This window comes from Echeneis naucrates, chromosome 14, assembly GCF_900963305.1.
Source record: "Echeneis naucrates chromosome 14, fEcheNa1.1, whole genome shotgun sequence".
Taxonomy (NCBI): domain Eukaryota; kingdom Metazoa; phylum Chordata; class Actinopteri; order Carangiformes; family Echeneidae; genus Echeneis; species Echeneis naucrates.
Genome location: NC_042524.1, coordinates 14,775,997 through 14,920,175, shown reverse-complemented (window position 1 = coordinate 14,920,175; position 144,179 = coordinate 14,775,997). Strand labels below are relative to the sequence as shown.

Here is a 144,179-nt window from a genome sequence, read left to right as displayed (position 1 = left end):
GTCTTATGATCAGAAATTTATTTCTGGTGCTGCAGTTCAGGGTTTTACGACTGCTTTCAAGGACGTTGCAGTGGATTTCCGGGCCTGTAGCCATTTTTATGCCCGTTTTCCCATTAATTGGCTTTGGACTTATTTAATGCAATGGAAACATGGTGTTTCGGTCATAAATACTAAATGCTGTGTGAAAACATTGTGCCATTTGTGTTTTTTGTGAAATGTGAGATGTGTCTTTTAAGGATAGTGAGACCTTTGACGTAACCGAGCAGCTGAAACTCTGAAATGTAAATAGAAAAGTTTTGCTGCGGTCAGTGAGCTGTGGTTGTAAAATGAGGTTGAGTCCAACACCCCTCATGCAATTATTGAATGGAGCCATGGGAGCAGAGTGGGATCATGGCGGGATGAGTCAGCGCTGTATGTGCAGGGAGAGTAAGTAAATAGTTGCTTACATATTGATTAGAGATGCTGTGGATGTTTCTGGTGGAGAAGATATGAAATGTATATAGCAGCAGCACCTTGAAGGCCCTTAAGAACCTGTCAAGAACACAAACTGTTGGTTAATCAGTCAGATTTTCGCTTTTCAAATTTTAATTTGAATAAATGTTGCTCCTGCCTGAGAAGGAAATATTGATCCGCTGCTACCTAAATATTATTCTCTTTTAGTAGGCAAGTTAATAAACAAAAACTGCTATGAGGAGAGACTATTTCTTTTAAAGATATTTATTAGTTCAACTTCAACTTGCAAATGGTTTCACAGGAGATAAGGATGATGTCCCCTCACTTTAAAATCACAAACCAGTTCTATTAGGGTCCTTCAGATCTGTTTTAACTTAATTTGACATCAAATGCACAGATAGGATGGTGTTTTTCATATGTGATAGTTTATTGGTGATGGATTTCATTTAAGATTTTAAAGAAATCTGTCCATTCCCCTCCAGTTTCTATGTATGTATTACATAAGCTGTCCTGCCAATACTTTACCTGCACACTTGACAGCATAGGTCAGACTGCACTTATGGTCAGGTGGCTATCACTTAAATGTGACCGTAATCAATATTTCCATAATAATAATAGATCATATGTCAATGTGATGGCAAATGAGTTGCCAATGATGAACCCAGAGGGATTTCTTACCAGACTTGAGTTTCTCTCAGCTCGACAGAGCTTTCTAGGATTTATCATTGTCTTTCTTTCATTGTCATTGCTTTTCTCCTGGGCCACATGGCATAGTGGTTAGTGCTGTTGCCTGTAGGTCTGAGTGTGTTGGCCCTGTGATAGACTGGTGACCTGTCCAGCGTGTACCCGACCCTTGCCCAATGATTAGCTCAAGCAACCCCTGCGACCAGGAAATTGATAAACGGTAGAGAATGAATAAAAGACATTTTTTTTTTCAATGTTTTTTCCTTATGTTAAAATCCTACCCCACACAACAGAGCACAAACAGATAATGAACATATAATGAAGCTTTTAACACCAGGAGTTGGTGGAGAAATACAGCAACATCTTGTTTTCTGAATATGCAGAGTGAGGAAAATAACTCCAAATAAATGAGCATGATGTTGACAAAGCTGACGAAAAAAAAAAAGGTGTAATGTCACTTTTTTCATAGGATTGTGTTTTTTTGTTCTTCCTTTTGAAATATCTTTTGTGTGTTTGTTCCCATTAATATGGTTGTCCTGTATATTTTATCAATTAAATCTTATGAACTGCATACTTTGTGTTAAGTGCAGCAAATTATGTTAGCACTTACAACTAAAGGCAGTTTACTGCATGTGCAATTACAGTATAACGGAATAATGCCTTTCATTTTTCCTTTGACGTTCCTCAATAATCCTCAAGTACTTGATTTCATGCAGACAAAGCATTTGAGATACGTGAATTCTAAGGTAAACTTGGGTTTTTTGTCAGTCTTTAAAAGGGATCACATCAGTATGTGATTGCAGTGTAAACCGTTTTTCAGTTCATGCTGGTTTTGAGATGTTTATGTTGTATCGTTCAGATGCTAATGGGACAGCACAAAAAGGCACCTATTGTGCAGAGATGTTTGACAGCAGTGGACAGCAAATATTTCACTGCCAAATTACTTGATTTGTATTGACATTTCCCTTGAGTGTGCTCCCATATTTTGCTAAAGCTAATGTCATGGGGAGCCATGAATATTACCAAAGGGGTAAAGGCAGAAAAAAAATATCTGTTTGTGCCCAATGAAACTGTCACTTTACAAGGTCGTTGAGCTTGATCTGTTCTGGTACAAAATAGAGGCCTCCTGTGTCATGCAAATTAAAATGACAGGAAATTCATTTGCTAATGACACAGACAAAAGAACTAATCGCTTGTTATCTAAAATGTTGCCTATAGTGATTAAAAAATACACCGTCCATCTCTCGCTTTTGCTGCTTCTTTTCAGCTATAATGAAGTCTCTCATTCAGTTGAGTGATCTCACTTTCAAAACCGTCTTTTCTATTTTTTTCAAACACACCTAATTAGACTCCAAAAACCTCTCACTGTCGATCTTGTCTAATTAAAGGTCTCTCATTCTTCCTGTTACATCGTGTGTCTAGCACTTGTCAAGTAAAGGTCTCACTCTCCCTTTTCTTTCTGTTTCTAACTAAATAAACTCATTCCCCTTTCTTTTCCTTTGCATTCATCTCTATAGTGAATAAGTGAATCAGTAACTGAATAGCACTGTGTTCCTCCCCGGGCTTTTAGCACACTCTCTGCTCCTTCAACACACCTCAATTCCTAGCCAATAGAGCATCCACGCTTGTTTACTTCCTTCGTACTTCTGTGACGCTTTTTGGAATTTTGCCTATTCCTTCAGATGTTCAAGATCTCAACATCTCGTCTGTTTCCTGCCTCACAGCTCTGGTTTTCTCTCAGGAGGCTTCTCTTTTGTTGGCCTACACATATGGGACAAAAATCTGTTCAGTGAGGGAAGCTCAAACATCACACCTTAACTTTGCCATAGATTTTTTCCCCCTTCACAATAATGAAGTGAATGTATTTTTCATTTTTACATAACATCAAATTACCTGAATTTTCTAACTGTGAATGTGCCTCAGATTGATGTTATATATACACTGTTTTTCATAAATAGCGTGTCAGTAAAATCCGTACTGGATTTAGTTTTGGAAGAACCAGAGCCATAATTCTTTTTCTCGTGCTTCATTTTTTTATCTAGTTACAGACAATGCATTACTGAACTGCATTCATCTAATATCCAAATACATGGTGAGCACAAATAATTTTTTAACACATTTTTTGCCTTTATTACAAATTGGATGAACCGGGGCGCAGTGGTCCAGCTGGTGGAACAGGTTGGCTGCTGACTCCGAGACAGGGGGTTGGATCCTGGCTGCTCGAACCCAGGGTTGTGTCAGAAAGAGCATCCAGCTCAGAAACTTATTCCAAATCAATGATGCGAATGATGTTCCACTCAGCGGCTCCTACTGGGAGTAGTCGAAAGACAACCCCAACAAATTTTAAGTTTTGCTACTGCTATGCAGCTGTTCAATCGCAGTCAGAATCAGATTCAGAAATGTTTTATTAATCCCCAGGGCAAATTTGGTTTGTGGCAGGGACTTCGGAAGAGAAATAGAAATATGTACTTAAGAATTAGAATGTAGATAGAATATAAAATTACAATTTAAATATACAAATCAATCAATCAATCAAACAACCAATAATAACGTTTGAGGTAAATAGGCTTTGAGTGAGTAAAGATTAAGTGGAAATGTCAAAATATGATAAAGCAGCATATACAAATAAGTATTGATTTGTAAGATGCAGCAGTGATCCACAGTATTGTGCGAGTATCGTTATAATTGTAATCGTTGGTGTTGCTGCTGCTTTTATTGTGTTGTTATTTTAGTAACCAGTCGAGGAGGAAATGCTCTGAGTTCAACATCAAACTTCATTCATCCACTGACCAAGAGCCGCCTCCAGTGGTGCAAAGAAACACCAATGTGAACTAGTTCATGCACATTTTCTTCCACTGATGTAAGAATGCTAACCATTCTGCCTTTTCACACTCTGATAGCAACTGCCTGTAGCTGTATCTGCCCTCAAGATGTAAAGAGCGTGATTGGTTATACCCCTGTCTTCTTGTGAAACTCTTAAGTGACAAACTTGACTTCTTGCCATTAGCGAGTGCAAATGGCAAGAAATGATATTCAGTGGCACAAGAAACTTTGTTAGGTAAGAAAGTGTTGCTCATTTACAGCAATCTGGATTTAATGTAGATTACTTAGTTGTAGAGTTGCTGCTACTGAAACTGCAGCCCTATTGTTGAACAGTTGCTGTTTGAGTATGCTATACAAATAAGATTTAAGATTTAAAACAATTGATCACAAAGGATTTTAATATTAGGTTCATATGTTTTGAGATTTTACTTTTTTAAGCAGCGTGAATATACGAACCCCTCTGATTGAAACACAAATCCAATATATTCTGTCACCCATGCTTTTACTTTAAGCTGTTCATTTGAGAGATGCCATCAATCACTTGAGGTTTATGCTGTGTGTTATGCAGGTGTAGAGGGCATGATAGGGGGGTAAGGCAGCCAGGATGTAATGTTAGGCGGCAGCACCTGCTCACATCCTCAGCCCTCGCTGTTTATCTCCTACTGTGCAGCATGCGTCTCAGGGAAGTGATGTCTTCTATCTGGCTGCCGATTATAAAAACAAAAAAATACTTTACATTTCCACCCACAGCATTTGCTAAAAATTCAAGATGGCTTTATTTTGTGCTGTTTAACGTGTCTGATCTAAGTTCTTTTCACTATGTTTTTATTCCACCTGACCCACAAAGGAGAGTTTGCTGTCATGGCACTTTGGCAAAAAAAAAAAAAACAAAAAACAATAAAACAACAACAAAAAACCCTGAGGAGTCTTTATGGTATGTCTGAAGACAAATTCAAGAGGAAGTGGTTTTGAAATACATCTCTGAAAGATGAACAGTTGGGGATACTGCCTGCCAAACACTGAATGGCAGCAGCTAATCAGTTTTGTGAAAATCAGGGCTCGGTTGATTACAAATATCTCTGGAAATGCAGACCAGAATTGTGAATTTGTGTGTGTTTGGCGACAGTGCAGCCGATGATGGTAAGTCATTACACAGTATTTTTGGAAATCTCAAAACAGTGATGAAATGTGAGTTTAGTTAAAGAGATTTCAGCACAATACCTGGTGCTGTTTACTGGGATTAGAGCCTGTTGTTTGGATTCACTTGTCTCCTTATCCAGCCTGAAAGTTTGTGAAATGAGCAAAATGCCTTTAAACGCAAACACATGCTGTGTTCGCACAAAATCTTTTCTCATACAGCGTTTGGGAATGAGACAGTTTGTCAGCCTTGATCTAATTGCACTGGAAATGGTATTTTATCATTTAAAACATATATTATGCTATGGAGGGGATTTTATGCTGGAGTTGCATTTCGTATAATGTTTATGTTTGTTTCTCTTCACGAGACAATTTGTTGGCAGAAACTCCAGTATTTCTGCATTTATTTCAGAAAAATATGTCTTCATTAGACCTCTTCAGAATGAATACTTGTGTTTCACACGCCAACAGCTTATTTTAATTATTGCAAAAAAAAAAAAAAAAAAAAATCAGGACAACAATATCGGATTGTAATAATGATGTTGGGGTGTTTTTTGCAGTGCACCATCGGGGATCATTTGAAAAATCAAACATTTACCTTTGCTCTATTGTTAACTAGTGTTCCTTTTCAACTAAGGGAATATATTTTCCATTTCTGTATCAGATATTTTGCTATTGCTCCTTTGTATGTTCCAATGAAAAATTTTAATATTTTCATTCATTTTGAATGTAACCAATTGCAGGCATCTTATCCACAGAGATCATACTCATGTGTGATCTTATCTTAGATGGGTGCTTACGCCAATTCTACAATTGTCAGAGTATAAATCAGATACATGGAAAATGGCACACTGCCAGAGGAAGATTTCTTTATCAAATGGAAATATTGTAGCTACATGGATATGTGATAATGTATGTTTGTATTACCTTTACCTGACAGCAAAACATCACTCTTCATGTGACAGGAGATTATCAAGAGCAACAGCACTGACTGATAATGTCACAGTGATGACAATGACTGTCGCAATACCTTGATTAAATGATTGTTATATTGCATTGTGTGATAGAGAGTTAGAGAACAAGAGAATGAGAGTGCACAGATCTATGTACTCTCTCCCTAAGCAGTGAATGTGTTGTAGTTATTCTTTGAAGATGAAGCTATTTTGCCCTCTCGGGCCATCACAGCAACAGTTATGAAGATTTGATAAGCATGGTAGGTTTCTCCTTCTCAGCCCAGAAATAGAGGTCAAAAAAGCTGCAACTTCAGAGGCCAATTACTCAAGTTTTGCTTGTTTTCCTTCATTCCCTCTCATGAGAAAGGATTGAACGGAATCCTCCTACAGTCATCTTATCATATGGTATAGCAAGTTTCTGTGTGCCAAGTCATTTTCACATAAGTTATTCTCTTTATTGTGAAGCACATTTTAATCTCCCCTCTAAAAGAACGGGAACTTATGAGGTCCTTTTGCAGAATAGCAAGTTTCTGTGCTGCTCAAGTGTGCCAATAGGTAACATTTACTCAGTGAGTCTTTGCAGTGTTTAAATAAGATGCTGGTGGCAAATCAAATGCATGTCTGTGGGAGTGTGAGAGTACAGCAATACAGCCAATCATGCAAAGCTGTGCTGCTGCCCTGCCAAAATGAGATTCACATCGGGAGTGAATTTGTGCAAAAGCAGCACTGAATAGTACAAAAATATCCAGTGAAATGTAAAAGAACACATATCCATGCCAAATAACGGTGGTCAATGTAAAACTGAGAAAAGAAATGAGAAAGGAATGTTTCATTTATCTAGGAAAACAACACCTACTCCTGCAGACCCACTGCTTCATTTAACAGGGTTAAATGAAGAAATAAGTGCTGTACCAAGTACACATTTGTAGTAGTGAGGAACTTGCAGCATAGATAACACATTTTACTGATGTATTTTTGGTAGAGCAGATTCAACACACTGCACAGCAGAACAACATGTTAGAGGTTTTGTTTGCATTTATCTATTTAAAATCTTTACTTGTAGTTTTAAGTAGAAAAGTGTTTCTAGCCTCAAAAATGAAACCTTCTACAGAGAGATCTGTGGTTCTGTCAAAAGGCTAAAGTTAAAATGGCTCATTTCCCATTCTTGTGCGTTGACATGTTGAGTAGCCAGAGGGAATGCAGTGAAAGAATGGAGGAGGCAGAGCAGGTTGCATATCATCTGTCTGTGTCTTCCAGCATTGTAACAAACAGTCTCACATGGTACTGTGAACGTAGTTAAGGAAATGATAGTTGTGCCTCAAACAAATTACTTATATAAAAATGCTCCCAAGATAAAAGTATGTGCAGAAATAGTGTTCTGAGCAGCACAAAGTACACGATGATCATAGCCCCAGAAAATTGTTTTTTTTTTTTTTGGACACATTATGTTGATTTGTACTGGTTAAGTGGCAAACAAGGAAGTTGTAATTTCAAAAATATATTTTATAAAGCATGGGGTTTCATGAGCTCAGATAAATATATGATAGGATATGATTGTTTACTATGGTGGCAGGAAGTAGCAAGTGCACTACAACCGACCCAAAGCATTCCCATAAGGAGAAGCAAGCTGACAACAAAAACAAAAACAAAACAAAGAGGAAAACAAATAAGTTATTAGCGAGAATACTGAACAACAAACACACAGACACAGATATATTTAATGTCTTTTTTCATTCATTTTCTACTGCTTATCCATTTCCACTGTGCTAACGACTATGCCACCGTGTTGCCCATATACTTAATATATTAACATTAAATATATAGATAGAAAAACAGATATTCACAAATGGAGGTGGTAACGCATCTCAATGGGACCGACCTCATTGAACCAAAAGAATAAAAAGAGTGGTTGCAAAACAAAAAATCAATAGCACATACTCTCTACCTGTCACCCTAACTTCCTAACGCTAACACCAAGGGAAAAGGGGAAATAAACACAACATGTGTAAAGCACATGCCAATTGTGTTTGCAACACTTATATCACTTAATTTTTTTCCCTGCATGATTTCTATCTGTTGGTCTTCTGATTTTTCCTGCCTTCCATTTCTAGCATTTTCACATCATAACAGATGGGCTCTTTATGTGCAGAAACAATTCAGTTGACTTGCATCAGCTATAATAGCCAGCAGGAATTGGCTTTGTTCATGTGTCCATAACATTCACACTTGGGTTAGTTTTCGATGGCAATTTGCACTGAAGTGAATATTTTTACTTGGACCATCAATCCAATTATCATGTCTTTCCTCATATTCATATACATTATATTCCATAGATAGAATGTTATATATATATATATATATATATCTCACCAAATTGGACACACCTTTATCATAACCAAAACACATAAAAGGAAGCAAGGCCAGAATAATTTCATAAACTCGAGGGTAACTGCAAACGCACGTGCAAAGAGATGCAAATGATAGAAAACCCATAGGATGTGAAGCACAACAGAAATGAAAGTTAGCCACACATTTGTAGACTCAATTCAGCGATAGGGTGGTAAAAAAACAACACCCCTGTCAATGAGTCTTCAGGTCTTCAGACCATATGCAAACTATTATACAACAGGGCACAGGTGCAGGGCTTCATGAGATGCATGTGACATATTCAACGCCCGTGTATATACAGGCTTAGTCACAGTGTGTTTACACACCATTAATATTCACTCTTGTAGGGAAGAGAGAACCCAGACATACTTGTGCTAGGCAAAGATTCTGCTCAAAAGTATTGTCTTTTCAATTTATCTTTTGTGCACTAATACATTTTAGCCTACTTACATGAAAACAATTACAACACTTTTGTCATTGCCTCTACACAGTGCAAAGACAACAAGAAGCTAACTCTCCAGAAGTAGGTTTACAAAGTGGTACAGTAAAAGTTCCATAATCCAATACCATATAAGCAGCAGAGGCCATGAAGTCTTACGCCATGTGCATAGGTTTGGTGACCTGTTATCATTTCAGAATTCTTCTCTTTTCTTTCTCTCTCATGTATGAAAGTCCAGCTGAGGATAGATCAATATTTCTGTCAAATAGTAATATCGGTTCACTCAAAACTTTCCTTGAATTGATTGATAGCTGGCACTAATGAGGTCTTGGATCAGACTATCACCCAACCTTCTGATTCTCCTCAGTAGCCTGTCAAAGTGATGATGCCACATCAAATAATAGAGGTGATCACTGGAGTTCTTTCATTCATGCATTCATTTTCTACTGCTTATTCATTATCATTCATTCCCAGCGCAAAGTGGCCGGTGGAGTCAATCCCAGCTTGCATTGGGTACACCCTGCACAGGCTGCCAGTCCATTACAGGGCCAACACACAGACAGAGACCAACAACCACTCACACTCACACTCACACTCAGACCTACGGACAATTTAGAGTCACCACTTAACCCAAGCATGATGTTTTTGGACAGTGGGAGGAAACTCATGCAGCCACAAAGAACCCAGGCCTGGGAACCAAACTTGCAACCTTCTTGTTGTGGGATAATAGCACTAACCACCACGCTGCCCTGCTCCCCGTCACTGGAGTCTTCACTTTGATAAATACAGTTAAGCTTTGATTCCACTCTGAAGTTCTTTGCCTCTTGAGGTCAAGATTATGGATTTTCTAATATTGCCAAGAGGGATGACCAAAGCCGAGAACTGCTTTCTTCCGAACTTCATGCATATAATAAACCAGTTTGAATAAATAAGGCTTAGGCTGTTTTTGTATCAACTATATTATCTGAACGTTATTTACTACATTCTGTGTTTGTGCTCCTTTCTCTTCATGTTTATACATACGCTGGAGTATGTTTGTACAGATACTCTTTGTATTGTATACTGTTTTTTTTTTTTTTTTCTCTTTTCTCTTCCTGTGTTTGACATATCTTGATCCTTTTAATCATCTTTTGACGGGCTCTATGCTGTTTTTTAAGTCTCAGAGATACTTTTATTATTCTTTACATTTACAACATTACTGCCCCTCCAGACTACACAATACAAGTCAACTGATATATAATGAGTGTGTACATACTAAATGCAAAAAGATCTATTTAAAAAAATCTATATGAATTTCTCATTCCCCTCTGCAATCTGTCGAAACAGTCCAGTTATCTTACTATAGACTGACAATGAGTAACTATTCTGACAGAATCACTAACCTTTTGTTGAACATTTTGTTTGTAGACCCAAATCATGGTTTTGACCTTTTCCTCGTTGCACACATACTGACAGTCGGCACCTCGCACTGTCAATATTTAGTTAAATTTGCATGGCTTTATGTCTGTCTTTGGAAATTATCCCACCCAAAGCTGCACTGCGTTATAATATCTGTATTAATTCAATAAAACTGTCAGCTTTTTGTTGTTTGATTTTCCAGCTATTTTTGTTTTTGATACTACTCATTGTGCATCCATTGCCCTTGTTTTTCTGATTACATAGACCCGACTGTGATCAATCATTGGAAAACAAACACAGTAGAAATGTGAGATCTGTTACTGAAATAATACATTGTCGTCAGACAGCAGACACCTTTGAAAAATACAAAACAAAACAGAAACCTCTTCTTGTCTGTCAGGCAAACCTGTGAGATGATTGTTGAACCTCATCACGGAGAACATTTGTTTACACAAATAAATGCTTCCAAACATACTCAGCGCACAGAGAGCCTCAAGGCGGAGTTGTGGCATTATGTCTCAGATGAAAGGGGCAAACTCTTTTGCCACAAGAGATTCAAACTTGGCTCTCAGTGGGCTGTTCCACTGTAATTAATTCAGTTCTATGTGTCAGTATTTCAGAAAATTTTCCGCATCAACTGCAAATGGATTTGTAAACTTTCCAAACTTTATTTATGTGCTCACGGATGGTAAAAAACCTCCTTCCTAAATTTGTGCTTTTCCAGGTCTTCCGGTGAACACAGTTTTGTTTGAGTTGCCATTTAGAACACATGCATATTCATGAAAGCTTGGTTTATGTCCTTCCAGTCTCACATTCAGAGGTTTGAGGGCAACAGAGATACTCTTGCTACATCACACGGAAAAGACAAGACGGCTAGTCGCTTGGTTTTCCATCCTCAAGCTTCACAAAAACATTTCTTTTGCTTGCCATGAACCTGCTTATTTCCTCGCGCATCTCACAGAATCTGGGCTCTGCCTCTTAGAGTAAATAAGACTCCATGCTCTCATTTAAATACTTCTCATCCTCCTTTCCATTTATAAATCCTGAGCACTGATTACTTTCCTCTATGTTTTTTATATACTTTTTTACCTAAGGTATATAGCTTTATTTCTTACTTAATGGTCTCCTACCATTGCACATCAAGGCTTTGGAGTGCTGTGCAAACAGGTGGCACAGAGGCAAAACACTTGCCACTACTGCAAAAACCCAGGCTCAATCCCCACTCAGCACCTGCAATTTGGTTGTAAAAACAATCACAGTTGGCTGGTGTTCACCAGTGGGGCATAAATGAGGCAGCACATCTTTGTTGTTTTTGAAAGCCACACCTTCTCATTGGTCAGTGGGGAAGAGCTCAGGGGATTATATTTGCTTTAATGCATTTTACAGCTTCTTTCTGGAAGGTGGAAGGAGTGACACTGTGTGTATCAGAGTATATGTGGCTGTGTACACTCTCTTGAGGGCCGCAGCAAAGTGGAGTAGAGACAACTGCGGGAAAGTGGCCACACCACATTGTGTAGCAAAAGCAAAGAACACAGATAGCCGTAGTGGGGCTTGCAGTGGGTTGGTAGGGGTGAGGGGAATTGATAAAGTGTGTTGGACGGTATGACAGGTCTGTCTGCTTTGTTTGCACTGTTCAGTTTTGGGCTATGTGTGGCAAGTGGGACAAGCATAGGAGCGAGATGGGCAAGAATGAAGTGACAACAGAGATCCATGCCAAATCAAAATTTGAGATGGGCTGGATTCCACCTGTGCCTCCAACACAGCAATGGTCATTCAAGGATGTCAAGGACAGTGACAATAAGGATGCTACCTTGGGGGGAACCACAAAAAAACTACCCAAAAAACAAGAATACACTATCTTAGTTTGAATGTTGAGGCAAAACTAAATACACAATTGACAAAGGTTTAAAATTCCAAGTATGTGTTCTGATAAATTTTAATTTACTGGATAGGTCATTTAAAACAGGCTCCTCTTCACACGATGAGGCTGCCGCTATGTTAGTGCTCTGGTCGAATGTTAGGGAGGTGCTGGAGTAATGCAAATATCTATGCCTTGTTGGCAGGCATGTGGCCTCCTCTAATAGTCCTGCAGTGTTGATTTTGGCACAGCAGCGCCACAAACATGTTGCTGTGGAAGAGGCTACTTCCACCGTAATGTATTTACTGTCTAATTTGTGTCTCAGTGAGAGACCATATATCCTGTTTAGGGAGTGACACCTCTCCTCCTCCACTTTATGGAGTGGTGCAGGCATTTGATGGGGACTTGAACATGCTGCGCTGATGGATGAGCTTGTCAAGGCAGCCCCATGATGCCCTGCTCCCCACAGAATGCACAGGGCTGGAGAAACTCAATCATATAGAAGGGCGTCACTTGAAACGTAGTTAATAACACATTCATAACACCTGAAAATAATCTTCTTAGAAGTATATGCTTCACTTATGAGGATCTGTTTACAGTTTACGGAATGTTAGTTTCTCAGCTTTGACACAAAATTAAAAAAAAATAGCTGATATTTAAAAAAAGAAAAATAAAGAAAAAGATAATTTATTGCTTTGTGACAGCTCCCTTTTGCAGCTGAAAGACACGCCTAAGGTTGAGGCGATATATGTCAACAAGCCTTTTTTATTTTTTAAGTCATGCTTTTTGTTGCTCACAGTGTTCCTTGCCTTCACCAGTCTGCCTGAGCTGCCAGCGTACTATGTTCAACACTGTGCCTCTAATGTCAGCAATTCAGCTCAAGACCGAGAGTTTGATTCCCTTAGGCGGAAGTTCAGACTCGTTGACAGGTTTTTCAAAGTGCTCAATTTGTGGATGTTCTCAAACAATTCTTGAAACATTGCGCTTGAATACGTCCCTTTGAGTGACATTCAAAACTATTTTTATGCCTCTATTTTAGCTCTCTATATTTTATGCAAAAAACAAACAAACAAAAAAAAAAATCCAATTAACAGCTTTCCTGAGTGATGCCCAAAACTATTCTATGGGGCTGAATGACAAACAAGGCGCATTTCAAATAATGGTAATTATAGCTCCAACTTATTGCAATGTTTGTGTAAAAACACGCATTAGCATTGAATATATGTGAATACATGTTACTGTAGGGGATGTACGGCATCATGCTACGTTGCTAACTGTGTGCCGATGTAAATGCTACCTGCATGAGCAATCAACCTTAGGCAAGCTGACAACAGAGGCAATGCACACTGGCCTGCAAGTCCTCCCAGTTGACTGCAGTATATCTGAAGTGCTAAGCTGTTAAACTTACAAATACTTAGACTGATACAGTGCTGTTGAAAATAAACAATGCAGATGGATGACATGTCAACTCTGAAAATGAGTTAAATAAATGCATGGATCTTTGGGGGCTGCATAAAAAGTCGCCTGTCTATCACTTCCCATACTTTCTTATCTTTCTCATCTTTATTTCTACTGCATATAATACAGCCAGCTAACCAGCCTCAATGGAAAGATACATAATTTTGTCGAGTCAAGGCTGAACAACTGTGTGAATCTGTGTGTCTGTGTGTGTATGCACAAAATCAGGACATGTAAATTATAAAGTTGCTGTATCAACCCAGGTTATACATATCACTAACTGTAAAGTTATGCACCTACGCAAAAGCCTATTGCATATTCACACAAATTAAAATAGAAGTCAGCACGCAACGTAAGTGTGGAGGTCTGAGCATGGACCCTGGTCTGACACTTGGTACGTCCTGTAATGCTGCTATATCACAGCTTTGGTGTTGTTATTTGCAGCCATTACGCACTGTAATTTGAACCATGACAGTATATTGATCGGAAAATTTCAAATGCATTATTCCTACATTGAATGCCCACCAAGTGTACAGTTTGAGCGATTACATGGAAACCGATGGATGTGGCAGAATCCCAATGCAAAACAAAAGACATGTTTGTAAAAAGAGATATATATGTTCAGTATTCAGATGTTTTATTAGAAAACACGTTAGTGTCCTAAGAAGATTAAGACTGTAAGTAAAATGTCAGCCAGTGTCTGTGTGAAAAGTGACGCATGGATGTGCACAGGCAGCCCCTGATGTCGATTAAAGCTCTGACAGCTGACAGGTAAATTGTGAAATACTACGCGCATCTGTCAAACAGCTTATATCCACCTCCTCTCTCCACTGCTGTGGAACTCAAAAGTGTCGTTTTCTCAGTAAACACAAAAGGTCTTTAAGACAGACAGCAGAGGAAGGCCACGGCACACACCAGACTTGCTTTTCATATTAAGGAACATTAGAGATTGGTAAGGAATTGCACACAACAAAGAGTGACTGTCAGTGTTGTCTTAGAGAGACTAATCCCTGCACAGTAATGCTAATCACTGACTGCTTTTCAACCAGTTGATGAGGAAGCATTCCCATTAAAATCACAATAAAAAACTACATATTGATTTTTCAGCCTTGTATCTCGAGATGTGAATGCAACTCCCCTTGTCTGCTAGACAACAGTGTCTTAGGCAAAAACACCTTGTTTCCCCCCAGCAATCCTTCCTTCGATACATCACTCACTGCTATTCTAAAGGTTAAGATTACTTTCATGAGGAGTGTGGTTTATGGCAGTGGTAGATTTTTTGAAGAAAAAAAAATAGCTGTTTAGACCACATAACAAATACAAGTCTAAGATCCATCAAATCCATAGTGGCACTAATCACCCCCTTCCCCCTTCTTCCATGAGCTGGCTTTAAAATACATACACAGTATTCCTGTGGCTATGTGACCCTGGAAGCATGTCTGAGAGATTTTATGAGACTCACAAAAATATTTGCCAATTTTGCTGACTGCATGTCTTACAGTGCCAGTTGTGCATAACGGATTTCCCCATTCAAAACTGATAATATATTCTATCTCTACACACACTCCTCTCGCGCACTGTAAGGAAAACAAATTCAGGATACAAGTGTTTTGTAGCAGAGATGACACAGCAGGTAAAGCATGCTGGTGTTGAATCAGATTAGGCAGCATCCCAGAAAAACATACTCTTTGATTGATTTATGTCTCCTGACATGGCTGTGAGTGTGTCCTTTTTCATTGTTGTGTTATGCTGTTGCCATTCAGGGGACTAAATAATTCAGTGTTGTCAAGCAAGCGACAACTCTTTTGGAGCTGTGCCCTTTGCTGAAACTGTTGAGCATATTTTGCGAGTGCCAGTGCAGCTCATTCTTTGATGCATTTAACTTTAAATGCAAATGATAATTGGTCATTTCTTGTACAGATACTATTAATGGCCACAGCAATAATAATTTTGGGTGGTGAGATACTTTCTGTTTTGCTTAGTTATATGGCCACAGAGTAAGGCTTCCCCATTAGCCATGTTCTGCAGTAATAAAAGCAGAGAGCTGTTTGTAGTTGTTTCAGTCTTAGTCAAAACTAAACAACAAAAGACCCCCTGTTTTTAAGAAGTTACAACTACTCTGCAATCTATCATTGTGTAACAATGAGGCATACAAAACTTAAATCAAACCATAAATGCTTATCGAATTAAGCACAAATTTAACAGTTCAGTACAATCTCCATTAGCTCTGCTTTTATCATTTACGTTATGCTCTCTGCGTTTGTAAGACTAAGATTCATAGCTACTGTGCAGGCTTATTGCATCGACAGTTCAATTCACTTGTCAGAACCTGATGTTTTTAAAGTGGTGAGTGCAGTTGTGAACTGAAGTCACTCTCCGTCAAAGGAGTCTCTCATCTCCTCCAAAAACGAACTGTGCGTGAACTACATGAGCGAAGCACTCCAAAGAGGAGTAACAAGTATATTTAGCTGCAGTGTGTCCTCGGCCATAAACTGTGTTTGCTTCAGAGAGATTCTGCCAATCATTTCAATGTAACCAAAACCTGATTGAAGTTCAAATATGACTGATAAGACACCTACACAAGAACTATTCCTGAATATATACCAGTCCCCAGTGATTATACTACCAGATCAAACATATCTAGAGGCCAAATATGGGTGTTAGACTGAAAGAATCCTAGAGATATGTGAGCTAATTATTAATAAAGAACTTCAATCTGTTTTTGACTTGGGTGGCTTTTCTGACAGGGCAGCCAAGCAACACAGGAAGGCCCTCAAAATGTGAAAGAGCCTGAGTGACAGCACACATAAAATCGAGTGGAATCCAATGCACTGAAGACATCTGTTTCAAATCCAAACTGTACACAAGTCAATCTGTAGAGTGAAGAAATTGGGCACGTCTGGTTATTTTTGTGGATCACTGATTTGTTTTCAGACAGTATAAAACTCCAATCGATGGTCGATCACGTTTTTTATAATTAAAAAAAAAAAGAAATTGTGTTTTCAATCCAACAAAAAGATACACAGTAGCATTTATATGTTTACATGGAGATGTTCAGAGGACAAAATGTTGTTTCATGATTGATTCATCAAAGTACATCAGCCAGTCAAACCACAAAGGCTACCTGCCACACTTGAAGAATGAAGAATAACCTGCAGATTGTGAATCTCACACATAAACAGAGCTGCCATGATGTGAAAATGTTCTTTTAGATGAAGATTAGGATAGGGTAAAAGGGGTACCTTTGCAACTCCGATAAGGAATATGTGACCTTTACAGAAAGGTTGGGAGATGAAAAAAAGACTTCTTTATATATAAATATTCAGAAAACTCACTGAACTTGAGCAAGATATGCATAAGTAATAGGTAAACTGCTGCTGGCAATAGCAGGTGGGGATGATCAATAAAAGATAGGTTTTATCACATAAAGGCCATTTGGAGTTCTCCCGCATTAAAATATTAAATTCATTTAGGTTTTAATCATAGAGACTTAAGTGCCAGCTTGAATTGGAATACCTTTCATTCATTCATTCATCTTCTACCACTTATCTGTTTCCAGGTCGTGGGGGCTGCTGGAGCCAATCCCAGCTCACTCTGGGTGAGGGCGGGGTACACCCTGGACTGGTTACCAGTCCATCACAGGGCCAACACACAGAGACAGACAGAGACCAACAACCACTCACACTCACACTCAGACCTACGGACAATTTAGTCACCAGTTAGCCCAAACATGATGTCTTTGGACAGAGGGAGGAAACCCATGCTAGCAAGGTGTGAACTCTACACAGAAAGGCCCCAGGCTGGAAACCGAACCCACAACCTTCTTGTTGAGGGGAAATAGCGCAAACCACTATGCTGCAGTGCTGACCACTAATTGGATACCTTTCTGAGGAAAATGAAAGGAACCAAATAAAACATTTTATAAACATATTTAGGTAGACCGTTCAACAGTCTTTATTTAAACTGATGTCCAATTCTCCTCCCATTTATTTCTGTCATGAGTACAGAGCTGGAGCTTATCCCAGCATGTAATGGGCAAACAAGTGATGAAAACACAGTTGTTTTTTTAAAAAACTGAAAAAAACTATTCAATCATCAGAAAAGCAGCAGCTGTACAAAAACTGATGTTCATTTTCATAGCAATGTTCAACAAATATCAGAAGAAATAAGGAGAAGAATATATTTTATTTTTCCAGAATTACTGACTCTCCGTGTGTTTCACTTCTGTGTCTGCGTACAGGAGGTGCTGTATAGCCAAGTGAAGTAGAGATAAAGTGTCTTTTCTCTACTGTGTTTGGCAACATGTCAGTTTTTTCAATTTTTCAGACGCATCAAATGTGTGTACAACTTCCTTAATTTTTTGCAACTGCTATTTAAAATAAAACCCGTATTGATATTTTTAGTCATAAGGCGACTATGCGATCGTTTCTATACTTCATTGTTGACTTGCACATTTTAACACTATGGAGACTTAAGCATAGATAGGCTTACAGAAAAATATGCTCTCAAATATTTTCACTCCTGCACATACAGTAGTTTACAGTTCCAGTTCAACTGCTTGTGTTTGGATGATGGCAGACTGGCTGTTCTGAAGAAAAAGAAAACAAATATGTACATATTCAGAAATACAGATACTAGATATGTCAAGTGAGGAAAATAATAAACAAATAAAAAGTTTGCTTGTAAATCAATAGGATGTAACATTAACAAAAACAATAACGATCATTATTATTATTATAATCATTATTATTATCATTGTTGTTCTGAGTAGGTAAAAGTTAAAAGTCACTTGGTATAATGATGGTTTTAAAACTTGTCAAATTAAGTGATTACATGCTCAGAGGTAAACAGGTTAATATCAATGATGCAGTGTGGTCTTGATCTGGCAGCCTAAAATCGATTGCTTTTGTCTTCGCCCACATTTGACTTGCTGCAACAAACCTAACAAATGTTACAGGTTTTAATTGACCCCTTTCTCAGGTATGTTGTCGGTATTTTGTTTTACTTGGTTGTTGTTTTGAGTTCAAGCGTCAAATGACTGTGCATCTCATATTTTAAGTCTGTTAAAATATCTGCGTGTGTGTGTGTGGTGCCTCCACTCATTAGCTGAGTTCAATCCGTACTTGCGCAGCGTTGATGTAAATATGTTTTTATGTTTTATGCACTTTTTGTGATTTAGAGTCTGTATATTTTCGATATTTGCTATCTTGTAGCTCCATGTAACCACTAGCAACAGAAAAAATGTTTGTTTGTGTTTGTTTCCAAATTGTGTACACGTTATTATTAAAGTGAGTAAAGACACTCAAAGTAAATACCACCTCACCCCGCATGATTATTTTTCCCAGTTTTAGCAGTCTAAAAGATAAATCCCTAATGAATAGTTGTGCATTCAGTTGGAATTGTACGCTGTATGTTGAGCATTAAGAAATTTGCAAACCAGTCACACGTCAGTGTTGACCCTCTAACAATACTGATATGGCTTATAGTTTTGTTCCATGTCGTTAGCGAACAGAATATTTCTGTCATCATCATTCTTCATCCCGCAATTATGTGCTCAATCAAAGCATCATTTGGTGTGCTTCACTTCCCGTTGCATGCAACGTTTGTGCAAAATAAAAAATCATTTCTGTCCAATCCTTACACCACTGAGCACAGAATAACAGAATCAGGAAACAACCAGGCCCAACTTGTCAGTAATTCAATGTCTTCATTAAAGGATCATGATCTGTTATATGATTCATGATGGCCATGCAGGAGAGTCATGTAATTGGAGTATATGAAAAGTGATGGCTTTCTCAACAGGATTTCAGCTCTGTTATCTGAGTAGTTACCGTCCCAGTGTCACTTCTTCTTTCCCTTTCTACTTGCACATCGTATGCACATCAAAGTCATATTCCAGCAGCGCACTGCAATAATGAATGCCCTACATTTCTGCTGCTTAAATTTGATGATGTCCCACTGAAGTCTTTTTCTTTTTCCACAAGTTCTTCTTCCGTGTTCTAATTTCATCACGTCTCTAACATTATAAATGTTTTATATTATAATAATTTAAGCAATAATGCAATTAATTATGTTACTATAGTTTTTGCTAATGTGGGCTGCTTCTATCTTCAGATAAGATTTTGTGAATCAGATTCGGATTTTAAGGGTGACGATAATTAACTCGTAAAAATAAAATGAACAGAGAAAGCCCAGATATGAAAGCACCTCAGTTCTGTTTAAAACATATTCATTGACCTGTCAGTAACTCACAGTGTTTGCCTGAGTGATATTTCCCTACTTTATGAAAATGCCCACTGTACTGACTATGGAGTCAGTCCTACTTCAACCATGCCACACTTACAAAATGCATGTGTGTGTTAGTCCCCCCCCCCAAAAAAAGGCTACTTATTACAGTTCAAGCAACGCCGTCTAATCGATACAGTACAGCCAGCTCTGTGGGAAATTACTGAGTAAAGCAAGAAAAGACATTTTTATGGTCAGTTCGTTGATGCAGCCATCATTGACAATAAATGTCAACCCTATCAAGTAAAGTATTTTATTACTCATGTGCTTTTTGTCACATTTGGATATTTGACTTTCACTGTGCAGAATGATGTATGTAGGTAGTTGGATGTCTCCGTAGTCATCTCCTGGAGGGGGAAAGTTGCTCTGTGCTAGCCATAAATCTGAGTTTGACACATTTGCTTACATGATGACTTTGTTACATCACAATGAGTTTGGGAACCAATCATAGCTTGATATATTCCGTGATAGGGAAAGTTTATGTCTTCAAACATTTCTGGAGGACATATTGCAGTAAAATTATATCGATGATGATAATGATAATAATGATAATAAGAAAAGTAAAATAATATCTATAAAACAGAGCATAATCTAAAATGTTCTTGCTCTGATTATAACTACAAAATTAAAACAATAAAGTAACAATTTAAGGTCAATGCATTTTTACGAGATAATTTTTAACAACTAGTTCAAAGGAACTTAATAATGGGGGTCCATGGGGATGGAAACTCATCACTTGATGTCACAGTTTATGCTTGCTTTGAATGGAATTTCAGTTGCTGATGACAGCCATGCAACAACTTCAGTGATATTTTAAAAATACAAGTGGCCTATGAGTTGGAGCTGCATTCATTTAAAAACCTGTGAAGACAATAACACTTGCTATGTTCAACATACAATAATGTGGCCAAAATTGGTACAAAACACTGAAACTAAGCGAGATTACAAGGTTGACAAGGTTCGGCATGAATCAAGATATGAGAGCATTGGACTGAATAAAAGAAAATGCTACGGAAAAGAGAAAATAGTAATGTTGATATTGCATAACTGGTCACAACCAAATATTGAAAACAAATAGAATGAATGTAAACCAATACATGGTCTGCACCACAGATGTGACCTCAAGATAATTAAGTTGTCAATACTGTCATAATGCTTGGCCATTAATAAGGTACTATGGGTGCTGTGGTGAAAGAAAGAGATGTTTGATTTAAACAGAGGGCATGAGTCAAGTCTCTAAATTCGGCAAGGAACAAAAAGCTGCATAGAAGTCTGAAGTAAAAAAAAAAAATCATGATAACTGCAGATAGAGGCACAGATTCCTTGGACTCTGTGACCTTTTTAGCCTGAGAGTTAATTGAAAAAGATAAAAAGACACACAAGCTAGTGTAAATCTGATTGACTACAAAAGTCAGTCTGAAACCTGTGTCGCCCCAAAGCTTTCTCTACAATGCAGCTGCTAACATTGCTTAACTCACCTATGTTTGCAAAATATGTATTTTTCTTTGTTTCCTTTTTCTATGGGCAAAGCAAACCTTTGTTCACTTTTCTAATATGAGCCTGTCAAACTAAACCTCCGAGCATCTATTCTTCTGTTAAAGCATGTGCAACTGTTCTCTGGCTTCAAGCAATAAACAGATTATAGTCTCATTTTATGTCCCTGTCATTTCAATTCAGTCACAGTCTGTGTCCCTGGCAGCAGATTTATAATCGGTCAAAGAGTCATTTGTTGAGATCAAGGGTGAAATCAGCCAGTGATCAGGCTTTTGCTTTAACAATTACAACTCAACCAAGCAGTCTGATAGCCACCTAAATGCCGAAGGCTTTGGGGCTCCCTCTTGGTTGTGGTGCCAGTGTATGAAAATAAAATAAATAAGTAAAAAAAATAAAAATAAATAAAACATTTACAGACTTTTTCATTTCATATAACGCCACCAAATTTAGAAATGCATTATAAGCTGCTGATGCACATGAATTCATTCCATATTTTCTGGGTGAACTGGCATGTGGGTCTCTATGTGGAAAGCATTAGGGGAGTCAGTGTGCCACCCAATGCAAGCCATCATTACATTTAGCTGAATTTCATCTTCCTGCTTTGTTAAGATGCTGTCTTCTGCCATTGCTTGCATTGATAGAGTATGTGACTGCATTTTTTTTTTTTTTTTTCTTTACTATAGCGGCGGTCTCAAGGTGGTAAGATTGGGGTCTTTAAGCCAACGTTTCGGTGAGTTACCACTTTCCCCTAAGGATGGAATTAAATGAAAAGGTAACTTGAGAATTCACGTTTGAAGTTGCAAAATGTCAAATTTTATCCGTATGAACAAGATATCTATCCTTCAGCCTTCACTCCAAGAGCCATCATACAACAGCCTTATATTAGATCCCAATAATGTACAACATTTTTTTTTACAAAATGTTAATTATCCACAGAATAAGGAAATATTTTTATTGACTGAGTCTGAAGTCCCCTAAGTTCTTGAATAATGTATTTACAAATATGTTCGACAACGTGGAAAAAATTTAAATGACAAGAAGTACAAATAGAATGTGTTCACTCTATTTTCTATGCTGCAGTGTTTTTTAACCTCAAGATAAATGATTTTGTGACTTGACTGTCAACCCGTGACTGTTGTTATGCATTTTGTCCACCTACTATCTGCGACTTACTTCCTACACTGTGATTGCACCACACACATTTAGCACTTTACACTTTGTTAAAAGAAACAGACAGTATTAATTTCTTGGTGTACAAAATATTTTCTTGGAGATATGCTTGCATGCAGTATTAAAGTATTAAACTGAGGGAGTCTCATTGTAAAGGTGGAGCCATATAACCCTTTAAAGTGCTAAATCCATGTAATAAGCATACGTTTAAACAAAGATTTAAGCAGTTAAATAAACAACGTGGTTGAGAGCTCCATACAAACACCTCTAATGAGAAATTAATCCATTTTTAAATAGATTACAATATGTAGTGACCAGCGGATCAGAAACAGTTTGAAACCTGACTATTTCCATGTTTCAGTAGATGAAACTGAGTTGTGTTGTGCTGGTCAGATTATGCTACACAGTTTAAACTAAATCAGTTTTCATAATAAGTCAACAGTTGAATAATCTTCCCACGTGATAAGATCAAGAGGGCATTAAAGGATGATTCTGGTTATTGTGCATACAATTTTTCCTCTGAAATGAGATGTGGTTGGCACATGATGGTGGACTAATTTTTGGGTTTACCTCAAAACCAAGTATATCTGACAAAACTATTGGCTTGTTTACAACCGGTCCAACCATCTAAACAAATTAACTGCCTCAGCTAAGAGACACATCATGGCTCACTGCAGTGATTACACATTCTGGGTAGCTTGTCAAGCTTATTCAAATAATTTCCAAGTTATACTAATCTGGAATTTTTCTTTAAAGCTAAACAAAGTTAAAGAAGTTACAAAAATGTCATGTCCACTACCTTAATTTAATATGCCTTGATAGTATTTTTTAAATTGATAAGAATAACAAACATGTTATCTATCAGTTGTTGCAGACTCCTCTTGTTGAAATGTTGAAAAGCTCAGTTTCATGATTTCCCATAAACCAGATATGTACTAATATGTGTAAAATTGTTATCAACAAAGTCATTTGTATATAATCCCTGCTTTATCATTTAGATCTACAATAAGTAAGGCTCCAACTGTACAGAGAACAAGTTTCTTTCCTCACCTTCAAACCTTAAAATATCTCAACTAGATTAAAATGTAAAGATCTGATAAAAAATGCTTCACTGTGTGTTTTAGTCACTTAGACCTCATGAAATATTTCCCAGAGTGCAATGAAGCGACCAAATGAGGCAAGTGGATGACTTCTTAGAGGCCTGGCCACAGCTCTCACATTAGACAGCCCATCAACAGGCACATTTGCACGGGGGGATAACACTAATGGTGTGATTAGGCTGGAGGTGAATCTCAAGGCCTCAGACAGCAGTTTACATCTTGGCATCCAGTGACCACAGAAGATGTATTATAGATTTCAGTTTACTACTGCACTATAGTGCTTTGGTTTTCATGGCGAAAACACCAAGTCTTCATTTAATGAAAAACAAAATGTCTGAAATTGTCTTATCTTCAATACGAACATTAAAAGCTCAGGGGAATTTACAACATAAGACATGGAACTTAAGTTGAAAGAAGCCCACATGGCAAATCTTTTAATCCTTCACAATCTGGGCTGCAACGTAAACCAGGGACAAGAGGATAGATGAAGCTATTCCCATCTATTTGGGTTCAAAGATCCAGTGCAACTGTACACAGCAAATCTGCGACTTGTGCTTCATATTACGAAAACAAAATAGAGAATAATAATGATAATAATTTAAAAAATTACTTCCAGAAATGGGAACGTAGCTCAGCAAAATGATGTTGTATTGCAGTATTAATAGAGGCTCTTCAGCAGCACTCAGCTCTGTCAGCACCACTTCATGTCAGCTTTATGAGGAAACATGGGTGAATACAGTCTCATTATTACCTGTAATGACTTCAACCTGAAATGTTTCTCGGTGAACTCCTATGGCTTTTGTCAATTTCTGTCAAATGTTAAAGGATAGGAAATCCAAACCAACAATTACAGCATGGTGTTTGTTCAGCCTCTTACTGCTGAAAATATTGAATGGTAATAAATCAATGTTCATTTTAGATATTCACCTGTTGAAAAAAATCTATTTTTCCTTCTTTGTACGGACAGTTGGCTGCAGTTCTCTAATCTTAGTTTCTTTGACAACCCCGACCACCAAAAAAAAAAAAAAAAAAGTTAAGTTCCCATTGCTGTTGATTTTCGGGTTTTAAAGTGCACTTTGAGTGGCTGGATCGCAATTGGATAGTGCTTCACTACATGATAGTAAATTCCCCAGAGAAAGAGATTTAATGGGACTTATAATGGCCACACTGTAAATGTGCATGATTTGTCAATTCACATGTAGCAACTATGTCAAAAGGAAAGTAATGAACTGTCCAAGCAGTGAGGGGTTGGTAGTTAGAGGGCGGTAATGTGAAGCAGTCCTCGCTGACCACAGATGAGAAGAAAGCAACTGCATAAATCAGCATTCTCCTCAAGACCCAAGACAATGCATCTTCACAAAAGGCTGTTATCTTCTTTGGTTCCTTATTTTTTTTATTTTTTCTCCTTTTTTTTGTTGTTGTCTGTTCGACAAATGAGAGAGGCCTGTGCTGTGAGCTGGACAGAGCAATCAATTCTCAGTGGGAACACTGGAGACATAATATTACTAGATGTGAATGTAATCTGGTTCCAATAATATTAAAACAATATGAATACAAGGTGTGTTTGAATACCAGGCTTAAATGGAGTTAAGTGATGGGCATCACCCAGCATTACTTTTTGACATAAATTCATTAATTACATAAATAACATGACATCGCACAAGGTTTTAGCACTGCTGTGTGTGTCTAAGGTCAACATTTACTAACAACACAGAGCACAGTAACTTTCAATCATAGATTTCATTGCAATATGTTGGTGCTATAGCAAGCACTATCAAAATTGACCTCATCTCATGTGAAACATTTTGTGCAGAAGTGTTGGAAAGCATATTCAAACTTATAAAAGGCCTACAGTACTGTGTGGTAAATTGTGGCGCGATAAAAGTCAGTTTCAGATGTAGACTTGCCTTCCATTCTTTCTACTGGCCGATATGGATCATTTATTTTGCAGGCATCACCATTTCAGTCTGCGAAAGGCAGGTGTGTCTCCTATTGTTTGAGAATGCATAGTGCAGTGCAAAAGCTGTCGACAGCACTTTCATACAGTAATTGCTGAAAGGATGAGAAGCAATTGATATGAGGTGCCACACATGCCTTTGTCCATTGTAGTCACTTTTCACTCCCCCCCACAGGCCCTCAACAGTTTCTGCCATGTGGCACAGAGGATGCGGGCTGGAGAGGGAGCCTAACTGGAGGAAAATGCTTTGATGAGAATCCAAATATTCCTTGAGAGGAATTGCTTCTTGAGCATTGTTTTCCAAACATCTCTTTCCACATTGAAATATAATCAGAGATACAGCACACAGAGAAGCAACTGTGTAAAAACATGCAGTGTCAGTGTCTGTCAGTAGTAAAGAGAGCTGTCGCTCAGCTATGCACTGTGACTCTGTGCTTAAAAGAGCATGCTTTTGCTGAGAAATGGCACTTCTTCAACAGCTAAAAAATTTGGTCCACAGTCTGAGAGAGGAGTGACCCCACCTCTGCCATCGACCATAGCTGAAAAGCCCCTGAGCATGGCATTAAACAAGGCACAGAGAAACTGCTTTGCTCTGAGGCCAACAAGACAAGGTTATAGTGTTTGTATTCGGTAGCTTCAAGCGTCGAGTGTGAGTACACATGGCCTACAACTTACCCCCACAGCTACTGTATTGCTGTAAATAGGAATGTATTTTTAGCAAACATGGCTTGTTAAATCAAGAGCAAGAAATTTACTTTATTGAATGCTGCCTCTGCAGTGACAGTAGATTCAGTGAAGTCCGATAGTATCTTAAAAGTGGATGCCTCTCTGCAACCCAGGCAGTGTATATTTTTTGTGTATGTAAGGCATAAGCACACTTTCGTCAGCAGTCTTGTAAATTTGGCATAACAGAATGTCACCATCTCAACATCTTGTGCTCAGCAGGAAGTAACTTGGCTCCCTAGTGTTGGTCTTGTTTAGTTTCTATGCTGCTGTGCAATACAATGAATGATATGCTTGTAGTTTTTCCTTATGAGCTAGCATAAATAGCAAGCATATATTTGTACAGCAAGATACTTCTTCAGAGACTATGTGGGAGGAAGAGACATAGAGAGTAAGGGTAGAAGGGGTAATTGTTTGAGAGCTTGTTATAGCATCTTGGAGTAATAATTGCTGTAATTAGTGAGAATGTACATCCATCTCCTTCAGATCGGCTCATGGAAAAATGGATAAATTTGACAATAGGGCAAACAGATAGTTTTGTTGCAAAGCTTACTCAGAGTTTGAAATCATATTAGATGTGGGGAAAATCTCCTCTGTATTGAAGCAGTTAGTGATAAGAGTCTCTGGCGATCCATAATGTTTGTCTGCAGCAATTAACTCGAGGTGAAGATTACGGAAGATTTCTCCTCTAGCGTGTACACATGGTGCAGAATATTCACGTTCTGACCTAAGCCCAAAACAATGAGCCTCATTTATAGTTTCTGCTCCAGCTGATGGAGAACGGCTTTGACAGAGATCAAAACTACACAAGTAATCTACCCAGCTGGCATCTGTCATTGAAATGTATTTATGGCTACCGCATCACACATTTGAATAGACTTTTACTTTATAAGCAGCAGAGCAGTAGGAAGTATTTGTGATGTTACTTCAAGGACCAGTTCTATGTAGGAAGTATCAATATTTAGGTTACCATACAATGCAATAGTATCATAGCTACCATTATGACGGCTCAGCCGTTGAAATCTCTGCATCATATTTATATGATGAGTGACATACCAAACCAAACACTTTTAATATCACAAGGCAATTTGTGCCATTTATAAATTTTATACAATGACGTGTCATTTTAAAAGGATGTCACTGTGATGCTGTAACATCTAAACCGAGAGAGAGACAAGAACAATTCAGGGATACAGGGCTTATGTGTTTTTGCCGACCCACATGTTTGCATCACCTTGCTTCCCCTGAGGACGAGCTAATGGGACTGGTAGTATGATTTAGCACGCGTACCTCTCTTACAAACAAGCCTGTAAAGGCAGTCGGTAGATAAATCGGATTTCAGTGTGATGATGACAACCTCTGTAGTCTCATTTAGCCACTTCTTAACAACCTGCCTTTTTAAGAGATGTGGAAGCTTTAAGAAATCATCAACTGTAGAATTTTTTATTTATTTTTCCACTGACTTACACCATGGAATAACCTATTAAAATGTTTTCATGGGCTACTGTGCTGTGTTAACCACAGGCTTTATTTCATGCGTCTGACCCAAATCTCATTTGTTACACCCATAGGGACTTTGAGCGGTAAAATGCAAACTCACCTCTGGGGTTAAGGCATCATTTCTCCTGTTTTTTATTTCTTAGTTTAATTAAAAAGGTAAAACTGTCAAGGCCTTTTCAATCACACTGTGAAAGTACATAGAATGAGTTTGTACATATTGCATTTGATTGAAGATTAAAATCTAAGAATTAAATTGACTTGATCAGTTATATATATGTATATGTGTGTGTATGTATAAAGAATCTTCCTGTTAAGAAATTCCACCTTGGGGTATATTAAGTAAATCTAGCTATCAGTCTGTCTGTCTAGCTAACTATTGATCGATCCATCTTCCATTGCATCTCAGAGGTGTAGGCAGGGTGGGCAACTGTGGCTGATGATGAGGACCTATTAATGCAGAGTAAATATTGTAAGTAAAATTTCCCAAAACAAATTATCTTGTCAAAGTGCTTTTGATGTTAATGGTGCAAGGCTGTGAGCGATGCAGGGCGGCCATAGTGCTGCTGGCCTTGCATGAATAGAGCTTCGACTCAAATATGGACAGTCAAGTCCTTTTATGATTACACATTAGCAGATTCAAGAACAATTGTTAACTGTATGTGCCACTTTCCAGTTAATCCATTATAAATCCATCACCCATCTTACAGAAGCCACCTCTTGTGCTCTCTGAGCACGGCCCAAGCAGAAAGGGCTTTGACTGTGGAAGCTCCTGCTATTAACAGAATTAACTCCAGCCAGGAGCACAGCTCAGGGAGAACACACCAATTCCATTATCTCAGCTGGACGGAGGCCATTCTCTCTCTGCCACTCTGCATCCAAAGTGCTCCAAGCATGGAGCCCACCAAACCCATTGTACAGAGACACAACATGCACCAACTCTCAAATGCACTCTATCAAAGCTTTTCTGCTTGAAATATTCATCTAGTTGGAAAAGCACATTTCAATCTTTTGAAATAAATAAAAAGTACGAATATTTAATTCGTTTTTCCTTTTACTGAGTGGGTTAAGTGAACCGCAGTGAACACAAAAATATTTGGCACACTTATTTTACATAAAGATACTCTAAACACATGTTTTCCTCACCTGTCCCTGTCATTGATTAAATAGGAAGCCCAACATAAAAGCATTTTTTAAGGAAAAATATCATCAAAATTTATTTTGAAAAAAAAAACAAAAACCTAAGCTTCATTTTACACGGCTTTGTAATCATACAATAGTATAATGGTGGTAATTAATTATAACAACCAGATAATGATAATGATAAAATTAATAATGTGGCAAATAAAAACATTTGAGTTCTGATAGTAAATGCTAATAATGAACATCAGAAAAGAAAAAAGCATAAACAGACTAACAATGGTTGATAATAGAGTAATGGACTAATATAAATGTATTAAATATTAAAACATGCATAGGGTGAAATTAGGTTATTAGTAAACTTTAGGAATAACATTACACAAGCTGCACACAGTGGTGAAAAACCTATGGCGCTAGTTGTTTATTTCTCATAACTTATTTTAAGTCACAAAATAATAGAACAGACATAGAATATACTGTCATTCACATATATTCAGGAGTTGTGCCATTACATTGTTCACGAGCAATGATCAGTGAATGATGAACAAGAAAAGTTTCAAAATCTTTTTTCAGTTATATACAATGACTGTATATGAAAATTACTGCAGAGAAATACTGAACTCAAAGCTGTTATGACTTTCTCTTGAACTCAGAGAAGGGTGCAGGGTTTGTTTGTGCTTCACAGTCAGCTTGTCACTTACAAAGTCACAATGTAGTGGAAAGACAGAGATACTGAAAAGTGTATTTATTCTGATTACTGCTTTAGACTAATTGCATAGTTCGTAGCATAAGGCAAATTCTAATGAGGATGGTTATAATTGAGTATGTGCCATGTCTTCCAGGTAGGGTTTTTTTTTTCTCTCCAGTGACTGAGGACATGTTTTAATTCAGAGGAAAAGATAGCTGAAACTTTCAGTAATGTATTTTTTCTGACTGGGTTGAAGAAAACGCTGCTAACTCATACTGCCAGGGCATTCATGTCATTGGTGTGTGTGTGTGAGTGAAAATATCTGAAATTCCTGCTTGTGAAGGTGGTGGCTTTTGTTAAAAGAAATAAAAAAAATAATTCAAAAAAAGAGAGTTGAATTAATGCATTTTGCTGTAGCATTGCATGTGACACTCACAAAAATAGAACAATGTAAGGGAATAAAATGAAACACAACATTAGTTGTGCACAGTTGCTTCCACCTTGTTGAATTTACCATGCTATTTTTGTGATTGAGGACAAGGCATGAAACAGAAGTGTGTCATTATTCTAGGCATGAAAGTGTATGATACAAAACAAAAATACCATACCACAATACAATGGGATGCATGTGGTGGTCAAGTTTTTTTCTGATTGCCCTGATTGTATGGGAAAAATCCATTCTCTGTCAGGAAAGGTTTGATAAATGGCAAGATTCATTATTGTAAACTTTTTTTTTTTTGCTTTATAGTTGGATGCAAGTGTGCTGTGTTCACAAATCATAAGAAAGTAATCCTTGCCAGCTGATCGTAAAACATCCTAATGTTGTCTAAACATGAGAATGGTTGTTACTTAATGCAATTTGTGTCATCATTTAGTTATCCTCAGTGTACTTTCTCCTTTTACAGAAATAACACACAGAAACAAAGTAAAAAGTTTATGGACTTGATAGAAGTCTTTTACCCATGTATGGGGTTACTAATGGAGGCCACCACACGCCCACCCTTAAAGGCAAGACATTTGTCAGCCAAATAGCTTACTTATGCATGATATACAAACCCATTACGTCCTTGCAGCCATGTAACAAGCCATTATAACTAGTATCTCAAAACAAATAAAGATGCCTTGGTTTTTTTCACCTGGTTGTTGTTAAATGGGGTCAGATTGAGTTAGAAACAATGAGTGAGCCCACAGGCAAGGAGAAAGCAGAGAAGAACAGGTGCTAATTAATTCAAACTACCATAAAGTATTAGCACATAGAGCCTGTCCAGTATTTCAGGACTGTTTTATATAAATATGTTTCTTGGCTATTTAGGCTTCCCAAAGGACTGTTGTTGACATCTCCTCCAAGCATGGCCTCTTGTAACCATTACAGTTGTAAAGCTGGAGAAAAATTTGGAAAAGTCCAACGTTAATGGTTTTACTGTGACTTGTTTACAAAATTCAGGAATAAGACGCACATTTATTAGCATTTGTTTGACACACAGCAACTGTTGTTCCCTTCCAATGTTGGGTGGGTGGGTGGGGTGAGATTCTTTGAAAAAAATCATTCTTTCTATGCACAAAAACAGGGAAAAAAAAAATGTCTTAGTGTTTTTCATTGCAGAGGCATCAAAGAAAGAAACAGAGACAATGAGAGCCAGGCAACTAGAAGGGAAGAACAGCAAGACTGTACACTGCGAACTGCATTGTTATTTCACAGCCCACTCCTGTGACATTTTCTGCAACATACATGGGTAATTCATAGCAAGTGCAAGATCAAAACAGTAAAAGAAACTTGTGTGAAAATCAAATTGAGGCAGTCGATAGAGACATCCCAGGGGAGGTGAACGAGGATACAAAAAGAGGAAAGAAGATGAGCATTACAGAAAAAATAAATGACCAGGTTGCACATATTGTTAAATAGAGCAAGTCGCTGGTGTTCACGTATTCTTTCATTCTTTCTGCAATTTAACCCACTCCCCCCAGGAAGTTTATTCTGAGTAAGAGGAAAATATTTGTAGCCTGCAGACTGATGACAAAATTAAAATCTAAACTATATCAGTGTACATCTATTTATGCCCAAATAAGATGGAATTAAAAGTACATTTAATGAGGCATACATCGCCGTATTCTTCAGTGTCCATAGAAAGTACTTGTATTTTTCCCTTGAATGTCCTTCATAAAATTGCTTGCTACACTCCCCTACTTTAGTGATAATGGAAACATGCTTTTTTTAATGTGTGAGGAATTTGAAGAGTTTCAACAATGTGAAACAAGTCAATGATGGAAAACTTGCCACCCAGTATCATCATGAAGTGTGATAACGGGCACTGCCATGGATGCATACTACTGCATACAATGGAATTCTCTATTTTATGTAAGCATACTAATATTGATAACAAATGTTCTATGGCCCCGTTATGCCCCAGCTTTTTACACTTTTTTAAATAAATAGAATTTAATTAACCACATAAACCAATAAACTGTCCTGAATCCTTCAGAATATTCATGTATCACAAAATGTCCATATTTCAGTCAGTAGAAAAAACATGGCGGCTTATGGAACTTTTGCCTTGCGATTTAAAGATATTCCTTAAATCCTGACTGTCACATCAGTACAGACTGAGTCACTCAATGCTACAAACTGTTCTGCATCTAATACGGAGTTCAGGCTCTTAATTTCTTTCATCAAATGATCATTGTGGCAGCAGGGCCGCATAGTGGTTAGCGCTGTTGCCTCACAACAAGAAGGTTGCGGGTTCGGTTCCTGGGCCTTGGGCCTTTCTATGCTGTGTTTGCCCGTTCTTCCGTTGGTTTCCTCAGGGTGCTGAGTGTGAGTCTCTGTCTCTGTCTGTATGTTGGCCCTGCCCTTGCCCAGTGTGAGCTGGGATTGGCTCCAGCATCCCCCACGACCCAGAAACAGATAATTTAATTCCAAAAAAATGTATTACAATTACAAGTATTCAATATTTTTTATTGGTATTTCACATTCATAATAATATAAAAAGAAAAAGACAGGTTAATTTAATTCAGTGTAATTTTACAATGGAGGTCGAAATCCAGCACTAGTCTACTGAATAAAGGCTTTATTTTGTGAGCTGACTGGTGATGGTGATGAACGTTTTATTTTTCTTTTAAACTGCAGAAACTGGACAAAGAGCAGGAAGAAGATTTTTTTTCATTTGTGCAGGCTGTTCAGCTGCAGTGAACATACTCAGGGCCGGTTCATTTGATTCACCATTAATTCCTGTGAATATGGCTGATCAACCCCATTTTTGGAGAGCAGCCAGCCAGATGTGAAGTCATTCCTAAAGGTAGACAGAAAGTAATGGTGTTTGTCTTTACCACTCCTATTGTGTTAGCAAACATGCTGCCATACAAATCTATATAGACTTGGCTGTAGTACAATCACTGTACATTGATATACTTCCAGATTAAGCTCAGTTGAGCTGAACCATCCAATTTAATATTTTATTCAGTTGCTCAATGTTATTAATGCCTAGTTAGAATAGAAAGTAAGGCCATAGATAGAGTACTTCATGCTAACAATATAGTAATCTAAATCCCTGTATGTGGAATCTTTGAATATATATGGAAAAACTATTTATCAATGCAAAAATCTAAATGCATATGAATGTATTCTCACATCTTGAGACAAAGCAGTCTACATTGATTATTAATAGGTTTACTGTCTTTTGTTAAATAGACATCCATTTTCAACCGCTCATCCATCCATCTGGGCCCCTGGGGGTTCCAGGTGAGGACAGGGTCACTGTGGACAGGCCCCCAGTCTATCACAGGTCTGACACATAGAGACATACAACTATTCACACTCACATCTAGAGGGAATTTAGAGCCACCAATCAATCCAGATGTACATGTCTTTGGACTCCTAGCAGAAACTCTGGCAGGGATAGGGAGAGCATCTACACAATGCACACAGAAAGGCCCTGGGCCTGGGAATGGAACCCACAATCTTCTTGCTTTGAGGCGACTGCACACAACTACTGTGTCACCCCAATGTTAAACATCTTCCAAAAAAAAAAAAAGCGTCCCTTAATCCCTTATACGCTACCCCTATGATTTTAATTACAACACAGGGGAAGATGATTGTTGGCGCTTAGTTCTGTGCCACTTGGGGACATATCATTTCAAGGTTAAAATTTAAAACTTACCAAATAATATAACTTAAAATTAACCACTTTTCCTTTGATGAAACCAGTAGATTGAATGAAATATTCAGAAGTGGATTTTAGATTCTAATTTCAAAGTGATCTCTTCCCATTCTATTGTAAATCATCCATATACGTGTGCGTGTGTGTGTGGGTGGGGGTGTATATACATATATATTAATTTCATAGAGAATATTGATGTTAAGTTATCCACATATTATATTATCATATGACATATGAAACATATCCAACCGTGCAGTTTTCAGAATTGACTCTTCTTGTCCATTACCTTGTTCAAAGGTATAGGTGTCACTCTATTAGCAAGAAAGAAGTTGTTTCAAAATGAGTACATTAGATGTTGATTAACTCTATATATATATGTATTCCTGAATCCTATTGGAACTTTTAATTTAAAGCATCAATTGATAAAATAATTCAAATTATTCTTTCTTTCTTTCTTTTTTTTGACATTCAAGCTAAATCTTCAAAAAAAAAAAAATAACACTGTGGAAGTGTCATCATTACTTTGACTTAAATTAAAATGTCTTGAAGTTGCATCAGAAGACAGAGAAAGAAAAAAAAATCTTAACATACCACATCAAAACAAATAAAACAAATGAAAATGAGCAGTTGAATAAGCTGTGCTCCACAATCAAATCAAGCATTAACTATTAATGCGTTTTATTTAATAGTATAATCAAAAGAATCATAAATAAACTGTGCACAGTTCAGCATGAGCCCCATTAAGATGCAAAACAACATTAAGTAGCAGCCAAGACTCACCAATAATAAACACTGGAACAACATTTTTTGTTGGAGTGACATTCAGACAAACACTCACCAACACTTGAATAGCTTAGCCATAACTAGAAATAACAAAATTTTCTACCATTAATGTATGCAATGTCAGAATGAACATATTATTTGGTCTTACACATTCATATTGGTTAATCATTCAGCATAACACTTGTTTCATTTAGATTACTTTTTAAATTACTCTTTGTATTAAATATTAGATTGTGGGCAACCTGGTGGAAGAGCGGTTGCAACAAATACAATGCGCAATTTAATTTCCTGCTTGTTTGTTGTTGTTTTTTTTCCCTGTCATTTCCTGGTCTCTATACCATTAAACTGTCCAATAAAGGTGGAAAGCTAGAAGACTGACTAGTTCAGGATATAACATAAAATAAATTTTAAGGGTGATAAATGCAGACCTTTATATATTGCCTTTCATATCATAAATGAAAAATGTGTGCACTAAATTATTATGTATATTATATATGGCTATAGATTTGAGCATAGCATTTGACACTGCATCAAGGTTGTCGTGTTATCTCACACCACAGGGGGACTTTCATCAGATTCATTTACAACTGGTTATTAAATGTGCTTATATGCTATCTGAGAGCAAATCATATATGGTGGGTTATAATACACCTCAGCAAGTATCAGTTTAAATGATGCCAGTGCATTTTAATTTCCATATTTTTGAAAACACTGAAATCAAAGGAAGATTGCGTTTTCCTTGCATTAAGTATACAAGTCTTATCCCCCATTTAGTCCTCTCAAGCAGATATGGGTACATTCTTGTTCTCTTAAATTCTGCCTGAAATTGGAAGCTGCTGTGCAGATATTAGGGTGTATCTTTAGTGTATACCAACTTTATAAATGAGCCCTTAGAGAGCCATGTCTATGATCTGTCATGTCACACTGATGTACAGCCCGGAGCTGTTCTTCCACTTCAATGGATGGAAAACTGACTAGGTGGATTTTTTAACTATTATTTATCCAGTGAAACCTCTGCAAGCACACATACCCCTTTTCAACCTGATCGTACCAGATTCCCACAGCTGTTTAGTAACTACAGTAGCGTGTTACTATTGATCTTTCAGGCCCTGTACTTAAATGCTTCAGTGTTGTTGAAGGTAGTATTTCTCATTCAAGTGTCTGTAAAATGATTGACCCACCAAAATCTCAGAATTGATCAGATTGATTGACAGGTCTATACCAACTGAATATAATTATTCATGGCTGCAGATGATAGTAGAAGATTATTTGCGCCAGTATGTTAAAACCTGTCCATTATGTGATCAAAAATAACACATTTTTCTGTCTTGCAAACTGAGCACATTTGTCAGACAGTGGTATCAAAGACTCAGCAAGTATCAGTTTACAGTACTGATAAACCTAATTTAACTGTGAAAAGGAAATTTTCATCCATTTATTTTAGTGTTTCTGGTAGGTTTTGGAATCCCAATGAAAAATTTCACAGTCACCATTTTTCTCACTGCAGCCCATTTTTACGCTAATCTAACAAGTAATACCATCTTTTCAGTATTGTATGAGAAATCTGTACAAACCAGTAAACATTCCCTTAAACATCAAACGCTGTTCTGGTTATGTCACAGATTCTTTTTCAGTCTTTTTCCAAATCAATTATGCATCAGTGTGGTATCTCAGATTTGGGGCCTGAAACAAACTCTCTCTTTTTGGCTGCACAGGAGGAGACAGTGGTAAGTCTTCACTAACGCTGAACGAACTGTCCAAGGGCAAAAGGGACCGCATCCTAAAATTCACAGGTGTTCCCCTGGAACATCCAAATTTATTCAAATTCACTGGCATGGAGCTAGATTGAGGATGTTTAATAGGCTGCTGGAATCCAATAAGTCTCTGCTGATTTTACCTATAAAAGCTCAGAATTATCTGTCCGGAAAGAAAAGAGAAATATGCAAGTTTAATGTCACAGAGCGATTTCTGCTCCTATGTGGACCAAAAGGTTAAAGGCTTTTCATCCACGAGGAAAAATGCTTTCCCCATGCATTTATTTATACGCTGGCTGTTATGGCTTTTTCAAGTGTCCCTACAGGGCTGTCTGCACTTCCAGCACCTCTCCACTCTGACGCACTTCCCCTGGTGGGGCTTGACTTCACTGGTGAGCATGTAAAGCTCCTCTCAGAGCACTCTCCCTTCTGCCTGGGGAACAACACCCTCAGAAAACACCTACATGAAAATGCAATTAAAAGCTTCTTTCTGTGCATAGTAGAGCCTGTTTTAGAGGACAATGGCAGGAAATGTAGTGTGAGAGCAACATTTTGCATGGACAGAGAATAGCAGATGGAGGTGGGGCAGAGATTGCCATCTACATTCTCAATCTGAATCACTTACATCCATCATTTCAGCACTCCGTCTTAATTTAGCTTTTTTTTTTTTTTTCCTCATCCGATGAAGCACCCTCACAACCACACACACCCTATCTATTTATAGTAACACAGCCAATACTCCCATACAAGACAGCAGGACATTTTGATTACTCAGTGCTGAAGACGACTGGCCAGTGCTGTGCATGGCAGCTTAACAATACATTTCATAAGATATATTACAACTAAGTGTAGTAATTCTCAGAAATGAATCAGTGTATTGAGTAATCTAATAGGTGGAAGGATTATTTCCACGAGTAACTCCTACCTTTTAGAACCTGCAGTGAGTGCAGAGAGGAAAGGGGAAGCAGAGCAAGTGAGCCAAATATTTAATTGCACAATTGTTGCTGTAAAGGATTAGTCTGTCTCCTAAGAATTCCACATCCATCCCAACCCGTATTGTATTTAAGCACCACCTAACTCTTCCCCATGAGATCTCGGAAATCATGTAGCATGCACTTCCAGTATATTTTCATTAAACCTGAACCTGACCAATCAAAAGACCTCATAGCTAACACTTGGTTGCATCTCCAAGCATTATTAAGACCACTCATGCTTGCACACGGTTGGGCAGAACTCTGCAAGGAGAGCATCAATTGGCAAAAAGAAAGGGCTTATTTAGTGGCAGGGGACCAAGCAGTAGATTCTTTGCCTAGCATTTTATGACTTCTTGTAATCGTGTGTAGATGTGAAATATTTTTGTGGTATACGGAACATCCCCCCAGATAGTGTTTTGTTCCAACGTGCTTAAAATGGAGTAATCTCTTCTAGAAAGTTTTGGATGGTTCTGGTCCTTTATGTAAGCTACCAGCAGATCCAGGAGGAATTGTTTAATTGGCATAAAATAGGGCATGTAAAGGCAGCGCACCCTAGCCAACACAGGTGTCTCTGGGCAAGTGATGCCTCAGATATATAGATCAGAGCAAATGTCCTATAGACCTCGCTCTGCATGCAGCAGATGTTTAAAAAAAAAAAAAAAATATTTTCCTTTCTTGTCCTCCAACGTTTGATTTAAACTCAAGGAACCGTTGTAGAAATGAAATTTTTGGATTAGAAAGCTGTTGGTTTTAGATGGCAAATGTCTTCCAGCTCAAGAAATACCTAAGGTGCTTTACCAGGATTGTAATAAAGGGTTCTGAGGCTGGTTAAAGAAACACAGTGCTCTTGTGGTAACAGCTGGGCCATTTATCAAGTGTTATCTCCTCTGTTAAGGGAGGGAGCTAGCATTCACATGTCCTTATCTGTGTTTATGGAAATCTGTGTTTCTGTCATGTCTTTGCTTGTTGTATCAAAAAGAAAAACCTATTTAAGTTGCAACAACATTTCTTTGGTTTTCTTTTGACTATTTGTGCACTGCAGGAAGGCTTTCTGAAAAGTAATTATCCTCGAACAAAATTAAATTTAGTTGTTTTTAGATTGCTGGTTTTTGAAACCACAAAAAAAAAAAAGAAAAAAGTTATAATTATTTTGCGATTATCATTACTGAAATCTATCCCCCTCACGCATGTGTTGTTTCCATGAAGACACCATAAGCTGTGTGGGTGCTCGATTGTGAAACTCTCATCAAGCTCTTGGGCATTTGCATTCACCATGAGAGCACAATGCAGGCATTCTTTTTTCAGATATTGGTAACCAATATATAATATGACTAAAGCCCTCTTTGTTCTTAGTTCAATCTATTTGCTTTGCTAACCAGCCACACAGAGTTGATTTTCAGCAGTGTGCTTCTACACTCCAACATAACTGAGGGTTGCTATGACATGTGTAAGTGTGGGCTGCTTTTGCTACATCTTCTTTACTTTTCTGTCCCATCATTTTAACAGAACATTATGTGCAATACACAAAACTCACTATAGTCTTGTTTTTAGCGTGTGATATGAGTACTGGGTAACTGTAGCTACAGTTTAAACACGATTATGCCTGCAAAGCAATGCCAAAGACAATGACGAAGCTGTTAATATCCAAAAAGAGCAATAAAATCCAAAGTACGAAGCAAAACTAGTCCGTGGAGACAGAATTATTGTTCGACCACTGTGCATCTCCCTTATTTAGTTAGACCAGAAAACACAGATTTAAAAACTAGAAGACCTCTGGAACAAAATTATTTGACATTGGTTATCTTCTTGTGATTGCCTTGTTTTTAGTAACATGCTTGCTCTTTCGCTGCAAGCACTCCACTACACAGTGTGCTTTAACCCTAGGTTCAAATTGCCTGCACTGAAAAATACCATGGGCTTCTTCTCCTCTCTAATTACTTAAGATGCTAATTGGACTGTGGAAACATCCTCCTGTGTTTCATTTGGGATTTCTACAATCTGAGTTCAAAAATAAGAAGCAAAAAGGTTTTCCAGATGCCATGAGACATCTGGATGGCCTTGCCCTGAAAGCATATTCATAATTAATACACAAAGTCTGTGGGAAGGTGGCTTTTTGATTGAAGGGTCCGTCTGCATACCCTGGCCAAATAAAAAAAAAAAAAAAAAAGATGTGAATTTGGCATGCAAGAATATGACATCTGAATTAGAGCACGCAGCACTCATTAAATTTACAGCAGAGAGGCCATAAGTAATTTCTCTGTGCACAGCCATGCCACTAAATGTAAAGGACAAAAAGTCCTTTCTAGAGGATCGTAAAACCTCATTTTAAACATCAGGTTTTTCTGAATCTCTACAATTTTTATTCATGCCTTTTACGACACAAATTGGTGTCAACCTGAAAGCTGTTTAAAGTTGGTCAGCACTTGCAGAAATGTTTCTTACTTTAGTTAAAGGACAGCCTTTTAATGTTAAGGCTTAAATGTTGCCGTCCTAAACAAATCAACATGAAGTACTTTTTTCCCATGTATTTGAAGGCATTGTCCTTGAAGTTTTAAAGGGTGACGAGGGAAAGAAGGAATGGATCAGATGTTATGTTTTGCATTTGCAGCAAGTGGGTGTAACATTAGACATAAAGGTCATATAGTGTTGTGCTGCCATTGTTGTGTCGTGAAAAGTGTGGCAATCTGAAAGTGATGGCTGACTTGAATGACTATGTTACAGAAAGGCAGGGGAGCTAATGGAGACAAGCTCTTTCCATTAGAACACCATCTGTTCCACTGAGCAGTACTGCTGGCAGCTGCACACATGTTGGAGTGAGACCTAGAAACCAGACTGAAAGGTCCGAGTCCCTGTGCTCTGAAGACCTGACAGAGCCAGCTATTTTACGACAAAGGTCCGATTAGCCAAACTGATCGCTGGAAGTCCTTTGAATCCGCTGCTTGATGTAAAATGAGCAATATTTTTAGATGCGCTAATATTGAATTTAATTAACTGAGGTAAGGTATAAAAGGCAGCAAACAATTATATTGAGGCATCAATATTTGTTCCACCACTAGGACGTGCTTAACCAAACTAAACGGATGATTCTATCCAAGTATATTGTCAATGCAATAAAACCTAGACAGGCCCCAATTAATAACATTGTCAAATGTGTCTGTGTGTGGGGGTGTTCCATACTGGACTTTCCTGTCACCGCTATAGGCCCACTATAGAACAAATGAAAGTAATAAAATGTGGCTGTTGATTTGGTCAGAGGGATTCACCATCAAGCCATCCTGCTACATGAAACATTTATTTCTCCTAATTCTCCTTGCAGAACCTTTGAGTGGTAATAACATGTTTCTTTCCGCTTGGCCGTGCCAGACGAGCGACAGGAAGACTGTAGGCCATAATTATCCTATTTGTTCAGAGGCCCAGTGCTTTTTATTATTTAAATCTCCTAGGGCTGTGAAAGTGCTGAGAGGCAATTCTTTTTCCCATTTTTCACTATGCCGTGTTAGTCAGTGTTAATGCCACTCTAATTTTTTGATGTTCTGTTTGCTCAGTGTTCATCAAGAATGTGAAAAATGCCTTAACCAAGGTAAATAAGTGGCACCGCATTGTAAACAAATAACTTGAACAAATTGGGTTTTCTTTGAAACGTCAGGACTGATAGCAAAAGCCTTCAAACAGACATATTATCACGAGGAATCGGAATTATTACTGGATGTACGGCGAATCCGGCGATCCTTTTCTTTGTTGCAAACACAGCAGTACTTGCTGTGAAGATTTTTGTTATTGTAGTGGAGAACGGTCTATTGTATATTTTCTGTTTACATTTTACGACTATTCATTCATTCATCTTCTGCTGCTTATCCGTTTCCAGGTTGTAGGGACGAATATTCTGTGTCAACAAATTAGTTGTATGTGAATGCACAGACGGGGTGGTAATATGTCTTTGTGCAATATATATGAATTCTTATGGCTGTTTCAAATGCCAAATGGTTAATTTAAATAAATTCATTTCTATTCATTGAAATTAATTTGGTTTTAAAAGAAACTGAAAAGCATCATGGACACATTTCACTGTCTTATGGCAGTGATATTACTTTGTTTATACGTAGCTTTTGACCGCCACTCACATTTTAAACACATATTAATATTAATGTAATATTATCCATTTCCACCTCATTTTGAACTGAGATTTTACAGCTATGCTTTATCATTATATCAGATATCAGTTTCAATTGGACTGGTCAAAAGGCCATTCTGTGTTTTTATTTGGCACTAACAAGACATTTCTGTCCCATAAATACAGGCATTTACTGGCATCACATTAGTGGGTCATTAAAACAACACAAGATTTAGCCATTCTATGACAAATGAAAGCGTTTTTGTGATCTGAACCAACTATTATTATATCGCATTCCCTTATTTTCTGTTTTATTTCTGTTTTGTTTTGGGTTTTTTTTTCCCCTTTTTCACAACAAAAAAGATAACACATTCATGTTCCCGAAATGGGTTTTTATACTTTTCTTCACCCTTTATACAGTATTTCCTCGAATGGAACATGAGACCCGGTGGAAGATCGTATGTATGGAACAGCTAGACTTTTGTTGTATGTGTGCTATTATATAAGTAAACGATCTGTAAACGAGTAAACTTCTGCTCTTGATTATTATTTAGTATTTTAAGAATTATTTCATTTATTAATTATTGCTTGATAAAATATCAGTAGTAGTAAAAAGAGAAAAAGGACAAAAAATTAAATTACATCTTGAAATTGTTTTATGTTATGTTATCTAGAGTCAGCTTCGGTCCGTGGACTTAAATGCTTTCGGTTTAAGGGCTGCATCATTGAAGATGTATTGTTAAGGTTTTGCAAGTTCCATTTTAGCGCTGCACAGATGTTCTCAATCTTTTTTATTCTCGTTTTTCTTCTTTGCAAGTTGAAATGGTTCCACACCTTTGACACTCTATCTGTTCGCTAATCGCACTGGTAAATTTGGATACATTGTGCTTCAGCAACAAGCGTCCGTGTGAAACAGCCGCAAGTGAAATGAATTACACAAAGCTGTTATTCGAGAAAAATTGCTTCAATCATTTCTCGCAGTCAAATTATTTGAATTATTTGCGTAATCGCTTCAGCCCAAATCTAAGCCCTTCTGCGTATACTGTCATGACTACAAAATACATTGCTAGACTCACTGGAATTACACAAACAAAACCATCTGTGCATAACTTTTATCTCTTAAAAAAAGCTATGCATTTTCTGTGTCCATAAACCCATGCTGTCCTGACACTAAGAAATATGGAGTCATTTGTTTCTCCCCATGTTTTTTTATGACAATAGTTACCATAGATCATTAGAATACCTCCTTTCTAGGTGTCAAACCTCCTGCAGGCTTTCCAGGAAAATTAATTCAGAGCTGATAGTGGGCAGTTGCTCTCAGCACACAAGCTCATACAAGACGATCGTACGAAAGACAATTAGAAGAGACGGAAGCTGGATCCAAAGAGAGCAGAGATATTCGAGCGAGCCCGAGGAAGCCTTTGTGCAGCTTATGCTGCTTGGGATGAGACCCCAGCAGGGCACCACTGTATGCTCTGTATCAGCAGACCATAAAAGGGGTATTGGTTAAACTCTCCCTGTCATTTGTAGTCATGCTTGTCTTGAGTTTTTAACAAACTGATTTCAGCACTTTGACCGTGAAAGGAATTTCTCTTCATCAAGGACTCCTCTTCTTCTATAGCTGTGTTTATATCAGTGTCTACCCAGTACTGGGCTTTTATTAGACTTTTGGTGAGGATCATCATCATACAAAAAAAAAAAAGAAAGAAAAAAAGTTGTGATTTAATTCAAATTTATTCCATCAAATAATCTGTAGTGGTACCCTCCCCGTCTTCTCTGTTGCTGGAGAAACAGATTGGACTTTAAAAGCATGCATAAAATATCTTAACAGCTAATCATAATTTGAGGTTGTGTAACACCTGTGGTTTTGGGAGGTCTGTGCTTGGTCTGAAGATAGATAGGTAGTTATTTTGAGTATGGATTTACACTTTTACAGCTTCGTTTCCTCTGGAAAACGTGGAAACTCGCATATGCACTGCCAGATAATAACAACACTATCATACTGGGTGCGGTCATAACTCAGCAGTAAAGACCTTTTGCCCTCAGGATGATTACTTATTATATCTACATTCGCAGTCACTGATTTGGCTATCCAAAGCATATCTTGGGCGAAGGACAGCGCTAAACCTTCAGTTTCTGTTTACTAATAGAATATTTCATTTTAGTCCGGAGGCTATGTCCTCAATTACAAGAGCGACCAAGAATCTGTTGAGTACCCAGGAAATAATCTTGTCAACAAAGCATGCCTTTCTGTCTTCTTGACCCTGTTCTTCACCTGCTCTATGACACTGTCACCAAAAGGATAACAGCCTGATGTTTACAGCCCTTAAAAGCCATTAAACAGCCCCACTATAAATTAATGAGACATGTTTATCAGCAGTAACAAGCCATGTCGGGCATTTTAAAGACAGCATCTGCAGTAGATTTAGTGATTCTTTATCAGACACTGTACTTTGATATATCCTCTTCATATTTATGCCAATTAAACTATAGTTTAAACTGGACACTAAAGCTAACTGTTAGGATGATGCTTTTACCCTATTCGTCCTCATATTCATCCCTGCAAATATAATAATATGCAGTCAAGCAAACTGCGGAATCCAACTGTGAAACTATCAAGATACAAAAGATAAAGGATGATATCAGTTTGTCACAGAGATAACAGTGGGAGCATCCTTTTTTACTCCTAAGACACTGGCTTACAGTATGACATTTAAGTATAAGACCTAAGGGTGGAGCTGTCCTTTGGTAAATGCTGAGATGGCAAAATTGCTTCTCTTAGCCTCCAATGCTGGTTGTTTACAGTAGGCTGAGTAACGGAGTTTGGGATTTATAGGCAGTTGTGATATGAGCACCCACAAAGACATGAAAATGTCACAGTTTGTCAAATGGCTTGTGACCTGGAAAAAAAAAAAGCACTATTTAGAAAGCAGTGGGAGACAGTTCTGTACAATATAACATTCATGGACAAAGATAGTCTATCACACCAGATGTTCACAACAGATGTATACATGATGTTTATGTATATTGTCAATGGCTGCTGGTCACCCCAATTTACTCTGACCGGAGTCTATTGAATTAGTTTTAATAACATGAAGATGGTGTAACTTCACATAACTGTTTTGTTAACAGCACATTTAATGCTATTAACTGACAGAAACTGCTGCATTTAGCACTGCATATATTGAATAAATGAACGAAGTATTTCCTCTTCTGCCCAGTTCACTATTTACTGATACTGTCTTGAAGCAGAATATTTCTGGTGCTCAGATGCATTGAAAAGGTGTCATTTATGTATTAAGATGCGCATCCCATTTGTTTCCCTGAACATTGCCCACAAGAGAGAGAAAAAAAAATACAGATAATAATTACACACAATAACGTATCATGTATCTCAAAGTCTGGGGGAAAAAAAAAAAACTAAAAAAACATTATCAACAAAACTTCTATTAACTGATAGCTTCACATTGGCACATTTCTTAAATTGCTTGTTGTGATTCAATACGGTTAATGATTCTTGCCGAGTGGGCTGTGGGACTTAATGGGAGTCAGCTGTGCAAATCTTCAGTTTTAATAGCTGATTGTTCAAATGCTGCTTTGCTTACTTTGAAGAATATTATTATCATTGTTACTGTTGTATGATGTACAGTTTCAATTTAATACTTTTTCTATAATTCATAGTGATTAGATTTTTAAAAGGGGGATTTAATTGCTTCATGTGAGACCCAGTGGCTCCATGCCTTAGGAACTGAGGCTGTAGTTGTAAAGTAACAATCATCAAACACTGCAGCAAACCGAGTGATGCTACTGAATGACAATTTGCAACATGATATAACTATGAAAGAGATCAACCAAACAACGTGAGTCAACAGATATTTTTCCAAAAAGGCAATCATCTGTGGCCAGCAGCAGGAGGGGAAGTCCACCTGTAGTGCTTTTATCAAGTATTTATGTTATTTTGTTGAACTCCGTGTCAAATATTTTTAATAGGGTAGTATTTTTAGTCCTCATTTACTTCTCCTTGCATTTCATCTCCAACACAGGTATAAAGGATTCATACATCAAGAAAAATGTACCATGAAATATTGATAATAATGATGCCTTTCTGCATATCACGCAGCTAGGAAGTACTTCAGACAGCAACCAATTAACACAGAAATAATGGAGACACATGCTGTTAACATTACAACAAGCCATATCAATAAGAAATTACGAAACTCACTCACTCTCACTCATCGTCTACCGCTTATCCATTACCGGGTCACGGGGAGTGCTGGAGCCGATCCCAGCTCACGCTGCGTGAGGGCGGGGTACACCCTGGACAGGTAGCCAGTCCAGACCTACGGACAGTATAGAGTCACCAGTTAACCTGAACATGCATGTCTTTGGACGGTGGGATGGCAACAGCACTAATCACTATGCCGCAGCGCTGCCCATGACAAAAAAAAGCCACTGACTCAGTTTGCCATAGCTTCTCAGGCAGGGTGTTCATGAACCTTGGGGCTGTTATTTCAAAAGGGAATCCAGGATATATATTGAGAAGTCAATTGAGTAATGAAAAGAATATTGAAATCAATTATAACGTCTTCAGAAAGCCTGTGCAAAGAGGTTAAAACAGGAAGAGGACCTGCTTACTCACGCTGAATCTTTGCGGTAGGTCTCCAGGTTTGATGAGGGGGAAAAAAAAACACGTAAAATAGTTTGAATGTCATCAAAACAAGTCAAACAAGATGCTAAGATTTCTAGCTCCAGGCTTAATGTGTTCAGACAGGTACCCAGTAGATGGTGATTTGAATTTTTGTGATGTTGTTGTAGCATATAAAAAGAATTTCTATTTTCCATTTCCCCATCGTCCCTGAGATCAGCTACTATTACCTGTAGAAGTCCTATCATATTGAGGTCAGTTGGCTCAATGAACAGCTGTCAGTTGTCATCATAACAAGTGGATATGGAGGATATTGCCTAATGGGAGCATGTAAACGTGTGAAACTTGGTCCCTAGGTTAACCCTTGAGGTACTCCACACCTACTTGTAGTGAAGATAGATGTCCAGCCATGACTACATTTTGCCCAATCAAATGCTGCGGTATGATATTTCAAAAGCGGCAATCAGAAGAAGAAGAAGAAAAGAGCAACATAGATCATTAAAAGCTAATTTTATACTTCAAGAACAGACGCCTCTAAGCTTTGACGCTGATTGAAGCGAGCTTTGAAGATTTTAAAAAGGCCATTTTGTTCCACAGTAGTGAGGAGTTGCCTATCCATTAACACTGGCCTGAAATTTTCAATAACCTTTTGGTGCTTTTTTTTTTTTTTTTTTTTCAGGAGTCACTGAGCTGTAGCAGAGTCTTGGGCGCATCCCAAAAAGTAGCTTTTATAAGCTGAGAGTAACCAGGACAAAGCTGTTGCAACTGCATTAATTAAAAGTTTTGTTGGCTTTTATATTCAGCCAGAAGATGTCTTCATGTGAGGTACAACGCTGCTCGAAACAATTAAGGGAACACTTGAATCGCACATTGGATCTTGACAAATGAATTATTCGAGTTGAAAGTCTTCACTGGTGTACGCTGTGTAATTAGTCGAGGAAAAAAGTTGTGCAACAACAATCAGTGGAGAATCATTAACTCATCAAGGGCTGGTTTCACAATCGCACCTAAAATCCTCGTTAAAAATTCACAGACTGATCCAACTGGCATGAGTTTCATGACAGCATCTCATAATGTGACTCGCTGGTGTGCATGTATAGCCTCGCGACAACATCTGGATCCTCGTAGACTTGGATCAGGGGATTGTTACGCTCCTAAACAGTCTATGGAGATCCCTCGAGGCATCAGATGTATTGACACAACTGCTGGATTGGATTTACCGTATTTTTCGCACTATAAGGCACACTTAAAATCCTTACATTTCACAATTCCTGTTGTGCTTGCTGACCTCGAACCAATTTTATGTGGTAGCGCCAAATCATAACAACAACAAAGTTATATCAAGGCACTTAACATATAGAGCAGGTCTATACCAAACTCTTCATAAAATTACACTGCACTCAAAAATCTGTCAAAATGTTTTAGTGTGACTTTGGTAAGAAACGAAGCCGCTCCGCTTGATGGATTGTGGCTCTGTGTCATTCCCAGATGGCACAGAGCAGTTGTGTTAACGCTGGTCCTTGGTTGGATATGGGCTGCAACGTCAGACAACGTCAGATAACTAATTCTGTGGTGCTGGGAACCAACCGCCATCCAACATTTAGTCAATGTTACCTTACTATAATTTGACGTCAAGCCAACGTTAGGTTTTTAACGTAAACCCAATTTTCAGGAATTTGATGGATTTGTGGAAGACGAATGATTTAAAATGTGAGTGTATTTTTCTGCATTTGTCACAACTGAACAATATTCTGAGTTATTGTGAATGAGTTGAATAAATTCGACTCACCCGACTGTTTTGTTTTGCTTTATATACTTTTTATCATGTGCCTTATAACCCGGTGCGCCTTATGTATGAAAATAGAACCGCTCTTTGATATTGCGCCTTATAATGCGGTGTGCCTGATGGACAATACAGTAGGTTAAAGGAGTGTGAGGACCAGCCAGTGGCATCAACGGCCGTTTGCACAAGTCTTCCAATCAGTCTGAGGGTTTCACCCCAGTAGCTAACAGCAGTCAGTGTACGGCTGACTATAACACAGTGGTCTGTGTGACCCTTCAAGGACATGTCTCCACAGACCACCACTGACCCGCCAACCCGGTGATAGGGATGATGTTACCGACGGGATAACATCCACCATGGGGTCTCCAGACTCTTTCACACCTGTCACATGTGCTCAGCGTGAGCCAGCTCTCATCTGAGAGAAGAACAAGGCACCAGTAGCAGACGACAGGTCCCACTAGAGGACGTTGGGACCTCACGTCACCCTCGTGTTGTCTGTTTCTGACAGTTCGGTCAAAAACATGCACGCCAGTAACCCGCTGGAGGTCATTTTGGAGGGCTCTGCCAGTGTTCCCTTCTGTTCCTCTTCACACAAAGGAGCAGGACCCGGCCTCGCTGCTGGGTGATGCCCTTCTTTGGCCCTGAACAGCTCTCCTCGTGTAACAGCCCAGCTCCTGGTATCCACTGCATGCTCTTGAGACTTCTTGCAATCACATGTGGATGGGGCATCCTAGTGGAGCTGGAGCCTTAATGGATTGCAGGTACCACCTCATGCTACCTCAGACTGATAAGGACACGAGCAAAACACAAAACTAAAATGAAAGCATAAAGAAAAGAGAAGCAGCAGTCTGTGGCCACTACTGACAATGATGCTAGCTTTTTGGTGCTTGTCTTCCTTTTGTCTCTCGATTGCATCTCACTTAGAATTGCAACCAAAGCAGGTAAAATTGAGTCTGAATTTTCTCTGAGAATTTATTTTGAATGGAGTAAAGACATTTAACTCTTCAGAATCAGCAATAATGCAGGTTTTACAGGACATTATTTTATAGAATTTGATACATTCCACTTTGCCTCCAGAATTCAACACATTTTGAGTCATCATCTCATACAACAGAAATATTTGTGTTGTCAAGGTTTAAAATATAAATTGCACATCATGAACGTTGCACTCAAGCAAACTCCCTCTGCATTTTTTTAATTCCTTCCTGCTTGTCACTAACCTTCAAAAAACGTGTTTACAGCAAAGACAGGGGATTAGAGTCCAATATTTTACACTTTTTCCTGGGATTTATTTTTTCTATTTCAAGAAGAAGATGCATTTGTGTTATTATGTACCAAATGTCATCCCAATATAATTTTGCTTCTCACAAATCTCTCCCATGATAGACTGATTGGCGCATGGCTTTGCCAGTCATAATGGACTGTCCCTTACTCTTGTGGTTTGGAAACATTTATCAGGAGATGAAAATACTGAACCCTAAAATGAGCCAAACAGATGGATACTTGGACTAAAATACTTGTGTATTTTAGAAGAGAGGAAGCTCTCGCCATACTGAAAGAATGCTCTCTAATGTTACTATCTTCTGAAAGATGTGTATATTATTGCATATTGGCCTCCTGCCATCTAATCATCGTGCACCGTTCCCTTGTTTTCTCGCTTGTAGATTTCTAGCTCAGTGACAGAATGGCCACTTGGTATTAATGAAGTTAGAGCAAAAAGAGAAAAATGTTTGGGCAGCGGCTCTGTGTAGCTTGGCTGAGAACGGCAACTGAATCGTTTGACATCATGCAATTATGAAATTACGAAGTCCTGAAACCTCATTTTAAAACATAGTGTCTCATTAAGGGTAGTGGGCATTTGTCCACTGGCCATAATCACAATATCTATGCTACACTTGGACATGAGAATCTCCCTCCCTGCGTTTCCATTTCCAAACTTTAAACCTAATGGAAAACCTAACAAATGGTTAAGGCTGCATAACTGAGTCTAATTGAAAAAAAATAAAAATAAATCATGGTCCCTTCACAGTCGGCAGTCACTGCAGAACTTGGATGTCGCAAAATATTTTTTTTTATTTCTATTCCAGGGCTGCCTAAACATGAAAACGGTTGCAAATGTGCTCAGTGGTTTCCGTTTCCAAACTAATATTTATTGTTTATAGAATGCATTTACAGTTGCATTGTTCCAGTGTTGGTTTAAATAAGCAATAAATAATTCTTTTTTTTAATTTGGCTAACATATTAAAAACTTTTATGTTCCTTCTCAGATTTAACAGATTTTTGTGAGGTCAATAGCTGAATTTCAAATAGTTTCAAATATGTGGGCAGCAGAAGTATAAAAAAACAAACAAATGCACACACAGAAATATGTATGTATATAAAACGTGCAAAGCTCAGAAGTAAGCTACGGGTCAGCTGTTCTCGTGACTGTTCTTTACACTGCATTGCAGCCTTTTTGTTAGTGGCCCTGAAGCCATAAAATTTGAAATGCTGCCTGCTAGTCAGAATTAGATCATTAATAATCACACGTCATGGATATCAAATGCCAATGGTGATCATGTAGCAAATTACCCAGGTCCATAATATGACTTTTATCTCAGGTTAACACAAAGGAAATCAACTGCTGTTTCTATGGTAACTCCACCAACACACTTGAGTATTGGACTTTCCAAGGTAATTGGGACATCCATTCATGAAGAATTAATTTTTGTTGTTTTTGTGTGTTTTTTGATAGCAGAAATTGTTGTGTTAAATATGGAAAACCATGATATAAATAATGCACTGAGGCCCTGTTACCAGGAGATGGCAGCAAAACTTAGTTTCAGTGTCAAAGTAATTGTTTTGTTTTTTTTTTTTCTTTCCTTATCTGACTTGTGTGGGTGTGTGTCGGCAGACTGGTTCCCCATTATGTATCCTCATCGGCATGCTTTTAAAACCAATGCCATAACTCCAAGTTGGAGACGCTGCACAGTACATGTTAGGCTGAAGCTGACTCCTTCTAAACACACGTTTACAAGGAACAATTTCAATATTCACATCTTAACAACACAATTCCTTGTTTTTGACTGAATCTTTCACCCTCCTTGATTGGTTTCCAGTGCATAATAGGGCTCTCATTCACACAAATGAAATGGCATTCAAGCAAATCACCGTAATATGGTTTAATTTTGCTCCGAGCTGGTGGTGTTTTTCTGTTTGTTTCTCAGCCCTGGAAGCATGAATGCTAAAGATCAGAAGGTCTTCAGTTGTGTCTGCAGCAAAAACAGTATGATGCCAAGAACATGACATTCATCTTGAGAACAATGGTTTTGTGGCTCTGACCCCAAACACAGCTGATTTCTGTGCTTCACCACTTGATGGCAGTGTAACTGTGGACATCTGCATTCGCTTCAGCCATCAAAAAGAAATGGGCTTTGCAGTGAAAACTGACCCACAATGCGCTTTATATGAAAGCCCAAGTAAAAAGATATTGATTTGAAAAATACACAAAGGACACACATATGCTGTATACAATGTGAGATGAGATAATACCACAAACCTCTCATAGAGCAACTTGAAACAAAAGACACAATGGCAGAACCAGGAGCTCCTCTAGAGTCTTAAATGTGCTATTCAAGGAGAGATAAATACAAAAATTCTGAAGTGAGAAAGAATATGAGGGATTCAACATCCCTTCAAAAGCAGAATAACAACCCTGTACATAAACGTTCACCACCGCGTCTCTCATTGTGTTGATGAGTAGTCATAGCTTATTTCACGGCAAATCAAAGTGTCAAACGAAAACAAATTGCTTTAAAAATGTGAAATGCTAAATGATGTATATTTCTGCCTTTGAGCAGCCACTATTCTTGGCGTTTATTGAGTGCCTCTCTTATTCAGTGGAGCTGCAAGAAGCCAGACGGACAGCACTGTGTGAAATGGTAAACAGCATGTTGTGAGACAGTCACCATCGGTGTTATGAGGACCAACTTTTAAACAGAATCTTCTCTCCACTGTGCAACAGTGACTATTTATTTATGAATGTGGCCCCATGCACTGAGATGACCCCGGCACTGTATAGAATGATCAGCATCCTGCTATCTGTGCAGTACTGTGGCAGAGGTAATTAGACGAATCCATGCCCCAAAGATGTCAGGCTGTTCATGGGCCAAAGGGGTGTCAGGCCTGTTGCATCATGAGCATAAGATACTGTAATTATGCATCCAATGTACTTCCAAGTTAATATTTAAAGCAGTTGCCATCTAAAAGTGGGCAACCTGTAGGCACTAGCTGCCAACTTGTCTCCCCAAGCAAAAGTTTGCATTCTCATGTTGTATCCAATTTCCTGCCATTTCCCAGAGCAAAGAGTGAAAAGAAGTCAAAGCGTAACAAGCCACCATTCTAAATGAGCTATTTTTCTCAGTAGGAATTCCTTATGATTTATTTATTTTTTTTTTTTGCAGTGATATTAAGCATCTCTAATTTTGCTTATGTCAAAAATGATCTACCAATGAACTTTTTCGCAAGATCACTGTGTCGTCTCAAGTTGGGCTCGGTGGCTGTCATTCAGCGGGGAACGTGGTGAAGTTGTACAAGGTGTGTCAGCGAGATACAGCGGAGTCAAAAGCCCAGGGCACAGTGTGTATTAAGGTTAATTTGAACTGATTAGATTAAGCAGTGGGGCTGTTGCTGGGGGGAGCGAGAGCATTGTGGCGTGTCCTGCCATGAAGGGTGTGTTGAGTGCTTCACCTCTTGCTTCTGAGTGATCTTGGAGGGGTGCTACTTTGTGCTTAGGGAGAGCAGGTCACATGAGTTCAGCTTTTTGATAGCATATATGCGGCAATCTGTCACACTTGATGGGAGAGTCAAATTGCCAATGTCAGCGAAACGCTTGAAACACTTGGTTTATATTATTAGCACAATCCCGCTCAGTGTTTTCCTATATCTGTTGTTGGTCATGTTTACAATATTGAGTTGTACGCATTTTCTCTATTTTGGGGTTTGTCTCAGGGAAGCTTAAGTCAGTTACCCTGTTTTTCTGCCTTTGCCTTTTTTTATTTCAATGTCTCCATGCTGCATGAGACTACATCTGCATGAACATTACACCAACTGTTTGGTTTTCTCTCTCTTCATCGGAAGCTTAAAAAAAATCCATTTTATTATGCAGGGTCCTTTCAGTGTTCCCTTTTGTTTGTCCCTGGGCCTTTGGAAGCCCCATTTTCCCACTACACATTATATCCACTTTTAAGAACACTGCCTGCTAAAGCCCAAAACTGAGCTACCACAAAATCAAAGATTTGAAAACTGCTGCTGGCCTTAACGGATTACAAAGAGTTGACCAAAATCCTTGAAGTTTTTTTTTTTTTTTTTTTTTTAGATTGGAGACTGTCCAAGGTAAAATATGTTTGGAGTCTACTGCCATAGCTCTGTGAGACTGCACTTAGCAACAGCAGCACATTGAGCACACACAGTCACCTGCTAGCAAAGGTAATGTGCTGATGTGTAGCAGGTTCTATCATTTCTTTTTTGTAACCATGTTGAATATCTTCCTTTAAAGGGATACTAGGCCTGAACACAAAGTAGAGCTGAGGATTATGCCATTAGTTTTGCAGGGTCATAAATCAAGATATTGGACACATTGGTGTTAGGTGAAAAGTCAGAGGATTTCTAATGCATCCACTGGGAATATGAATATCTTCCCCAAATTTCATGGTATTCTGTTTAATGGTTGCAAAGATTTTACTCAGTGTCAGGACAAGTATTGAACAAACTGGCTGACTGCCACAGCCGTCCCCAGAGACATGCAACTAGAGTAAAACACCTAGGAGAGACTGAAAGTGAAATTCTACCTGGACTTCCCCTGGCACCTTAAAAACTGACACAAAAAATGCATTTTTCATAATATACCCCTGACTCAGTGACCCAGAAAGTGAGTTTTGTTTCCAGAGTATTAACCTAAAATAGTTTATTCCAGCCAAAAAAAAAAAAAGGAAAAGAAAAGCAAGAGGGAATGAAAAATAAAATCCTTATGGTTGTGACTTAACTCATTACTGGATAAAAACATCTGTCTTGAAACCCCCAAGTCCATTTTGCTACATATTCATGAGGACAACTGTTTTAGGATTGACTGAGTTTGCGCCTGAGAGAAACAAAGAAGGAAGGAGAGGGGTGGAAATACCTACCTGGTTTGGTGATGAGCAATTTAAGCTGACAGATCTTAAATCTGCCTGTGCTGTTGTTTGAATATGCAGATTGAGTGCTTTTCGGGAAGCGGAAAAACTTGCCTGATTAGAAGGATGTAAACAGCTGGTATTAGATAATTAAATGACAATTAGGACACATCCATATGTCTGAATCTGACTGTAAATATCAAATTTGAGGCAACATGAATTTTAGTTAACATAACAACAAATACTGCCACATTTACTTTGCTTGGGTTTTGGATAAAAAGATTAAGTGAATTTTTTTTTTTGTTTTTTTTTTTTGTTTGTTTTAATGGCTTCCTCCCGTTAATGGATTCAGTTGGATGTGCATGGCCCATTTTTTAATTGGGGGTCAGAATGCTATTAAATAGTGAAATTGACTAAACATGATGACTCCATGCAAGCAGCCTCTCTTTGTGAAAACCGCACAGTGAGCAGATGAAAGCTGTGCCACCGCGATATAAGTCCCACAAAAGATTTGTTATAGATTACACTTCAAAAGAAACTTAAAGAACAGATAATAACTTTATCGGAAACTTACGGAAAAATTGCTTCACACTCTCATTTTAACATAATTTCCTGTCACGATGATGGGATATTTCTGCAGGCATCTTGCTCATCCGCAGCTTTTGTACCAATCTGTGTGTTCCTTAGTGCCAACTTCCACCTGAATTCAAACATATACCACCTCCAGAAAATTAAATCTCACCAAGGCATGGCTGGATATGGATGGTACACTTGCATTAATGTTAACATTGTATAAAATTTCATCAGCCATGAACGAAAGTGTCTACATCTCCTTTCCAATTAAGATCCCTTTATTGCACATTAAGTGCTCAACCTAAGCTGCAGGCGGCTGAGGATGCATTTCAACCGAGCTGGATTTACTTTCATTCTGTCTGGCGTACAGTATATGTGAAGAAATTACTAAGCCTCAAAAGATTTTAGTTTTTTGGGGGGAAAAAATATTGCAGCCAAATTGAGACTCTCTTCATCTGTAAGCTGCTTTAAGTCTCACTAAGGGCTTAGCTATTCCTTATTAGTATTGGCTGCTAGATTCAGTAGACTACCCCCTCTTTCCCCTGCTTTGCCACCAAACTATTTACCTTTGATACAACCATGTGCGCTGATCACTTCAAGCAGACCTCTTAAGCTCCCTTCCCCCCATCACCAAGTTCCACATTTAAGAGCAGAGCATGGTGGCTGCATGCAAGAAGATCATACTGATTGTTTGCACAGCATGTGTGTTCTTTAAACTCCGCTTTCAATCAAATCTATTTGACAGACTGAAGTAAAAGGTGTTTTATTTTACGAATTCTGAGAGCTGTCCGCTCAAGGAGGCGTAATTGCAGTGTCTTTTCCATAGAATTTTCCAGCATTGGAGATGAGATTATAGTGCGTTCGTATTTCTCATTCCTGAACACCGCCATATTTTATGTATGTAAAAAAGCAGTTCTTACTCTGAATAATCTAAGAATAGGCTGTTTTTCCACCAAGATGTGCTGTGAGGAGCACCTCTCCTGGGAATGAATGCAAATGTGTTGGATGTATTCCTTTGTATTTTTTGCAGTCTTGAGAGTGCCATCTATTGTATATTATGTGTCGACTTTTCTCCTGCCTGTTTGACACTCAAAACAACAGCGATGAATGAACAAGTGTCTAGAGGCTGCTGGAGACACTGACAGCTTCTGACATTTTTACTTTTGTACATTGTTTGGAATAGAATAGATGGTTTTTATGGAAATGGTGAGACATGTTTGAAGTCTTGAATATGTAAAAACTGCAAACTAAGTCCTACAGAATATTTTGTACAACTTAGTGATCATGAAGTGAAATGTGCAGCTTAAGAGGAGCAGGTGTCTATCTCACCCACCAACAACGTCGACAAAAAAGAACTGCCATTATGCTTTTTGTTTACTGCGGCCCATAAGCAGGTGGCAGCAGTGCAGCAGAGAAAGATGTTCATTTTGCCACTGGAAAGATGATAATAAAAACAGTAGAGTAAGATGACACAGATGCCTGTGGTAGAGTTTGGATAACTATATCACTGGGAGTCTGTGTGCACTGAAAAATGTGAACAGTCTCATATTGTCCTGGAAACTAACTGACCACCACATCCAAAACTGGCTTGCGGAGGAAATACAATTGGTAATATTATTTGCTCTAAGTTCTGAAGAATGATAATTTAAGATTGAACAAAATGTTTAAATTAGCCATTTTAACAGCTGCTCAGGACACACAGCTGTGCCATGCCTGCATCATTCACGGAGTATCACCAGCATCTCTTCAGCTGTGCACGTCACAGAGTGGATGAGCACTAGTCACACAGCACAGCGCTTATGGCCAACACACAGCAGGTGGTACAAGGCAGTTCCAAGCACGTTCTAACTGTGCATGCTAAACTCAGCTTTATTACTGAGAGAGCACTGCATGATGACCATCTAATGACCAAGACTTATGAGCAAGATGACATTCAATTGATACACAAATAATTGGCTCAACTAAAAGCACAGTTATATCTGCTTCCATTGCTGACAGCATGTGCCAGGTTGAATGCATCTAGTTGGTGCCGCCAATATTTTCTACCTTAGTCACACATTTTCCCCCAATAACAACAAGCAGTTAAGACAGTTTCACAATGTAGCAAATATTTATTGCTTCAACTAAATGCTTAATCCGTTATTACCATTTTGATGAACTGATACTTTATTTTTGGATGTAAAAAAGAAAAACAGCAAACATCAGATTACTTATTTTGTCCCATCAACACAGAGAAATTCAAAGATGTTTTATTCACTAACTCAACTCATTTAGACAACTAATGAAAAGAAATGATGCAGTCAAACTAAAAGTGTTGAACATAGTTTTTTGAAAAATGACTGAAATTAGTAAAATATCAAAATAGCTGCTATTCATTTTCTTTTGTTTAGCCCATAGTGAAAGCTTTTCACAAAATCATTCCTCCTTTGACTGAATTAAACTAAAAGGACTGCAAAATAGGCAACCAGTTGAATAAACAAGTACAGATGCTACCAGAACAATAATCGGAGTCAAATAGCCGAACGTTGTAGTGGAATCACTGACATCTTCCTTGTTCCAGGGAAAGCATGCAAGCATCATGACCGATCAAGACAGTTCCAGCCAAAAACCTAAATGCAAGAGATCTCACACAAGTAATAATATCTATGTTCATACTAAATACATACTAAATACTAAATTATTGTAAATGTAAAGAATGGTTATCGTGCCATAGTCAGTTAGTTAGATGCGACCAAATCAAGGGATTATAATTCTTTAGCCAAACCCAGTCTGTATCCCTCCCTGCAGTCAACCCCCCCAGTTACAGTAAACACAAATACACCACTACAGCTTCCATAGCTGATCTTTGTCACCACCATGCGCCTGCTTGATCTACGACAGTGTCATAATTGCATTAGCAAAAACACTTCAGATTGATATAAGATATTTTTATGGTCCTCAAGCTTGGTTCGCTTTCTAATTAAAGTTGTTTGTTAATTTATCATGTTTGGCACGCAGCAAATAGATAAAAAAAATTTAATAATAATAATTTAAACTGAGGACACGATATGTGATCTACAGGCTGAGAGGATGCAGTCTGGAATACCACATAGTGTCAAGGTTACTTTTGTCATGATACAAAGATCTGTGACTTTTACTGAAGCCTGTACTGCTACCACACTGCAGAAAAACACCAGACAACAGAGAAACAACAAGAGGTGTGTATTTTGACTGGGACTAAAGACACACATTGATAAAATCCACCTCTTAGAGGCTGTTGGAGTTATGGAGGCAGTCGCAGTTTACTTTTTTCCAGATTTTGGATAAGAGTTTCACACTTGCTGTCTAACATCACAGAGGGGATGATGATTGATGTCAGTAAACCAGAAGTTGAACTCTAAAACTAAGTGGGAAGTAAGTAAAGTGAATAACAGCAGCACAATGGGATGCTCTGCTTTGGTTGATGAGGCATGGTCTCACACTTCCTGCCTTGTCCTATACATGCCCTTGATGGACAGCTTTTGGCAGCAGTACTGATAATGATAATGATGATGAGAGAAAAGGTCAGAGGTTAAATTAAAACAAGTGTCCTTAGGGAGTGACAAAAGGGGGTGCTTGGCCTGTTGAAATTGTCAAGATGTGGCCCTCTGCCAAAAATAGTCTCCTCTGGGAGGGACATGAGGAATACATGGCCTTAGCCCTCGCCTTCTACACACAGTGAGGTCCAAAAACTCCTGTTTTCTGTTAGGAAGGCTCACCTTTCTGAGCATTCATATGACTGTATGGATTTATCAGAGAAGGGTGATAAATCTAGACTGACACACGGGAGACAACATCCGCTTTGCTCCTTTTCATTCAGAGAACTAGGAAGTTGGAACTACCTTCATCCTTTCAGGGTAACGTTGACTCCTGTAGACATATCTGTTATAATTAGTAGTTATAATTCAGTCTCCACACATTAAACCACATTCACCAAAGAGTGTGGGATTCCCCCACTGACAACGTGGATCTATCATGATCCTGGGAAAACGTAGCCGTGATACAAGAATTATCTTCACAGTCTTCTTGATCTTATAGTGTGTGTAAGCAAGGCAGCTGCTTGTTTCTGCTGCAGAGAGCAGATAGTTCAACAAACATATATATTAAGTGTTCTGAGACTTCTGAGTCGGAACAAAGAATAAAATGAAAGAAACACCAACACAGCAACAGCACAAATGGTTAATGCAAGAGTTGACACCAAACTTGTGAAACAGTACAGCCTTTGTTCACCTTTGTTAAAATGATCTCACTGTCTGACAGTGTCACAGTGTATCAGGTTCTTTCAGTGACACTGAATGAAACTTTTCCCCAGAATAAGGACTAATATGATAGATTTTTTTAAACTCCATTTGATCTTTTATTTGAAGTATGATTTAAAAAAAAAAAAAAAAAAAAAAAGTGTTATCCAAACCAGGTCTAAACAATTTTCACCAAAAATTCACTCTTAAAATCAAACTGCAGGAAAAAATGAAATCGCGCTGCCTGTACCCCAGAGTCATCAGGTGGTGTTTTAGGGTCACCAGGGTCAGCACTGCAAACTCTCTCCATGGGGAAACTAAAACCTTTTCTACTCTTTCATCCATGAAGTCTGCCTCCGGAGATTGCTGACCTGTTCACTGCGAGCACCGCACCAATATGGACCTTAAGTGCGGCCCTGCGGTCTGCGCCTCCTGGGTAGACAATGATTAGCTACACCAATATGAACAAAAAGGTACACTGTCGAACGCGGTGACTGTGTTAAGTCAGAATACCATCTGGTGCAGAGGGGGGTGGATTCACACCATGTGGGGAACAATACAAACATATTGATGAAAACCTGAATTATAATAATGTTGTTATAGTTAGTTATAGTTAGTTCTGACAACAGGTGATGCGTCAAAGATAGGTATGTATAGGACATGCAAGCATTTTTAGGTCTTTAAACCAACAACAGAGAGGAAATATTTTCAGTTGGGTGTGTGATTTGGGGTTTTTTTTAGCTGTGGGGTTTTTTTTTTTTTTTTAGGCTTAAAAATTGGCCCACAGATTTGCGTGTGTAGCATTTGAATCTTAATCATTTGAGTACCAGCTGTCATCATAAATCTGAATAAGGCCTATTTCCAACACACACAAAATGGTGGAATTGGGCATAGCATGCCAGCAAGTGAACACTGGTATTGTTGCAGGGTGAACGTTTTCTCCTCAGCTACTCACTCAGGTGAAATGAGTAATCAGTGGAGCATCACAGAGGGCTGGGGTCATTGAGGGTGACCGGAAAGTTCTCCTTTCTCAGGATGAAACGGTCATTCTAGCACTTTCACAAGCTGATGAACCTCTATTTAAGCAGTTACTTTGATTGGTTGCTTCTTCGTCATATTTCCAACTACGGGTTTGTTCATTTTTCCAGATAGTTTTACCGAGTAGCAGTTCTCTTATATCACAGTTAAAAACCTGACACCAGGAATGTACCCAGTGCAACCATAGTGGGACCTGCCGCCAGCTGAGCAGATCCATTGTAATAATTGGGGTTACAAGCCTTGTTCGAGAGCCCTGCAGTAGTGAGGGTTAAATAAAAATGTTGTTTTGTTGCACACATGATTTTATTAAACAGTAGGAACATTCTCATTTGTTTGTTGTGCGCTGCACTGTCTGGAACATTTTATTGAGAGATTTACAGCAAATAGCTGGACAGGCTTGTCTGTCTTTGGCTAATTCAATATCATCACTGCTCATTGCCCACATTATCTCTGGCCTAACAGATTTTAAAGGGGTAGCCTCTTCAGTGGAATCACAGCAACAAATTTTCAAGCGGTTGAATTTCTCGGATATCAAATATCAAGCATATTTAACATACTAAAGGTTAAGCAATCCAACAAAAATGAATTGTCGCAGCCGGACTTCTAAGGCTTGATCCATAATGTCAAAATTCTGGAGTCTAACTTAAACAACAAAGTTTCCTCATGATTCAAGGGTCTCCCACAGGTTTTTTTTTTTTTAAAGGCCAGTGTCATGTATACCAAGTTTGCTCTCTTTATAAGGTAGATTTAAAATAGCAAAACAACATGATTCCTAATGACAGCAAGAGAAATAATCCATCTGTCTGCACATATCATCGTCATCTCTCACAAACATACCCTGCATCACTCATCACTCATCATGCGACTCAACAGTCTTAAAATTGCATGGAAGCTTTCATTTATTAGAAAGACTCACTCAGGCAGTATTTAATCAGTATTAGGGATGGCATGTAACATTAACAATACTTGACAGTGTACTTTATCACTGAGGCCAGCCGAAGCTGCCTCTCCCAGTCACTGCTGGGGCAGCACTGTACATGCAGCTACGTCTACTCGTGTAGTAGGCAAATTAAGTTATAACATTAACCGAGTTAGGAGCAAAGATTCAATCACCCATACCAACAGAGGCACGGTAAGCCTCTTGCTGCCCTGTGAATTGGCTCACATTCATGTTATGTCTTTCGCTGACAGTCTACCAACTTCCCTTTCCTCTAAATTCAATCACTCATCAATCCAACTTTATTACCCGGTTTAGAAACAAATAATGGGCTTCTCCTTGATCATTGATCTCTTTAACAGAGATCTAGCAAGTCCTGTTTAATCATTCCTGACTGTCCACCAGCCTCAAGCTGCTTCACAGCCCACCTCTATCAAGCTCGAGTCCACATTTCCTCACACAGGAACAAATCCATGGTTGGTAGGGAGGCAGAACACACAAGAACAATATACATAAGAGTCTTATTCTGAAGCAGGCTTGACACAAACTAACTGGAAAAATTGAGGAAAGAGAAAACTATGACACCAAATCATCAATAAGGAGTGCTTTCTGCATTTCACAGTGTCCCTAGTAAATGACAATAAATAAGTCTGATGACGAAACTGACTAAAAACATGGGATGTGATAGAACATGTTGTTTCTTTACTTTTAGTCTAAAAAGTGTCTACCCTTCTAACCATGATGTATTTTTCAAGAAGCAGCCAACAAAAGTCCAGCAGACAGGTTAAATTTGAAATACAAGAGATAGATCTTAAAATAAAAAGTGATCTTTTAAATAAAACATAGTGTTTGAAGGTTTTCAGTATGTTTTACATTTTAGGGCGTGTGGTGGAAGTCAAGGTTTGTCAAGGTCTAGTTTAATGACTAGCTCACAATCACACTGCTGTAAAGGTTAATACGTCCTATTTTAGTGCTTGTAATTGTCGGGGTTAGAGTTATTTTAAAGAGGTTGTAAATTAATTCACATTGAGTATTCTGCCTCATTTGCATTTGAATTATTCTATGAACACAATTTAAAATGATTCTGTAAAAATGTACATTAATTCCAACAAATCATTCAAAAGCTATTCTTAATTGTGGTGTTTATCCTCTTTAAAACAGCTACAGCATTAGAATACTGTATCTGACTAAGGAGAATAAAGACAGACCTTAATCCTACTTTCTCCTCTCCTTCCAAATCAAAATAGCACATTTAAAATACTGCAGCAAAAATCTGAACACTTGTAAGTGACACTGCCAGTCACCTTCTAGATGATGTGACGGTTCTCAGTCGTCCAGGCCATCTTAGTCTTGGAGTGTTCCCACACGCCTTTTGGATGAGAATGTTTGTTTTAAATTGGACAACAATGTGCTGCAATTGTGTATTCTCTGTAGCAATGGCTCGTATCTACCTCTCCAAAACGATTTAAACTTCAGTATGCAGCAGCTGCTTTTGTACTGGCGGGATACTTTCACGGGATACACATCATAATGCTGTACCTGAAGCAACAGCACGGCCACATTAAGATGGTGAGTCATATATCTCCCCCAGTCTTGTTGGAACACTTCTTTCAGGTTTTGGGGAGATTGATTGTGACCTCAGAAATGGTTGGGTTCAATGTTTTGGTGATGAAAGTGTCTGAGTAATTTTATGTTAGTGCAGATGTGTAGAGCAGCTTTTGTGTAGGTTGCCATTGGTGCCACTGTACAATTCCTTGCTGGAAGGTAAACATCTTTTTCTCCAAAACTGACAGTGAAGTATTGAATTCGTCACAGCAAGTGTTTGTCACCTTCAACATAAACCCATTCTCATTCCTGTTTTTGTGTCATCACGAAGGACCAACGAAGACCAACTGTAATATAATTGCTCGTCTATTCTTACATCAGGGCTTAGAAGAGCTTTTGCCCCAAACACTAGTATAAACCTGTAAGTATGTGTAGTTAATTTTGACGCAAACTGTTTGACATCCAGTTCATACGAGCTGCTGGTTATTGCTGCACTTTGGTTAAGTGACTCTATGCAGTAGTACATTGCTATTGGTTTTAAAACGATTATTATCTATTTTTGCATCATGTTCATCAACAGTTCGTTGTTCAATGCTCCATAACAATTGCTCCATGTAAAATGATACACTGTGCAGTGTGTAATCTGTTAATGTAAGTCAAGCAGGGCTTCCTATACACCAAAATATGACACAAAACCCCCAGGTGAAATGTAAATATTATATCTGTAACCCATTAGAAATAAGAGCAGTTGAATATATTGACATACATAAATGTTGATACTCCATACAGTAGGGTTTAAAAGTATTTGTAGAATGAAAGAAAGATGTTTACGTTTTAGAAGAAAACACTAAACAGAAACTAGTTTCAATAAACTGGAAAAGCACATAACTAACATATATCTTTGCTAGACATTATTACAATAATTCATCATACAGATATTGTTTGTATATACACAAATACAAATTTTGGTGTGGTCATTTCGAATCCGTGTATTCAAGGGATGAATGCATGGGACAATGAAAAATTGCCTTGTAGCATCACTCATGACACTTGTATCTCTTGTGTCATATTTCAATGCACTGATCAAATTGGATGTCATCAACAAATTAAAAAAAAAAAAAAAATGTGGTGTTTGCGTTTGATGTTTCTGAAAAGGCCAACTGTTAACAGCAGCTTGTTTGTGCTGAACTAGGCTAGACAGCTTCCGGCGCTGGCATTATATTTGCACAGCAGATGTGAGAGCACTATTGGTTTTCTCATCTAATGCTTGTTCAAAAAAACCCAAGAAGAAGTGCAAGAAGTGCAAGTTAATAAATGTTTTCCCCGCAATCTTGTTTAAATAAGAACAAAAGACTCAAACAAAGGCATACCTTTCTATTGAAGCAGAAGACATTTTCACTACATTTCCTGTTGGATTTGATGAAGCCCCTGGGGGCCAGCCAGAGCTACCTTAGCTTTTTCTGAAGGAGCCGCAATGATACAAAGGTCCTCGTGGATCACTGAGTTCCTCACACTGTCACACAGAGACAGGCTATAAACCCCCCTGTCACCTGTATCCACTTGTATCCACAATCTCATTCTTTCGGTCACTGCCCAAAAGCCTTGTGACCGCAGGTCAGTGCCAAGCGGGAGACTGACCGGACCGGCCAAGAGCTTCATCTGATGCACAAAATCTACAGTCGGCCTTGCTGTCCCTCCTCCTCGCATTCCCTGACACACCTGAACTCTTCTCTTTTGATCACATGACCTCATTAATGGAGCAGTCCACCATTTATCCGCGGATGAATCCAGTCATCATACATTCAGATGCTGCCTCTGTCTGATGGTTGTCTGAAATGATTGCATTTGTTCCTCACAGAAATGCGAATATATGCAGCAAAAACCCTCCAAAATGTAATCAGGAGTGAAAAAGGGGCTGTCTGGGGGAAACCTGTGGTGTAAGTATTAGGTTTCTGGCATGTATTGTTCTTGTGTTATTATGTTCTCAAACCTGTGCCCACACAGACAGATGCCACAGTGATGCATGTATTCCCACACCTACTGCAATTAGACAATACACAACGTGTGGCTGCCCTTTTTCTCTTTAACACTACAACTATCATCAAATTTTACTATGCTTCTCTTAGGAAATGAAATCATTAGGCTTTTTATTATTAAAATGTACTTATCATCATGGTATTCATCATAAATGATCACAGCAGCACTCTAAGATTAGATGAAAACCCAAACTTGGAATATTTTATAATAATAAGAAAAAAATACTAATCTACAAATCATATCTGTTCAGTTTTCATCAGAAAAATAAATGGATTTTCTCTAAAAGTGACAAATGGATTATGGTTAATCTTCCTCTTTGAAATCCAGTAGAGTTATGTTTATCATGTTTTCTTCATATCAGCATAAAACAATTACTTGAAAATTTGATGTGTGTGATGTAAATATAATACTGTCCATGATAATGAGTTTGAAATCAGATATATTTTAGTGTTCCTCAGCACATCAGACAAATCCCCAAACTGAGGCACATTTTTCCATGTGCCTCAGTAAGTGCTATTTCATTTCCAAAATGACCAAACACTTCTTTAAATTAAATATTAACACACAGTTCGCAAAAAAAAAAAAAAAAAAAAAAAAGTATGCAGTTCACCTTTTTTAGCAAAATTTTGCAAAGTATAATATATTATAGACTAATAATTAAAACGTGGCGCAGGAAGGAAGTGATTTTTAATTAAATAACATTAAAGCAGAGATGTTAAGAATAGACATGGGAACCACGTTTTTAAAACAAGCTGTGCACTTTTCGCACTTTTTAAATATTGGACTCTCACTGTAGTTATGAATTAATGTTAAAATTCTTGTATCCTTTTTACAAGAATCAGTCAATTTCTAAAATGGCTAAAAAACAAAAAAAAAAAAACAAAACGTGATCAGGCCTGCAGCATGTTATCACATTACTCACACACAGGAGAGACACTGTAAAATAAAGCACCTGATTGATTGAAAGTACCTTAATGTTCAAGTGGAATCCAATTTCCAACACTGCCACATATATCTCTTCTAAGGCTAAGTCTATGTCCTTTTAGGACCAGAGGAGCGGTGCCATTTTAGAAAACATCTAACAAGATTAAGAGGTGAGTGCCACATAATTCTCTCACCCATGACTATCTGTTTGAGATCCAGAAAGAGGCCATTTCTATGGAAATGCAATGTTTACACGCATGGGAGAAGTCTATTATCTGCCATTTTGAAAACGTTAAGAGTACAGTTCTTCCCGGGGTTTCTCCCTTATATTGCTCTCAGCATTTCCTTCCTTGCTTTTCCTTTTTTTTTTTTTTTTTTTTTTTCCTCTTTTTTTCCCTGTGCTCATCCAGAGGAAAAAACAAATGGTCTAAATGTCCTTGCGCCTGATTAAACAGAAACCCTTTCTTTTTCCTCCACATCTATATCACAAGAGCAATATCTCACCAGTCCCACCTCCTTGTTCCCTAAAGTACCTCCTCCAGGAGCTGAACGGGGCCTTTTTCACCTTGAAAGCATTTAAATGGAGTTGGTGGGATTGGACCCTTCTCTCTCCACTCTACCAAGGTGTATCAGGAGTTCAATAGTGTTTTGTGGAGCATGAAGGTATACAGAAGAAGCACTGTGTCCACTGCAAGAGAACAAAGTGATAGTAATGCATCGACAACACCACTCATCTCCACAAGAGAAAAGTCCATCTCTTGTGATGTCTAGATTTGATTTTAAGACACCCTTGTACATCACTTCAAAAGTGTCCCAAGAGGTGTGATGCAGTTTGAGATTTGACTATTATGATCCAAGAAAACCACGTTAACAGTGAGAGCTTGAAATAACCCTTATCTCAGAGGCAATTCTTCACATAGCTATGTTTTTTTTTAAATCGTCTTTGAAATTTACTTTGTAGTTGCACAATGTATGGCATGGTTGATGTTTTGGATTGCACAGGTATTCAGTCGTCTGCCAGGTGTAGGTTGCAGAGGATACTTCCTGCCTCAAAAGGACAAAGGGCAACATTTTAGGGTGATGGGCGATCCCCTCTGCCCTGAAACAGGTGGTGACGCATTTAGTGATCCTGCTTCACACGTGGTAGTTGACATGACTTTTTTTTTTTTTTAAGTGTAGGTACTTGTAAAAAAAAAAAAAAAAATTAATAAAAAAATAATAATGATGTACTACTGCCTACTATCTCTGCACTGAACTGAAAATTCACCTTGAGATGCTTTGATGAATTCAGTAAATAATAAAAAAGGCTAAGCTGAGGGGGACTAATGCATCTATATTTTGTGTGTATTATTTAAAGGCAAGGTTAGTTAGTGGATTTATTCTTGTTGCCGGTTATCTCGTATCTCAGCTCTCTATAAACAAGTTGAACATTCCCTTCCAGTGGGAGAGAACCTTTGACTCTTCATGTCCATCACCTACACCCTCGATATGGAATAGTAAACACACCATGAAGTCTGGAATACGGTGATCAGACTGTCTGACCCTAAGACTTTACAGTATCACAGTCCGCATACAACAGCCAACCATTTGACCATCATTTTTCCCGACTTGGTTCAAAAATTTGCAGCCTGGTGCCGTGTCGCAGCTGTTCAGGCAGAAAATTCCCCAAAGGGATTTAATCCTTGAATAGTCAGCTGGACCTCCCCAACTTCCGCAGTCACCTTGCAGCTACCGTCTACCTTATGCTGCAATCGTAAGGAAGCACAGATTCCATGTTTCCCTGACAGACATGAAATCACACCCACACATTATACTAATTACTCGTGGAGCTCAGCCAATCTGAACAAAAGGAGCGATGAGCGAGGCAGAAACTAAGCACCGTCACCAAAGGCCCCGCTCAGTGCTGCTGGTAAATCATAAAATACAATATAATATCATATTATAATTGATATCAATTTAGAGTTCTGCCCCATACTACTTAACGTATCATGTGGGGCAATTTCAGTGCCAGGATGACTCAGTGATCTATGAGCCAAAATGATGAGCTTCAACTGGCAGCCTCGGGCGTTGCTTCTCGGCAGGACCAGTAACTATCTCTGTCCTTAAATAATTTCAGTGTTGTTTTGGAAAATTTTGTTAAGAGCAGCTTGATGCCATAATTGAGAAAAATGCGAAGTGTTTCCTCTGTTCTGGATAGCGTTCCTTGAGAAAAGAAAAAGAAAAGAGAGGGGAGGCATTTAATAGAGGGTAAAAATGGAAAAGAAAAATGCAATTATCTCCTTGGACGTGTTATGCTGCATGTCATTACAATTGGTTAGTAAGGCAAAAGCAACGCCTTCCACTATCCTGTTGCTTTAATTACTCTTTATGTTAACTAAACACAATGCCACCAGCTAGCCAACACAAGAACCGCCTCAACAAATTCTACAAAAAGCTCCTCGTTGCTGCTGCTTGTTTTACACATTTCATTATTAGTGGCAAAATGTTTTGACAGTGTTGTTTAAAGTGTTCTGTGATTCATGGATCTTTTTGTCTTCTCCTTTTTCTGTTTTTTTTGTAAACCACCTTGTTTGCACATACTATGGTAATTCTCAGACTGCTGGGTCACATTTCAACGCGTCGTCTCACTGGACCGAGCACCTAAAGCTTCGAGACAGTAGTTTGTCACTTGTATGCAGGTTTGGGCTTTGTGGTCAGGACACATGTCTACTCTGTCTACTCTCACCAAAGGCTGAGCATGCCTTGTGTTGAACACACTGTCACACACACCATCTGTTACCTCCAACACTCCTGGCTTGGGCAAACATGGTTATGAGTAGGTAATGGTGCGGACAAAACTTGTGACCTTGACACTGTCTCCTATGTGTGATCAACAGAGAGAGAGAGACAGAGAAAGAGAGGTAGATTGATGAGAGTCAGTGGCCCTTTTGATTTTGGTTTGTGTGAGAAAGGCAGTGGATTCCCACGTTGCCTGGAAACATGTCCGTCTCTGTGAGTGATGAGCGATGGAGTCTTTCTCTGCCTCCCTTATCTTATTCAACTTCAAAGATTAACATCAAATCACCTCACTCAGCAAACGCACTGTACAGTCTCTGTTTTGACCTCCTGTTAGACTTCAAATGCCATAATTTCACTGCTTATTCCACGTGCCATTTTCTCCTGTGTCTCTCCATTGTAATGCCATTTTCAATCTCACTCCCAAATATACCAGAGTACACTTGCCAGATGCATTAGATCTATTTTCAGAAGTCTAAATCATCTGCTCTGGCTTTTGTCTGAAGGTGAGCTGTCACCAAGACTCAGACTGTCCAAAACGATTGGCATTTCTAGAATGCTTAATCAGTCCATCGTTATAACTTGCAAATATAATGACTCTATTTGATACATTTGACAATTTCGGTATGGGAAGAAAAGATTTCACCTGATAACATTTTACTAAGTAATATTTACATTTTCTCAGCTGACCTTTGAAGGCATCATGTAGAGTGTTTCCTCTGCAGGACAACATCAAAATAAAATCAATGATGGCACAACATGGTGCCAAACAGTGGAGATGACTGCAGTGCCAGCACCGCACTCCTGATCAGATTTTAGACTAAACGTGTGGTCAGTGTTTAATGCAGCGTTAATGCCTGTTGATGCTTAATGAGATAATATTGTCATGTCACATCATCAGGTTGTGTCAGTGCGCAATAAATACTTTGGCCCGAATGACAAAAATCTCATCGTGCTGCTGTGATGCTTATATGTTGCTTCACTATACACATATACATGTGACGTTAATGTTTTTTCTCAGACTTGATGCCCACTTGATGATGCTCTGTAATCATCACATGCATCATTGTCATGACTCAAATGACCCTTATTTACATTTAAATATTGACATCCATCATGGCTTTTCTCTATTTCTATTACTCTGAATTTTTGTGGGAAGAGACATTAAATTGCTCACATGCGTTTTACTGTAGGTTCTAAAGATGAATAGCAGCCCAACTGTGTATCAGGTCATTTGATCCAATTAGCACTTGAATTTTGCTTCTCACATCATTTAATTTCAACTTGATCAATGGATTAAGATGGCTGCATTGATGAAAAGCCTGTTTCTCATCTCCTCGTTGCACTTCTGAAAGAAAGGATTTGCAGCTGGTTAAGGTCAGGATGCCAAAAAATGTGAAAAACAGTGTTTAGTGACGAGTTACTTCCACCCTTCTCTGAGCGGTGCTCCTGAGATGGAAATGCAGTGTGTTTTCTTTTCTGTCTTCCCCCCTTTTTTCACTCAATATTCCACTTAACTGTTCCTGCACTCCAGTTTTGTTAAAAGCTTGTACTATTGAGGCATAACCAACGAGTTATTGAGAGGAAAGTGCCCTCGATATTGTTATAAACTGAGTTGCTTCCATAAGGACGACCTGACAGGAAAATTCTCCTGAAAACATCATTATCTGATGGATGAGACCTATCCAATTGATGTAATTGTGTTCACTTTACACCCCCTTCATATGGACTCGATTTACCCCTCGTCCACAATTATTATTTGATCTACTGCTGTGAACACAGTGCCAAAAATGGTTTAATTTCACCCTCTGGATCAATAGCACCTGATACAGCCCATCTCATTCTCATCTCACGCAGAGGCACTGCATTTATAATACTATTGACAATATGGAGCAGTATTGACGAAAGGCAGGGCAAGTACCTCGGGCAGTGGGCAGGAATGATGTGCCATTTCTTTGCAGCTGTTCACCTTTGTAATAGCTTTTTCAAACCATGAATATGAATTAAATAAATAAAATCCCAACAAGTGAAATTGAGGGGCTTTGTTTAAATTATATTACTCAATGTCCATTGTGGTTTCTGGGAGAGTGGTGTGGCCTGATCATTGGAGCATAAAGGGTTAGGGTTTAAAAACTCAGAAATATAAAAATGATCCATCACCTCTGTGAGAGCAGAACGTTTGTCTGCTGGGCAAAAAAAAAAGCCAATAAAGTCAGCATGGTACAGAACAGATGAGAGGAAATAAAACACGGAAGCACGTCTTTACAATGAAAGGACATTTAATGGGGTTTTTGTTTATGATCAGGCATACACTTTACTGAAATACACCCACACTAGATGTTAAATGAAACCACTAATCCACAGTGATCATAAAAAAAATAACAGAAATGAAACAAATATGAAGCGAATAAAATGAAATAAAGACTGGAAAAAGCCGGCACTTTTAATTTGCAAAACATCCTGCTCATGCTGCAGACTGTGTCTGGTCAACGTAACTGCAGTTTGCTTTATTAAAAAAAAAGAAGCAAAGGAACAGAATTGAGCTTTAGTGGGACCAGAGGTCTACTGAGTTTTACCATTCAGATCTATCTTTTAGTTTCTCCCAGGCCAGCGGAGCGGAGAGGAGGGGCCGGGCTGAGCTGAGCCACACCGTTGGAGCCTCTCACCTCTGACTGAACCCCCCCACCCCCGCCTCCTCCTCCTCCTCCTCCTCCCCCCGTCCCTCAACCTTTTCTTTTATTTATTTATTTATTTTTTTTATCCCAACTTGTCCCGAGTGAGGATGGACACGTTTGCCCGCCGTCGGAGCAGGTAAAGTGTGAGCAGAAGAGATGCGGTCGGACCGGAGAACCGCCAGCAGCCGGAGCGCTTTTGGGCGTCGGTGATGTTTTCAGTCGCTGACTGCAGAAATTCTCCTCCAACGTGTCGACGGACCGCCGCCGTTCACTGGTGCGCTCTTGGAGAGGAGGAACGGACATGTGAATGAAAATGATTTCCGTCCTTCCTTCCTTCCTTCCAGCGGCTCATAATATCACTGCTGGGCTCGGTTTAGTTCACTAACTTGAAACAGGAAATTGCCGCTAAGTGGCAGACGAGAAAACAGAACTGATTGATTAATTGATTTTTTTTTTTTTTCTTTTCGTCTTCTTTTTTTTATTTATTTTTTTTTTTCTAGCTTGAAGAAGAATTCATGCGCCGATAGCTTTCGGGGCCAATATGCCAGAATGGGTCCTCTACAGTATTTCTTTCTCTATGGATTTCTGTACGCCCAAACTGACGGTAAGTTTACGGATGCATCTCTTAACTGATTGTTACGGTTGAAAGTGTGTCTTGCCCCACATTAAAGCATTAGAGAAGCGGACTCGGGCTGTGACCTGAAGCGTGGTCGACCCATGCTCCCATCATCTGAAGCGCACCAAGAGGAAGGAGACACCCGGGTTACGGTATCCCGCATGATTTTACAGGGAATTTGCCTTTTTTCTATTCGATTCCTCCCAGTAATCATAAAAATGCGCCCGCAGCGATGCGCCATATCATAGTTGGTTCGTTTTTAGTCTAGACATTGAGCCAGGCCAAATGTGTAATGGCATAGGTAGACGGAAGTTGTTCTTTTATTCATAAGGGCTGCCTTAATTGAGCACATTTGTTACTTGAACACAATTGCTGGCAGCTTTTGAAATAGCCATTCTGAAAAGAAATGTGTTTGAGATGTGAGTTTGAGAAATTAGTCCAGATGACCAAACTCAACTTTTTTTTTTCAGTGTATTCACGAAAAGAAAAAAAAAAAAAAGATAATATTTAGTACTCATTATGTCGCATATTCTGTTTATCTTGTACTTCCTTTATTATTCATACTTGGAGCCATATTCTTTGTGGCCTGATGCTCAGGTTGCTTAAGCAGATGATGGAGTTACTGTAGGTATTGCATCAATGATGTGTAATGTGCCATAGAGAATATGCTTACTCATACAGTCTGGGAATTCACTCAGACAGTTTGTGTCTAGAGGTTAATCTGTATATGTGTGAAAGCAACTACACCTCTTAAGATTCTTGACAAGAAGTTCTGTCCTTCTCATGAGGAGTTTTCGACTACTTTATCCCCTCCCACCCCCAGACCACAAATCTGTGTCAGTGGAGTGAACGTAGACTACAGCGGGCGTGGATGTTGCTGCTTCCAGGACATTTCAGGGCTCTGTGTTACTAGTTTATCTTGGTACACCATATCCATGCAGTCAGAAATGAGGCACGGAAATGGCTCAGTTTACGTTGACATGACGTGAGGGAGGCAGTAGATTGAGATGGACAGGTGTTAATGCAGTTCTGTCTGCTCCATTTTCCATATATGTGGGCTGAATTAATTGCATGGCTGTTGAACTGGGTTGTGTCAGGCTGCAGATACACAGTGAGATCCACTTTGACTCAAATGAGGAATTGGTCTTTACAGTGATACCTCTGGGAGAAATAGACTATTGATTAACCATGGAGGAATACTGTGTACAGTATCATTGATGATACAATTGCAGTGTGGCCATCTTAACAATTTCTGTCTTTGTGTTGAATCCTCCAGATCTCAAATTCAAAGGCCTCAGTGTGAAATTGTGGTTGTGGCATCTCACACTTAACAGAAAGAACCTGAAAGACTTATGCTCTTTGCTCAAGAGTCAATTGAATCTTAAGGTTATTAAGCCTTGTAAAGTTCCTCTGAACTCCACTGGCAGAGCGATGTAACTCCAAGTGACCCTCCAGCCCTGACAAGTTCCACATGAGTTTGTTGTTTTTCTTTTTTTTCTCTGCAGGGCTTTGAGTTACAGCTTCAGCACCACGGATAGAGCCTCATAAATAAAAAGGATTTGATTCTTAGCAGGAGCAGCCTGAAGCATTCAACATGTATCGTTACCAAGAGTCTTTAATTTTAGACTCCAGCCAAATTATCCTTGAATTTATAACCTGAGCAGTTATCAGCACAGGATTGTTCAGCTGATAAAGTGTCAAAACCGAAGTCCTTAAAATCAATCATTTCCTAGCTAACTTATTGGTATTCAAGGTCATGGGTTGCTGGAGCATGCTCTGAGCAGAAAGCAGGCACACCCCCGGCGCGGGTTGCCAGTCCATCACAGGGCTAACAGACTGACAGGACCCCGCAGGACCTTCTTGTTATGACAGTGCCAGCAACAGAGCCAACGTGCCACCCGCAACCTAAACCATCTAATTTAAATTCTGTTGTTGGACAGCATAAAACTGTACATTAACACAGTGGGGACTGGTCAGTGGGACAACCAATTATACAAAGCCAGTATTCTCCAAACCCAATGATTGTTTGTCCGTTAATGTGGATCCACAAAGGTGTTATTTACAGTAAAACATATGTATAGGGTTTTTAAAAGCATGTTAAACGCGTAATGCATCACCGTGGTTTGATGTGTTGGAGGCAGCTAATGGAATTATTTTTGTCAAGAAACCTCTTAACATTATAGACTGTCACATCAATTTTACTCGCATTTACAGCTTTAACCCTGTCGCTGTGTAGCAGCCACTCACGAGGGTTGCAATTGCAATTTGTCAGCATGAAAGCTGAAAAAATAAAAATAAATAACTAAATACAACGGACTGTGTAATGCCATTTCTTATGGCTCTCTGTCTTATTTAATTCTTAGACTTATGACAATCCATACAGTCCAGTGTAGGTGGGGTTTTTGGGTTTTTTCTTTGTCATGCATACAACAGAGCACAACCTTTTAAAACATGTTATAGTGTGTTCATACCCAATGCAATAGATGACAGTTGCATTGCCCTCATGTTTGGACACAAACACTGCAACACTACATTACAGTCAGCCCTCTGTGACATTTCGAGGTGAAATTTATGAAAAAGCGGTGATTGAAGTGAAGGTGTTCACTTGGCCAAAGAAATGGAGAAAATGAGCAGAGGAAGCATTGCGAACCGGGTTACGGTCCTACAAATTATGACATTATTTTTATCAGGCTAGTCGGGATTAGACACTGGCATGACATTTTGCTGAGAAGTGTCTATCAAATGCTGGAGTAAACAACTAAATGTTCTGCTTGTTAATATCGTAAGAGAGCCATTAAGGAGGAAAAAGATTTGTTCACTTTGCATATCCAGACAATTACAGTAAGAAGTGTTTAAAAAAAAAAATAAATAAAAAATACCAGTCGCTGTTAATACACCCACCGAGACAACATGTTTGATGATGTCAGTGTTTGATGGAATCTGTTAATGAAAAAGCTAATGAGATGTAATGAATCCTCAGCTCTTGTCTGTGAGAGTAAACATGGACATCAGGGTGTAACCATGGCGTGTAGTGCTTTCAGTAAGAACCTGACACTAATTTATCCTTATTTTATTTGTTTTAATCAAAAAAATCACATTTCCAAACCTGTGGAGGTCTTTTTTTTTTTTTTTACATACAATTTTGAGAAGTGAACAACAGATATGGTTCAACACTATCTTCTGTAATCTAAATGTAATCAGCAGTGCTATGGCCATTAGCAGCTCCCTTTCATTAGTATTTTTTATTTTGCCGATTGCAAAGTGGGAATTGCTTGGCTGCTGTTTTTGCTGATGGTCCATAGATGCTACTAGTTGCTTCTGATTCCATCTTAACAGTTAATTCCCATAAATACTGCAGCTGCTGCTGCAGAAAAACAAGTTTAGCGTTACATTATTTATGTGTGTGTAAACATTATGGCTTTTACTTTAACGGGGATTCTTTACTTTCTGCTTTCCCTCTAGGGTCTCGTCTCCGCCAGGAAGACTTCCCTCCCCGCATCGTGGAACACCCCTCTGACCTCATTGTGTCCAAAGGGGAACCAGCCACTCTCAACTGTAAAGCAGAGGGCCGTCCAACCCCCACGGTGGAATGGTACAAAGATGGGGAGCGCGTTGAGACGGACCGTGACAACCCCCGCTCCCACCGTATGCTGCTGCCCAGCGGGTCCCTCTTCTTCCTGCGCATCGTCCACGGACGACGGAGCAAGCCCGATGATGGCAGCTATGTGTGTGTGGCCCGAAACTATCTGGGGGAGGCCGTAAGCAGGAATGCATCTCTAGAAGTAGCACGTAAGTGTGACTTTTCCGCATCCCCCCCGAGGTACAAAGGTACAACGTAGTCTCAACTTCTGCATGACAGAAAAATGGGAAAGTTATAATGCTGCAAGTACTGAGCTTGGTAACCTTCTGTGTGGTGTATGGGAATGTGTTAGTGCTAATGTGTCAAATGAAACATAATATTTTGGGGCTTAGGCAGCACAGCAGCATAGTGGTTTCCTCCCAACAACCAAAGACATGCATTCATTCATTCATCTTCTACTGCTTCTCCTTTTCTGGGTCACAGGGGGTGCTGGAGCCAGTCCCAGCTCACATTGGGTGAAGGTGGGGTGCATCCTGGACAGGTCACCAGTCCATCACAGGGCCAACACACAGAGACAGACAGAGACCAACAACCACTCACACTCACACTCAGACCTACGGACAATTTAGAGTCACCAGTTAACCCAAACATGATGTCTTTGGATGGTGGGAGGAAACCGGAGTAACCGGTACCCACATAAGCACAGGGAGAACATGCAAACGGCACACAGAAAGGCCCCAGGCCCCGGAATCTTGTGAACTTCTTGTTATTGTGGGGCAGCTGTGCTCACCACTATGCCGCTGTACTCCCCTCCATTTTGGGGCTTTTTGTGTTAAGGCATCCATATATAAGATGTCATCTGTCACAATATGAGCATTGTCACCTATCCGCTGAACCTACAAGTGAGTGTGTGTGTGTGTGTGTGTGTGTCGGTGTGTCTGTGCATGTCATATGTGCACATGAGTGTGAATATGTTTTCAGACTGTTAGTGAGACCTGTTTGGATGACCTGTTTGATTAATGTATGGGCAGAGCTCTGAATCGCTCCAGGGGGGTGGGTGGGGGGGGGGCAGGATTTTAACCTAGCTAACTCCATTTCACTGTTTGTATTTGGAAAGATGCAGCCTGCTCCCAGCCAGTTCTCTCCCTGTGTGGGAGATAGACGCTCTGGGCTATTCACATTTCCATTATGTGCTAAACTGAGCGGATTTCTTGCCATGAACAAGATGCGCACACACTCAGACGCACACACAGATTTGCATGCATGCGCACACAAACACCCACACTGTCTCCCTTTGCTCTCTGTTTCTCACTCTCACAACTGTAGTATACAAGGAGGAATTAGGGAATTCCAGGAAAAGAATACAATTACGGGATATTTAGTAAATATTGGACCTAATGACTTGACTACGATGAGCTCCATGTTGTAATTCATTGAAATAACGACAGAAAGGTACTCTCCCCCATACAAATATGGTCTCTGCGGTGCTGTTGTAACTTGTGCTGCTCTACTCTGGGAAATCAGGGAATAGAAAGAAGAAGAAGAAGAAAAACCAGATAGGAGCTCTGAAGCTAATAGTTGCTCAGTTGAGACATTATCTGAGATCTTTGTTTCTTTTTGTGCACCACATCCTCTCTTTGTCTTACTGCCTTTTCCATATTAGACACTTGTATTTCTATTGTCTCCTTTTTACTGGTGCTGGTTCTTCTCCGTTCTCTCAAATCAATAGTGGGTGAATTGTCCTGGAAATACTAATGCATGAGAGGATGTTGGGCATTTGAGAAGGCATGCAAATCTGCCTTCAAACAGGAACGTGTGTGTGTGTGTTTCCGTGTGTGTACATTGTGTTAGAGGATGTACTGGGATTGGCTTTTATCTATAAAATGAGACATTGTGGTGTTTGATATTCAGTTGATTACTATCCAGTGCTGAAAGCTACTATAACATTATCTCCGTCTCACTCCGAACTGAATTCATTCTGTGCTATATATCTGACATTTACTGTACATTGCACTTCTTGAGCAGTGCAGTTGTATTTGAAGATGGAGAATAATTCTCTCACAACAAAACCGCAGACCCAAAACTGTCGTTATAGCGTCAAAAGACAAATGTTATAGCTGCTCCAATGAATCCCTTGACTGAATAGAGGCTGACTTTATGAACACAATGACTGTGTCAGAGTGATTTTGTGGGGATTTTGTGGTTCTCCTTAAAATACAATAAAGCTCATTCGTATTTTGCAGCTGAAACAGCCATTCTGAATTCATTTTCTGAGTTAATTGTCACATTCATTGTTAATGTAGGGGCTGCAATTACTATAAGAAATCATTTCCCTCCACTCTATTGTTCGAAAAGAGGTAGGCTGCTTTTGTATCAACAACACATACATTAGGTGGGTTGAAATAACTGAATATATTGTTGTGAATAACCAAACATGCAGGAGTTAACTCTAAATATCAGGAAGTAAATAGAGAAAATGCTTACATTTCCGCACCAGTGCAGCTTTAATGTTCCTTGAAATGCCTTCATATCTCAGTCTTGAAGAATGTATTGCAGAGTACTTGATCATTCTCGAGACCATACTTAAGTTTCCTTTGCTGGGTGGATGGGAAATGTACCATCGTAGTGTATGGGAACACCCTGAGGGATAATGGTTTGCACAGTGGAGTGCACCTCGTACTTCAATATGTCTCTGTATTCCTTGGCTGCCATATGACCATGCAGACCAACTGCGGCACCTAAATGCCCCCTATTTCCAGTCTACATTAAATTTCATTTCAAAGGTACTATCTATGTGACCACTGGAGAAATCATCATGACATCATGACTGTCATATGTTTTTTAAAACTGGTCGCAGACATCATGACTGCCCAGGCTGTTCACTTTTCTTGCTTCAAATTTGTCATACCTTTTTCTAACCCAGTGCATTTTAGATGTTCAGTTCAGTTCAAGTATTATTGAAGCATACCTATAGTATGGCCACATCTCTTGCTAAATAGCAGAAACAAACCTTTTATCATCTGATGGTGTCTCTTCTTTACAATGTCAATAGGTTGTTTTGTCTGACATTATGACCAAGGCAGCCCCCAGTCATTTTTGTGTAATTCAGAATATCATGGCTACAGGGATGAATAATCGCATGACTCCTTTGGGGTGGGGGTGGTTGGGGGGGGGGGGGGTATAGCCGCCGCCAAAGTTGTCATGTGGTGCTGCGGGTGGGAGTAAGCGGGTAGATGAAAGAGCTGTAGGGATGCTCTGACAATGAGCCCAGCTCAAAATGGTTTGTTTCCTTAGGAGTCCGCACACATCCTCAAATTTTCTAATGGGCTGTAGTATTGTATCTCAACCAGTGGTTCAGAAAATGCAGCTAACTAGAGGGGTGCTGCTCCCTCGGGTACATTTGTGCTGTACAAGCTCAATTTTGGTGGTTCGTCGTGCATTTTATGAGCTTCAGTCTGACTGAAATTTGAAGGGGCATTATTCATTCCATGTGATGCAAACACTTCAGCTGCTTCAGATGGCAGTAAGGCTTTAAATATGTAGATTATGCAGATATGCCAGATAAATCTACAGCTGGCAGCTTGGCAAAAATAAATAAATGTACATCATAACATTTGTTTGTATTGTAAAAGAAACGTACGAAAGAATCACACATATTTCATTGCAGTTGTTTTTCTACTCATGTTCTATAATACAAAGAATCAATATGGAGTAATATGGCAAAATCCTACTGTATGTCTAAAAAGCAGTATACACGAGAATCAAACAGAATTGATCCAGAAAGCCAATTTCCATAAATCTCAGGAAGTGTTTATATTCACTCAAACATGTATTGATTTCTTCCCTAACTTTATTATCTGCTAACACAGTGTGTCTTCCTTACATTTGGACAGCATTAGCACATTTTTGTCTTCATCAGCCCAGTTATTTTCCTTTCAATTCATCTTGTAGCATAGTCTAGGTGATCATCGCCATTCAACACATGACCTCCTGTAGTTGAAAATGTCTGAGCAAACCCAGCACACCGGGAATAGTAAAAGTTATAGAAAGACACAGAAAAGAAGCAAGTGTGTTCCATCAGGGGAACGTACCATTTCAGCTGTTAGGCCGTCACTGGGCACAAATCTGGGATATTTGCAACCTTGTTGAAATTCTATTTCCTGAACAGTCTTGTTGGGCGCATATTTGACACAAATGATAACATCAGCCATTTCACCAAGAAATGAGGCCATGTCTGTTTATTATTAGAAGGTCTTGTATTTTTCCTTGATAAACAAGACACATTGTGTTCCTGGTAACGTTGCATCTTGTCACTTGTTTCTCACATCCAAGTATGCCGTTTTAATATTCAAGAATTACCTGCTGTCAGTGTGCACAATCACATTCGGCGAGCCACTGAGCCAGCTTTATACATCTTGGTTTGTTTAGTCAGATTGTGCAGCTGAGCACTACTTCAGAGCGAAGTCACCAAACAACTGTGCGACCTCCAGGCCACCAGTGGACTGGCACTAATCGTGAGAGTGAGTGGCTGCTGATGGAATTAGAAAAGCTCCTTCAGACGATTAAGAAAACACGGAACGACATAAACTCTGATGTGTTGAAGGGAGGTGTGGATGGAGGGGTGGCAGTTGCAGGGGCATTCATTAGTACAAAACTCCAGTCTCCTCTGTTTGACTGTGCTAAACGAATTAGCTGTATTGTCGCTCACTCAGAGAATCATCAATTCAATACTCCATGCCACACACAGCCTACAACATAAGGGGCCACAATGAAAGGCATTTGGCAAGCTCGACAATTACTTTCCATTGTTGTGTTAGTGTAATTTGGTAGAATTCCACTCTGCTACTACAACTGTGGATTCTATGAGGGCATGTAATGACTGATAATTAATAATCAAAGTAAGTCACAACTTGGTTTCAATGCATGGTCATAATGGCCATGCTAAAATTCCATGTGTTGTTTCACATCTTAGTTTAGTATGTTTGCATACCAGCATTTGCTCTGTACCAAAAAACACAGGGTACAACTGTAACTGTTGACAACCCCACGTGTTATGGTTTATAACCAAAGAACAGGACAAATTAACATTTCGTCCTGGTTATGTCATTAGATGAATTTGAATATTGTTCCAATCCATCCATTAAATGTCGAAGTATTTCGCAGGATCAGTGTTGTCACCTTTGGTCTTTGGCAGAATGACATGAAAACTCAGGAAATCACCAGTCTCCTCTTGATTTACTGTCTATGGTTCAGATTCATGAGAATCTGTTACTATAAACTTTTATATCATATATATAATGACTCCCCGACAGACCGATATTGCATTTAATGGAATTCTGGGTACTGAAAATGATTTGTTGCAATCAGTTAGCCTATATCATCTCACTAGATTGATTATGCTCAGCCGATCTTACTTTACTACAAACACACAATCCTCAATCATGAAATGAGCGATACCTGATGGTTAGAGAGTGGCTGCGTCCTTTTCTATGCACTTACAACATAATAACTTTCTGCTAAAAGTTTAATTTTGACATTTGGGCAAGTTACTAACAGAACATCTCATTTCACTGTAAAATTACTTGCTTCAATTGAAACGAGTCAACTCTGGCTAGACACAAGAGTCTGCTACCTGAATATTTTGTATGTTTTTTGTTTGCAAACACAAAAGAGCAATGTGATAATATTTTTTGTAATGAATGTGGTAATTATTTACTTTGATTAATTACTATCAGCAGGCAGGAGGAAATTGCCCTTTGGACCACAGATCTGTTTCCTCTTTGTCTCATTTTGCTCATTTTGGCACATGTCACTAATCAAAATAAAAAGTGTAATTATGACCCATGCATGACCATGCAAGAGTTCTGTAGCACTCATAAATTTGTCAATAATTTGCGAGACAGTAATTTTAAAGGCATGACTCCGCCATTTGGAACTGCTTTTGTGAAAAATACTCTCAGGATCTAAAATGGAACCAGTTATTGCAATCCAACCTTAGGCAGATGGCAGGAATACCAATTCACCATTCAAGTCACAGTTAGTTACAATCTGTAACCCCCAAAATTGATGGGAATGTCATTTTTCCATCTCTGCTGTACTTAGTTAGTCCCTGATTCCTTAGGGAAGTTCTGCCACTAAACTGGATCATCATATAAGCAGCAAAACATACATGTTACCATGACTCATTTTCAGACTGGAAAGGTTGTCAAATAATAATGTATGTTGGACTTTTGTGTTGATGTTTGTGTTGAGTCTCTTCCCTGCCCTCCGTGTCACAGTGCTGTCTTCAGTGAAGAGAATTCCTTTGAACCATCCAGCACAGTAGAGTCTCCAGTCTACAGTATTAGCCTAATTGGTGTAATTTGAAAGCCAATGGCATGCATTCGCCAGCCATGAAATACTCCTCACTCGCAAAGCAAATCACATGGAAGGAGCCATTTATCCCCACTTCCATATTTGTACTTCATGACTGACATACACTACATGGCTACTGGAACGTATTTGTTTGTTTAACCGTCCAGTAGATCCAGGCATGGGCTCTGGATGAGATTTTTGTCGTCAGATATGAGGTTGTGTTCAGTCATTAATAATATTTAGAACCTAGTTTGTGCTGATGAAGGGGTTTGGTAAATGTAGTTCAACACTTAAGGTTCAGTAGGGGCTCCAATGGGAGTCTTTGGCTTCTGTTTTGCAAAGTGGCAAGACGCCATTTATTGTGCATTTCATTTTCAGCCATTGATGACATCCAAAGTTAGCGTGTGTTTCCAGGCAGATTGTCAATGTTTTCTGTGAGTAGATAGGTTGGCCACATTGCACCATCTGTTGCCAGTCCAACAGCTCTCATGTGTTTATCCCCTGTTTGCCTTCCTCTGCCTTCCTTGTGTTAAGCTGGTACATGATACTGAGTTGATCAAACCTCAGCTGTTGAAGTGTTGAAAATAAGTTCTTTCTGTGGCGTTATTATTTTAATATACCTCTATCTTCATATTAATTCATACTGATTGAATTAAGTTCATAATTTGGCCATTGTGATTCAACAAGACTACAGCAACCTGTTTTCAGCAGTGGTCATCTGCTCTGAGCAGTATGTCCTCATCTACAAATTAAACTGCAGAGATGGAGTACATAATTTTTCTGCGTCATGCGGTGAAACATAGAAGAGCAAATACTGAAATCACCTGGAGCCAAATAGACAACAGACTCACTGACAGTCATATATGATGCTTTGCATAAGACAAATGTAGATGAATCAAAGAAAAACCATATGTGAACATTGAGAAGAGTGTCAGACTATCATTATTATCTTTGCCTTTACGCTTTAGGAGATGGGTGTGTGATTATTTGTGGGGGGAAAAAAGCTGTCTTTCAAGCACATGTGCAACTAAGATGTATAAAACGGTCAATATACTGTATCTTTGCTGCAAAGTGTAATTCTTTAAAAGCCTTAGGCAGCGTTCACACCAGAAAGAGCTGCACCCTCCCTCAGCCCCCCACGAGAACCACCACCTCCCATTCATATCTGTTATCCCAGCCACGCTGAGGCAGTTTTTCCAGTGGGGGCATCTTGCTGTTGCTAGGCAGCACGTAATCAGCTACCAATTACTCGGGTGCAAGTGAGCTACACAACAATTTACAGAAGCTACATGATGGCAATCAAAACACTCCAGTAATGGAAACACAAATAAAAAATGTATCCAAAACTGTTCAATAATGTGACAATTTTTGTTAATTCAGGTACCGACGCTCCAGTTATCAGTAACAAGCACTGAGACTCTTTTCTTCGGTCTGGGGAAGGTTAACTCCTGAGATGTAAGGACAGGGTCCCGGGACAATTGGTGCACAATAACAGTCTGAATTGCTTTAAACCTTTAACTTCTTCACAGAATTAAGCCTACGTGATTGAGTTGTTTAATTGAAAGTCTGTGATTTCAAAAAGAATTTACCTATAGTGGCTACCATGTTGTATTCACAATATCTTAAATCCTCATTTAATCCATAGTTGATTGTGTTTTAAATCTTAGTTAGGTTGAATCCCAACTATTACTTGATGCACTGCTGTCTGTAATGGCCATGCAGTGCAATAATTTATTATAAGGGTGTATTTCACTGTGGTGACAGATGAAATGGCCATACAACCTTTTGAAAAGTTCAGCATGCTTTATTTTGTTTTATTTATTTATTTATTTATTTTTTGTAATTTGGTCATTGATGCCATATTAAATATTTATTTTCCTATGTGTTTAATGTGGCCTCATGCTTATAACATTGCAAAATACAAAGGTGGCCAGGGCAGCCAAGTGAAACTAATTTATTCCTTTCTTTTTTTTGGCTGAAGACAGTGAAATAAGGGGCTAGCATCTGGTGCTAACTGGACCATGTTCACTCCTTGGAGGTCTGTGCATTAAGTTAGCTAAGGGCTAGCATCTGTTGTTAATTGGACCATGCAAACACCTTTTAGAGCTCTGGTGCACTTTCTTACAGTTGGTTGGAAGAAACATATGCCTGGTGTGAAGAAGCATGCAAACTGTGATTTACTGTGTTACAGCTTGTTGAAGTTTCTAATTCTTTTAAGGAGAAGCTGTATGAAAGCAGTGAATGTAAGGTATCATTCCGCCTGTAACACGTTAGAACCGATTGGTGCCATTTTGATAGATGGCTTTCGACAGTTTCTCAAATGAAAGCTTGATTTATAAATTGTACGCTGATAAACGCTTTGACCTAAGATCTGACATCCAGTAAAATGGGTAGCTCTGCTTTGACAATGGGCAATTTCCAATTTAATTTGGACATTTGTCAAAAACAGTCCATTGTAGCAGAAACTAATACAGCCTATAGTAATTGAATCATTTAGTCATTTGGCTTAATGTCACACTCAGTTGATTTTATTCTCTTATTCATTATCATTCATATAAATGATTTAATTTTCCTGGATAGTGTCGTTTTATAAAAGTGTCATCATTGGGTATTTAGGTAATGTTAAATATTTTCAAAAGTAAAGATATCACTAAACTGCCTACTTCAAGTTGTGCAACCGAAATGTATGACTTTATCTTCTTATAAATGACAATCGTAATGAGACAAAAAAAATTGATAAAATGGATAGCTATTGCAGGAAGATATATCTGCTTTCTGGGTTTATTGATGCAACACAGAGAAAAGTCGAATGACAGCGGCACTCGGTGCCATGTATCAATATTTGCATTTGCATTTTGGAAGTTGCTGGCAAAACTCTGGTAAAGGTCACAGTGGGTCAAGCTGCTCCCCATCATAGCCTGTGACTGAGGATATAGGTTATGAATAAACCAAACATTCTTGTATGCCAGAGCTTCCTGCTCACAGATTGAAAATCCTTCAGCAAAATAGTGTGGAAAAGTGCGGCTTCCGTCTACTTTACGTTTCTCATACTGAGATTAGATTTTTTGTTTTTTTTTTCCCCAATCTCTCTCTACATTGCACTAGTCCAAGAGAAGGCTGTTTGGTAAAACTGAATGGAGATATATATTTTATATACAGCAAACATGATATATACTAGCCCCTTTGTCATATTCATCTTTGCTATTCATACATTTCACCATTTGATCATTTTATTTCGTGCGTACATGTTTGGACTGGGATTTAGCAGAGGCCACACAGCACAATCCATTTTCAATGTGACGGATCGCAAAATGATTCATTACACAGCGCTGTCTGCCTTTCAAGGTTATATATCACAATGCCATACACAGTACATTATTGGCTATAATTTAATGCAGTCATGTTTCTACATTTGAATTTGAAATATGGCCATACATCTCCTTTTAGATGAGTTGGCACTAGCTTAAGCTACTGCATTAGGAGACCTTGAATGGGGCCTTCACACTCTCACTGAAACAGCTGTAACATACCGCTGTTGTCATCTGCGGAAGCTGCCACGGTGTGTGGCCGCCTGATTTTTAGAGAACCATATAAAGCCGTGTTTAGAACCATTATATAAGGTCAGGTGTCAGCAGCGGGACGTACAGAAGGGATTATGATGAAAAAAGGGAAAATCATATTAGAGTAATTTAAACAGACTCGTGAGTGTGTGTGTGTGTGTGGCTGTAAGTGGCTTTCCTCATGTGTGACAAAACTAAGTCTTGTGCCTCTTAGCAAAATGATAATGCTTTACATAAAAACACCCAAGCAGAAACAGTGGTATTAAAATGTATTATCTTCACTCTTTTATGGTATATTAAGCAAGTCTAGAAGCAAGTCATTGTGTTGAAATATCTGTCTCTTCCTGGTGTAATACCACTAATTTGAATAATTCTTCATTGGTCTCCAGTCTGGCTGGGGTGATGAGAGTGAGGAACATCACTAGTCAGCCAGAGGGCCTCGGTAGTTGGTTTATTATTCATGTTGCCTCCCCGACACTCCACCCAATCAGGGCCAGAGTGCTGTTATAACTGCTAAATGTTACATTCCAGGCATCCTTTTTGCCCATTCATTCACCTCCATCACATCAGTTTGCCCGGGAATCATCCACAGCTCCATCCACTGTATCTTCTGATCCACAGGAAGTGGATAGTGGATGGTGCCAGGGCAACAATAAAATGACTTCAGACTTCCCCAGTAGGCATCTTAGAGCGTTAAAAGGAAAGGGAATATCCGGAAGTTTGATTAATTCATGAAAACCGCTGAATGTGTCTTTCTCTTATCCAACCCCCAAGCACACACACTCAGTTTCCTCATGCTTTTTACCGGGGTTAGGTCACTTCATAAATAAATGCTCCATATAAGACAGGGTAAGTACTGTCACTGCTTTTTATACCAGCACCCCAATGTGTATCAATTCATTCTCCACTGCTGTTCAGAGTGTAATTGCAACAAGGCAACAAATAAGGCTCTGTCATTTGACATGTGTCTGTTTGTGTAAAGCAAGCAATGGTTACTAATAATGTGAAGGAATAAAGGTGGACTGGATGGCAGAGCCAGAGACAGTGCATCAGGGGGGTTATCTGACAATCAGGCAGCTGCTAACCATCCGGCACCGCAGGCCTTCGTAATCAGAATCTCAATGTGCTTTACTTTCTGCCCTTCACAACAAATAGTTGACTGTGAGCTTGAATTAAATTGCACAGTGGCGTGTCTGATTTCGCGTACTTTTCATGGAGTATCTTAAATAGTCTCAGAGCTTTCAAAACATCATTGCATTTGATATCCCCAATTAGTTTTTCAACCCATACATCTGATAAGTGATCCTGTAGCTTGAATATGTGTTCGCATTTTGAAGATTATACAGATCCATTCATTCTCTAAGTTGTTACTATGGACCCCAGCTCATCTAATTTCTGCACGCTGGCACTGTGATCCATTTACTGTATGGTGTGAGGACTCCTGTATGAATCAAAAGTGATAGGAAACGCATGGCATAAGCCACCGGGTGTGTGATGGCTTAACTTCATCCTTAAAGACACTTTACACGAGTTCACGACGAGGATGGCAAGCCATGTAATGGCATTTGTTCCAGAAGTGATTTTTTCTTCTTCTTTTTCTTTTTTTATTTCCCAAATACTCTTTTTGAGAAAGGCTCTTTCACTCACGAGCAGTGTTTTTTTTTTTTTTTTTGTCACAGAGACTGTCCTGGGTGCTGTACGTTCTAAGAAACGAATTCTCGTAGGCTGACTTGACTGAAATTCCGAGACAGACACCACCAGCCAGAGTGGATGTTGCACAATAGTGGCATTTTTGGTTGATCAAAAGAACCAAAACACCTTGCTATTTTATCTCGGTACCTTTTGCAAGCCTTTATACCCCAGGCTGAGTGCCTGGGAGGGGAAAATGGCACATGATAGCACCAATACTGACACAAGATTCATATGACTCGTGCCATTTGCCGATTAGACATGGGGGAATTCATAGCAAGTAACATTGCACTGGAGATGGTGAGTCACTGCATGCTGCCGAAGCAGGCCATTCTGAAAATTTGACTGGATTCAAATGTTTATCATCACCCCTATAATAGAGACAAAATGGGCATTCTGTTTGAAAGTGTACAAATACAACATATACATTTGATGCTTCACAAAGCGACACCGTGGAAAGGTGAGTAAAGCTGTGTAAAGGATGATGCTCTCATGGTTAGTGGGTTAGCTTGGTCTCATGCTCCAGTAGTTAATGTGCACTAGTCCATTGCTGCAGATGTTGTCTGCATGGGGACTGGAACTGAAGAGTGACCAACAGAGCTCAGCACGGGGAGGGATGGACACTGCGTTCCAGAACAGCTGTTTCCAGCCTTTGTGCATTTGTCATTTGGGCTTTAATCTGGTCAGTGAAGGGCATTAGAGTATATAGAAGGAAAAAGGGGAGGGATCCTGCATGCATTGGGTCCCCAGCTGTCACCTCAGAAGACATCCCCACCCCCCACCAACCCCATGCTCCACCATCTCACCTCCAACTTCCGACAAATACCAAATTCACTCCCACATCTAAGTCCTTCCTAGGCAAATCCATACACATGATTTGCAGACCCTCCAAAAAGCACGCACTTTGTAATTAGTTCAGAATCAGGGCACATGGTGTATTGTTGAACCTGTGGAGATTATGCACTATGCTTGAATCTGTGGAGATTAAGCAGCACTGGGTTATTATTCCTCCATTTTCTCTGATTGCCTCTGTTTTATTTCCCTGCCTGTGCCAAAGTGAACATCCCACTCATTTCATTTCCTCCTCTCCAATATTCTACCATATTCTCTTTTTATGTTTCTCTCAAGCCCCCTCTGTTGTTCTGCACATTCCTCTGTTTCATTCTCTCCTCTTCACCCCCCCACCTCTACCCACCCTCATCTCCACTTCTCCTCCTTAGGGCCTCTGGCTGTCTCCCCACAAGTGATGTTCTCCTGACCAGATGATGCATGCATATCTCTTGTGTCTTCTTGATGCTAACTCACGTCGACATTTGCACGGCATTGTGGGATTCTGCTCTCGGTCATATTTCATGTAATGATGAAAATGATGATGGTGATGAGGATTCGGGGGGGTTGCTTCTATTTTCTGCCCTTGTCTTTTCTTCAATATCAATCAGTGCAACGAAACAAGATGGAAGATAATGGGTGTTCAAAAAAGTGCAAAAGGAATAAACAACTTAGTTTAATTTCCAGTTTGGATGGGTTCATTTCAACTGGAGCTGCCCTCACTGTCCAACACAAAAAAACCACCAGCTCCACTTTTGCATCTGCTAGTTCCTGGGTTCGTCTTTTTTTCTTTTTCTTTTTCTTTTTTTTTTTATAGCCGAGTTTCTTTTTCTTGTTGGGCTCCTTCTGGGAAATCGTGTTTACATGAACATCGTGTTCCGATGAGGAGGCAGGAAGTGAAAATCATCCCTAATAGCTTAGCATTTTCCTTGCAACAACGCTAACAAGGGGAAATGTATTTCTAAGCAAAAGCACGGTGAGAGGGAGGTGGGGTGGATAAACACATTCAGGGAAAGAAGGAGGGGGTGTGATTATTGGACTAACCCTGGAGAGAGAGGATGAGTGAGGGCCACGGCAGACTTTTTGCCCTCCAGCAATGTCTCTTCTGTGTGTGTGTGCGTGCGTGCGTGCGTGCGTGCGGTATATTTGTGCGTGTCTGTGACAGAGTTAGAGCAAGATGCGGGTGGTAGTTGTGCACCGTTCAGGCATGCATACTGGTATGCAAAACTGTGTCAGTGGATATAGCATCTTTGGAAGAGAGATTTCTTCACAGTCTCTGCTACACCCTAATTAATCTCCTTAAACCTGCTTGGTCTGTCTTCAACACTCTTACACATCAGAAAAGCCAGGCAGAGCCGAATCCAACCAGGATTTTCTCCATGGATGCCGGTGGAAAATCAGTCCAGCCCCACAGCTGACAGCTTTCTGTCAGAGTGTGCAAAGTGTGCATATAAATTCGAGACAAACATACGTATCATGATTTCCCGTGATGGATGTTGGGTGGGAAGGCCGTTGTGAAGCCCCTTACACAATCCAGTTGTTGGTTTGCGTCGCATTCCTGCATCTCTTGGCTAAAGCACATTTCAGCAGACAACAGATGAGGCAGTTTATGGTTAACAAGGCTCTCTTAGCCTTGCTCAAGGCCACGGCTGTGATCTGGATCTTATGCAAATACCAATGACAAAAGGGACACAGGCCTTTTTTGCCTCTTTCACTTACACTACTGTTACTGCCGGGGTTGTTGCAACTAACCCTCCTGGAATTTCTATTGGTTTGTATTCAACTGTTCAATTGGCATTTCAGAAAACTGTCCAAACTTAACTTAAATTCAAATGACTCGCCTAAGTTCATTCAAGCCTGCTTAGCAATGTGCTCCTTAAGCAGAGTTTTTGCATAGCACCATTTCCACAGCACAAATTCACAATAGGCTGCACATTCCCCTCACTGAGTATCAAATCAGAGCTGGAGATAAGGTTTCACGATGTTGGTTGCACTTAAGCAGATTACAGCATGAAGACTGGCGAATAAAGGACTCATCGCTGAAGCAAAAATTAAATGTCCAATAGCAGCCTGGCAGCACAATATAGTATCTGCAATACATGAACCAGTGTGGTGGAGTTTGTGTGCTCCTGAGACTTAGTAATTTAAGTTGTAAACTGTACAGACTAAACAAAAAAAAACAAAAAAAAAACGTACCTGTGTAGTAATCATTCCTTTATGTTCCCTTGTGTTGTGATCAAGTGAGGATGAGGTAAAAACCCTTTTAAGTAATTCTGAATAAGGGCTTGCTCAAGAACAATTACATCAGAAAAAAAATGGAAGTGGTTTGGAAATCGAACCAGCTCTCATCCAACTGCAAGACAATTACAGTATTAACACTTGACCTGTGTGTTATGTTGATTTGAAATTAAACACTTCTTCTCTACATCCAGCATTGAACCATGAGTAATGACATTTATTAAACTTTGAGACCATCCGCCCCAAACTTGATTAACTGACTTCAGAGTCAGATGTTTAAGTACTGAGGCTTTTTAGTGCTGTTTGAAATGAAGAATCTAATTCAGAAACAATTTTTTGAGTGTTTCTATTATATGAAAGGAGCACAGATAGAGTTTTTGGGGCTTTTAACATCATTAATTTGTATTTTGAGATGTGCCGCTTGGTGAGTGGAAAATGGATAGCAAAATGACTCCATTCATATAATTTGCTAAGCCAAAAAAGCTTTGTCTGCGCAGATTCAAGTGATGTGTTTCATAACCTGCCGATATCACAACAGATATGGCATAGAAAAATAAAAAGGGCTCAGGATGAAGATGGGAGCAAGCAAAATAGGACATGACAAGTAAAAATAAATAAATGAAATAAAATAAATAAATAAATAAAATAACTGGCCCAACTCTTAAGGGCAGTACTAATTTACCACACGTCTGTGTGAGCACATGGTTAAAAAGGCCATTCCATTTCCCTGCCAGCTTAATGACAACCTCATGCTTCTGTCATGACTCAGTTACAAACCAAGTCCTATTCTTGTGTAGTCAACCACAGAGAGTCTTCTTCAGCATTAAATATGAACATTTTTCTTGTCTGTTTTGCATATTTTATTGAATTAATTCATGTTATCATTAAGTATTTACATTATTTGATATTTTATGACTTTGCTTAGTCAAGTGCCTGGCGCCACACTGCCCCAAAAATATAAAAGTTTGCAAATATTTAGTTTTGTTGTTAAAATGGGTTCATTCATCATCTTGCTCAAGCTCAAAAGAACAAGGGAAGAGACTTTTTTTTTTTTTACACTTGATAGGTTTAGTTTGACTTGTGGTGGATGTGTTTGGAGCCATTATCATCTGTGCAGAAGAGTGAGCTATTAAGATCATTTATGTCATGTGGTGTGACCTGATTTCACTATAATTTTTTAAGACTTGGTTATTTCAGCAGCTATTGCGCTCCTCAGATATGAACAGCTAATCAAAGCAGTGCCAACTCATCATGCACAACTCTCTTGTTCATTAGGAAGGATGTGATTTAAAAACCCTCCAGTTGCCAAAAGACACCTAAAAGCGTTGCTTTGTCTGAGGGAGAATGTGAAGTGTGCAGTGTGAAAACAAGAAAAACTACTGCAAACAACACTGCGAGTTTGACCTTGTTGGAATTCTTGACCTTACAAACAGCAGTTGCCAGAACAATCTCAACTCAAGGCCCACTTTCCTGTGTGTGCTGCTCTATGATGTTACACACTTCGGATCTGTAAACTGAGTTTTCTCAGGCGCTCAAATGATTGACGAAGTTCTAATGACGTGCGCTGATTCGCGCGGTGCAGCTACACATGCAAACGTACTCGTTCACACGTGGAGACAAATGCACAAATAGTGAAAAGTCAAGCAATCAATGAAATGATGTTTTAATTTGAATTAGGACGAATGCTAACGCAGGACAATTCCCCTACCGTCCCTCTCCTTCTGTGTTAGCTCAATTAATCCCTGATTGGAGCTAATTGCTTGTGCAAAGTCTTTCTGAAACAACAGTGGGTATGAAGTAGACTGAGTGTGCCTGGCTGTGCCTCCTCCATGTTTCTGTCTCTGCCAGACAGACCAAACATTTGATGATGGGAGTGTCTAATTGCCTCCTTTCTGTCTCACTTACTTTCCCTGCCTTTGATTAACAAGTATGGACAGGTTGACGCAATGCTGATGTATGTGAGGTTTAGATTTAAATTCACACACCGCGGTTTATACATTAACGCTGCAGCAGACATTTCTCAATTACTAATTCACCGTCCAGCAGCCCGGTCTTCATACTCACTGTTCTCCGGCCATTAGAACACTCCAGTCTGCCTTCACTCAGGGTAATAGCAGCTGTTAAGCAGGCTGAAAAAACTCTGCTAATGATTAGAATGCATCTGCAAAATCTGAACTCTATAGCACCACATTTAGCAACACTTAATTAATCTTAATGGATTCCGAAATAAGCCAGCCAAACAAATATCTTATCCATAAATTACTTTTCTCTGTTCCCCACCGCACATTGCCACAAAGCACTCCCCAGGGATGTTTTAACTCTCACACATGAATGTATATGTGTGTGGTATATTCGTGCAGGCAGAAACACTTGCAGTGAACACAGACTATAACCCCCTTGTCCCCCCTTCCCTCCCCACACAGAAAATAAGTATTCACCACATCTTCGCTTAGATTTTTTTCTTTTCTCACACTGTAATTCTCTGTTTGCCTTTTTGTGATGCAGGGAAAAAGAAAGAGTTAGGAGCTGCACCAGTGCAAGCTCAGTTATTTGAAGGGATGCCATTTAAATTTAGTGTGGAACTTCAATGAACAGTTTCAATAAGTGGTATTTGCTGGAGTGTGTTTATTTGTTTGCATGTATGTTTGTGTGTGTGCGTGCTCATGTGTAGTGCTGCCACAGCGTTCTTATCACCTCCTCACACACCTGCTTCCCTCGAAGACTGAGCCTTTCCTCTTCTCATGCCTCCTCATCAAAGCCAGATTCTGCCACAGTTGTCGCTTCCCTTTCCCTGCATGCGCTCCCCTCCCCCTGTCTAGCTGGTCTGGCTCTCGTTCAACAGCCACCACTCCCCTTGCACTGTATCACTGTGTTGTCCAGGCAGTCAGACCTTGCTGGTATCATACCAGCTATGGGAGGAAAATTCATGCGGCTTGGCGGATGTACATACAGGTGCTTTAACTCTTGGAAGGACTATTAAGGATTAGGAAGGATGACAAACAGCTAAAGGCTTAAAGTTAGTGGCGCTGGAGGAAAGCACATATTCCTGCTATGGGTCCAAAGCAGATGTCTAGGCTAACAAAGTAAAATGTAGACTGATGTGCAGAATGTCCAATAAATAAATAAATAAAAAAAATATGCATTTGTAAAATGTGGCCTGAAATTAAGCATAGAAGAATATCATATTTCCCTGACAACTCACAAGTGAGTTTGTGAGTCCGTTCTTGGATTTTATTTATTTATTTATTAAATAAAATTTATTTATTTTTCCGAAATGCATGCTTTTGTTCTAGCTAATTAAAAGCCATCTGTGTAGGTGGCATCAATTTAATTTGGTTTACAATCTTTCGTCTCTGCCCTTTGTTGTAAACAGAACCACTCACAAACAACAGTACAAGTTAGAAGCAATGAACTGCTTAATTAAAGCCCCAAATCTAAAGCAAAACTACAAAGAGAAAGCGTATCATCCGAAATTGTAAACGCAAAAACAAAAACTATTTACATTAAGAAGTATTAGAACTAATTGAGTCTATGTGTGTGCTTTTAAATCTCCTCGAACAGCCAATGAATGAGTATCTGAATTTATTTTACAAGGTGACTTTGCTATTACATGTGGCATTAGACAGAGCTGCAATTATTTTATTATTATTTCAGTTGAAGAATTTTCAATCGAAAGATGCATTGCTTGTTGCATATAATGTCCACAAATAGCGGGGAAAAAATGTCCAAAATTATAAAGCCCAAAAAAAATATTTATGTTAACTACCACACAAGAATATATAGGTGTAATCAGGAACTTTTGCCCGGAAATTATATGAATGAGGAACTAATTATTAAACTATCAATATTTTTGCAGATTCCTTTTTTTTTTTTTTTTTTAACTAATGAACTTGAGTGAAACCGTAAAATAGACATTAAATGGAGGTCTGAAGGCAACTGACAGATTTATTCAGCTAGATAGGCTGCCAGTATTTTCTATGAGAATTTTTACTATTTTGTAGGATCAGCTTTTAGCTTATAGGCTTGGCAAGAATGCAAATTCATCGCAGTTTGGTACCAATGGCATAATGCATGAATAAATCTCTTGCTTTTTTAAAAAATACCTCCCGTTCTTTTTCAGAACTTTCAGACCTTCAATCTGCCGACCATGTAACTTCATCTAAACGCCTTCCTGTCTGCAATTAATGCACGTGCAACGTGAACTGTCCGTTCTTTTCCCTTCCTTTTCCTTCTCATTCTGTCTTCTCCTACTGTCATGTTTCTTTCTACATTCCTCTTCATACTAGTGGTTACGGGTGCACATTTTAATTAACTTTGCCAAAAGAAGGAATGTCTTTGGATTTCTAATTAACAGACTCTGAGGTTTATTGGAAAAGTAAAATGAGAATCTCTATTTCTTTGTCTCCCTTGAGGCTAGGATTTTAGGAGCAATTTTGTTATGTCTCATCAAGCATCTAGTGCAGGGTTATCATATTTGAGTGCTCACCGCTTTCGTGATTGGTTTGATAATAATGTGTCTGTTAAAGGATTACCTTTTGCTTGGTGCTTTTTGTATCCCTTTTTTGTGAATTCGTCCAATCCTTCACCCAACAGGAGTAGCAATTTTCACGCATTGACCATCGATGCATGTAATGTAAAGAGTCCCTCCCTATAGTCTGGGATTTTATGCCAACATCCACATGTGTGGTACATATCCTTCCCTCGCTGCCTGCTCTGTCCTCCCTGGAGAGCTGCAGCATTAATAACTGTAAGTGGATAATGCCCTAGCTTGAATTCCGATCAAGGTTTAATAAGAGCATGATTCAGTCGGCCACTGGTAGCAGGAGGCAGCTGCTTGTGTGCGCGCGCGTGTGTGTTTGCAGGCATGTGTAAATGCACATGAGCTTTAACTTATAGTATGAGCGCATTACTGTGAGTGGGCCCAAGCATTTCTGATTTCTGTGGTCATTCTCTGACCTCTGGCCTCCTACTAAGCTAAATGAGGAGCCTAATTGTGCATCACACGTGTTCATCAGTGTTGGACTCAAACAGTGGCCAGTGCAAATTAAAAAGAAAGCATCTTGATTCATTTATTATGCAATCAGTAGTGGAGAGGGTTTGTTTTTTTTTTGTCGTCGTTTTTGCACCTGTCTTCGAGCTGGTTATTGTGGGGCCCTATTCTTGTGTTATTGACTAAAATGATTTTGTTGTGGCTTTTTCTTGGATCCACACATTGGCTTTGTGTTTGCCGCTTTAGACTGATCTTATCTGCGACACTGTCGAACGCCGTGTAAAATCATCCGCTGTGCAGCTCTGCATATATAGTTTGCAGTGATACAGCCCAACAGAGTTAATTGGAGCGTTGCATGGCTTCTATATGGGCATGCCTTCAACAGCCAGTGTTCTAATGCAAACAGACTGGTAGGCACTGCAACACTGGATAACATAAAACATTACAGCAAGAAGAGCAGGGACGTTAAATCATAATGCAATGTCACATGGAAAGATGTTAAAATTATTAATGTTACACAATATTAACTTCACAGTGGAAGCCAGAGGACAACGAAGAGGAGCATGATTCATGTTGAGAAGATGCGTGTTTTTCTGTTAGAGTTGGAGCCATTAAACATGCTATCTGTTCATAGCCATTAGCTCCAAATGCTCAAAGAGCCAACCTGACATTGACATCTAATCCTCTTATTCAGAAGAGGACTAATGCACGCAGAGGATACTGTTCATTCCACAAACAGATCCACTTTTTTTTATGTGCTTGAGTTGAATGTTTCGTTATCAATGAGAGCCTTATTTTTGTGGACTCCCCAATCTCTTTTGACTCCCCATCTCTATTCCTACCCCCCACCCGCCCCCGCCCCCGCCCCCGCCCCCGCCCCCCATCCAGCCAGATGGCCTCCCTCTAACAGAGCATTGATACCAGATGTGCAGTTCCAGTGTCGACTAAGAGACCAGCTGGGTTGAGTGTGCCAGTAGTTCTGTTAATGAAAATGGCTTCACTGTGTGTGTGTACGGCCGTGCACACGTGTGTGTGTTGTTTACTGTGGTTCATTGGCATGTGACAGTTGGGGAACTCTCTGTGGGTGATGGTTTCAAGAGTGAGCCAAAGCAAGTTGCACTGCAGCTCAACTCAGCCATGCAGTGCTCAACAGCACACACATCAAGGTTGGAACTATGCAGCTACTCATCCAGAATAAGCGCTCCTCTCTCTACATCGTATCTCCCTTAACATCTTGCTGTCTGGCATTGTCATTTTTTTTTTTTATTTTTTTTTTGTAATATTCTGTAGAGCTGTCTCTCACATCCCCCATCATCTTCCCTCATGCATAATTATATATTCTTTCCTCTAACCTATTTAGTAGCAAGGGGATCACTGTGCTTATTATTAATTCATACATGCACCTCAAATGAAAAAGTAAGAGCACACGCTGTCTAAAAGAATATATATCCAGCTGTAATTACTTACAGTGAATTGTATTAAGTTTTATAAAATATTGCATTTGATTGGTCCACAGATAGAAGTGCGAATGCAACCTAACACTATAATGAACATTTATCCTGATAAAACCTCGAGCCTTAGCTAATGAAGTTGTTACTCCATGCCGCTCTCTGTAATTTATGAATTTTCTCAGAAACAACTCATTATTATAGATTGTTCTGCTGATCAATTAAATGATAAGGAAACAAAGAAATCCTGTTTGCTTGGCAATAATTGTGACAGCCTCCATAGGCTGAAGACAAATGAGCTAAGTGAAAATTTCCGATGAGAGAAGGGTGCCTTTTTTAAATGTAACTTAAAAAAAAAAAAAAAAAAAAAAAAAACCGATATATATGGAAGCCCACACCTCTGTGACAGAATGGTTATCTGAGCTGATTATGTTTTGCCCATATCTCCAATGCACAGAGATCATAAGTGGAGAGGGTGGGGGTGGTGGGGGTCGGTTTAATACATACACCAAATGGCTGATGGGGTGGATGAGATTCCTCAAGCTCTTGTTCAATTGCGTGTTCTGAAAGAGGATTCTTGCACTGACAGGATAAATCATAGCCTTTTGAAAGGGAATGTGGAGTCCACTCACCTTTAGACTTCAATATTTTCAAAATTTGTTGTGCCATAAGTGGTGCAGCAGAGTGACACGGCAGTGACGCCTCCCATAGGATTCAGTCCATTAAGCCAGTGGGGGCAGAGATGTGATTCTAGATATTGGAGACCTTCAAGCTTCACAGTAATCTATTTGGCTGCACCATGCAGAGCATATCCATGAACTGTTCTCACCTGACGTTTGCTGATAAAATGTCTTCAATTTCCACAGGCACTGTTCTTTTTAAAGGAATAACGCCCAACTGAAGTATGGGATGTTTATGCGTCGGCTGTCAGCATTTTTATCACCAATAACACTAGCAATTGTGAAACATTGAAAATGAGTGCAAGCTTCCAGCACATTCACTTTCAACCCTTAGACAGCGAACTAAAGCTATCCCTGCAGACAACTGATAAAAACGAAGACTAGCTGGTTTTTATAACCCAACTAGGCTCTAAACCCGTCCCTTGGAGAAGGCTCGTCAGTCTCTGATCTCAGCTGTTTACCGATACATTTATTTAAGCCATGACTTGCTGGTGGTAAACTTTCACTGAGTTGAGCGTAGACATTTTCTTTCAGCTGATCAGTGAAAACCACTTTTTGTCTTCTAGCTGGTTATTGTGGGGCCCTATTCTTGTGTTATTGACTAAAATGATTTTGTTGTGGCTTTTTCTTGGATCCACACATTGGCTTTGTGTTTGCCGCTTTAGACTGATCTTATCTGCGACACTGTCGAACGCCGTGTAAAATCATCCGCTGTGCAGCTCTGCATATATAGTTTGCAGTGATACAGCCCAACCGAGTTAATTGGAGCGTTGCATGGCTTCTATATGGGCATGCCTTCAACAGCCAGTGTTCTAATGCAAACAGACTGGTAGGCACTGCAACACTGGATAACATAAAACATTACAGCAAGAAGAGCAGGGACGTTAAATCATAATGTCACATCCAGCACATTCATTTTCAACTCTTAGACACTCTTAGGCAAACTGAACCAATCCCTGCAGACAACTGATAAAAATGAAGACTAGCTGGTTTTTATAGCCCAACTAGGCTCTAAACCCACCCCTCCATGTCATGTAATTGTCATAATTGTAAAAAAAAAAAGAAAAAGGTGGTGGGGGCCGTTAAACAACAAGAGGCTATAACCATTTCCATGAAGCGTCCAGCTAATAGGCAGTGTCTGAATGGTAACATGCTAACAATGACAATGTTATCATGCTGATGTTCAGCAGGTGTTGCTATGTATATTCACCATCTGGGTTTGCTTACATTTCCTACTTAACATTTATATTATTTATTATATTTATACTTTCCAATGATTTCAACCATATAAGTAGCAAGTGTACCTCACCCCCTTACATCATAGCGTAGTGCTGTTTAAGCCTCATCAGATTCATATTTCATAAAGTTCGTGGACTTTCATAATCATGGTTACAATCATTTACATGCAGTGAAGGTGGTGGAAAAGTCAGATTCACCAAGCTCAGTGGTTCTTCCTCTAAGGACCATGAATATTTCAATATCCCTGGTGGATGTTAAAAGACTGACTGAGTGACAGTGCCATCCCTGAAGCCATGCACAGGCCTAGTCATACTATCACTGCTTTTAGAATATCTCAAAATTTCTTATTCACCCCAGAGTAAGAGGCTTTAGTCTATCAAAGCAGACACCTGTTGGGAGGCAGGGTTCACTCTGAAGAGGTTAGAGGTCTTTCTCTGGGATGGCGCACATATGGACTGACAAACACTTTCACACCTACTGTAGAGGTTATTTTGAGCTTCCAATTCACCTAACTTGCTCTTCTTTCAGCTGCAGGACAAAAACCAGAGAACCCAGAGGAGACCAACACAGATATAGAAAGAACAAACAGACTCCATTAAAGCCCAGGGCCTTCTTAGTGACCTGTTTTGTTTGGCCACTTAGTGTTTTTGTGAACCAAGCAGCCTCTTTTTAAAAACTTTTTTTAACAAAGTAAACTTTTCACACATCTTTCACCCTGTGGATTATATTGTGACATAAACTTCAATATACTCAGATGACAAAAATGGCATGCAGCCTTTGAGAGAATCTGAAAAAGAGCAGCGATAATGTGTGGGGGTTTGGGGCTGAGACTCAGCCTGAAGGATGATTATTCCTTTGCTGTTATTTGGAATTGGCTTCTGAACATGCTTTAAATGCAGCTGTGTTTACTGACATCGCCGATGCCAAGAAAAGTGACATTCTGAGAAGCACATATATACTCCAAAAATGATAATTAGAACTCTCACATTCACAACTTCATCAATCACATAAAAAAATGTTTAGAATCATGAGTTTTTTTGGCATTTACCCAATTGATTTATTCAACAGAGAACACTGTGACAATATGTTGTATTCAGGAATATTTCGTAGGGCAACATCAAGGTAATAATAATTAGCCATGGGACTAGATCCTCCAGTGGGTGTGTTGTTTCACAGTGTTTCATCAATTACATTCCCTGAGAGGAAACACCCGGCTGTTTTCTGTTTCTTCGGATGCCGTGCTTAATGATGCTTTTCGAGAATGCCTCTGCCAGCCAGTAATTGGAGCAACTTAGCAATCATAAGTGTAGTCTTTATAGTGGCGAGAACGTAATGCAGCTTTATTTATTTATTAAATCCCCCCCCCCCCCCCCCCGCCAATTATTACAACTTTTACTCTCTCGTTTTTATGTTCTTTTTGAGAAAAACTGCAGCCAACTTTGACACTGTAACAATAAGAAAAATAATAATTAATGGCCGTCTGGTCCCTTTGAGTATGTTTTTAGGTGTTGATATTTTGAAAAGATTTCATAATTAGCTCTAAAGGGAAAAGTCATTATAAAATAAATGTTTGGAATTGTAAGACTTTTGTCACTTGGTACATACCAAGTACGTTGCCTGAGCTATTCAGTGCCACCCTATTTCAGAAAGGCTTAAATACATTAACATTTCAGTGTAACTAGCGCTTCGCAGTTTTGATGCCATTTTTTAGTTCAATAGTTAGTGTGATGAATAATCTATGAATTTCAATAGTGATATGAAGGGAGCCAGGCTGTGATAGTAAACTGAGTATATTTTGTTTGCACTGTTTGTTTGTATGCTGGGGGGGATGTTGGTTGATTTTCCTTATCCAGAAGATTAAGACAGGATTGTCAGTTTCCTTACGCCTTGTACCTAGAGAATACGGTTTGGCATCCATGCCCGTGCTTGCATCTGTCAGTCATTTATTGCATGCCTTACACTTCTGACCTTTCTTCTTACTTCTTCCTGATACGTGACACAGATGTTTTCTTGTCTCTTCCTTGCGCTTGTTCATCTGACCTGAGACAGTTTGGCACATGGTGTTGTATGCAGATCAGACAGTAAAATCAGTGCAGTATGTCAGGAGCAGGGAAGTGTGGCGCTTCATACTGCAGAGTCAGCCTCTAACAGCAGTCATTTTTACCATGATTTAAAGGCTTATTACACTGCCTACAGGGAAAAGAACCATCTGTGTTGTGGACTACATTCATCATGGGGAGCTCTCTGTGATCAGTGATAGATAGCATATAAGTTCCAGCTCTGACTGACAGGTTTACAAAAGCATCAACAAATACAATTTGATTTTGATGAAACTAGATGAGACATGGGACTAGAAATGGTCTGATCCCTCTGTGTGTGGAGATCATCTGAGCTAACTGTACTGATACATGTCACATGTAGCTGTCATTCTTAAATTGATTTTTTTTTTATGAAGAGAGAAACATGAGCAGCTAAAAATAATTAAATGTTAGCTCATACAATAGGAAAAGGTCAGTGCTTTTTTGCAGGTGTACTGACTCTTGGATGTTCACAAATTTACCAATTTTCAACAAATGGGCATTTTCGAACATTATTTGAAAGGTAACCCATGTGTGTTTGTTGATTAACTATGGAAATAGAGTTTGCAGTAGCGTGGAGGTGGAAATTTCGTGTTGCAATGTTTGAAAAGAAAATACCAATATCTATCTGTGTTCACAAGAGAGTATGTCATTTTTCTGAGACACAGCTGTGTTTTTGACAAAAGAAAAGAATTTAGAACAGAGATTTGTTGTGCAGTGAGATTGTGGCAGTATCAGTCAAAGGGATGTACGATGCAACACAAAGACTGTGCTGTTTGGGGCTGCTCTCCAGGACACACAGATTCACAGCTTATCATGTCTGAAAGGGAGCGTCAGGCCAGTCTGATGCCTTTAGCCCACTTGGCAGCCTGGTGGCTGTTGCTCATCTGTCCCCAAGCCAGTGTGAGCACATCACCGATCTGGACCAGGATTAAAGGACCTAATACTAACAGCTGTGCTGAGATTAGCCATGTCAGTATTTACAGTTATTTTGTCAACCAGTGCACCACACACACGCTGCTCAAACAATGAACAGCTATGTTTGTCTGTTTCTTCCCTTTCTATCGGACCTTGGCTGTAAGTTATTTCTAAAAAAAAAAACGTGCCGGATGCACACCGCATGGTGAAGTTAGACGGGATAGATTACCATGGAGGACAATGATAGATGGGACTTGTAAGGAAAGGAGTTTGTAGAAGCCTCCTTTGTTTCCCAAAATGGAAAAAATAGAGAAAGGATTGACAGGGGAATAGAGAAGAGAGATGAGTAACTTGAGACATGAATCTGTGCAGTTTAAACATGTTGATGGATTGAGTAGTTTTATCTTATCTATGTGTGTGTGGGAGAAGGAGATGTTCTAGGCGATTGTGTTTGCACACATCCAGCGCCTCCCTCAGTGTGTGTCAGTGTGTACCTCCTCCAGCAGCTGCATGAATATGCATGTCTGTGTTCACACAGGGAACTACGTGCTCTCTCAGTAGAGACTGATCACCCCAAGATAGACGATCACTGGAAGATTAGACTGACTTTCCATACCAATCTCTCTTTGGAAATGTCGTATATAAAAAATGTATGCCATTTTCTGAAGAGGCAAAAGATAGACGGTGCGTCTGCTTAGGCACTCCACGTGATGGAAAAGGGAGAGGCAGAACCTGGGAAGGTGTCTAAGAGCAACAGGTCAGCAACCGCCACCAACGGCTGCTCACTTCCAGTCCCAACATACAGTTTATACTGAATCTGTGCCCGGCGGCCTCAGGCTTACCAGAGGTTGTGCTGTGTATGTGATTAACAGAGATTTGGGGTGAATAATCGTCTAAGCTGCTCAGTGGAGCATCAGTGTTGGGGGTTGGTATGGAGGTGGGAGGGGCTCAGGGTTTTTGGAGATATATACCTGCAACTCCAATCTGGTGGAAGGCCTTATTGATACATCAGCATGGTGGATATCTAAGCTTGTTGACCACTCAGCAACAAAAACTTGTCTCCATCTTTGTATTATTTCTTGCATGCTAATAAACAATGTAAGTGTTTGCGTGTGTGTGTGTGTATGTGTAAACATATCCAGTAGGGGGGTTGCTCCGGATACGTGCATGTGCTATTCACTATGGCTGGGATTATATGTTTTTTCCTGATTTGATTCTATCATGATTTTCTGGTCATTTATAATGCAATTCTCAGGTACTGCAAGTATTGCGATTCCATAGTATTCCATAATAATGATGCCACCAATTAATTTGCATAGTACGCAATTCACATTTAGTTCTAATGGATGCTATAGGAGTGAGGGTTAATGTCATGGAAGAGATAAAAAGTGAATAAAATACACCCTAAATATGTTTAGACCTGCAAATTAACTCTCTTCTGTTGATATCCATGTTCTTTGTTAATGTCACAATCCAATCAAAACTGTTGATAATAAGAAATAGACCTAGAGAGAGAATGCAGATTTAAACTTTGGAGCTGTAAGTGGGACTGACCACCTGAGGGCTCTGACCCTCGTGATGGGTTCACAGCAGCCCACACTGCTGGGTGAAGACATGAAGTACGGAATATAGGCAGCTTAATTCTTTCACGTCACCACTTGACAAGTAAGCGACCCTGTTCCTGTTTGGCAAGGGCTGGCTATTTCCTAAAAACAGTGATGTCATGTTGTTACTGTCCCATCCACATTAAATGAGCCAATATAATAATTTCAAATTTATTGATCTTGGGGAGAATTTTTTTTTTTTTTTTTTTTTTGCCACCCCTCCTATTCATGTGTAGAATAAATAAGCAACATGTATAACATCCAATATTGGTAAACCTATAATGTTTGGAAATACTGTGATAGCAGACAAATACCATGAACTAAATGCAAAACAGAAAAGAAAATAAATCTTAAATACAGAGGAACAACTTACTTTGTGGTGTTTATTGAAAAGAAGTGTTCAGACACTGCAGATGTCCATCCGGTCTGTCGTCATAATGGGCAGCTGTCACTGAGCATTTGTAGGCATGAATGCACCTGGAAATGAATCCCATTTTTACCATTCTTTGCCTGAGGTGTGGGCATAAAAATAAGCAAGACAGAAAACCATAAATAAGTGTATTAATGTTACATATTTTCTTTTCTTTTTTTTTCAGGATAATGCATTTAAAAAGCACTGGAAACGCATTTTCACCACATTGGTTCATGCCAAGGTGGGGCGATGTGTGTGGTGATGTATGCCGCCACCCCCAGGTTACATGAACCTTGTCTACTACACTCACTTTTGATCATTTCAGTTCATTCACTCATTTAGAGATCAAAGGTCAAATCAGTGTAATCAAAGCAACAAAGCGTGCCATATATTATCAGTTAATGTGATAGCATGACATTACCATATTAATTAGTTTTCTTTTGTGTCGAATGCCAGCAGTGGTGGTGGCGAGCAGTGCTCTGCTTCATAGCTCCGAGCGTTTATTCAAATGCATTTATACATATCTATATACTATCCAAACATGCAAAGAAGGATATAACGAGGGTGTTGTGGTAAACCCAGTTCAGCACCACTATCTTTTGTGTCAGCCATGAGATTTGTTTGATCATGCTGGATGGTGCAGATGCGCAGACTATCTCAGGCAATTCTCCACCATTAGATTCCACAAGAATCCAGAAGTAAGGATGGAATATAATACAGCCGGCTCTCGTGTGTATACCACTAAGATTCCCATACGTTGTCACTGAAGCAAAAGCGGTGGATAGAATTATTGGAAAAGAGTCAAAGTTGCAAATGACATTACCGATTGTGAGCGAACACATTTAGCTTCATTTTTATCCAATTTAACATTGCGATGATGGTGATGATGATGATGGTGGCGGTGACGGTGACTGGGGAACACAGCAGCGTGCATAATTTCAGTTTCGAGAAGACGTGTGCATGTTAGAAACCTCTCCCTCCCTGGCTGACTGCTGCTTTAGTGAAACAAGGCGGATAAAAGCTAGATTCTGATCCGTGACTCATTTTCCAGCTGATGTTGTACATCTTGACAAAATTGCTCTGAGGTTCTATGATATCCATGAACTTTTGAAAAAAAAAAAAAAAAAAAAACCCACAACATCTTCTATATACTGGTTTTTTCCATTTTTCGCTGTACTCCTCTTATTCATCTGGTAAGAGCCAAAGTGCAATCATGAACTAAAGCCAGGAATAAATGTTTGCATAATGACGCTCAAAAATATATGTTTTACAGGTAGAAGCAGATGAGATGGACTGATGTGTGAGCCGAAGAATGTTCACCTAGACTAGTCTAGAGGAATGCGTTCTTGTGAAGGAATGCATGGAGACAGTAGTAATTAATTATACATGTGGAAATGGTCCGAGGCAATGCTGTTACAGTAACTAGAGGCATAGCAAGTGAGAAATGAGAGAGCAGAGATGTGGGGAGGAGGGGGAGGGGAGAAACCTTCCTTCTATACCATCCACAGCTTCAATTTACATTACATGACAACGGAATGGAGGTTAATTAAACGTGACAATGGTGGGGCGTTTTTATTGCTAACCCTTCATGGTGGGCGACTGTCTACTAACTCAAAAGGCCAAAGAATGCATAACAAATATTAGTCTACCCCAAAGTGTGAATTCATATTGGAATATGTTATTGAAAGAGAGGTTATGGGTAGAATTGGCCTTTTGGTCTATGCGTTTACGAATTTGCACAAAAATATGTGCGCCCCACATCCATGATAGAATAATTCTAAATTAAACAGCAGAAAAGATTGCATCAGTTTATAGAATCTAAGTTGCATTGAAATCTCAAAATTTGATGTTGCCCAGGGCGTGCTCAGATTTTGCTGAGCGTCTATTCCCAACCTTCAAATTGATGCTAATTGGATCGGACACTAATGATGCTAAAAAAGCAAAGCAAAGCGGTGCTAGGTTTTATAGCCGCCTGCGTACAAATTTGGAAACAGCTGACGTCGGTCAATATGGCCCCTTCAAATCTCACGCTGCCTTTGGGATTAAATTTTATGTCGAGCTTCAAAAATGGCAATGAACATAGGTCAGATTTAACCCTTATGTTGTACCAATTGCTGATAAACGCACTTTGGTCAGTCACACAAGCAACCAATGAGTGACAGTGAGACAATAGGGATTCAGTCCCTTCCCCTGTTCAAAACCAATGCCGGTGTTCATATTGATTCTCTTTTCCATAAGTATATTGCCTGGAGATGATACCCTAAATAAATTCCAACACTTGAAATGTTTTCTGTCTGTCAGGCACCATAAGTGGGCCTTAAATGAACTCATGTTGTGTCCTAATATTGGGAAGGCCGAATTATAAGTAATAAAAGTCTGTGCTGGGCTTGTGGCCTCAGGGGACATTGTGTAAACGCTCCTCATCTCCCCGCAGACTGTAGTCCTGACTGATTGCTGATGACTTTTTTAGGGCAGAGACATGTTAAGTTGTTTATTTATTGAAAAAAAAGAAAAAATCCCCAATGCAAATCGCCCTCCCCACTCTAGATTTCTCCTCCCTCTGATTCTGTGTCGGCATTTCCCTCTTGTTTCTGTTTCTGTCTGTTGGACAGAGATGATGGTGTTGTGGTCAGTTTGTGATACAAGAGCAGGACAGCTGTTTTTCTTTTTTTTTTGGCGGGAGGGGTAGGGGTTGGTCGGTTTTGTTTATTTATGCATATGTGTGCATCTGTGTTTGTGTCCAAGCATCATTGTGTGTTTTATGCATGTGACAGATATGGGACATCTCTGACTGCTGTAGAGAAAGTGACACACCCCTGCAGGCTAGTCTGCTCAAAAAGGATCTTCAGCAAAACTCCAAACCACAATTTAGCAGACCACTGTCAAAAGAAATCACTTACAGTAGCTGTTGTAATGCATTTTTTGACACCGGATGAAGCAGCATCACAGTTTCTGACATTAGATTCAGACTCTGTGTGCAAAAAGTATAAAATGCGAATCCATTACTTATATTGAAGAAGACTACCTGAGTGCCAAGTACGCTTGATGTTTGGCAGCTTTGTTCGCATGCAGCACATCGACTCATCAATGCATCTGTCCCTTTCCCAAATGGAGGTACAGCCATCTGTTACATGCAACAACTGGCAATATGTTAGTGTCTTCATCTCTCTGCGCTACTCATAAACAATTCTTTTTCTTTTCGCTTCTGCAGCACTATCCCTACTTTGGGGTGGGGTTGTAAGGTGTGTGTTTATACAGTATATTTCCCTGTTGGACTGGGGCCAGCAGCCAGCTTGCACTGTTGTGCACACATTCACAGGCAGCAGACATGCACAAACAAACAGATTGCTACAAAATAAACAAAATTCTGCATGAGTTAATTGGGTTGTAATTTTCTTGCCCATCACCAGCTGCCTGTCACACCTAATTTATTTATAATTTTATATTATGAAGTGAATGAGTGTCTTTTTAAATTGATGAATGCCTTAAACTAACTCCATTAGTGCTCAGTTAATAGGTTAACAATGATTAGATAATGCAACTCATTATCTCTACAATTTTTAGCATCTTCACATCTCAAATGCATGTTCATACATGGGCACAATGGAAAAAGTACATCTAATTTAATCTAAACCCAACACTAAAACACTGCACTTCTCAGTCTTTTAGTGGCACTTAGAGAAAAAGTTGGCGCTCATCAAAGTCATTCCAAAAGCATAGACTGCATATCAAAATGACCGGTCCAGTCAATGCTGCAGAGCTTTAAACCCTTCAGTCTATCTAATGACCATGCAATTGACAGACTGTGCCATGCATGGCAGCCTGCAAAGAGCAAGTCAGTTCCACCTTCCCATCCAAAAAGTGTTTTTTCTGGTTTAATAAAAATGCTAGCAGAGAAAATCATCTTCAAAGCAACAAGGACTGCTCAATGCTCTGAAGGCAAACGTGAAATTCTACAGCGCATTTTGTTCTAGTCCATCACACATGTCGAGGTACATAAGTTAAACAGAATAAGTGAAAACCAGGACCTTCTGGAAGCATTTGAGGGGGTCACCAAAGTTATTATCATTACGTCTCTGGATACTGCAAGGAAATTTGTTTCACATTCACATCCAAATAGCTGGCAAGACCAAAAGAGAGGGGGGAAAAATTACCAGACCAAAATGATCATCCTTCTGTTTTGAGCAAGCTCATACTAGTAAGTCAGACTTGACCACATATAGACGTTTACTAGCCCAGGCTGCACTTAGTCAGCTCCAGGTAAGTTATTTTTCTCAGGAGCGCTTTAAGCAAAGATTGCAATACCATAATCTTGGCACTTTGGTTTGCTCACATTAAGTTGGTACATTTAGCATGTTAGCATACTGTACTGGTACTTCATTGGTGTGTCATTAGTTTTAGAGGTAGAGGTCCAATCAGGAGCATCAATGTTTGTGTCAAAGCCACAGAACGACCAACCAACAAACAGGCCCGGCCACTTCTTAGACATGCTGTGATGACTAGAACACAAACATAAACATAAACGGTTGTTACTTTATGCTACTGTGTTTTGACACTCAACAACAGTGGCCTGTGTGCTCGAAGGCAGACGCTGCAGTAAATATCTGCAAACTTAATGGGCACAAGAAATCTACTTTTTCTAAAGAATGTTCTAAATGCATTAACCTTAAGTACGATTTTCAATGATGTGATGTTGCGATGAATTTCAAATATGCATTGCTAAGATGGAATATAACCCTTTCCCCCATCCTGTTAATCTTATAATGAGTCCCTGAATAGTTTTTTGTATTCAGATACTTTCACCTTGTCACATTTTTTCACCATCCATTGTGTCATGAAATGAAGCCCATTTACCAATCATTCTCCGTCTGATTTGATAAATGAAACTGGTGAACGAGTGAGTCTCCTGAATGGCTTGTTTGAATAATTGAGCAGTACTCAATAAGACAATATTAGGCAGTGGTGGCGGCACCGCCATCTGAAATAATTACCACATGACAGCAGACTACACATGGGTGCTGCCTCCACAGGGGCTCCCCATTTGAGAGCAGTAGATTAGAACAGCCCTCCCCCACATCGCCACGCTTCACGTTCCCCTATAAACACCACCTAAAGAAACCAGCAAAGGCCACACAATCAAAATAAGAGAGGAAGGGGCAACCATATTAGAGCAATAGCTGTCAGATGTCAGAAAATCAAAGTACCAATATTATGTGGGTGTACAAACATCTTACCCCCTTAGCCTTTCAAATTTCCAGTAGCCTATTACCCAGGGATTGTATATACCGAGATGAGTGATTTACTTTCAATTCAACAAGACACAGTTTATTGTGTGAACCATAAATCACTAAAAAATCCCCCGTATATTTAATTTTGGGGTAAGAAAATGGGAAATACCAACGGAAATTGTAATTAAGTCAGCAGCATGTATGACAGCAGTGAGCTAATATGATGTAAGTGGTAGCAAATGGATGAAATCCTGGTTATTCTAATTAGTGCATATGACAGACAACATGCAATTTTGATCTTTTTAGACATTTACTGCCAGGTTTATTTTATATAAATTTTGCTATTCAGTTTCAGCCTCAGCACCATGAAATAGAAAGAAAAAAAAAAAAAAAACAACAATATTTTTTCTCTTCTTTACTTTTTTATAATTGGGTTTACACTTTGTCACAATTATCCCATGCTCCTAGTTTCGCTGCTTGTCTCAGCCTTTCAGAGTCCCTCGAGACGGGCTTTGCTGTTACAGGAGAATCTTTAATGTGACAACACAGGAGCAGGAAGTTAGTTGTGTGACTGGTTGAGTGGAGTGTTGGCGTCACTCTGATGGGTCACTAAGCACATAGCCAGCCAGCCAGCCATATGCCTGTGCCAAAGTAGTCTCTGCAACCGAGACTCATTTACTACAGCACAGACTAGATGTGATTGACAGCTGAGCCAAAAGGGCTTTGGCTCCCTCATGATTTTTTTTTTTTTTTTATTAGGCATCCTCTGGGACTTGGGAGTCATGCTACAGTATATCAGCAGAATGGGTAATGACTGCAATGGGAAGGAAAAGGGAACTCACATAGATTTTGTGTGATGAGTTTTTATAAACTATCATTAAGCTTCATTGTTGCACTTCAGTTACATATTTTAGTTATTAGCTGGTGAACATTAGTGTCATTGATAAAAAAAACTACACAAAGAAAAAATGGTTATCTGCACACAGAAGGAATTATAATAGTATGATTATTTTCAGTTTTTAAATAATTTGTCACCAGATGTGTCAGTTAGCATCTAACTACAGGAAGAGGTTTTGATTGATTATTTTTTCCTTTAATTTCACAGGCATGACTGTTGTCAAACGATACACTTTAATATTTAAACTGGCCTACACCGAGGCTTTTCACCGAAACAGCATGTCATAAGCTATTAATGCAAAGAGGACGCAAGTCATTGCAGGATCCGAATCTCTATTTTTAACCATGATTCCAGTGATGGCTAACAGTACCATTGTTCTTGTAGATGCTTAAAGCAGAGCAGCTTTTGAAGGGATACTTGGAATAACAGTTATGACAGAATTAGGAGGTTTTGAAGACGTAACCTTTTAACTTAGCAAATAGCTCATACGTCTCAAAATCCACAATTATGGCTTTTTACATGGATAGCTTGGAAATTCTTGATATTGTCGTTCCTTTGAACACGCAAAATTCAAGCACAGACACCCCTGCCATGGAAAACTTAAAGCAGCCACCCAACAGTTGAAGAGTACAGAAAAAGCTGCCTATCATTGAAATTATAATGAACTAAAAGTGTGTACATTCAATATGATCATAAGCAACTGTGGCATCTTTCAGCCACCATATTTTAAGCAAATGTCGTTATTTCAGGCTTTAAAAGAAAAGTCTCTATTTTCATGTCGTTGTTGGCCCTCGTATTGATTGATTTCTCGTGTGGACAAAGTTCAATTTATTCCTGAAAGCAGCACTAAAACCACCCAAGAAGAGCGTCTCGCTGCTGTTAATGAGAAATTTTGAAACCGTTACACGCTTGATGTGAAATGAGAGTCTGCGCGTCTTCCTTTAAAGCTTCATAAAGGATGACTCGGTCACTGATGCTCTCTCTCCCTGTTCGTACATGTTCAGATCTTCTGAGCAAGAGTTTGCACCTTCAAACTCTGTAGATCTTACCTTTATATTGAAATGTTTTCATCATTAAAAGCTGTTTTTCAGAAATAACGAGTGTTATTCAAAACTATAACGGCCGTTTTTATTACTAGCAAACATTATAATCTGTCCCTCAAACCCACATATAGACTCATACACCATCTGTCTTATATTGTTTTCTGCAAGTTTCTCAGATGATGATTTTTAATGATTTAGTGACACTCTGAATTACCATGTTGCCCAAATTTTCAAAATAATACTTGCTCATCTCCCAACAGGATGATCCTGTTCAAGGCAATTCTCATATAAGAGCAACATAAAACTACCACTAAAAATACTAGACACAAGTGTTGCAATGTGTAATCAATACCACCAGGATTTTGGAGTGACATGTAGTATCAGTGGGTTATTTGTTTTATCCAACACATTGTTCACATTGTCGGATGCAGCCTGAAGGAGGCCTCCAGTGCGACTTCACTGATTCAGTATTGTTGGAATTTTTAGCTCAGGATCTTTCACTATTTGTTACAGATGTCCTTATTTGTGTTGCTTTTTCAGTTTTACCTTTCTTTCATATGTCTTGCTCATCTTCTGGGTCTATTTTCGCTGCACCTTGTCCTCTTAATCCTACCTGGCTTTACACGCTCTTAGGTTTATCTACCAAGATCAAAGAATAGCCTGCCCTCAAGGGGAAACCTGTATTATTAAAGACAGATAGATTGCTGAGGGTCCTGTGAGTCGGTCTACTTCACAAATGATCTTTTAGACTCCTATATTAGACAAAGCTGGTAGAAGTCAGTTAGCCCGTGACGGCTCAGTTGTTGGCTCAGTTTCTGCTTCAAATAAAACTCAAATTACTAAACTGAATGGCACATTGTTAAAGTATGAGTAAGAGCCCCTGCTTCTCCTCTTTTTTTCCTTGGTAGTGTTGCGGGATGACTTCAGACAGAACCCCCAGGACGTGGTGGTGGCAGTCGGGGAGACTGCGAGTCTCGAGTGTCAGCCTCCACGTGGGCATCCCGAACCCACCACCTTCTGGAGGAAAGATAAGGCTCGTCTTGACCTCAAAGATGACAGGATCACGGTGGGTTACCGTCCTAAACTCCTGCACCTTCTGCACGACCCTTACGCTCAGTAACATACTTAGCGATTTACTTTTACAATGTAAAGTACTTCATATTGGACTGGTGGATTTTAGTTGCATGCATATGTGGGCAGGTACGTGGAGGAAAGCTGACCATCTCGAATACCAAGAAAAGCGATGCAGGGATTTATGTATGTGTGGCAGCCAACATGGTCGGAGAGAGAGAGAGTGAAAAAGCTCAGCTCTCTGTGTTTGGTAAGAAATCTGACATGCACTCTTTGCCTCTGTCAAAGCTAATGGGCATTTCGTTTTCTTTTTTTTTTTTTCCTAGCTCCATACTGCCCACTAACAAATACAGCATTTACCACTCTTTCAAAAGTATATTTAACACTTATGTTTTGTATACTGCCCACATCCAGAAAGACCAGTGTTTGTACAGCGGCCTGTGAACCAGGTGGTCTTAGTTGATGAGAGTGTGGAGTTCAGGTGTCAGGTCCATGGCGACCCCCCGCCTACACTACGCTGGAAGAAAGAAGATGCGGATATTCCCCGTGGCAGGTGAGGAATGTGTGTGAACGTGGGCAGTGCCTGTGTCTGTGCGTGCATTTGTGCCCATGTCTGCATATTAATATGGTGAACATTATAATGGCTAAATGGTGAGAGAGAGCTGCAGGGATGCAGAGAAGGACACATTGCAGGATCACGTTAAATGTAAAGTACTCTAATGCATTAGCCCAATGATGACTAGTAACTGCGTGATGTTTATGATGCCCAGTTAGTCGATAAGGTGATGATTCAGTAACATGGTAATTTCTAATGGCAGTTCATAGTGCTCTGTATACCATATCATAGGCATAGGATAATTGCTTTCAAATCCCATTAGAACATTTATTTTTATGTCATTATCAGCCAGCCATGAGGGTTTTTACAGTATTGATAGTTACTGTTCAGTATGATATATTTTAAAATACAATTTGTTTCATTAAGCAGTCTTTAGATCATTACATTTTTTAAGTTATTTTTGATGTATGACATCCGATGATTAAACGACACGCTTTTTTAATCTTGAGTAAGCCTTTTAAGTAACTCAAAAATGCTACTTTATTGTGCATTGATTCATACGGTAGCGTGGAACTGTCGTAGTTTTGTGCGTGTGATGAGAACTGTCCTGACCTGCTCGTGGATTGATCCGTGTTAAATCCATTAGATGTTCGAAGCAACCAAAAGAAATGAGGGAAGGCTGATTTTTAGAAACCTGGTCAAAATAAATAACTTGAGGTCCTATTAATTCAGACTTGACGTGATTGCTCTCTGAATTGTTGTCAAACAAATGCATCAAGTGTTTGTCTGTAACTTGACAGATAAATCTCAGACACATGATTCTCAGAACCTGGTGAGTCATCTCTCTCATGTTAGAGCCATGAATGGAAATTCTAAAAAAAAAAAGATCTCTTTACTAAAGACCCGTGATAAGCCGTTACTGCTGTATAATGCGTCTTTAGAATATATTGTGTTTATTGATAATAGCAACTGGCCGTCTCTCCAGCTGTCAGTCTATCTGCCTGCTTACTTGTGTTGTGCCCCCTACATCACTACCCCTTGACTCCAGAAACATGTCCTACTTTCAGTCCTGACGCGCCTCACTTCCCTCCTTCCACTTCTTTCATTCTTTTCCTAAACCTGCCGGCCTCCTGGGAAGCCTGTATCTGGGTCAGAGATGTGCTGTGAATGGAGTCCTCACCAGACTCCGGACAGACCCCACAACCCCCATCGATATTCTCCCCACACCCTTTTGAACATATACTTCCAATATGGCTTTTTCTCACCTCTCATGCCACTTCTCTGCCTCACTTGTCTCCCATCTCTGAATCACTATGGCTGGCTAGACAATTTCACAGGATCTCTCTTACCAAAAAGGGCCCCAGAGAGGTAGAGCCCGACTCCTTGCTCCTCCTATACTCACTCTGTCTGTTGCTCCTCTGAGGCACTTATCTAAACTCTGCTCGCCGAGATGTTTCTCTTACTCTAACTGCACCACTGCTGCATGTATGCTGCACTGGTGGACACACACTGATGCATGGAACATCTCTATAAATAAGTCATTTCTTACTGCTCGACCCATTCATCAAATTCAGTTTGTCAGACTGTGCCACTCCCTAACTCTCAGAGTGTTTGCCTCTGTCTCCTTCTCTCTGTTATTTTTATTTTATTTTTTATTTTTTTTTTGGGCTTGCTCTCTCCCATGCACGCACGTACACGCATATAGCATAGCCTGGTGCACAGCCCACACCACAGTGGGTGGCTCGTCTTTATAAATATTGAAATAGAGGAACAGTCAGGGTTCCAGCTGAAAGCACCTTTCATTTTGCCATGCCTTCATCTCAGCATAATTGCTCCCCCTTTTTCTGTCTCCGTAGCATAGTGTGTGCAGCAGTCTTAATTGCGATAGAAAGTCTGTCTTCATTCTATCAAAAATGACACAACCTTTATGAAATCATAAAAATTGAAAAAAAAAAAAAAAATACCTCAAGTTTAGAAGCCTTGATCCAGTTTCATTGTTTGCTGATTGCATTTCCTTGATCTAAAAAAAATAAAACAATAAATAAATAATACTATTAAACATTCATTTAAATCAACATATCACTGTTGTTGATCTTCCGGTGTTGTGAAACTAATCTTGGATGAGATTTCACTTGTTGTCACACTTCCTCTCTGTTGCCAGGTATGACATCAGATATGAAAAAGAAGAATTTCTGCTGAGGATTAAAAAAGCGTCAGTCAGTGATCAGGGAACCTTCACCTGTCTGGCAGAGAACCGTGTGGGTAAAGTGGAGGCTTCTGCATACCTGACTATCAGAGGTGGGTAGCTGCTTGTGGACCCACTTGTTGTAAAGCTCATAACCTGTCTCAGATTTTTTTTTTTTTTTCTTTTTTCTGTATCTCCCAAAGCAGGCCGCAGGACAATCAGTCATTTATTGCTCGCTTTACGAGTGTTATTGCCCCCCTGCTGAATTGCTGGGCCTGGCCTCAGCTTTTCTTTCATACATAGCGGGCTGATGCAGTTGATTGCACCAGATCTCCAGCTAGGCCCCAGATATGAACAATCTAACCAGCTTTAAGGGAACTGTTATGACCTCTCCTGGGGGTCTTATTCTGCCTGCAGCCCACGCACTCCATATTTACACTATATCAATGGGAGGGAGCTGTTTCATAGTAAAGACTGATATTGTAAAAATTAAAAACAAAGTTCCACTTTCCTGCCAACTATCATATAAAAAAAATGAAATAACATTTGACTTGGAAACATCCAGTAACACATTCTTATTAGCAGAGTAGTCATTTTGTATATCATTATGCATACAGCACATCACAGATCTCATAACATTAACTGTTCATTCTTTCTTTACTATTATAAAATTTTTATTCTTGTTCCTTTTATCCATGCATGAGTTGTCTTGTACTTCCAAAAGCTCCATGCTTTAATTTAAGATTTAGTTTGGAGGAAAAAGCAATTTAGAGTTATAGCTATAAGGCTAAGCCAGAGTTGTGAGTGTGCATTGGTAAAATACGCGTGAACATGGATACTAATAAGATACAAAGCCTGCCATCTGCCAGTTAACTTTGGATAATTTGTTTAAATTTGATGACCAATGATAAAGAGAATAGAAAAACAACAGAAATGTAACACTTCAGATGTTGTTTTGTAGTTGTTTTTTTTTTTGTTTTTTTTTGATTTGATAAGACAAGAGGAGTATTACATGACAGTCAGCCAGAAGTGAGACACTTGATGTACAAACAGATAGGTGTGAATTTGTTATTTTATGACTTAAGTAAATCTCTTATGTGGGTTCTGGCAGTGGCACCCCTTTCCCCTGATGTTGCCAAGGTTCTGCTTCCTTGAGGTCCATTATATCACCTCCGGTGGTGACTTGAGCATTTCCCTCCTCGTCCTTTAACCTCATGGATGGAAACCCAACTCCATCTCATTCATTTCTGATTTTCATTCTTTGCTTTTTTCTGTCCCTCTGTTCTACTCCTCTGCCCTCCCTCTCTCTGTGTGTTAATCTCACCCACACCATTGTTGTGTCAACAGCTCGCCCCGTTGGTAAGTAAGAGCTGATTCCATTGTGCATGCACTGCTCTCTTTTTGTTTTTGATCACACACGTACAGTATGCATGTATTGCATTCCACAAACGCATTCATCAAACTAATATTGGACATGCATATTGACATTGTTACAACCAACCCCTGACTTCTCCTGGCAGTCTTTTGCGAAACAGTGGATTTACCACTTCACTTTTCTTCCAAATGTCCAGATAAGGATGACACGCCTTAGTGGAAAAACTTGAATTGAGGACATCAACCCTACTAATTAGCTGCTATCATTCATTCTGATGTTGTGGCAGCTGAATGAATGGCTTGTGTGATTGGCATAGTCAAGAAATAGCTCTCAAGCAAATAACCCAATGCATGAATTTTTTTAGTTTGTAGCTAGTTCTGCAGTCCAGACTGTTCTTTTAGAAGAAGCCTTTTTAGTACACAATTAAAACTCTTCATAGAAATGAATATGCCGCTATTGTGTTATTTTTTTTTTTCTTTCCTTTTTTTTACCTTTAACTTCAGAGGCACCCCAGTTTGTGGTGCGACCCCGTGACCAGATTGTGGCTCAAGGACGAACAGCTACATTTCCCTGCGAGACCAGGGGTAAACCTCAGCCCACAGTTTTCTGGCAACGAGAAGGTAGCCAGGTGAGGACGGACAAATGTACTTTGAACTTTTTTTTTAGGCTGTGCACATGTGTCTATAAGGATGTGTGCTTGCAGGGGAGTTATTTAACTCTCTAGCTATTTCTAAAGTCCGCAACCGCATGAAAATATATTTTGTAAAATATAAAAAAAATTTCCAAGGCAGTGAGTGAAAGGATCGCACAGCAGAATATAGTTCAGTTCCACATATAGATAAAGTGGTCATATATCATCAATCGACGCCAGTCTGACCAGCCAAATCACTTAGCAAGAAACAATGTCATGTGCTGCATTAGAGTCATTAGACATAATGAAAGCAGGCTAATGTCCTTTACTGCCCATCAGCCTGCGTGCTTGGGGTGCAGACAGAGAGAACGCTGATGCCTCAATTTCATGACCATGACTTCGGGTTATCACAGCACAGATTATCACTCTGGGGGTAAACTGCCATTCAGGCTTAGTAGGAAATATGCTTTGACCCACTTTTCCATCTGAATGCATTGCCCACAACGGTGATCTCTTTTCCTGTTTTTTTAATTGATATAAAGTCAAAAGACAGTGACTCTTTTATGGCAGTTACTACTGAAGTAATTCTTAACCACAGAGAAATGCATCAGAAAGGGGAACCATGCATTTCTCACACTGAGCTGAGAGAAATGCTTTTCAGTAAGACAAAAGCAGCAAACTTAGTAAAGGTACTATTTTCAACATTGCTTTCTGAATTTGACCCCATATAACTACTTTCAACTTTCACTCCCTGCAGGATCTTTTGTTTCCCAACCAGCCGACACAGGGAGACAGTCGTGTGTTTGTGTCCATGAATGGAGAGTTGACCATTTCATCTGTGCAACGCTCTGATGCAGGGTATTATATCTGCCAGGCCCTCACTGTAGCTGGCAGCATCATGGCCAAAGCACAGCTTGAGGTAGCAGACGGTAAGGCTGGACAGACCCACACATGACAAATGTTTATAGGGCATGCAAAATCTATAATACAGTACACTGAAATATGAGAACTGCCATGTTTTTTAGGATCCAATTTAATGGCACCAATGTTACTTATGCTTTAACATTTTATACTTGCATTCCATTGTTACACATTGTTGGGTGCATAATGCATAAAGGAGATACATGCACAGAATAAGTGAATACTCAGTATTGCATGATTGCATGGCTCGGCACACAAGTAATCTCAACAGAATGAACCTATTATTTTTTCCCAACATGACATCATCATGAGGGATCGCTGTAAATAGCCAAAGATGATACACCTCTGCTCTTCAGAGCTAAAGTGTAAACTTGGTTTGTAAGAAACTTGATATGCTATATAGAGATTACATAAAAGTCATACCATGCAAGGTTTCCAAAAGCCAACCTCTTCTTCATGTGCTTCTCATTAATGTCACATTTAGGCTGCGGAAATATCAAACATATATATCTTGATTGCTCAAAGAAACGCGTTATATTTTTAAAGCAATATCAGTGGCATTCTGCATTTAATTGGGTAGTGCTTTTATTGTGTCACATACTGGGATTTAAAGTCGTACATTAACCAACACATAGGATTGTAGCACTACCTAGACCTAATAAAACATTCTATACCAGTACATCACCGGTGATTTGTCTGCCCACACTGTATGTTCTAAAAGCCAATCACCCGCAGTGATCCCTTTCATTATCACCTCACTGTGGTAAATGTGAATGGTTTGAAAAGACTGAAACTGTGTAAAAGAAAGCTGTCTCCTTGATGGAGAGACACTTTGCACTTTTTTTTTTTTTTTTTTTTTTTTTTTTTGACAAAGCTTAATGTCAGCATTAAGTGCTAAGCCGCTGCCAGCTGGGAGCTGTTTATGCCCTTCTCTCCATTTGTTTCTTGGCTTTTTCTCACACACATTATTAAATTAACATCTGTTGAAGTGTTTTTTTTGGAGATGAAATGACTCCTGTTCCATCACTCAGCGGAGATGGATCAATATCCAAATGTTTGGTGTAGAGCAGAAGGGATTGGAGAAATGCCTTTGATTGATGGCTGTTGTATTTTTATTTATTTTTTATTTTTTATTTTTTATTTTTTTCGATTGATGGCTGTTAACGAAGATTGATAGAGTGGAATTTTGGATGAGTTACTTAAAAATGGGAGATCGCTTACCATTTAAGTGTCACCCTCCACAGCTGAAAACTGAAACCAAGATAAAAAAAAAATGCTGCAGTATTTCAAGCGGCTGCTTGAAGCTAGTTTCAAAAACAAATCAATCCCTGTAGGCTGTCGTCTTATGTTGCCAAACATATTTACAGCCTGGAACAAATCACAATTTTGGTCCCTATTCCTAATTTCCTCCTTCCGAGTGACTGCACGCGGGGTGGATTTTATTAAAGTTTTATTTAATCTTAAAGTTTTGCATAATTGGGGGCAAATCACTATGCACCACAGTCTTGGCTCCACATGTGTCCCTCCTTTTTCCCCATTTTTAGACTAAGTGGGAGTTTGGTAGAAGTTGGCACTGCCTGAATAAAGTGACAGCGGAGGAGAGTCAAAAACCTGGTCTGTCCATTTACAGTGTATGTTTACCATCGCGGTGTCCAAGAGAGTCCTCCTCACCTTGTTGTGTGACAGACAGGGTTATTAATCATCCAACAATGGTACCTACTGCAACTTTAAGCTGAAACTGAAACATCTTTGTGCAGTTTTCCAGTTTTCCAACCAGTGTAAGAAAAGGAGTTGTGCACTCTATAAATCACACACCCTGGTCGCCCTGGTGCACAGGCTGAGGAAGGCCCCGTGCGAGGATTGTAACAAAGTCTTTGTATTCAGCTATTTGTTGCTATTTGTTGCTATTTTTGGAGCCGTCTGACCAAACAGACAGTTGGGTTGCCACAGAAGTCGTCTGACAATTTTCTGTGGATGTGAAACTGGGTCACTGTTAGAGTCCATTGTAACTGCAGTTAGTCCAAGATGACCACAGACGCTACTCTCCGAGCTGAACATATTTCAAAGCCATATTTCAAGCCCATGGGGGGTGAGTTTTTTGAAACCAGATAGATTTGGGTGAGCCTGAACCTGTGTAACCTATTCCTGCAGACATTGAGGGTACCTGGAGGCAAATAGTGGCTTCTGCAGTGATGCTTGATCAAAGAGAACCTTGAGAATTACCTTTCAACGCCCAGTTTTGATCTTTCGTAGTGTTTTTTTTTTTTTTTTGTAGAAATTGATGCTTTAACGATGTTAACTTGTCCAAATTAATATTTTGGTAGTAAATAATCACTCAGTAACATGAATCCAGCTATTAATTGGATATTCATTTACCTGCAAGTATACTGTAAAACAATTCTGTTTGTTTTTTGTTCTGAGTGGTTTGTGGTTAGTTCATAAGCTGGAGCCAACCATGAAAAAGCAACATTTGTTGTTTACTTACCCACTAAAGCTGGAGAGTATGGTTTCATTTCTGCGGCTAAATCAGGAACAGCAATATGATGTTGTTCTTTGCTCTTTGGTCAGTTGGGATAACAATATCTTGCTGTACAGTAGATATAAATTTTTCATCCGAAAATCTGTGCTATGCTGTCTGTAACTTAGAAAAGGCACATTGGTGAAGCATTTATTTAATCTTTACACCAACTCGATATCTGTCAGATTCCAATAGATTCTTCTGAACAACGCAATGTGCAACAGACGATCTGTATATTACCACGTAATTGCAAAGAATTCTCTCCCTACAAAACGGAGAGTCACACTTTCGGTTCTCTTTACTGTACTCCATGTGTCACCTTGTTGTACCTGATTTTGTGCTCATTCTGGTGGAGATGGTGTTACTCATTGTGCTGAAAGAGGTGTGATGGAAGATAAGGCAGGAGGAACCTGCTGTAAACACTTGTGCGAATGGGAGACAGACCTGATAACGGTGGAGAGCAGCGGTTGGGAAATTGAAAGTGGGGCAGGGGGGGTAGTTATAACGCCCAGAGAGATTCAGCACTTGAGAATGTACAATTGCGGAGTGCAGAGGCTGTTTCCTGGGTGATATAACATGCTTTAAAAAGCTTTAAAAGAGATGTATTGTTGTTCTGCTCGGCATGCTAATTCCAAGTTAGTTTAGTTTAATGGAGGGTGTGTGTGTTGGGGGGTGGGGGGACATGGGTGAGAAATGCCAAGAGGGAGGAGGTGTAGCCATGAGTCAGGGTAGTAGGAGAGAGGACAGGCATTTATGTGTTGAGAGGTGTTATAAAGAAGGACTGGTAATTAGCACCATGGGTGAAGCGTTGTTAATCCTCACCTAGTAATTAAAGCTCAAAGGTGTGATGCAGTGCCATGAGCACACTGCCCTACTGTGGAAAAGGCTCACCAAACATTCACTGCCTCTCACAACAAATCCATCAGATTGAACGGTAACATATTGGGCCTGCAATCACTAATGCAATTACTGCAATCACAAATTAACACCTTGTGATAAGGTCATGTTTTGTTTTTTTTTTTTATGCCAAGACCTTGGCATCAAAATTATACCACTTGGAATGTATTGAAAAAATAACTTTCGTTCCTTGATTATTATGCGCAGCCCTGAAGGACCGCCCGCCACCCATCATCCGGCAGGGACCATCAAACCAAACACAGGCGTTGGGAGGCGTGACCCTTCTCAGGTGTCAGGCATCCGGGGAGCCAGAGCCCACAGTCTCCTGGCGAAAGAATGGGGCCAGTCTGCTTGGAAAGGACCCGCGGTTTTCCCTGCTTGACCACGGAAGCCTCCAGATCCAGAATACCAGGGTGGGTCATGGTCACTTCCAGAGACGCATATACATTGGAGTCAGCACGCAGGATCTGACATGTAGCATAGGTGACAGTCGACTAACATCACCGGATGTTTCTGCCTCGCTCAGGTCTGAGAACACGGCACTGCTGCACTCAGACAAGCGACCAGGTTGTAAACAGTCCAGCATGATCATCTAACTGATTCATGGCCTCATTAGATCTTATTTTCGAACAAGCAACTGTCTTCTCAGATTTCAGCAATTAACCAATGAAAGGGTGGATGGAGAGTTGAGTCTTAATATAATTATAGTGGCGATGATGGCAAAAAGCACATGCTGAACTACACAAGAATACATGTTTGACTCACTAATCCTCGTTAAACAACATGATACAAATATCCTGCTGACCAGTCTTTTTTTCTGTTCCTCTGAACAGAAAAAGGTTTTTCTGAATCAGTTGAATATTCTGTAGATATCTGTCTGCAAATAAATTATGCGCACGTTTCACGTTCTGCAAGCTATACATACATTCACGCACTCCATGGACTTTGTCTTCTTTTCCTTGGTAAGGAACCATAGTTCTGCACCAATTTATTTTGCACTGTCTCTGCACAGTCAGTAAAAACAACTTTAAAAGAGGAATCATCTTTACGGTACATTCAGTACTTAGATAAAAAAACAAACACGTTTTTACGTTTGTACATCACATCTTTCTATTGCATTCAGAAGAATGAAGGGGAATTCTCTCATCTGGGAACTGATGTCAGCTGAATGTAATTCAAATGGACAAGTGCATTCAGGTTGCTTTTAAAAGATGAATAGTAAGTATTGACTTTTATAAGTCGTTTAACGCTGCAATTTAGTCTGAATCTCTGAGGCACCAGTAAAAGTCAAGGACTCAAGGACAGGGACCAGTAAGCAGAGTTTAAAGGGGGTAATGTCATGGAGGAACTGCAATATATGGTGTCCTTTCACACTGTCAAAGTGCTCTCCCTCTCTTGAGAGACAGCACAGATGTGAGTGACTCCTTAGGCGCTGCCAATATGAAATAGATTGTCATATCTCTTATTTCATGCGTCAGCACTGACGATGATAATGTTGATGGCTCTTGCGATGGGGGTGACTATTATTGGAGGAAATCAATTAAGAAAATTAATGTAAGCTCTTACTGGGCTCTTTGTTTTTCATTGGCTGGTGTTATAATTTCATCTCATCCACTCTGGAGCTTTTCTCAAGCCAAATGCAGGCCAGTGAAGGTTAATGCATTTTTACTGTACTACTAGCTGTGAATCTCCTTCCAAAGCCCGTACTGATGCAAGAGCTGGTAGAAACCATCTGGGATCAGAGTTGCTAAGGCTATTGGATTGAATCAAACTGAGCTGTATTATGAGTGTTACTTGGTTGAGCGCACACAGCCTTTTTAGGCTCATTTCACAGAGACAGCATGGCACCTTTGATTTTTAAGATGCATTCGTGTTTTTGTTTTGTTCCTGATATTAATGCATAACCCACGACAAAAACATGCCATGTCTCAGCTTTCGACTCACACTGGCCAAAGTTTATGGCTCCAAAATGTTTGAAGAAATCCATGAGGTCACACAAACTATTTAATATTTGGTGGAAAAATATTTTGTAGTCAAAGACTGCCTGTAGTGTTTGACCCATGTTCACCACACATTTTATACATTCCCTGGTGATGCTCTCACAGGCCTTCACAGGAGTCACACATGGCTCTTGCTTGTTGTGGGGTCTCTCTGCCTTTAGTTTGATCTTCAGCAAGTGGAATGCAGTTCAAGGATGTTCAAGCCTTTAGTCAAACATATGCCACTTCTTAACTATGAAAAGCTCTTTGGCTGCTTGTTGTTCGACGGAATGATGAAATGCTGTGCAATGAGTGTTGATGCATTTGGCTGAAACTAAGCCCACAGTGCTCCTGTATAACTCTGTGCTAGTGTTACTGTTTCTGTCCACTGTCCAATCATCAATAAACGCCATTGTGCACGTACCATTGGCCACCATACATGCTCAAATCAAAACGGAACCAGCACCACGTTTGACAGATGAGGTGGTGGCTTTGGGTCATGAGCAGTCCCATTTTTCTCCACATTTTCCTCTTTCCATCATTTTGCCAGAGGTTGAGGATGTTTTTTTTTTTGTTAGTCGTATCCTGACCTTTCTGTTTTTGATGTTTCACTCCAGACATAGTTTAAATATGTGAAATACTCTGCTATGATAAATAGGTTATATAAACATATATTAAAAATTAAAAAGGGGGGAAATAATGGGGCTGTACGCTTTGACCACCGCTTTGAAAAAAAAAAAATCTGGACCAGGCTTCAGGCCCCAGCCACCACCGGGTGTCAGGTGACTCAGCATCAAGCTGACATATCAAAACGGTTAGTGTAGTTATATTTGATTTGTATGTGCTGTTTGTTAGCAGTCTCTAATCCCCCATGCTGACCAGGTTTCAGGTCATCTTTGCCCCTCTTGTCCCTGGAAGTTTTCAGTTATGTTACATATAAATTCCTAGCAGTCTGAATTAGTTTGAAGTGTAAGTCACTGATTCACAGCAACACTGGTAGTTGAGTGGTTAGAATGTGCACCATGTAATTGCAGCATCCCAGGCTCGACTCCGCCCTGGTACCTAGGCTGCAGGTCTTTCTCCCCGTTTCCTGCCTCTCTGCTACTTATTGATTATAAAGGCATAAAAAGCCCAAACACATAGATGTAATTATTAAGAGTCATTGATTCACTGCAGCAGCACAGCGGCGCAGTGGTTAGCACTGTTGCCCCACAATGAGAAGACCGTGGGTTTGGTTACTGGCCTGGGGCCTTTCTGTGTGGAGTTTGCATACTCTCCCTGTGCCTGCGTGGGTTTCTCCCGGTACTCCGGTTTCCTCCCACCATCCAAAGACATCATGTTTGGGTTAAGTGGTGACTCTAAATTGTCCGTTGGTCTGAGTGTGAGTGTGAGTGGTTGTTGGTCTCTGTCTCTCTGATGGACTGGTGACCTGTCCAGGGTGAACCACGCCCTCACCCAGAGTGAGCTGGGACTGGCTCCAGCTCCTTTTATGACCTGGAAATGGATAAGTGGTTGAAGATGAATGAAGGGATGAATGATTGACTGCAGTTCAAGGTCAAAATGTGTAAGCCTTGGTGCTGACCGCTCATATTGCATCATATAAAAAAATCACATGGGCTAATTAACATGGTGAAACAATTGATTTTCATCAGAGGATGTCTTTAATAATCAACAATCATGTACATTTCAATAAATAAATGCGGCATAATATTTGTTTGCTGTGCCCAACGGATTTTTCTTCACCATGCAAATGCTACATCCATAAGGCTGGCGCTCTTTGGTTCACCGGGTTTTTGCCATTTTCAAGCTTTAGTTTTCTAGCGGTTTGAAATGTGCCCAATTACTATTGATGTCTCTGTGATAGAGTCATTATTATCTTCATCTTGTACATGGTCACCTCGTTAATCTCCATATTGTTAGAGAACTCTACCTCAATCTAATTGGCAGCTCTTCACTCCATGAGCAATACCGAGCTGTCCAGGAAGCATTTAGTGGTCAATTACTTTTCAGCCGTTGCTGTTTAAGCACTATTTGTTAAAAGGGTAATATATCTCACATACAGTTCTTTCGATATTGACCTACACATACTCAAATTAAATTATAAATTAATTTAGGATCCATTATTTTATTTCAAGTTACATGCTGAAGCAACACTCTTGAACATCAAAAATAATGATATAACTCTTAAACAGTGGAGGTCAGTTTTATTCATTTCAGCTATGTTGAAGTTGTCATACTACCATCCTGTCATTGAGTTTGTTTGGTCATTATTGATGATGACACACTCTACTGTATCTTTCGTAGATGTCCGACTCTGGGTTGTACACCTGTGTAGCGACCAGTTCAAGTGGAGAAACATCATGGAGTGCCTTCTTGGATGTCAGAGGTCTGCTTCGAAACAAATAATTCAAATTAAAAATGAACAGTGTCTTTTGAGGCACACAATATCTTTTGCATATCCTTTGTATTTGCAGGTATTACTTCAGTTTCTCTATTTTTCTTCTTTCATCAGACTCCACTGACCTCATCGACTTCATGTATCACAATGCAACGGCCCTCCCAGGGCCTCCCTCCAAGCCAGAGGTCACTGATGTTACCAAGAGTAGTATCTCGTTGTCATGGGAACAGGGGCCAGAAGCGGGCTCCCCAGTGTCCTCCTATGTCATTGAGGCCTTTGGGTATGTCTGTGACCTATGGCCTTGAGCCACATCTAGTGACCCCCTAAAACTTTGATAGCTGGAACAGATGTGGGTGTTTCTGTGGGCATTCAAACATGTCAAGACCTTTTCAAGCTGGATAGCCTGGATGGGTTATCTCTTACAGTTTACAGTGTATTAGAATGAACATTTTTCTGGTATTTAAATTTACGTGCTAATTAGTTAGAAAATGAAAGTGCACTTTTACTAGAAAAGGATTTTTTTCCAGTCCCATGTGGCCAGCCATTAGTATTATAGGTCACTTGTGTTGCTCCCAATAAAATTTTCTAAAATGTTCTCTCTATAGTAATGAAAAGAGTCTTCCCGGCTGATTAGATTTATGCTTTCTACAGTCAGTCTGTGAGCAACAGCTGGCAGACAGTGGCAGACCACGTGAAGACCACTGGCTACACTGTCAAAGACCTACGGCCCAATACTGTCTACCTTTTCATCATCAGGGCAGTCAATGCCCAAGGGCTCGGGGACCCCAGCCCCATGTCTGAGCCTGTTCGGACACAAGGTACTGAAATGAATATTCATTGTAATGGAGCCTAAGTGATTAGCATCACCATTCCACTTTAAGTGCTGTCTTCCTCTCTCCCACTCTCCCAGACATTAGTCCCACTGCACAGGGGGTGGACCACCGCCGTGTGCAGAAGGAGTTGGGGGATGTGGTGGTCAGCATGCATAACCCTGTGGTCCTTAGCTCCACTTCGGTTCAGGTCACGTGGACCGTGAGTATTCATACCATTTGAATATCTTTTGTGGCTTGCAGCAGTTGTGCTATTGTTACCTTCAAAGCAGCAAACCGAACCTCATCCGAGCTTCTCGGAGAAGTTTAAACTTGGCACGTCTCTGTGTTTTGGATTAATTGGTACATAGACACACACACACTAAACATTATCAGCTACACATCCATGGACTGAACAGCTGGTGCTTCATTAGTTCAGAATGGGTTGAGGTGATGCAGGAATCAAGACTAATGTTTCTATTTAGGACAAATATATCACCATTAGGTGCTACATGTGTCACCTCTGGAGTCAGTTTGCAGTCAACCCTTTATCTGGGAAATGTTATTCCTGTCTGTTGGCAGGGTGTCCCAGCTGCCAGCTGCTGTAGGTTAATGACACACCTCGGATGGCCTTACACAGGTCTGCTATTTCATGCTTGTCAGTACAACTATGGACTGGAATGTGGCTATTAGACTGACACAGTGACAGGTTAAACCAGCATTTGTGGTACATCTAAGTGGGTCCACAAATGATCCTAGCACCAGTCATTACCTGGTGCACACAGCACACATTTCTGTGTTGGACTCTATATTTTAGTACTCTTTAGTCTGACAATCAAATATTCACTAAATAACAAGGGGAAATGGTGTACTAGTGCAAAATCCTCATTCCAGACATCATAAAGTACTCAAACCTAATCCTGGCCCACATGCACACAATCTACACACCTCTCAGACTTACTTGTAAACGACTGCTGAGTTTTCTAAGAGACATTTAAATGGCAATAACAAAACTTCTGTTTTGAGATGTAATAGGTAGTTCAACGCACTATTTCTATCAAATAACTACTGATTTTGTTTTAGACACTAATCTATACATTTAAACTACTGCTGTAACTGCGACAACATGTGTCTCAGTAAAGTCATACTGCCATACTGAAGAATGTGCATGGCATGGCTAATGTATGTATAAAATGCTTCTGTCCCTGTTAAAAAGCCATTAGTTTAAGTTGTATATGCTACATATTTTACTCTTTCAGTGGAATTTAGTACCAAAAATGAAGTAAATTAATAAAAGAGAAAAATTCTGGCTGTTTGGATCCTTTATTTTGAGTCTAGACCATGCTGAAGGTGTCTGACTCAGAAGTACTGTTCACTTTTGGCAAATACCTTCTTCTAGACTTCAGATGGTTTCTTCCATCTCTGCAGCTAATGAAACTGTACGATTAACTAAGCGTGCATTGTCACAGGCCGAGGGCATAAACTGAATGCTGATCCACAGCCCCAGAACAGGTTTATACACAGATGCAAGTTGTCTCTCTCTCTCTCTCTCTCTCTCTCTCTCTCTTTCTCTCAACTCAGGTGGAGAATCCATCCCAGTTTATTCAAGGCTACCGTGTTCTCTACCGACAAACGTCAGGGCTGCCCTCCCCAGGGCCGTGGGAAATACAGGACTTGAAGGTTGCCTCAGAGAGGGACATAACTCTTGGTGCTCTAAAGAAAGGAATCGTCTATGAGATTAAAGTGCGGCCATACTTCAACGAGTTTCAGGGTGCAGACAGTGAATCTATGACAGCACGCACCATGGAAGAAGGTAAGAAAATCGGACCTCTGACAGCAATCAATTGCTCTGCTGACTTTGTGTCGCAGGACATGTAAGATTCAGTTACTTATGCATGAGCAGACACTCTTGTGTAAATGATTCTACCTACTTTTATATTTAGCTTGCGCCTCTAATGGCTTCATGGCAAGATAGTAATGGATAATGGCATTTCAAGTACACCCACCCACACGCACAGACTGCTGCAGTGCCACGTCCCCTGTGTGTGAAAACAGGTCTCCCAGACAGCACAGTGGGGGTCTGTGACAAGCCCAAGCTCTGTGGGTTGGCGGGCAGAAACAGTCTACCTTTGACATACACTCAGCTCTCTCTCTGCTCCTCCGCAGACCCCTGCTGCCATGTCTGCGTCACACAAAGACCACACCACTGAGAAATAACCCCCCTTCCCATCGCTAATGCTCACACACTGTCTTAATCTCAAATGAGCTTTATTAGTTTTAACACATCTCTTTTCGCGCTGTTCAGCTGACCGGCCACCAGGTCCTCTAACTACTGCCAAATGAATGCACCATTATTTGGGGCATCTTTTATTTATTCATTAGACAACCTGCAGTGTAATTTTATTCATCTGCATACGTCTTGCAGATTTTTTGTATTTGACATGATTTCCAAAGGACATCATTGTGTTCAATATGAAATTTGTCTATAAATCAGTTTAAAAATCTCTCAAAAAGTTCCAAGTTGTTCCCTGTAGGGTTTTGCTCCATATAATAGCTATGTGGACTATAACTGGATTACAATTATAGTCCACCATGCATCCATGAGTTCATTGTGAGTAAGAAATGCTTATTGCTAATTCGGCCTTTAATGGTCCCAAATTGCCAATATTTAAATATTATGAAATGAAAATGCCTTCAAGTAAATGGCCATTGTGCCCATAGCTGATAGATAAACTGTATAACTGCTTCCGCAGTAAGTAAAAGAACAAACAAACAAAAAAAAAAACACAACCCTAACCCAAGGTCCACTCATTAGTCTGGAGCTTCCAGTTAGTCTGGGGTTGTCTTTGTCAGCAGCTAGATTTTGCTGACCATCAACAGAACAACAGAGTGTGTTGGCCAGTGAGTAATGATAGTTTATTCTTGAACTCATAAATAATAATAGACAGATCCCAACTTAAAAAAGTAATTTTCCAACTTCTACAATTGCCATTGTTAGTATTAAAAGTTGAGTTCAGCATCAAACTTCTTTCTTTTGCACACCAAGTGCTTTTCCAAGCAAAGAAAGCAATATTGCTTTCTACAGCTAGAGATGGCTGGTGATGGCTACAGACCCCAGCAAGCCTGCAGGCTTCTTGTTGGTACTGTGGGCAAGGCCAATCTAGACATGGATCCAGAGAAGGCTAAAGATGTTAGCATAACTGTATTCTCTGTCACATCTTTTTGACTATTAAAATGAGAATGTTAAGCAGCTGACCCTGGCCTATGTGGTCACTTTCTGCTAGGGACTATAGCCTGCGATTTGCCCAGAAGGTGTGGTTCTCCTGGGAAGGCAGTCTTTAAAAATTCTCTAAAGACACCTGAACTACTAAACTCCTATGGCAACAGATCCAACCTTCACTGATGAAAATGGAGCTGGAGGTGCAGCATTGCTACACAATGGCTTGGTCTAAGAGCAATTCATGGTGGGGCCATTAATTGTGAAAAGAAAATGTTTTCCCCGCAGTATCAGTGTTCCATGATGAAAGGATCACAGGGCTCTGTCTTTCTCCCAATAAGATCATAAGGAAGGGTTATGAACTGGGGACGCAATTGGTGGGGAAGTAGAAACTCTGCCACACTGGAGTCCAATTAAAATGGCCACCAAGGATCAAGGTTTTTTTTGCAGACTGGGGCACATGCTCTAGTTATTTGGGGTCCAGGAAAGAAGGCATCATGGGAAAGAAAAAAAAAAGAGCTTGATATGCTGTTACTTTAAAGTGTTGAAAATGTGCTGCTCTGCAGAAATATGGAAAAAAAAAAAAAACACATCTGCTATCCATCAAAGGTAAATTGGGAATGTCTTTGTGAAACACTCGCAGAGGCCATCTTAAGGGTCCCAGAGGTCAGAATTGCTGATGGTTTATGCTTCATTCAGGGGCAAATTGTGATTAATGATCCTCACAACCTTTCGATGAGTTTTCGATGAGAACAGTATGGCCTGAGGCAGTCTGCTGTGTGACGTTACCACCACTGCTGTCATCCATAAGGTGCTCGGGCTCGCCACCACTGATGATGGCAAATCGAAGGAAATTCTATTGTGTGTTTGAGTCCCAGGTAGGCTTAGCTGTTGGGACCAGAGAGGTGTTCGTTCTGTGTGTCTCCGGTCCTACTAGTTTACTTTACATTTTTTCATCAGAACATGTTTGAATGGTATAAAAATGATTCTAGTTTGAGTGTCAATTAGATTAAGTTACACAACGACTTGCATAGCAGGTTATGTTTACCAATCTAACATCCTGCATTATCAGGGAATCAGTGTCTTTGTTCAGTAGCATAACCATGAAAAAAAGAGAACACTGAATATTAATTCAGACACTGGAAGAATTAATATCTTTAAATTACTCTTTAGCTACTCCACTCATTAGACATACTATTTGACCTTTTACTCTGTTATGACTGTTTGTTGTAACGTTATCCTGAGTCATTACTTGTTTTGGCATTGAAGCCATTATTGATCTTCGGGAATTCTCTCTTCATGCATACGGAAATTGCATAGCTACACTCAATGCTTTCTGTCTTCTCCTAATGTAAACATTTGACTGACTGGACAAGCTCCATTAGTTTGCTGACACAGCACCCCTCAAATGACATTTTGAAATCTGGAGCTTGCCTGTTTGATGGCACACTGACAGCAGCTGAACAATGATGTATATAGTTTTAGGTAAAACATATTATGTGCCATATTCATAGTGTTCAAAGCTGAACATGCATACACTGATTGTTACACTACGCAATTTATGTTAGTCTTTTCTGCAAATTTGTTGGCCTGTTACTTTTTAATTTTCTACTAATTTCCACACATACTGTGTATAAACTGCTAGTATTATATGGTCACTCATGGGCCGCATGTCAATTATATGAAACAGGGAGCTTAGGGAGAGGAGATTTCCAGTCCTGTGCTTTTACTTCTTTTACGCTGGAACTGCTGCATCATCCAGCAGTGTCTGCAGAAGCTCAAATCTGGCTAGGGACATTTGCAGCATGTCATTCTCCACCTCTCTCTTCCTGTTACTTGTCAGCCTCTCTGCCAGTTACTTATTAAAATAAAGGCATGAAAGGCCCCCAAAATATAATTTTGAAAAAGAAAAAACATGTGATCTATTAGATGCAGTATAATTATGGATGAATATTAAATCTTAACTCCCAGTGGTGAAATTGCAAATTCTTACCCTGTTTATATCTCAAAAATGATGGATAGCTTTTAGACTAAGCCCACGGATGGCGGTGACAGTCCAGATGTGCGATTTCCACTTCTAGGCAGTTTTGATTTCAAGCCACAATTCTTATTCCGCATTCATGTGATGGATATTGCAGATAAAAAGTTTTGTTCTATCAGATCTTTGTTTATTTGGTTCTGCCATTCATTTTATTTATTGCTTAATTTTAAGACAAAGTATCCCACGTTGAAAGGCTCTCAAAATGATTTTTAAAGGGTGGCTACGTTCTACCACAGTCTGCGTAGAGTAATACTGGTTCAACTTTGTTTTAAGCATGAATCTTGTATTGATATTGAATTTGACATAAATATATATAAGTATTTATGGGAAATAGTCTTCAGTCTAACAATTTATTGGACTGGCCTCTCCTTTAATATATTATTTCACTTTTTTAATATCTGAATCATAACCATATCGTGACAGCACGTCTTTGAGACTGGGTTTAACAGTAATTGTTTCAGAAAGTCAATACAGTCTAAAAGGCTGAATATAGATACCCTTAAACTAGGTTAAGCCAATTTGTTAAATGCAATAAAAATAAACTGCATCTCATAGGGCTTATTCATTCCTTTGTGCTGCCAGGCTGTCAAATATTTTGTGGATGTGCTGTATCTGTTTAGAGCCTCTCTTTGAAGCACAAGTTAAATCGTTTGGGGGGCTTTTGTTTCATCTTTCCAATTTAGAAAACAAAAAAAAAAAATCCATTGCAATGTGAGCTACCTCAGCCAGATGTTGAGAGCTATCCAGCTTTCAGTGGGCTGGCAGAGGTCAGTCTCTGGACTGGCACAGACACTCTTTATTATACTTCTGATGTGCCCTAGTTGCATTAGATCATATTCACAATACGTTCTCTATGGACTTTGCTTGCTGTTGCCTCTGTGTGACAGTGTGCACGTTTGTAGCATTCCTCACCAGTCATTGGCAACAACAAGTCCATCTGGAGATTTTAAGTCATAGTATCCTTGTCCTTCTCCAGCCAGGTGGCAAGCAAGACAACCATCATGGCCCACCTGCTCCAGCCTTTCTGCATTCCTGCGGCGTCTGTTGCCTTGCTTACATGGATCCACTGCAGATAGCCTTAATATTTTGCAGCTCCTTAATTGGATTTAGAGCAGTTATTTCATCCACTCAGTCAGAGCATAATGATATTTTTAATGGGAATCATGAGAAACTATGTCCCCAGAGCAGTGGCACAGTCCATTCAGTGAAAGATGATGATTCCCTCAATTGCATAGATATGATGTTTGCCTCCTGCTGCCTGCAGTCTCTTTAAACTCTCTAATAGGTCCATGCAGGTTATCAAGCCAGTTTGGTACATTTTTGACACCTTGCTTGACATTTCATCCCAAAACCCTCATTAGCGGACATTAAAGGAGACTGGCCGTTTTACTGAAATATGCAAATTGAATATAGCTACCTCAGAAGCATTCACATCTGTTATAATCAATTGTGGAAGTGATCCTAGTTACTGGGTGCAACCATTTTTTCCTTGACTGTGAAAAATAATCCATTCATATCTCAACTTTCTGGCCTGCTTGGGGTGGTCATCATTGCTGCTATTGGTGTAGCACATTTTGGACCTTAAATGCTATCTTACTATTAAGAAATGGTAATGAGATGGTGTACTGGTAGCTGTCTGCCACACTGGCTTAGGAAATGCCTTGTTGTATGACTTGCTGTATGAATGAATTGAGGTTGTTGGTGAGACCCTGCACCCTGATCTGATGTGTGTGTGTGTCCCCAAAAAAGCTCCGAGTGCACCTCCACAGCAAGTGACAGTGTTGACAGTAGGAAGCCATAACAGCACCTCCATCAGCGTGTCGTGGGACCCCCCTCCCTCTGACCAACAGAATGGCATCATCCAGGAGTACAAGGTAGAGTCAAACCCTGTGCCTGATACACTACCCCAGCCTGATGTCTTAGTAATGTACTGTATCAGCTCCCAACGAATTCTGTCTGGCATCTCTGTCTCCGTCAGATCTGGTGTTTGGCCAACGAAACACGGTTTCATGTCAATAAGTCTGTGGATGCAACCATCCGTTCAGTGGTTGTTGGGGGTCTGCAGGCTGGAGTGCAGTACCATGTGGAGGTGGCTGCAGGCACCAGTGCAGGAGTGGGGGTCAAGAGCAAACCCCAGCTCATCATTCTGGGTAATCCACTCTTACACACACACGCACGCACGCACGCAGGCACGCTCCGAACCCGGAGTCTAATGAAATGACCCCATAATGGGAACTTGGGTCTCTGTCACAGATTGGGGGTCTGGAAAGATGATTTATCAATTTATCGCACTTGAAGAAATAAGATTGCACTTTACAAAGCAAACATCCACCGACAAATCAATAGCAGTTCGTTAAGTGCCGAGTCTGGTAACACATTGCCAAGTACTGTTAGCCATATCAATAATCCTCTTCAATATGTGGGCAGCCAGTGCTAACAAAGTAGACAGTGTTTTTGTATGAGCTTATCAGTCTATCACATCTTATCAAATTGTTAAAGGATGCTTGGAGTATATAAGCCCAGAATCAATATAGGCGCCCAAGCCAGATGCTCTTCATCTATGGCTTCTGACCGATAATAACACCCTTAACGCACAGAGTAAGGGAAACACAGGCATGTGGACTGAAGCTTAATGATGGGGGGAGTTTCCTGCTGGAGACTGTGAATCTAATTTCACAGCACAGTACCCGCAACAGAAAATCAAACTCTGTCAGAGCTGCTCTGTCAATCTCGTGTCTTGCAGCTCAAGTTGATAAGTGCACTGCTGAATTGATTAACTGTGCCAACATATTGGATTCACTGCTGCTGTTTTTTTTGTTGTTGTTGTTGTTGTTGTTGTTGTTTTTTTCATCGCAGTTGCTCTTTGTGTTTGTTTGTTTGTTTTTCATTATTTTTCACTATTTATTTATTCATGGTCTCGTCTTTTAGTTATTCTTCTGATCCATGTAACACAAAAACGCCTTGCTCTCTATAGTGGTTGTCTTTTTAAAGTGCCTCTTTGGACCACATTTTTTTTTGTTTGTTTGTTTATTCCCTTAAATTAGCAGCTGTAAAATAACAAGATAATGATACCTTGAGCTGAAGCACTTTGATGTGATACTGGGCCATACAAGAAACACTCCTGAGCATATTTGGTTTTGTTTGTTCTTTGATTGATGTTTTTTTTTTTTTTTTTGAGACATGGCTTTTATGCTGAAGGCAACCATATAAAACTGATAGTTTTTCCCTATTTCATTTGTATTATTTAACTAATTTTTATAGCTTGTGAATAATTAAATAAAACAATTTCTTCACACACAATTTATTCACACTGACAATTGACATTTAACCTTTCTTTTGTTTCATTCCGGCGTGTAAAATGTGTGTCTGTATTTGTGCGTGGTGCACCCAGGTGCAGAACTGAGGGATGTAATGACGGGATCAGAGGGCAACAATAGCATCTCAGACGTAGTGAAGCAGCCAGCTTTCATTGCTGGTTTGGGGGGTGCCTGCTGGATCGTCCTCATGGGCTTCAGTGCCTGGCTGTACTGGAGGAGAAAAAAGAGGAAGGGACTCAGCAACTACGCAGGTAAATGATCAATTGCATCAGTCAGTCTGTCTCTCCCATGAAAGCTGATGTCATCACAAGTCACTCCATTTGAGCGGGCTAAAATGCAGAACAAAGGAAATATTCGGCACAGATGGAAATAGGCCCTATTTACTTTAATTCACTGTGCACTGATGTGCATCAACTGAGCTGAGTTCCATCAGCGCCGCACCCCAACACGCTAATACATTCATGTGAGGTAAGTAATTTAACATCCCCTTCCATTATCAGACCATAGCTGGTGTTGTTTGCACATTAACACGAGGTGTGTGTAGGTTTAGCGATGAAATAATCTTTTATCCCTCCATGAATCATATAGGTGCATGCCATTATCTAATGTGTAATGCAGCTTTCATTGTTGTGACTTCGGGGACAGAGCTATGATTTCCTTATTCAACAGGGATTTACATGATTGAATCCCACTTCTCTGCTCCCTTCTATCAACACATATTGAGTTTAATCCCACCCACCCACCCCCCAAAAAAAAAACAAATACAAAAACAAAAACACATTCCACTTCAGTGAAAATCAAATCTTTAGGCTATAATCATTCCATATTTTTCTTCTAATACATACATATTTTATTATTTTTCAAATATTTAATATTCGCTCTTTTTTTAGACATCCCCCGCGCATTAATTGGAAAGACATAAATATTGTACATAATAATGATGAAGATGTCCCATGGCAAAACAGGGGGTCAAAGGTATCACCTTTGTTTGAACTTTACCCCTCAGGCTACCAGTGTAATTTCCAAAAAATGTCATCTATTACCACCCCAAGTTCCATCAAAATCAGACCAGTGCCGACATTCAGTGGTAAACGATGGACAAATAAAGCACACATGAAAGGACTTAATGTGTATGCTCATCAAAACAATATAGTTGTATCATTTACTTGGGATTCATGAGCTTTTGACATTAATGCCCCCTGTCTTTTTGAATTGCAGTCCAGTCCTTCACTTTTACTCGTGCAGGTATGTTTTTACATTGTGCATTATACTTTTAAATATCAGAGTACTTCTCTGACCACAGTCTGACAGCCATAATATCTCCATTCAAACTGATGCTCGTTATGGATCGTTTTAGGACAAACTAAATGTGTCTATTTCTCTGTCTCTTTCTCCACCAGTTACTTTCCAAAGAGACAGAGGTCTGATCAGAAATGGAAGGTGAGCATTGAATTTAATTCATAAAATCCAAGAAACCTCAAAGCCAAAGCTTTCCTTTGACATTTTAGAACCACAGTGCACTTCCCACCCTGCCTTCCCAATGACAACAAGTCATTGTGATGGCCAAAATGAAGAGTTCCCTCACGATGAATAGAATTTGCATAGATGTTCCAGCTTTCTCATATCAGTCTATGATCTGCACCGATGTACACTTGATGAAATCATTAATCACTCCTTTGAAGTGCGGGCTACCAATTAATGCAGGTGGCAGGAGGTTTTATTCACTGGCTCTATCTCAGTTCATTTTGAGGTTGCTGGCAGAGTGAGAGGTCGTGGGAGGAGGGGAGAGGTGATGAATGTGCTGTTTAAAAAGCCTGGCATTACACCGCGAGGGGTCATATGTGTATCTGCAGAAACAAAGCATTGGACCTTGAGACTCAGCTCAGTGCCTGAGAGAGTCTCCTTCCTGCTCAAAATGTCTACCTTTGCATCCACTGAATATCAAAGTGAAGTGAAACCACAACAACAAGAGATGAGTTCACTGTAGAGAATGAAAGAAATGACCTCTTTCTTACTTTTTTTATTCCTCGCTGTTTCTTTGTTCCTTTTTGTTATACCTAAGCAAGCAGATAAGCCCAGAGCCATCAAATTTACAAATTATTGACTAAAAATAAACCTTTCCTTGCCCTTTTGCGTGCATGAGCTTGTGCATATTTAGCGTGGAGAAACACACTAAATATGCACATATGTGCCACTGTGTCGGTCTTAGCATGTTTTTCCAAGTAAATGTATGCAAATGTATGTACATGCTTGTGTATTTTAAAAGGGAAATTATTGACGTAATTGTTTGAACACCTTTGAGCCATCACCAAGTCAGCTGTGAACAATTCCCATGGCACTTGGCAAATCAGGCTCAGTGGAAAATTCACAGTGTGGCTGCACATTAAATAAGCTTATGCAAACCGGATGCATAAGGCATCTGAAGGTTTTGCCATTTTTACAATGTGCTTGTAAACTGTTGCCTTTTTTCTCCTTAAATTGCTGCCCACAACTTTCCTGCCTTGAAGTCAAATCCTGTATTCATGACTGTTGTATTTCACTAAGACAAAATGACACGGTAGCTTTCCTAAACCACCTAATGGGCTTTTGCTGTCTCTGTTGCTATGGTGACAATGCACCAGTGTAGCTGATCTGCCAGAGGCTGTCCATGATTCTCAATTTAAAATGTAAATTTCTGTTGTGCTAAGGCTCTAAGGTAGATTTAGTGTGTATTTAGGCCTGCCTTGTCTCTACGGGGAGAGTTAGGGGTGGGAGAGTTAAGGGGAGGCAGAAGTCTGATTTATAGACTTGCCATTTTATGTCTTTCTGTTGTTTATTGTTGCTTGTGCATTGGGCTGTTCCACAGGCGAGAATATGCTGAATGAGTTTTCACATCAATTTGTTGTTGAGGCAGCAGGAAGAAAATGAGCAACACTGTTAAAGCGCAGGCTGGAAATTTGACTATGTCGCCACATCTCTGTCTTCTCTGCTCTCGTCTCTTTGTCTCCCTACAAACATCCTCTCCATAGCCGCCCGGGGCTTTTGAAAACGGGTGACCAAGGCCTCCCCTGGTTGGCTGACTCTTGGCCCTCCACAAGCCTCCCAGCTAACAGAGGCTTAGGAAGTCCAAAGGGGGGAAATAACTTTGGCCGAGGAGGTAAGAAATGTGAGCAGGCGCGGGTGTTGAACACACAACACAGTTTTAGTAATGCCTGGTCAGACACTTTTGATGTTCATCCTTTGAGAAGCACAGTGACAGGGCATCACGCTTAAGCCGGCATGCACAAACAAACACATGCATCCAAATTAAAAGCGCCTTTGAGGGCTTTAGTTTACTAATTTCATTTGACAGGCTTGATATTTTGCTTAAAGTTGTGGTGTTTGCATATATATTTGTGCCCGTTATCCTTTCTCATGCTCTGCCATTCTACATTTTCAAGGCTACCTGAGGTTGATAGTGCAAGTATATATTTTTGCATTGTGTATTTGTATGTTTGCATATTCTCAAAACACACTGGAATCCTGGTGAGCTTATCTGTGCAAAATAGTGGCGTTGAAGCTTAGCGCTGTTAGAGTGTCCCTCTTGCAATGGCTCCTCTGGGCTGCGACAGCTTTTTGCATGCTAATTATGGTTGCAGATAATCACTTTTATTCACATCAAGTCCATTTGAGACCTGTATTTAAATAATACAGAGTGCCAAAGCAGCAGGGAGTATTAATGACCTTAAAGATCGTTAACTTCATGTCAACTTATCTCTCCATGATATCTTTCCCTCCTCGCTCTGTCACCCGTCCTTTGTCTCAGATGTTTTGCCGTCTGCAGCGGTGGAGAAGACCGGCACCATGCTGTCCGATGGTGCCATCTATAGTAGTATCGACTTCATGGGGAAGGCAGGTTACAGCAGCCCAGCACGAGGCACTCAGCCCACCCCCTACGCCACCACTCAGATACTCCAGTCCAACAGCTTCCATGAGCTGGCTGTGGACCGGCCAGATCCCCGCTGGAAGGCTTCTCTCCAAGCCCAGCAGGAAATAGCAAACCTGGGCTACTCGCTAACCGACAGACGCCCTGGCAACGGTACGAGAATATGTAATGAAAAATGTGCAAGACAGAGCCTGTTGTTTAGTTTTTAGTTCTTTTTTGCCCTTTTCTGTGTTGCCGGCAGTATTGTGTATGTATATTGGGTCCCTTCGGACTGCAGCATTGCCGATGCAACATTTTTGCAGTGAAACAGTAATAGGCAGTAATAGGCTTTTGTTTTATCTTCTTCTTGTTTTTTTTCAGTGAAGTTACTATGAGGGAGTTGGCAAGCTAAACCAGGGAAAGGGAAAAATGGAAGGGATTTTATTTACATATTATATTTACATAATCACTGAAAATGGACCCTTAGGATAATGTTCTTAATTACTCTTCTGTCTTCATCACAATTCTGCCCTGGGAGCTTATCAAGCCCAGAAATGTCACACAATCATGATGCTTTTCTTTGAGTTAACTTGATTAGTGGTGGCAGAAAATCCCTCAGTGTTCCAAGTTATTTGTGCAATGTATACACACTTAGAAAAGTCATGGAGGCATTTCTGTCTTTCTGTACTTTTGTGGTTTCGCACAATATGCTGTGTGCTCAGCTAAATGTCAGGCTTTCCAGAGATAAAGTAGAGCAAGTGGGGATGCTGTATGGAAACAACTTAAAGCGGAACATTTTGAAAATGTCGTAATGCGCTGTCAGCATGCAAAAAAAGGGAAATAATGAGCATTCAGTGGGAGACTGAATGAATTGGTGCGAGACTAAGATTGAATATATTGAGATAGCAGCGAAAGATATAAGAATAACTTTCAGTGATTGTGTATTCAGTGTGGAATGATATGTGTGAGTATAGCGCACAGGGGTCTACTGTGAGTGTGATTGTTGGGTAGAGATAGGCTACATCTCCTTTCCTCTCTACCTACCCTCAGGTACAAAGGTTGGGAAGAAAAAAAAGGTGAAGGGTGGATCAAAGACCTCTAAATCTAATGGGACATGTTGGGCTAACATGCCCCTGCCTCCTCCACCGATGCATCCACTTCCTGGTACAGAGGTTGACCTTGACCGTTACCCTCAGGAAAACCACGGAGGAGGGTAAGATACATTCATATCTCATCAATCTCTGCTCTGCAGTGCCACATACACAAAAATACTTTTGGACAGAGGAAACACATGCAAACACAGAGGTCACAATATCCTGCACCTGTGGCCAGACTGTGTGTGGTTTTCGTCAGAGAGCTCGGGCAAGAGCTACCTTTTGTAGTTTTGGTGAAAGAAAAGCACATTGGTAACATTTTTGATCGATTAAAAAGATCAGTTTTAAAATCAAATGTGGACAAAAATGACAAGCAGTTATTGTTTAGCATATTTCTATCTTAAAATAAATAAAAATAAAAATAAAATTGTTCTTATTTTCTTATTTTCTTATTTTCTCGTTCTTTGTCTGCACGCCAGATATGACAACAACAGCTGGGTGTCGCCCATGTCGGTCCAGACATACCACCACCAGAATTTGGACAATGAGGTCGAGGAGGAGAGAGGTCCCACTCCTCCCCTGAGGGGACGATCCTCTTCCCCAGCAGCAGCACCCTTTAGCCCGCCGCCTTCTTCCTCTCTCAGCTCTGCCCACCATGAAGAAATGCAGTCCATTTTGCAGGCCCACTTGGATGAGCTAACTAGGGCTTACCAATATGAAGTGGCCAAGCAGGCATGGTAAGGATCTTTTAAAGCTTCTGTTAGATCCATTTTGGGAACATCTACATTGTAAAAATTTAAGGGTCCTTGTGTAAAAAGAAAAAAAGGAAGAAATGTGTGAGTGTTATTTGAAAGCTTTACAGACTTTACTGTGTGTACACATCGCAATTTTGTTCAAATATGTTTGCCTCACACAAAGGAAAGATACCTGTAATTGTATTCATTTTATTCAGTCGATAGTTTGGGTTTTGCATATCAATGGCTGATGTGCGTGCGCCCCGTTAATGCTGGTATTTACTCGTGTCAGCTGGAATCTGCAGTGTATGTTTCTTGCCGCCGATAAAAAAAGCTCTACATTGATTACACCTTTGATGGAGCACTGGAAAACTTGACAAGTCAGTGGTGACATGTGTTGGAGGGTAATGACTGGGTTTAGTCTAACATGCTGTTCTGACATCAGTAAATAGAGTTGGTAATTATGCATGCACCTACTCTATGGCGGGATGTGAGCCATCATGGGGGACAGCTGTGGAAGAGATAACAGGCATGTTGGTGACAGCCCTGCCCATCCAGATATCCCTTATCCAGTCCAATTACAACTCCATTGTGTTAGCACAACACACACCACTGCAGGCATTCGCACTATCTGCGCATTGCATCTCTGCCTTTCTGAATATGCAATGATTATGTATCCTGGAACTTGTTTTGCTGTACTTTTCGTCGTTATATTACCTCCATTCATTTATTTAAAAAAGAAATAAATAAATGTTGTGATCATTAACATACAATATTTCCTAACAATTAATTAGGCACATGAAGAGCAGTCCAAACATGTCCAAGACCCCCATCCCTCCAATTGACTTTATGTCCAGCACACTGGGCGCCGACTTGGGAGCCACTCTCCTTTCTGAAGACGATGAGGATGAGGAGGAGGATGAAAGATATGCTGTGGTGTCTAAGAATATGTGTGGCTTTGAATACACTCCTGGGCATAGCATGGATAACCTTGAGGGGGCAGGTATGTTTGCCACATGGTGAAACAAATTTTTTTGGCCTGATCATCTCATGTTAAATGTCACTAGACAAAATTTCATAATATACTGTATGTGAAGATTTGAGCCATTTCAGCTGCAGACAAATAAATTATCATGCTAACGTACCAATAAAAAGTTTGGACACACTTTCCTATTTATTTGGAAGTAAGTTCAAACTTTTGACTGGCACTGTGTACTCATTAATATATCAACAACAAGCTTTGCAATAATAAAATGTATTTCTTAAATACTGATCAAAATGTTGTAGTATCACATTTTTAAAGGCGCTATTGTACGTTTTGCTAACATAACAGAGCCAACGTTAGCACTGACAGCTGTTTACGTACCAAAAACTTAGCAATTTCAGCATTAAATAATTCCTAATAATACAGAGGAGATGTTAAAATTGTATAAAACAAAGCCAAGGGCAATTCTGGTTCCTGATACGTTTTCTCTTTGGCCTAAGTCGGGGTGCTAACTAGCCTTGGCCAATATCATCCCTTTCCCAAAGAGACTCAATAGCCTCCAAGCCCTAAAGACAGAGATCATATTATAACCTCTTGTACAATAAAGACAACAAACAGACAAAACTGACAAATATTCCCCATGAAATAAAATATCCCACAATCTTAATGGTTACCATACCTTTATTGTTATTAAAATTACACTACATATACAATAATGGCTACCTATTTTGCAAACATCATTTTCTTCTATTTAGTTGACGGAAAGAATATTTATTAATGTATGAATATGTATTTCTTGCTGTGCTATTAGATGTAAGGAATAAAAAAAAAAGCTGTGGGAATATGATGTGCTATACTGCTACATTGCGTTTTTCCTTTTTCATTGAAGAGACTGCAGCAACTCAACACAATATCCTCAGGAATCATGATTCTGATATCCTGGATGATTTAGTAGCACATAATTTGATTCCTATGATAGTGATAGGAGCAATTGTGTTTTTTGATGTAGCAAGAAAAAAGTTAGCTCTTGAACATCCTGGATGTGAGAGGACACGTGCCTGATAAACAATGTTTGTTTTTTTTTTTTGTTTTTTTTTAAGCGACCATCTCTAACTAATCGCTATCTGTCACAACATTGGCACTGAATGCTCAATAACATTATATTTAACATAATCCAAGGTTTTGCAGAACTGCCCAATATCAACATTTCTTCTGCCAGTAGGATTTGGATCACTGGGGCAGAAAACGCTGTGCTCTGGCTGAACTATCACCTATAGGCACACTGCACAGCACAAAGACCAAAGCATCCAATAGCCAATTCAATTAAACAGATACAAATAAGGACTAGTCAAAGTCAAAGTCTAGTGGTTGTTGGAAATTCCATACTGGATAAGAAACACATTTACAGAGCGAATGGGGACAGTGATTGACTCTCAGAGTTGGAATATAAATAATAGCTGCCATTAAGTAAAAAATTTTCAGTTATTGTGATGTAAATCAAGGATGCTCTTTTAACTCTCTGTCAAAGAGACAGTTTGTTCAAAGTTACATCAAATACACAACATATAATCCTTTAGCAACTTCAGTAGGTCGCGACTTAAAAGTCACATGTCTAACATTTAAGACTTGATGCATTTATAAATAGGGTTCTGCATGAGAATGTTTCTTTAGAGGAAAAAAACTTGAAAGTTTCTCCTACAGAGACACAACTGTACCATTTTTAGACTCCATTGTTTGATAAGTTGAGGGATTGACTTGTGCATTGGGAATATGTGATTTCAAAACTTTTAAAAACCCGCTGCAGGGCAAAATGCAGGTCAGTGTGACTAAAAATATTTACAAATACTAGTAATGCAAACATTTTTCTCTTGCGTTTAGCTGTCACACACTGTGAGTCATGCATTAGGAATGCATTCAGTGAGGTTGAGGAAATGTTATCAGTCCGGTGAATCACAACGTGAAAAAAGGCAGCTTGGTGGCAGTATTTCCAAAGGGGGTGCCATGTTGCATTTGTGTTTTATGGATTTAAATAGCACATTTCTTTACACATCTTTGGTTCCTGTCTGATTTCAATAAAGCATTTATGGTCTTTTGGGGCTTTTAAACTTTAGAATCCACTCACAAGTTTAAGTATTCAGTCGCACTGTCCTTTCAGCAAAAACTGTGTAGCCTACTGTGTATGTACACTTCGCGCCTATGGATGTTCATTTCCATATGCAGTGTGATGAAAACATTGTCTGTACATTTACATATTCTTTCAAACCATTGCATGTTTGTTATTCAACATGGGTTTAACACGACATATGTGTTGCTTTGTACATGCACATGACTTTAGTGTCTAGCTCAATGCACCATGCGTGAGTGTTGGTTGTCCATGGTAACCAAGCCGCTCTTTTTGATGCTCATTGTAGGTAAAAGCTCCCAGCAGTGTCGGCCAGACAGCTCTGGCACAGCAGACCACAGTGCGCAGGCCACACATAGCCTTGGCCACAAGAGGGCCCCGCTTACTGGCCTCAAGCCACAAACAGACAAGGTTGGGACTCTGCCCAGAGGAAGAGATTCCAACACAGACAGTAAGTTAAGTCATTTGCACTTTGAGCAATTCGATTGTTAGACAATCTGTCATTAGGGTAAATCTGATCAGAAGGGCCTTTATGGTGACACTTCATTTGTGTCCTCCAAACACCTGTATCTCCCCTCTACTCAACAGCCCACACAGCGGCCATGAAGTCCCTGCACAGCGTGGGCTCCCACATGCACAGCTCGTGGGCAGCTGCAAGCTCAGATCCCTCCGACGAGTGCATGGTGACCGTGTCAACGCTGGAGCGGCAGCATATGGCCTCCTGGAGCGGCACAACAACATCCAACAGGGCCACCCTGAGTAGGGGTTCCCACAAGAGACCTGGCACAGATCCCTCCCACAACGGGCATCCTCCCACAAACAGCACAGAGAAAAGGGAACACTGTGAGTGTCTATCCTCATGAGGAGGTATCTGTGTGCACATCACACACAATGGACACAACCTGATGCAAGCAAGCATCTGTGGAGAGCAATAATATGCAGATTCTACTGAAACCTTATTCATGTTTTTATTAACCCACGATGTGGTTCTATTTTCATATGTGCCAACAAAGCATGGGACAGAAGTCATCTTGTTTTAACTCTCAAGATCAATAAAGATTTACGTTTTTCTATCTAATAACAGAACTCAGAGCAGAACTTCACTTGTATATAATTCTGTGTTGCCAGTTCTTTAGTGAGGAAAAAAAATAAATCAAACAAACAAAAACCAAACAAATCAGGCTTGTCTCCTTTAGTCAGTTACAACAGGAGTAAAATAAGATTATTTGTGTTGATCTGAAAGAGATAAAAGTAATGTAATGGCAGAGGATGGAAGTGAAAGGGC

General features: G+C 39.6%; 1 protein-coding gene across 1 annotated transcript; it reads left to right on the top strand.

Moving 5' to 3' along the window:
• The first annotated feature begins 71,307 nt into the window (after window positions 1-71,307).
• Window positions 71,308-143,757, top strand: LOC115054570 (roundabout homolog 2-like). The gene is made up of 26 exons (XM_029519840.1): window positions 71,308-71,362; window positions 74,837-75,163; window positions 111,070-111,227; window positions 111,362-111,482; window positions 111,647-111,785; window positions 113,950-114,086; window positions 115,852-115,976; window positions 116,737-116,908; window positions 120,523-120,728; window positions 124,599-124,680; window positions 124,807-124,972; window positions 125,344-125,510; window positions 125,603-125,724; window positions 127,083-127,314; window positions 132,509-132,633; window positions 132,738-132,909; window positions 134,151-134,327; window positions 135,295-135,321; window positions 135,477-135,516; window positions 137,085-137,212; window positions 137,861-138,133; window positions 139,010-139,172; window positions 139,533-139,790; window positions 140,582-140,790; window positions 143,184-143,345; window positions 143,492-143,757. Exons 1-26 carry the CDS (start codon window positions 71,308-71,310, stop codon window positions 143,755-143,757), a joined length of 4,209 nt encoding a protein of 1,402 aa, XP_029375700.1.
• The last annotated feature ends 422 nt before the right edge of the window (window positions 143,758-144,179 follow it).

What these genes read in the sequence shown, in the direction of transcription:
- LOC115054570 (XM_029519840.1), top strand. Translation starts at nt 71,308, where the DNA reads ATGGGTCCTCTACAGTATTTCTTTCTCTATGGATTTCTGTACGCCCAA. An exon ending in GCGGATATTCCCCGTGGCAG is followed by an intron (nt 111,786 to 113,949) that starts GTGAGGAATGTG and finishes CTCTGTTGCCAG; the next exon opens with GTATGACATCAGATATGAAA. An exon ending in TGCATACCTGACTATCAGAG is followed by an intron (nt 114,087 to 115,851) that starts GTGGGTAGCTGC and finishes CTTTAACTTCAG; the next exon opens with AGGCACCCCAGTTTGTGGTG.